The 113,627-nt window shown below is 43.0% G+C and overlaps 4 protein-coding genes across 5 annotated transcripts; all 4 read right to left on the bottom strand.

Annotated features, from left to right (window-relative positions):
• Nucleotides 1-1,338: 1,338 nt before the first annotated feature.
• LOC132381011 (cathepsin E-A-like) lies at nucleotides 1,339-46,063 on the bottom strand. 2 transcript variants are annotated; one of them, XM_059950089.1, is made up of 9 exons: nucleotides 45,920-46,063; nucleotides 37,490-37,652; nucleotides 36,774-36,891; nucleotides 32,595-32,713; nucleotides 29,229-29,428; nucleotides 26,611-26,727; nucleotides 7,974-8,118; nucleotides 4,179-4,277; nucleotides 1,339-2,521 (listed from the first exon to the last, which is right to left on the bottom strand). In XM_059950089.1, the coding sequence occupies exons 1-9, from the start codon at nucleotides 45,988-45,990 to the stop codon at nucleotides 2,357-2,359; spliced, it is 1,197 nt and encodes a 398-aa protein (XP_059806072.1). In that variant the 5' UTR covers nucleotides 45,991-46,063; the 3' UTR covers nucleotides 1,339-2,356. The 2 variants fall into 2 exon arrangements, with proteins under 2 accessions (XP_059806072.1, XP_059806073.1); XM_059950090.1 differs by lacking the exon at nucleotides 45,920-46,063 and adding an exon at nucleotides 38,458-38,557.
• A 5,902-nt stretch (nucleotides 46,064-51,965) lies between these two features.
• Nucleotides 51,966-59,804, bottom strand: LOC132381012 (pepsin A-like). Its single transcript, XM_059950091.1, has 9 exons — nucleotides 59,749-59,804; nucleotides 59,483-59,645; nucleotides 58,812-58,929; nucleotides 56,075-56,193; nucleotides 54,721-54,920; nucleotides 53,887-54,006; nucleotides 53,487-53,631; nucleotides 52,242-52,340; nucleotides 51,966-52,112 (listed from the first exon to the last, which is right to left on the bottom strand). Exons 1-9 carry the CDS (start codon nucleotides 59,802-59,804, stop codon nucleotides 51,966-51,968), a joined length of 1,167 nt encoding a protein of 388 aa, XP_059806074.1.
• Nucleotides 59,805-79,902: 20,098 nt separating this feature from the next.
• Nucleotides 79,903-86,868, bottom strand: LOC132381273 (pepsin A-like). Its single transcript, XM_059950654.1, has 9 exons — nucleotides 86,813-86,868; nucleotides 86,547-86,709; nucleotides 85,856-85,973; nucleotides 85,043-85,161; nucleotides 83,126-83,325; nucleotides 82,293-82,412; nucleotides 81,311-81,455; nucleotides 80,179-80,277; nucleotides 79,903-80,049 (listed from the first exon to the last, which is right to left on the bottom strand). Exons 1-9 carry the CDS (start codon nucleotides 86,866-86,868, stop codon nucleotides 79,903-79,905), a joined length of 1,167 nt encoding a protein of 388 aa, XP_059806637.1.
• Nucleotides 86,869-100,591: 13,723 nt separating this feature from the next.
• On the bottom strand, nucleotides 100,592-107,549 carry LOC132381272 (pepsin A-like). Its single transcript, XM_059950653.1, has 9 exons — nucleotides 107,494-107,549; nucleotides 107,228-107,390; nucleotides 106,537-106,654; nucleotides 105,724-105,842; nucleotides 103,815-104,014; nucleotides 102,982-103,101; nucleotides 102,000-102,144; nucleotides 100,868-100,966; nucleotides 100,592-100,738 (listed from the first exon to the last, which is right to left on the bottom strand). The coding sequence occupies exons 1-9, from the start codon at nucleotides 107,547-107,549 to the stop codon at nucleotides 100,592-100,594; spliced, it is 1,167 nt and encodes a 388-aa protein (XP_059806636.1).
• Between the last annotated feature and the right edge of the window lie 6,078 nt (nucleotides 107,550-113,627).

Genomic DNA, 113,627 nt, shown 5'->3' with positions numbered 1-113,627 from the left:
GATTGAGGTGCATGTTGGTAACGATGATGTAGGTAAGAAGAGTGATGAGGTTTTGCAAAGGGAATTCAGGGAGACAGGTGCAAGTTAAAGGGCAGGACCTCCGGGGATGCTACCCAAGTCACGTGCTAGTGAGGCCAGAAATAGGAAGAAGGAAGTCCGATAGTAGGAATAAAGTCCTATCCAATAGGTTGGGACTTTATTCCTTGTAGTTTAGAAGATTGAGGGCAGATTTGATAGAGGTATACAAAATTATGAGGGGTGTAGATAGGGCAAGTATAAGCAGACTTTTTCCACTGAGATTGAGTGGGACTAGAACGAGAGGTCATGGGTTAAGGGTGAAAGATGAAAAGTTTAAAGGGAACATGAGAAGTATGGGTGGCGAGAGTATGCAAGCAGTGTTTGCGAGCTTGATTTCACCGTCTAAGAGAAGTTTGGATAAGTACATGGATGGTAGGGTTAAGGAGGGCTATGGTGCAGGTGCCAGTCTATGGGAGTAGGCAGTTTAAATGGTTTGGCACAGACTTGATGGGCTGAAGGGCCTGTTTCTGTGCTGTACTTTTCTATGACTCTTTAAGAGACATAAGAGAAAAGCACGCCAGCGCCTTTACATTCTTAGGGTAAGGAGGTTTGGTGTGTCACAAAAAACTCTAACCATCTTCTACAGATTTACTGCTGAAATGCACTGAAGAAAGTGTCCTGAAGAAGGGTCTAGGCCCAAGACCTCGACCGTTTTTTCATTTCCACAGATGCTGCCGAGTTCCTCCAGCATTTTGTGTGTGTTGCTTTGGATTTCCAGCATCTGCAGAATCTCTCGTGTTCGTGACTTACTGTTGAAGGTACCCTAACTGGGGGCATCGTGTCTGATATGACAATTTGAAAGGGCAGGAACAGTCCCCACAGTATCTCTAGGTAAAAGAAAATATTATGAAGTGATTGGAGAAACATCTGTTTCCATAATTTTGGATCTCAATCAGGTTTATTTTGTTGAAATGGAGGTTGAGAATCAAAGAAATTCTGAACTTTTTGCATTGACCAGTTTGTTTTAACAAGCACTCATTTTACACAATGAGGCTGCATGTTTACAGACCATTTGCTGAATTGACAGGGATGATTTCTGTCATGTTGGATCATGCCAAAACCTGGCAATGTGTGAGTTTATTTCAAAAAGAATGCCAGTTATCTTGGCAGTTCTCCACAAGGCTAGCTAGACAGAGGAGAGTGCAAATAGATTGTGTTTCCAGCTACAATGTATTAGAATTCAGATGAAATATGGCATCGGCTGTATATTTTCAGTTTTTGAGATATAAAGTTTGAATCAACCCAAGGGCACAGATCGAATTTAATATATAATGTTTATTTCGAATGTTACTCAGGAAGTTACAAAAGAGCCTGGGGATATCATTGTGAATGATTCATTCAGTGAGGCAGACTTCCACACAGATTAGAGAGAGAGCGAGCGGACAGGGTCCCTGTTCAATGTCACATCTGGGAGGAATTCCTCCAACAGCCCAGGACTCCCTTCATGCTGTACCAGATCATCGTTCGAAATTCTGCACTTAAGTCTCTGGGTGAGACTTGAACCCATAACCATTCTGACTCATAAGTGACTGAACCACAACCTTGCAGAGCAGTCCTAAAGTCGTAGAGCTACCCAGCACAGAAACAGACCCTTCGGCCCAATGCACTTAGTCTAACCATGTTGTCCATTTGCTTGCAGTTGGCCTATATCCCTCTAAACTTTTCCATGTCTCTTCTAAAAGGATTTTATACAGTTGGTTAGAGGGACTGTTTAAAAGCCCCCATTACCAAGATTTCTCCGATATTGACAGGCATAATTGTTGCCTGACATTATTTCAACAAAACTCCAGCTTTGTCACCATCTTAAATCCAAAGGTTTATGGCATTAGGTTTAAACACTGCATTACAGGATTGCAGAAGATTTACAGATTGATACAACACGGTAACAGGCCCTTCGGCCCAACTTCTTCATGCTGACCATGGTCCCACCAAACTAGTCCTACCTGTTTCTTTTGGCCCATATTCCCATAAACACCTCTTATCCATTGCTTAACTAAAAATAGCCTTTGCTAGAAGCTCCTTGCCAAGAAAAATCATGATCATAGAAAGACCAAGATCGCCCACGTCATACGACACAGCACATAACGAGAAAACAATAGAAGTTTCCATTAAACGTCTGAGGATAGAAAATTTCTAAAGCCATTTTGAAAAATAGAAAGCCATAACAGATCAGGTTTCCATCAACCAGTCAACTGTATAACTGTATTCCTCTAGCTGAGGAAGTGATGCAAAACAAGACATTCACAACAGTGATAATAAGCCTGATTCCGACTCATCATCATGCTGATTTAGCCAATCCCACTTGGTTATTTCCTCTGTCGAATACAGCATAATAATATCCAATGAAGACATCTCCAAGGATCCACAATGGTCCGGCAGGGGGAGGAATGTCCATACTTTGGAATCCACTGTTGCATTGCAGCTCTCCCCAAGGATTCTCATACTGCACATGGGATAGACTGGGTTAATGAGTCATACTTAGCCACACGGTTGTATTTCAAATAAATTTAATACACAGGACATGGAAAAATTCAACCCAGGCATCAACCAGCCAAGCTACACATTTTCCAAATTATTTCCCATATACTGTGACAGTGCAGCACTGGGCAAGTCATTTGGTGCACAATGTTGTGCCAATCTTAATGCCAATTTATACTAAATATCCTCCTCCTGTGTACCATCCTCCTACGGCAAGTTATCATAGGCATTGCTGATCCTATGACCAGCCAATCCGGTTTTAATGAATTACTTTGTATTTGATGGACCAACGTGGCCAGGAATGAACTGATTCTTTCACTAATTTGTTCGTGTCCACCCGACAGAGGAAAGAGGAAGATAAAAGAAACTGGTAGAAGATTTCAGTGGGTCAAACAGTTAGGGGCCAGTTTGTGTGGCAGGAAATGGCCAGGCACAGTTTCAGGACCGGACTGGCAGAGTAGTGGGGAGGTGGCCAGTAACAAGTGGTGAAGGGTAGCATGGATGGGTGGGCGGGACGAGCAACAGGTGATTGGTGGATCCAGGTGAGGCGTGGTTGATTGATAGATAGAGTCAGGGTGAAAACTATAACAGAGGCTGCCTTCAGTTTCTGCAACAGACAGTTTGTTCATCTGCAGCTTATAGGAATTGTACCTTTGTTTGTGCTTTAGAAATCATTTGTAATTTGGAAATCTTTTATAAGATAGAAAACTCCTGTGAGTTTTAAATGTGTTTTAAGACTCTTATTTAAAGTTAAATGCATATGACTAAAAATAAATGAACTGTGTTTAATCTACATTATTAGCTGGAAGTATTGCCTCCTTGGTAGGGAGGGGGACCCACTGTTCAGATAGTGGGTATTGGCAGCTACACTCATAATGGAGGATAAACAGAGAAGTGAACTCGTCTTTGAAGAATTGGTGACGACAGTGTAACCACCTTTTGGTGAGTGTACCTACAGCTGTCTCTGAAAGATATGGCTTAAGATCTTCATTTGAGTTTAGAACTTTGCAGTCAGAAAACCCAAAACCATCACAAATTCCCACTGGCTATAAAAAGCTTGTATGTTCTCCCTGTGACTGCGTAGGTTTCCTCCTATTGTTCCGGTTTCTTCCCACATTTCAAAAAAAATGTACAAGCTAGGGTTAGTAAATTGTGGGCATGCTATGTTGGCATTGGAAGTATGGCAGCAGCTACCCCCAGCACATCACAGGCGATGACACAAACAACACATTTCATATGCTTATTTATTTTTTTAGATCTTTACCAATACATGACCGGATCTGATTCAGGCAGAGAAAGTGGGTCAGCCGAAGCTGCAGATTTTGTGTCTAGAGCAGGGGGTTCCCAATCTGGGGTCCACAGATCCCTCGGGTAATGGTAGGGGTCCATGGCATAAAGGAAATTAGGAATTCTTGCTCTAGAAGGAGACCTTGAGCCTAGATGGAAGATGAAGTGATTTTGCTCAAGTTTGCTATGGGCCTCAATATTAAATCAATTTACATGTGTTGTTTTCCTCTGCACTGGCACTTGTGTGGTACTGCTAATGTTCTATACAATATTGCAACTCCAATTCTCTGTTGAGTCAAAGGGGTCACTCTTCTTGGCAGGAAACATGCACCTACCTGAAGAACGTAGGCCTCAGGAGGAAGGACATACTCAACTCCTCCTATTATGAAGGTCACATCAGGCATGCTGGACAAACTGCCACAATCAATGGCCATCTGCGAAAACACAACAATGGTTAGAGACTATATCTGTAGTGCTCCATACCCTGCAATACATCTGCTTATCCAAACTTCTCTTAAATGGTGCAATTGGTCCCTTATCTACGACTTCTGCAGGCAACTCGTTCCACACTCTCATCATTCCCTGTGTTAAGAAGTTACTCCTCGGGTTCCCTTTTTCAACACAAGCCCATGACATCTTCTCTCGTTTCACCCACCCAAAGGGGGAAAATGCCTGAATGTATTCACCCCATCTGTACCCCACTTGAATTTGTTTATCTCCATGAGATCTCCCCTTATTATTATGCACTCTAGGGAATAAAGTCCTAACCTATTCAACCTTTCCCTGTCACTGCGGTCCTCAAGTCCTGGTAACATTCTTGTAACTTCTCTCTGTACTCCCTCAAACCTATCGATGACCTTTACTCTCGCACAGTCAACCATGACATGGTGCTCTAACATGTCATGGTATGACTTGGAAGCTGGACGGAAATTCCTAAAGCAGATGATGGACTACATCTCACCGAGCAGGGGACTGAACATTACACGTATAACTGGTAAGGAGTGGATCATACATGGGGAAGCAGGTGCCGAGTTTTTCACGAATGTGAAATACACTTAGTGGCCACTTTAGTAGATAGAGGAGCATTCATAATAAAGTAGCCACACAGTGGAAGCTGGTGTGATCTTCTGCTGCTGCTACCCATCCCCTTCCAGGTTCCATGTCCTGTGCATTCAGAGATGTTCTTCTGCACACCACTGTTGTGGTGCATGGTTATTTGAGTTATTGTCGCCTTCCTACCAGTCCACCCATTCTCTGATCTCTCTCATTAAGGCGTTTCCACCCACAGAACAGCTCTTCACTTTTTTTTTGTTTCTTGCACCATCCTCTGTAAACTCTAGATTCTGCTGTGCGTGAAAATCACAGAAGATCAGCAGTTTCTGAGCTACTCAAACCACCCCATCTGGCACCAACATTCCACGGTCAAAGTCACTTAGATCATATTTCTTGTCCATTCTGATGTTTGGTCTGAACAACAACTGAATGCCTTGGCTTGCTTTTATGCATTGCTGCCACAGGCTGATGAGATATTTGCATTAACTCAAATACAGGAGCATAGGTGGAGTGAACTCGGCCTTTCCTCCTTGGAGCGACGGAGGATGAAGGGTGACTTGATAGAGGTGTATAAGATGATGAGAGGCATTGATCATGTGGATAGTCAGAGGCTTTTCCCCAGGGCTGGAATGGTTGCCACAAGAGGACACAGGTTTAAGGTGCTGGGGAGTAGGTACAGAGGACATGTCAGTTTTTTACTCGGAGAGTGGTGAGTGCGTGGAATGGGCTGCTGGCAACAGTGGTTGTGGAGGCGGATATGTTAAGGTCTTTTAAGAGACTCCTGGATAGGTACGTGAAACTTAGAAAAATAGAGGGCTATGGGTAAGCCTAGTAACTTCTCAGGTTGGGACATGTTCGCACAATTTTGTGGGCTGAAGGGCCTGTATTGTGCTGTAGGTTTTCTATGTTTCTATGTATACCTAATAAAGTGACCACTGAGTGTATATACAGCCATCTGGAATACCCTCAGATAATTAACACAGAATTGTATTAACTTGTCTCATATTGAATCAAGCAGGTTTCAATTCTACTTCCCATTGCCATTCGGACATCAGTCCATGGCCTCCTCCACTGCTACGATGAGGCCACACTCATGTTGATGAGCAACATCTTATATTCTGTCTCAGTAGACTCCAATCCTGATGGCATGAGCATCAATTTCTCTGACTTCCAATAATTAACCCCCCCCCCACCATTCCCCATTCCTGTTTCCCTCACTTTATCCCCATACCTGCTCATCACCTCCTCCTTCCCTTTCTTCCATGGTCTTCTGTTCCCTCCTATCAGATTCCCCCTTCTCCAGTCCTTTACCTCTTTCACCAATGAACTTCCTAGCTCTACCCCTTCCGCTCTCCCGGTTTCACCTATCACCTGCCATCTTGTATTTCTTCCATCCCCTTATTCTGACTTCTCCCCTTCCTTTCCAGTCCTGAAGAAGGGTCTCGGCCCAAAATATCGACTGTACTCTTCTCCATAGATGATGCCTGGCCTGCTGAGTTCCTCCAGCATTTTGTGTGCGTTGCATCAAACACTGTTTTATCTTCCTCAACAGAGACCTTGAAGAAGGGTCTTCTTCTTAGTCCATCACACTCAATGGTGCATTGGCCATTGACACCAGCTCACCAGAGTTCTCTGTCCTGGGCCAGTACGTCATAATGTCCCCAGGTGCAGCCAATCCTCAAAGATCCTCCTCTCCCAGGGACAAGGTCTTTGGAGCTTCCGGTTACATTTCCGTAGCTCTGGGTTTTAACGGGATGGGGTTGCTAGCCCCATGCTCGACCCTCATCCTTTCACAGCCGGGTTTGGGACCGTCCATGGCTGAGTTCCTGGAGGTATCTAGCTGGTGTTTGGTCTGGACAGATTTGATCACATTTAATATTTCATTGTGACAGAGATGGAGGCTTTTTGGCCCATTGGACCTCAGAACAATCTCAGTCTATCCCATCTATAGGAAGGGTGTCATTAAACTGGAACGGGTGCAGAAAAGTTTCACTGGGATGGTTCTGGGATGGGGCAGCTTTAGTTATAAGGAAAGGCTAAATCGGCAGGGACGATTTTCCCTGAAACAAAGGAGGCTGAAGTGTCACCTGATAAAGGTAAATAAAATCATAAGGTGGATGGTCACAGTCTTATTCCACAAGTCTAAAACTAGTGGGAATAAGTTTTGAGAAGAGACAGGAATTATTTAAAAGGAAACTGAGGGACAACTTTTTTTGCACAGTGTGTACAGAATTAGCTACCACAGGATATAGTATTGGCAGATTTAATTAAAATGTTTAAGACATTCGGAAGTGTGCACGGAGAGGAAATGATTCGAGAAATGTGGGGATACAGCCCAGTCCATCGCAGACAAAGCCCTTCCCATCACTAAGCAGATCTACAAGGAGCACTGTCATAAGAAAGCAGTGTCCAAGGACCCCACCACCACCCAGGTCATGCTCTCTTCTTGCTGCTGTCTTCAGGAAGAAGGTACAGGAGGCCTCAGGGCTCATACCGCTAGTTTCAGGTGCAGTTATTACCCCTCAACCATCAGGCTCCTGGAACAAAGGGGATAACTTCACTCAACTTCATTTGCCCCATCTTTAAAATGTTCCCACAGCTAATAGGCTCACTTTCAAGGACTCTTCATCTCATGTTCTTGATATTTATTGCTTACTTATTAGTATTATTATTACTTCTTTTTCGGTTTGCTCAGATTGTTGTCTTCTGCACACCGGTTGAACCCACAAATTGGGCAGTCTTTCATTGGTTATTATTCGATAGATTTATTGAGTGTTCTCATAAGAAAATGAATCTCAGGGTTGTATAGGATGACATATACGTACTTTGATAATAAAATTTACTTTAAACTTTGAGATCAAGCGTTGGTAGATGGGATTTGTATAGATGGAGACCTGATCAGGACAGGCACGGTAGGCCAAAGGACTGCGGCTCCTCAACACAATGACTGTAGCAATAAAGGGAGTTAACTTTCCTACATATTTCTCTCCAGCAGATAGCCCTCGGATTTAAAAAGGAGACAAGAGCAAGGTTATCGTCACAACAAGAATCCGGAAATGGTTTTGGTTTCAGCGTACCTCTCCTTCGCCACTAGACATGGCCCCGATGCTGCTCTGTATCACACTGATGCTCGTGGTTGGGCCGCTGAGGAGGGAGGTCCCAGTGTCCACAATGGCTTTGCACCCACCTTCACAGGCTACAACGTTGCCTCCAACTTGCACACTGAAAAATTTGAGAGTATGAGAATGAGAATTAGGCGCAGGAATAAACAGCTCTCTTCCATAGTATTCCAGCTCATCTGTTTCAGGGCTTGTGCTCCACATTATCTTGTCCAAAATTTATTCAGTGCACAACATTCCCACAAATAGATTACTGGGTCAATATCATCTGGTAGTGTTATAAGCTGGGAGCCAGAGAGTGTTGGGCTCCGAGGTCTTTTAGAGCACCTGAATTAGCTAATTGTTGTTTAACAAGAGTAATTATTCATTTAGCGTCCCTCATGATTTTTCTTAAGTGCCTCACTCTTTATATTATGGTTTCCTGGTGCTTTCCAGTTAAACTTGAGATACATCCTTATTCTCCTGAATTCCAGTGAGTACAGGCCCAGAGCCATCAAACAGTCATCATATGAGAAGCCTTTCAATCCCAGAATCATTTTTGTATACCTCCTTTGAACCCGCTCCAATTTCTTAGATAAAGAGCCCAAAACTGCTCACAATACTCTATTTGAGGCCTCACCATTGCCTTATGAAGTCTCAATATTACATCCTTGGTTTTATATTCTAGTGCTCTTGAAATGAATGCTAACATTGCATTTGCCATCCTCACCACAGACTCAACCTGCAAATTAACCTTAAGTGGATCCTGCACGAGGACTCCCAAATCCCTTTGCACCTCAGATTTTTGAAATTCTCTCCATTTAGAAAATAATCTATGCTTTTATTTCTTCTACCAATGTGCATAACCGTACGCTTCCAGACACGGTATTCAACCTGCCACCTCTTTGCCCATTCTCCTAACCTGTCTAAGTCTTCCTGAAGCATCTCTGCTTTCTCAAAACTACCTGCCCCTCCACCTATCTTTGTATCATCTGCAAACCTGGCCACAAAGCAATCAATTCCATCATCCAAATCATTGACATATAACATGAAAAGAATCGGTCCCAGCACAGACCCCTGTGGAACACCACTAGTCACCGACAAACAACCAGAAAAGGCTCACTTTGTTCCTAATCTTTACCTCCTGCCAATCAGCCACTGCTTTATCCATACTAGAATCTTTCCCGTAATACCATGGGCTCTTAACTTGTTAGGCAGCCTCTAGAGTGGCACCTTGTCAAAGAACTTCTGAAATCCAAGTACACAATATCAACTGAATCTCCTTTCTCTATCTGGCTTGTTATTTCTTCAAAGAATTCCAGCAAATTTGTCAGGCAAGATTTTCCTTTGAGAAAACTATGCTGACTATGGCCTATTTTTTCATGTGCTTTCAAGTACCACAAAACCATATCCTTAATAATCAACTCCAACGTCTTTCCAACCACTCAACTGGCCTATAGTTTCATTTCTTCTGCCTTTCTCCTATCTTGAAGAGTGGAGTGACATTTACAATTTTCCAGTCCTCTGGAGCCAGACTAAAATCCATTTATTCTGAAAGATCATTACTAATCCCTCCACAATCTCTTCGGCCACCTCTTTCAGACCTTTCAGATGGCAGTGGACCATCTAGTCTACGTGACTTATCTACCTTCAGACCTTTCAACTTCCCATGAACCTTCACAATAATAATGGCAAATTCACACACTTCTGTCCCCTGGCACTCCCGAAATTCTGCTAGTGCCTTCCACAATGAAGAGTGATGCAAAATACTTATTTTGATTGTCCGTTGTTTCCTTGTCCTCCATTAATACATCTCCAGCATCATTTTCCAGCAGTCTGATATCTACTCCCACCTCTCTTTTACAATTTATATATCTGAGAAACTTTTGGTATCCTCTTTTATATAATTGACTAACTTACCTTTGTATTCCATTTTTACCTTCTTTAAAACATTTTTAGAAACATGGAAAACCTACAGCACTATACAGGCCCTTCGGCCCACAAAATTGTGCTGAACATGTCCCTACCTTAGAAATTACTAGGCTTACCTATAGCCCCCTATTTTACTAAGCTCTATGTACCTATCTAAAAGCCTCTTAAAAGATCCTATCGTATCCAACTCCACCACCATTACCAGCAGCCCATTCCACTCACTCACCATTCTCTCAGTAAAAAACTTACCCCTGACATCTCCTCTGTATGTACTCCCCAGCACCTTAAACCTGTGTCCTCTTGTTGCAACCATTTCAGCCCTGGGAAAAAGCCTCTGACTATCCACACGATCAATGCCTCTCATCATCATGTACACCTCTATCAGGTCACCTCTCATCCTCCTTCGCTCCAAGGAGAAATAGTTGCCCTTTGTTGGTTTTTAAAAGCTTCCCAATCCTCTAACTTCGCAATAATTTTTGGTCTATTATATGCCCTCCCTTTGACTCTTATGTGAGCTTTGACTTCCCTTGTCAGCCACGGTTGTGTCACCCTGCCTTTAGAATACTTCTTCCTCTTTGGAGTGTATGTATCCTGCGTCTTCTGAATTGCTCCCAGAAATTCCAGCCATTGCTGTTCTGCCATCATCCCTGCCAGTGTTCTTTTCCAATTTTGGCTAGCTCCTCTGTAATTTATGTCCATGTTATTCCCTTTACCCCACTGTGATACTGATACATCTGACTTTAGCTTCTCCATCTCCAATTGCAGGGAGCGTTTAATCACATTATGATCACTGGCTCCTAAGGGTTCCTTTACCTTTAGCTCTCGAATCAATTCTGGCTCATTGCACAACACAGTTCTGGCTCATCTATTCAGCTAGAATAGCTGAACTTGTGGGCTCAACCACGAGCTGCTCTAAAAAGCCATCTCATAGGCATTCTACAAATTCCCCCTTTGGGACACAGCATCAACTTGATTTTCCCCACCTACTTGACTATTGTAACATTGCCTTGTTGACGTACATTTTCTACCTCCCATTGTAATTTGTAGACCACACCTTCACAACCAGGGTCTTTTTACTCTTGCAGTTTCTTGGCTCTACTCACAATGATTCTACACTTTCCAATCCCATGTTGCCTCTTTCTGATTTGATTTCATTTCTAACCAACAGAGCCATCCTACCCTTTCAGCCTACCTGCCTGTCCTTTCCACACAATGTGTATCCTTGGACGTTAAGCTCCCAGCTATAATCTTCTCTCAGCCACGATTCGCTGATGCGCACAATGTCATACATGCCTGTTACAGTACGTACCTGACCACACCAGCCACTGATGCTTAGATGCTCCAATTCTCTGGAGTGTGGCAAGTTGGCACAGTCCCTTTCAAGATTCTGGTCCGCTCTGCTTATTGGCGTCCATGTTTTAGTGCCAAGATTTCAATATTTAAAGAGCAACTGAATTCAGGTTCGGTACTCAACCATCAGCACAACTTTGGTTCAGTCCGTGATTGCGTTTAGGATTTCTGTGTCACTTGGATTCCCATGTAGTCTCGTCAGGTTCTCAAGAGCCCTGTTCTCATCTCGGTCTCAAAGGCATGTCTCGATTCTGGTCTTGGATATTCCCAGCACTCCCTACCATCCTCGCCTAGGCCCCTTGTCACACGTGCCAATCTGTAACTGTGCTACCAGTTCATCTAATCATATTCCGTATACTACGTGCATTCAAACGTAACACCTTCAATCTGTCTTCATCACCCTTTTTGATTTTATCCCCTTTTACATTACAACTCCTCCCGTTCATTGCAACTTTGCCCTATCATCAGCCGCTCCCTGTTAGTAGTCTGGCTACACACTACCTCGGTTTGTAAACCAACTACCCCATCCTCTGCCCTATCACTCCGGCTCCCATACCCCTACCAAATTAGTTTAAACCCTCCTGAACAGCTCTAGCAAACCTGCCCACAGGAATATTCATCCCGCTCAGGTTCAGGTGTAACCCGTCCCTTTTGCACAGGTCATACCTTCCCCAGAAGAGAGCCCAATGATCCAGAAATCTGAAGCCCTGCCCCCTGCACCAGTTCCTCAACCACTCATTCATCCGCCAAATACTCCTATCCGTATCCTCAGAGGCACGTGGCACTGGGAGCAATCTAGAGATTGCTGCCCTGGAAGTCCTAGTTTTCAGCTTTCTACCTAGCTCCCTAAAATCTCTCTTCAGGACCTGTTCATCTTTACTACGTATGTCATTGGTGCCAATATGTACCAAGACTTCTAGTTTCTCACCTTCTCCTTTAGAATGCCGTGGATCCAGTCCAAGACATACCTGACCCTGGCACCAGGGAGGCAACATACCATCTGGGTGTCTTTATTGTGTCCACAGCTTCGCGCCTCTACTCCTCCAACTATGGAATCTCCTAACATTCCTCTTCACTACTCTGCACTCCTGATCCACAGTGACAGACTCACAGCCAGAGTCTGTGCCCCTTCCCCCGGTAGGTCATTCCCCCTCAACAGTATCCAAAGTGAGAGACTTATTATTGAGGGGAGCGGCCAAGAGGGCTACTCTGCACCGGCTGTCCATTTACATTCCTTCTCCTGACAGTCATCCAGTCACCTGTCTTTTGCAACCTACGGGACAACAACCTCCCTGTAGCTCCTACCTATCACCTCTTCAGACTCCCTAATGAGCTGAAGGACATCAAGCCGCAGCTCCAGATCATTTACACACTCTCTGAGGAGCTGCAGCTTGGTGCATTTGGTTACCTGGGAGCTGGAGATCTCCTAGAATTCTCACATCTTATACAGAGAACAAAGCACTCCCTCTGGAGGTATTCTCACTGCACTAATTGTGATGGGGACCATATTTTGCTCTTTCTTACTTCCTTTCTCTCTTTCTATTTTTCTCCTTCATCCCTTGATATCCAACACTCTCTGCGTCTTATATTCAACAATGGAGAGTCCACATCGGATTGAATTGGACCATTATTATAGCTCGTGCCAAGACACAGTGAAAAGCTTTCATCGTGCAAACAGAGCATACCGTACAGAAGTATACTGAGGTAGTAGAATGCAGAAAGTAACGTTTGAGTTATAGGGAAAGTATAGAGCAAGGCAGGGCAAGTAATAAGGTAGCTTGGGAGAATTCATCTATGAGAGCCATTCAATAGCCTGACAGCTACAAAGGTTTACAATTTGAGTCATGGAATTTCTCCACATTTCAGCTCTAAGTGATCGATTCTTTATCCTGAATCCGTGCTCTGGATTTTCCACCCATGAGGAAAAGTCTCTCCTGCATCTTGCATGTTTTTTAATATATTTCAATGAGACTACTTCTCATTCTTCAGAACCCCAGCAAGAGTATGCTTATTCCAGCGAATATAATGCAAATGTAATTCCTGCGTTACCATTCGCTGAGCCCCAACCTCCTCTCCGTGAACACTGCCTCGGCCTCTCACTAGTTTGGTACAGCTGCCAACATAATCAAAGACCTCACCCACCCTGGACACTCTCTCTTCTCATCCCTCCCATGCAGCAGGAGATACAAAAACAGGAAAGCACAAACTACTAGGCTCAAGAACAGAATGGACCTCTTGCTGGATAAGATAGACTCTTGACCAATTTACCTCATTATGACCTTTCATCTTATTGTCTACCTGAACTTCACTTTCCCTGTAAGTGTAACTTCATTCTGCATTCTATTAATGTTTTCCCTTGTACTACCCAGATGTACAGAGGTGATGAAGTGATCTGTATGGATGGCATGCAAAACAAAGTTCTTCTCTGAACCTCAGTACATATTGGGATAATAAACCAAGTTAAAATCTATCAATTTGTTCTGTTTGCTAATATGTTTGACATTATATTGATATGTTCTTAGTATTATTTATTTAGTATTTTAGTTATTAATAATCATTTTATATTTGCACAAGTTGTCTCATTTTGCCCATCAGTTGCTTGTCAGTGAGAACAATTTTTGCATCGATTCTGTTGCATTTCTCTGTTCTACTGTGAATGCCTGCAAGAAAATGAATCTCAAACTGGTATGTGGGGACCTTGATAATAAATTTACTTTGAACTTTGACCTTCAAACGTGGCCGTTTTTCTTTCACTTACATTATGTGAGCAAAAGGTCGAGAGATTTTATGCAGGGTCCTCCCCTCTCAGTGTGAAGAGGTAAGAGAGCCCCACCTTGCTGTATTTGCGACGTGCCAGTGGACAGCATTCAGCTGCAAAGCCACGACAAACTCAGGAGAAGGGGGATTGGGGCTGATGGAGTTACTCAGCAGGGTGCTAGCATTGACGATAGACAGAATGGTCTCTTACACTGCTGCGATACGTCAATGCTTTGCTCTCAGAGGTGAAGCAAGCCTTTTGAGAATGAACTTAAAGATGGGCAAGCCCTGGTATTAGAAAGTGAAGGCATTCAATTGAGGCAGTCTGAACCGTGCCACGGTGACTGTACGGGGCAAGAGATAACACATATCTGTTGGAAATTGAACACTGCTTTGAAAATTCATTATCACCGTTGGAGAAATGTACTGTCTGAACAGATTCAGGTGGGAAAAGTGACAGAAATGTGGTCTGTGCTACACAAGGTTCATAGCAATAAGCAGAGAGTAGGGCAAACCAAATGAAACTATGGTCTCAAAGGCAGATGATCAAATTTTCCAAAGCATGCATACTCTCACCGTGCAGAGGAAGCACGTGTGGACTGTGAACAGAAACAATGTTCACCACATTCGACCTAAAAGACGCTGACATAACAAAAGCTAACCACTGTTCTTTGCGATGAAAGTGAATGGCTGACACATGACAGCTGAGGTCGCTGGAGATCCGGGCTGAAGATGTAGGTGGGTGAACAGAACAGAGCCAATCTGAAAGTCGCAGCTAAGCACAATAGACAATAGACAGTAGGTGCAGGAGTAGGCCATTCAGCCCTTCTAGCCAGCACCGCCATTCACTGTGATCACGGCTGATCATACACAATCAGTACCCTGTTCCTGCCCTCTCCCCATATCCCTTGACCCCACTATCTATAAGAGCTCTATCTAACTCTCTCTTGAATGCATCCAGAGACTTGGCCTCCACTGCCTTCTGGGGCAGAGCATTCCACATATCCACCACTCTCTGGGTGAAAAAGTTTTTCCACATCTCTCTTCTAAAAGGCCTACCCCTTATTCTTAAACTGTGACCTCTGGTTCTGGACTCACCCAACATTGGGAACATGCTTCCTGCCTCCAGCGTGTCCAATCCCTTAATAATCTTATATGTTTCAATCAGATCCCCTCTCATCTTTCTAAATTCCAGTGTATACAAGCCCAGTCGCTCAAATCTTTCAACATATGACAGTCCCACCATTCCAGGAATTAACCTTGTGAACCTACGCTGCACTCCCTCAATAGCAAGAATGTCCTTCCTCAAATTTGGAGACCAAAACTGCACACAATACTCCAGGGCCCTGTACAGCTGCAGAAGGACCTCTTTATTCCTATACTCAATTCCTCTTGTTATAAAGGCCAGCATGCCATTAGCTTTCTTCACTGCCTGCTGTACCTGCATGCTTGCTTTCGTTGACTGATGTACAAGAACACCTAGATCTCGTTGTACTTCCCCTTTTCCTAACTTGACTCCATTTAGATAGTAATCTGCCTTCCTGTTCTTGCCACCAAAGTGGATAACCTCACATTTATCCACATTAAACTGCATCTGCCATACATTTGTCCACTCACCCAACCTGTCCAAGTCACCCCGCATTCTCATAACATCCTCCTGACATTTCACACTGCCACCCAGCTTTGTGTCATCAGCAAATTTGCTAATGTTACTTTTAATCCCTTCATCTAAATTATTAATGTATATTGTAAACAGCTGTGGTCCCAGCACCGAACCTTGCGGTACCCCACTGGTCACAGCCTGCCATTCCGAAAGGGACCCGCTAATCACTACTCTTTGTTTCCTGTTAGCCAGCCAATTTTAAATCCATGTCAGTACTCTGCCCCCAATACCATGTGCCCTAATTTTGCCCACTAATCTCCTATGTGGGACTTTATCAAAAGCTTTCTGGAAGTCCAGGTACACTACATCCACTGGCTCTCCCTTGTCCATTTTCATAGTTACATCCTCAAAAAACTCCAGAAGATTAGTCAATCATGATTTTCCCTTCATAAATCCATGCTGACTCAGACCGATCCTTCTACTGCTATCCAAACGTGTCGTAATTTCCTCTTTTATAATCGACAAAAACCTTTACAAGTAAAAGTGTCGAGGTAACACAGTTGGAGTAGCTGCTAATGAAATACCAAAGGCAGGTAAAAACTTTACCAACGGTAATTGCTGAGGACCACATCATCTTCTCAGTCCGGCAGTACAGAAGCCTGAGGACCCACACCACCAGTTTCAAGAACAGCTACTTCCTTTCACCCATTCTGTTCTTGAACCAACCTGTAAAACCCTAATCTCTACAATTTAGCAACACTACGACCACTTCAAACACTGAACTAAACGGATGTTTATTTATATTGCTCTAATTGTGTTCCCTGTTGCAAAATATGTGCATAATTTATGTTTAATTGAATGTTGTGAATATTCTGTCTCTGATGCTCGTAGCTGTGAAGCTGCTGCAAGCAAGTTTTACATTGCACCTGTGCTTATGGCAATTAACTTGACTTTGACCTCAAATTCAGCTTTGATTATCAGGCAAATCATCAGTAAAAAGCCGAATATCTCGTCTTTATTCAGGTCCACTGTGGAATCTTGCTGTGTATAAATTGCCTCTTGCATTCCCTACATTCCAACAGTAAACAAAAAAAATTGTATTAATATAAAGCATTATGGGATGATGTGGGCCTTTAGAAATCCAAATATTTATTTTCTTTTATGTTTTAGTATCGTTTATAGCAATCTGCCTAATACCGCACAGGCACACGCCTCCCCACATCTACAGGAGGCATTGCCTCAAGAACATCCATCATCAGAGATTCCCACTATCCAGGCCATGCCACCTTCTCTCAGCTGCCATTGGGGAGGAGGTACAGAAGCCTGTAGTCCCACACCACCAGGTTCAATAATCAAGATCAGACTCAGGTTTAATATCGCCTGCATATGTCATGAAATTTGTTGTCTTTGTAGCAGCAGTACAATGCAATATATAAGAACAGACATGATTACAATATTTACGGCAGAGGGGAAGCCATTGCAAGTGAACCAAAACATTATTCTGTTTAAATTGGATACTGGAGCACAAGTAAATGTTCTTGCAGAATCTGAGTTTAATGCATTAAAGCCAAGACCAAAGTTACATCAGACAAATATAAAAGTGGCTGGCTATTCAGGTGCAGACATTCCAGTTAAAGGAACATGTGTGGCAAAAGTATCACACAAGAATATTGAGCACACGCTTTCAGTTGTGGTCGTGCCAAAAAATGTACAGTCAATACTGGGTTTATCTGCCTGTGAGAGACTGAATTTGGTGAAAAGAGTATTAGTCCTGGACAGTGACACAGAGTCAGAATACAGTGACTGGATGAAAGAGCAAGAGAGAACAGAATTTGATTCCAACGCGGCTAAAGTAAAAGAAGTCATAAAGAAAAATCCCAGACCCATCCCTTTGTTACCAGCATCTGACAAAGCATTGCCACCAAGACCAAACTTGCCGGTACAGTACAATACCGATCTGAAGCCAAAGAGTGACAAGAATCAGGATCCAATTGAAGAAGTGAAAGCACAAGTGAAGGAATTGAATAGTTTTATTGAAATGATGTAATCTCTGCATAAAAAAAAAGATATCACAGTTAATGAATGAATTGCGATTTCTTCGCAAAGACCTCAAGAAACAGCCAGCCTCAAAGTTTCAGTTAACTGATGCAGACCAGACGAAGCATGAAAATAACAACAAAACACAATAACTGTGTGAAACACTTAGAAGGTCTACTCGTGTTCGTAAACCCACAGAGAGACTGATAGAGACTTGTTAAGTTATGCATTGGTTTTGATTAATGTTGCTAATTGTTTTCTTTTTAAGGAAAGGAAGATGTGGTGATATCACGTGTCACATGTCAGAACATGATTGGACAGAGTTCTGAGCATGCACAGAAACATCAAGAAGCTTGTGTGATTAAAATGTGGTTGCTGTTTGCTGTTAAATAAAAGTTCTAGTTAGGTTCTTCCAGAATATGTTTCCTTATGAGTAACCCATGGTACGTGTAAAGAACATAACAGCCGCTGACTGTAAGGAGTTTGTATATTTTCCCTGTGACGGTATCAGTTTTGTCCGGGTGCTCTGGTTTCCTCCCACAATCCAAAGATGTACTGGTTGGTAGGTTAATTGTCATATGGAGATAATTGGACAGCACAGGGTCACTGGGCCGGATATCTTGCTGTATCTCTAATTAAGTAAAATTTAAAAATAAATTTGATGCTGCTGCAAATAAGTTTTTCATTGCACTTGTACAGACATATAACTTGTGCGTAAGACAATAAACTCAACTTTGATTTTGACGACTAACTCAAAAAGCAGTCTATGAAAGGAACTAGCACCCATCACAACTCTTCTAATCCCAGCCAATTATTATCTTCAGGAGTACAGAGAGGAAAGGGAAATTCTCTCTGATTTGATGCGAACAACACATTTCACTGTACGTTTTGATGTTTCAATGTGCACATGACAAATAAATTTTCCTCTTAATCACACACAAATTATTCACATCAGTTCTGTTTTGGTCATCTAAAACAATGCAGTCAGCAGTCTTAGCTAACAATGGAATTACTCAAACCTTCCCATTTTGGGTTGTTGCAAAATGAAACTACTATTTATGAAATGTTTAGTCAGAATTCACAATGCATTTCCCCAAAAGTTTGATAGACTCAGAGAGTCATAGGACGCTACAGCAACAGACACTGGACCTTTGGCCCCTTTAGTCCAAGATGAACTGTTAATCTTATAACATGTTTTCATGATTTGTTTTTGGATGCTAGCTTTATGTCCTTTGAACAGCTATCTAATAAATATAATTTACCTAAAACTCATTTTTTTAGATATTTGCAAGTTAGAATTTTTTTGTATAATGAGTTACAGTCTTTTCCGAAACTATGTCCATTGGACAGTATGGAAAGAATTTTAGCTCTGAATCCTTGTCAAAAGGGTTTAGTAGCTGTCATTTATAATATGATCATGAAAATACAGCCAGAAGTATCAGAAAAAATTAAGAAGGAATGGGAAAAAGAACTTCATTGTCTTATATCCACTGAGCAGTGGGAGAAAATTTTACTATTAGTCAATTCGTCTTCTATTTGTGTTAAGCATGCCTTAATACAATTTAAGGTTGTACATAGAGCTCATATGTCTGAGGATAAACTTGCTCGATTTTATTCTTATGTTAATCAAACCTGTGACAGATGTCATTCTGATGTTGCTTCATTGACCCACATGTTTTGGTCTTGCCCTTGTTTGCAAAATTATTGGAAAGGTATTTTCAGTATTATTTCAATAGTTCTGAATATCAATTTCCAACCGCATCCTATTACTGCAATTTTTGGTTTACCAGTGGTGAATTATAGTCGTTTATCCTCTTCATCTCGATGAATGATCGCATTTGTTATGTTAATGGCTAGAAGATTTATTTTATTGAATTGGAAAGAAATTAATCCAACTATATTTCAGTGGTTTTTTCAAACTATCTCTTGTTTGAGCTTAGAAAAAATTAGAAGTGTTGTTTTTAATCCTTCAGTTAAATTTGAAGAAACTTGGAGACCATATGAGTTAAATAGTCTTTCACTAAACCTCACTTTTATTATCCTTAATTATTTGGATGGAGTTTCAGAGTTATTGGCACTACTGTGTATATCTGACATTATGCAATGGCCCATGTTGGTTAGTGTTTTTTTTTTCTTCTCTTTTTTTGAAGGGGGGGTTATTTCTTTTGTTCATAAATACTGTGAGTTTGGGAGGTTATATATATATATATTGATTATTATATATTTGAATGCCTACTTAAACTATTAACAATGTACTCTCAAACTCTTTGTATTCATGTTTCATTTATGTTTGCTTAAAAATTAATAAAAAGATTTAAAAAGAAAGAAAGAACTATTAATCTGCCTGGTCCCATCACCCTGCATCCAGGATAGAGCCTTCCATACCCCTCTCGTCCATATTTCTCTTAAATGTTGAGATCAAACTCACATTGACTACTTCCACTGACATCTCATTCCACACTCTCATCATTCTCTGAAAGAAGACGTTCCTCCTCATATTTACCTCAAACAATTCACCTTTCATCCTTAACCTTTGACTCACCCCATCTCAGTGGGGGGAAGAAAACCTGCTTGCATTTACCCTATCTGGGAGCAGGTGGTGGATGGTCATTTGAGCAGCTGGTGCAGATCACAGGTCCTGGTTATGCAACCACTGATGCCAGGCAGACAATCTCTGAAGACTATTGATAATGGACGGGGTCGCCCATCTTGTAAAAACACTGCTCAGAAGAAGGCTATGGCTAACTACTTCTGTAGAAAATTCTGCCAAGAACAGTCATGGTCATGGAACCATGATCGCCCATGTCATATGACACAGCACATAATGATGATGTCAAATCATACAAGACAGCTCATAATGATGATGATGGATCAGAATTGTACAAGGGAAAATTTACACCCTTGGTCAGATATTCAGCCAAGTCACTGGTAAACCTCAACTAACAGACCAGAAAGTTGACTTAAATTCCTGCTGGGACCATGTTTACTTAAAATCAGATATTATAGCCATCCTGGGTGATAATGACTACAAATCAAAGCCATTGTATTGTTTTACATGTCTCCCTGATGCACAAGTTGTTCTGAAAGAAACAACACTCTGTGTCCACTTTGTTAGGTACTCCTGTACATCTGCTTGCTAATGCAAATACCTAATTAGCAACAATGCATTTAAAGCATGCAGATGTAGTCAAGAGGTACAGTTGTTGCTCAGAACCAAACATCAGAATAGGAAAGAAATGTGCCCTAAGTGACTTTGACCATGGAATGATTGTTGGTGCCAGATGGGGTGGTTTGAGTATCTCTGAAACTGTGCACACCTGGGATTTTCATGCACAACAGGCTCCAGAGTTTACAGAGAACGGTGCAAAAAGCAAAATACATCCAGTGAGCAGCAGTTCTGTGAGTGAAAACATCTTATTAATGAGGGAGGTCAGAGGTCCTCACCGTAACCGGATCTTGGATTTCTTGATGGAAAGACCCCAGCTAGTCCGAGTTGGCAAACTTTACAAGCTCTCTCATGCTAACCACTGGTGCCCCCCAAGATTGCGTGCTCACCCTGCTGCTGACTCATGACTGCACTGCTAGATCCCCGTCAAACCGCACCACCAACCTCGCTGATGATACCACAGCGGCGGGCCTCATTAGCAACAACGATGAGTCAGCATACAGGCTCGTCAAATGGTGTGAGATCAACAACCTGTGTCTCAGCGTGGACAAGGCAAAGGAAATGATTGTGGACTTCAGGAAGATGCAGGTCGACCACTTGCCATTGCATGTCAATGGCTCTGCCGTGGAGAGAGAGTGTAGAGCACAAAGTTCCTTGGTGTGCTCAGAATGGCATTCTAACCAGGACCCACAACTCCGCCTCATTAGTCAAGAGGTCACAGCAGTGTCTACACAATCTGAGGAGACTGGGGCATAAAAGGTTCCCCACCCCCTTTCTAACAACTTTCTACAGGAGCGCCATTGAGAGTGTGCTGTCTGGCTGCATCATAGCGTGGTACGGAAGCTACAAGGCATTGGACCATAAGACCCTACGGAGGACAGAAAAAGCCACCGAGGGGATCAGCGGGGCTTCCATTCTTGCTATTTGGGACATCTACAGGGAGCATTATATACAAAGGGCCTGAGCACTGTTGAGGGTCAATACCACCCACCCATCTCTTTGACCCACTGCCATCAGGAAGGAGGTACATGAGCATCAGGACTAGAACCACCGAACTGGGAACCAGCTTTATCTCTCAGCCTGTGAGACTAACAAATACCCTGCCACCACTCACAAACATTATGATTGCGAGCTGTTTATTGTTTACTGGTTCTGTGCACTAAATGCACTTTGAATAATATTTTATTAACTTATTTATAGTAATATTTTGGTTTATGTGCTGTGTGTGATATATGTTTTATGGGTGCAGGGGAATGTTGTTTTGTTTGGTTGAATATAATAATAATAAGTACTTTATTGATCCCGAGTGGAAAATTATTTTGTTACAGCAACAACATTTAAAGACACACTTAGTAATAATAATAAATAATGATAATAACAACAACAACAACAATAATAATAATAATAATAATAATATACACAATAATAATTAACCAATGTGCAATAATAATGTAGGAAATAATAAAGCAGAGACTATTGTACTCCGATGTGTGTTCTCCTGTCGCACAGAGATGAACTGTTGGTTATGCTTATTGCATATTAGTAGAAAATGTTTTCTGTAACAGTCCCTGTGATGGCGGAGCTGAATGAGTCTTTTCGAAAGAGTACTCTGCTGCTTATTCAGTCGGTCATGGAGAGGATGTGCCAAATTGTCCATAATGGACAACAGTTTGTTTAGTGACCTCCTCTCCACCACTAACTCTAAAGAGTCTGGGCTGTTGCCAAGGACGGATCCAGCCTTATTGATGATTTTATTTAGTCTTTTTGCATCTCCAGCGCCGATGCTGCTCCCCCAACATAAAGCCTCAAAGAGGACTGACTTGCTACAAGACTGGTAAGAGATCTCCAACATCCTGCTGCTCATGTTGAAGGATCTCAGCTCCCTTAGAAAATAGAGTCTGCTCATCCCCTTCTTGAAAAACAGCCTTGGTGTTGGTTCTCCAGTCAAGTCTGTTGTCGAGGTGAACACTCATGTATTTGTACTCCTCCACCACCACAACTCCATCTCCCAGATTGTAACCTGGACTCGTCACCGTCCTCCTCCTCCTAAAATCAATCATCATCTTCCTGGTTTTGGCCACATTCTGGAGCAGGTGATTCCTCCCACACCACTCCTGTGGTGGACTATGTGCCTGTCTGGACACGCCCCCTGCTGACTGCTCCTGTGGCTCCTCCCACAGGCCCCTGTATAAAGGCGATCTGAGGCCTGACGCTCGGCCTCAGTCTCCAGGACATAGTATGATGGTCACTCACTCCTGGTTCCTTCTTCCAGTCAATAAAAGCCGATATCTCGCCTTACGTCTCAGAGTGAGTTATTGATGGTGCATCAACTCCACAACTTTGTCCACCAGTCCTATGTTCTCCAAGGCCTGCCCATCTCTGATACACCCAATCACTGCAGAGTCATCAAAGAACTTCTGCAATTGGCAAGACTGAAAGTCTGAGGTCTACAGTATGAACAGAAACGGAGATGGGACAGTCCCTTGTGGCGCTCCAGTGCCACCCTCCACCATCTCAGACAGAGAACCATTCAGCCGTACAAACTGGGGTCTATCTGTCAGGTAGTCAGAAATCCAGGAGATAGTGGATTTGTCTTCACCCATGCTTTACAGCGTCTCACTCAAAAGAAGTGGCTGCATTATATTAAAGGCACTAGAGAAATCAGAATATGTGGCTCTCACAATGCCACCAGCATCATCCAGGTGGAAGTGAACTCTCTGCAGTAGGTAGATGATTGCATCATCCACTCCCTCATGAGGCTGGGAGGCAAACTGTAGAGGGTCCAATGAAGATCTCACCGGCAGTCCTAGGTAAGTCAGGACCTGCCTTTCCAGCACCTTCACCACCTGAGATGTGAGGGCAATTAATCTGTAGTCATTAAGTTCAGATGGAGTCCCCGTCTTGGGTATAGGAACCAAGCAGGAAGACTTCCATAGCACCAGTATCTTTACCTGACTCAGATCGTGAACGTGCTGCAAAAAGCATATACAGGCAGATGACCAATAAACTTGAACCTGACATTGAAAATGTCCAGACTGGTTCAGGTGGACAGGAAGGGGACAGTAACGTATTGCAACAGTGGTGTGCAGAAGAGTACCTCGAATGCATGACACTTAGAACTTTGAAGTGGCTGGGCTACAGCAGCAGAAGATCATGGACGCACATCGTAGTGGCCACTTTATTAGGTACAGCAGGCACACAACAGAATGGTCACAGAGTTTTTACTCCACAACATCTTTACTCCAACCCGAAGATTCAAGGTTCAGATTCCAATCCGATTCATTTATTTATCACACCTATGTCACAACAAACAGTAAAATATGTTGTTTTCATTACCAATCAAGTCACCCAAGGGTGGGCTGGGGGCAGCCCAAGTTCGTCACCACACATGGCGTAGCATCCCCATGCCCGGGACAACACCGGACACCACAAGCGACAAAGCAACTAAATCAAAACAAGCCCCATTTCTCCAACTGCACATCCACAACCCTCCAGCCCCCTTGGTTGCCCTAAGAAATGGCCTTTCTGGTAGAAACATAGAAAACCTACAACACAATACAGGCCTTTCAGCCCACAAAGCTCTGCTGAATATGTCCTTACCTTAGAACTATCTAAGTTCTAAGATAGTTAGAATCTACCCTAATCTAACTATCTAGGCTTACCCATAGCCCTCTAAGCTCCAGGAGTGTCTTAAAAGACCCTATCGTTTCCGCCTCCCACCGCTGCTGGCAGCCAATTCCACGCACTCACCACTCTCTGCGTAAAAAACTTACCCCTGACATCTCCTCAGTACCTACTTCCGGGCACCTTAAAACTATGCCCTCTTGTGCTAGCCATTTCAACCATGGGGAAAAGCCTCTGACTATCCACACGATCAATGCCTCTCATTAGGGGCCCTAAACAGTGGCCGTGTCAAGACGCCCAGATCGCTGAATAATGTACATTGTAAAGATATTGAAGTTAAAAGATTATTAAGGAAAGTGGGGGTGTGCATTGAAATAGATTACACCTTCTAAAGACCTGGCAGATGCTTGCTCTGTTAATTGGCTATTTCATTCCACAGTTCTATCATACAACTGGCTGCCCACTTCCCTGTCCGGGGATCTACTGCCATCTAGTGGCTTAGGCTAAAACTACATCTCCCTATGCAGAAACACAGTGTAGCACATCAATAGCATTTACTGAAGTCTCATATTTAAAGTGCTTTCACTAGTTCCAAGGCATTTTACAGTTAATGAAGCACTTTTGAACTGTGGTCAGCACTGTAATGCCTGGTATGCAATAGCCATCAAGCTCCCATTAAATCAATAGCATTAGGAGTTTGAGGAAATTTGGCATGTCAGCAAAAACACTCACAAATTTCTACAGATGTACTGTGGAGAGCATTCTAACCTGCTGCATCACCATTTAGTATGGGGAAGGTTATTGCACAGAATCGAAGTAAGCTGCAGGGAGTTGCAAAACTAGTCAGCTCTATCATGGGCACTAGCCTCTGTAGTATCCAAGATATCTTCAGGGAGCAATGCCTCAAAAAGATGGCATCCACCATTAAGGAGCCCCAGCACCCAAGACATGCCCTCTTCTCATTGTTACCATCAGGAAAGAGGTGAGCAATAAATATCAAGAACATGAGATGAAGAGTCTTTGAAAGTGAGTCCAGTTCAGTGATAGGGTGAGTGACATTGAGTGAAGTTATCCCCTCTGGTTCAAGAGCCCGATTGTTAAGGTTAATAACAGTCTAAATTGCATCAGATCAAATCAGTGAGGTTTGTAGTGGGCAGCCTATAAGTGGAGCCACATTTCAAGCACCAACATGGTATGCCCACAACTCACTAACTCTAACCTATAAAATCATAAGATAAGATAGAGGGGTAGAATTAGGCCATTTGGCCCAGTGAGTCTGCACCCACAACTCACTAACTCTAACCTATAAAATCATAAGACCATAAGATATAGGAGCAGAACTAGGCCATTTGGCCCATTGAGTCTGCTCGCCCATTTCATCATGGCTGATACATTTTCTTTCTCAGTCCCAATCTCCTGCCTTCTCCTGGTATTTCTTCATGCCCTGACTAATCAAGAATCTCTCAACATCTGCCTTAAATATACCCAATGATATGGCCTCCACATCTGCCTGTGGCAACAAATTCCACAGATTCACCACTCTATGGCTAAAGAAATTCCTCCTCGCCTCCAACCTAAAAGGATATCCCTCTATTCTGAGGCTGCGTCCTCTGGTCTTAGACTCTTCCACTATAGAAAACATCCACTCCACATCCACTCTAACGAGGCCTTTCAACATTCAACAGGTTTCAATTAGATCAACCCTCATTACTCTGAATTCCAGTGAGTCGAGGCTCAGAGCCATCAGACTCTTCTCATATGACAAGCCTTTCAAACCTGGAATCATTTTCAAAACTCACAATACTCCAAGTGAGGCCTCACCAGTGCTTTATAAAGCCACAGCATTACATCCTTGCTTTGTCTTTTTTTTGTTTTTGGGATGTGGGAGGAAACTGGAGAACATAGAGGTTATCTGCATGGTCATGGGGAGAACACACGGTCAGCGGGAGGAATCGAACCCCAATTTCACAGCCAATGCTCTAACGCGGTACGCTAGCTGGTACGTTGCCATGCTGCCTTGTATCAGCACATCGCCGAGGCATTCATGTCCCTGGACTCGAAGCTGGCCTCTCTGATAGGTCAGCAATCCCTTGGGGCTGGCCCTGAGTTTCAGCCTGGTTTTCTGTGTAAGCGGTGCCTGCACTTACCCATCCAGCTGGATTTGCCAGTACCCTTGCTTAGTCACAGGAATCCAGTTGAGTTCCCCAACGAAATGTGCAGGATCAAATCCACCGAAAATTATTTCACTTCCCTTCCCGTCATCCCTGGAGGGAGAAAGAAACAGGAAGAGAAACGGTTAAAATCTGAATGCTATTCATAGTAAAGCTTTCTTAATTTAATTTATTCTAATTTTTATTTCGATGTACAGTGTGGAACAGGCCCCTTTCCAGCCTAATGAGGCATGCCGCGTAACAACACACTGTTTCATCCCTAGCCTAAACAAAGGACAATTTACAATTAACCTACTAACCTTACCTCTTTGGAATGTGGGAGGAAACCCGATCACCCAGAGAAAACCCACACACTCGCGGGGAGAACATAGAAACTTATTACAGGGGACACTGGAACTGAACTCCCAACTCCAATGCCCCTAGTTGTAATAGTGTCATACTCACTACAATGCTACCATGGTGCCCCAAAAGGGTAAATATGGCCCAACCTTCATCAGGTAGTAGATGCCAAAAGTTAAAAAACAAAGGGCGATTGGAAGTCCAAAAGTCAAGGCCCGATAACCGAAGGCCCTAGGTCTATGTGTCTAAGGCCCACTGGCAAAGTTGGAGACTTATTGCAAATCCACTGGAGGCCCAGAGGCCTGCCTGGTTTTGGAGAGCTCTCTGTGTGGGTGTGTGGGTAGCTGGGTTGGGGGACAGAGGGAAAAGGTCATCTCCACTTCCTGAGAATATTAAGGTGAATGAGGCCAACTTTGAACCAAATTTTTACAGGAGCACCATCAAGAATGTCCTGGCTAGTTGCAAGACCATCTGGTAGTAGAATTGCAAGACATCTGACCACAAGACTCTACAAAGGATTGTGAAGTCTGCTCATTGAAGCCTTTCTTCCGCTGATCAAAGATATTTATCAGGACCACTGCATACGAAGGGCCTTAGCATTGTCAATGATCCCTACCAGCAGTCCAACAATCTCTTTGACCCTCTACTATCAGGCAGGAGGTACTGTAGCATCTAATGCCCTTCCCTTGGACAACATCGGTGGCGTGGAGAGGGGAGACTTGCAGCTTGGGCAACTGCCGGTCTTCCATAAAAAAAATACCTTGCCCAGGCTTGTGACCTGGAAACCCTCCAAGGTGCAAATCCATGGTCTATCTAGACTAACGGAGGCCTACATACACTGTAGCATCAAGGCAAGAACTGTTAGGAGACCCTTCCCCCCCAGGCTGTGAGACGATGGAACTTCCTGCCACCACCCAGGACTCATCACCTTGGGCTCCACGGTAGCATAACGGTTAGTGCGACGCTATTACAGCTCACAGCATTCCAGAGTTCAGAGTTCAATTCCAACATTGTTCTGTGAGGAGTCCGTACATCCTCCGTGTGAAATGCGTGGGTTTTCCCCAGATGCGCTGGTTTCCTCCCACAGACGTAAAGGGTAGGTTAACTGCTCATTGTAAATTGTTCTGTGGTTAGAGTAGATTTAATTGGGTGTGTCAGGGGCTGTGTGACATGACTTGAAGGTCTGGAAGAGCCAACTTTGCTCTGTATTGCTAAATAAATAACATTCATGAAGCACATGAAACGCTATACCGTTTACTTTTTAACTTGTGTCACCAATGTACCATATTATTTGTTATTATTATATTATTTATTAGTGGTGATATTACTTTATGAGTTCTGTTTGTGAGTTATCTGTACATGTTGTCCAAAGGCATTGGACAGCTGGTAACAAGAGTCATAGCATTGACCAACCCTTTCAGCCCAACCTCTTCATGCCAAGCAAGATGACTATCTGAGTTAGTCACACTTACCTGTGTTTAGTCCATATCCCTCTGGCACTTTTCTGTCCATTAGGCAGCACTTTAAGTATGAAAGGTGTAGGGGAATTTGCATTCTTATGCCATACAGAAATTGTTTGTTTGTTTATTTATTTATTTATCTAGAGATACAGTGCAGAGCACCACCCACCAATTCAACTATTTAACCCTAGCTTAATTGCAGAACCCTCCAAGAGGACCACAATCTTGTCAAAGGGTTTGGAGGCTTGTGTACCTCAATGACCCGGAGTGTTATGGTGACTGGAGTCACGGCCTTGTGCTTTGGCTCTTGGTACCTTCACCCATGCCAAGCAGGTCAAAGGGTAGAGGTCAGACTAAGAGTGGTCCACCAGTCCTCCAGGTTCAGGAGTTTAGCTCAGGGTTAACAACCATAACTGGTCGAAAAAAAATTGTTATGGAAACAGCAATGAAGAACCCTCCTGTGCGATGGTGTGGACAGAGATGGAGAACCTTCATTGCTGCCCTAAATGCAAGTGACATAATGGGCAGTAGGTAAGTAAGTAATCACAGGACAATTTACTAATTAACCTACTAATTGGTATGTCATTGGACTATGGAAGGAGACTAGAGAACCCAAAGTTAACCCACAGACTCACAGGGAGACAGCACCAGTATTGAACTCCAAACTCCAGATCACTACGGTCGCCTATTGTCCCATAACTTCAGATATCAAAAATCTAGATACATTGCAATCAGAGTGCACGTAAGTGTTCCAGCAAGTGGTTGAGCACAAAACGCATTACTGGAGAGTCCTACCTGGACAGGAACACAGAGAACAGCGGCTGCTCCACCAGGTTCTGGGCCATCATGTTGTCGAACACAGGTGTGGCATCTGCTACAGCGATGGACGGGTAGGCCAGACCCAAGATACCATCGAATGGGGAGTACTCAAACGTGGTGCCTGGCTCCGTCACGCTTTCCCCAAACATCTGGTCCACAACAGAGAAGCCTTCAATCTAAGTGCAGGAGGAAACAGTAGTGATTAGGTAACTCTCTCATTAGGACACTAACTTCTAATGTTGGAAACGGTGCAGCCAATTTCAGACATATTGGTTGAAGGAGAAACGTTGGCCAGGTCTTGGTGGGGGACCATTCTGCGGAAGTATGTCATTGAATAGTAGCAAACATCTCAACTTGTCCAATGCAAAGGCATCACCTCCACAATAGGCACCAAATTGCCAATTTTTTTAATGCTCTCATCTACTGGGTAGGACGACAAATGCAAAGTTTTATTAGTTAGTCTGTGGTGTTCTCTGCATGGAGAGAGGTAAATGCAGATCTGGAGATTCTGAACATAGAACATAAAACAAAAAAAAACAGAGGATAAAATGTCTGTGCCAAGCTAAGCACTAAATTAAACTAAACCGTTCTGCCTGCACAGGATCCCCATCTCTCTATTCTCTGCATTTCATGTGTCTAATTTAAAAGCCTCTTGAATGCCATTATGAACCGGACTGGATTAGAGAGCTTAAGGTCAGGGAACTGCATATGATCCACACACCCTGCATGTTCATATGCTTGTCTAATTGATTCTTAATCACTGTTGTTGTACGTGCCTCCACCCTTCCTTAGCAGCACTTTCCAGGCATCCACGTCTCTCTATAAAAAAAAAATTCAACTTCACGTTTAATTGCTATTCAATCACACATGAATATCCATGCATACTTGTCTGTATTCCTCTGCACTCTTTGTGTTGCACCATGCAACCACACGACTGTTTCTTGATCATTTTGTCTGCTTTGTGACGAGGCCAAGTTGCGAGCTCGACACTCAACCCAGCACATTTGGAAAGTGTGAATAGAGCCGGCCGAATTCGAACCAAAGACCACTTGCCTTGAAATCCAGTGTTCATGTGACTACACTACCAGCTGGTTTACCCATGATAACGTCCAAATGAAGTAGCATTCCTCTAGGGCCAAGGTGTAAAACACAGCAACAACAGCCAATTTCAGACATATTGGTTGAAGGAGAAACTTTGGCCAGGTCTTGGTGGGGGAACATTCTGCGGAAGTATGTCATTGAATAGTAGCAAACATCTCAACTTGTCCAATGCAAAGGCACCACCTCCACAATAGGCACCAAATTGCCAATTTCTTTTAATGCTCTCATCCACAACACTTTATAAACCGGCTGGGTAGCCTCCAACCTGATGGCATGAACATTGACTTCTCTAACTTCCGTTAATGCCCCTCCTCCCCTTCTTACCCCATCCTTGACATATTTAGTTGTTTTTTTTTCTCTCTCTCTGCCCATCACTCTGCCTGTTCTCCATCTCCCTCTGGTGCTCCCCTCCCCCTTTCTTTCTCCCGAGGCCTCTCGTCCCATGATCCTTTCCCTTCTCCAGCTCTGTATCCCTTTTGCCAATCACCTTTCCAGCTCTTAGCTTCACCCCACCCCCTCCAGTCTTCTCCTATCATTTCGCATTTCCCCCTCCCCTTCCTACTTTCAAATCTCTTACTATCTCTCCTTTCAGTTAGTCTTGACGAAGGGTCTCGGCCCAAAACGTCGACAGTGCTTCTCCCTATAGATGCTGCCTGGCCTGCTGTGTTCCACCAGCATTTTGTGTGTGTTGTGTGAATTTCCAGCATCTGCAGATTTCCTCGTGTTTGCTCTTTAAAAACAACAGACACTTATGATTTAGCAGTGAGTGTGCAATCACACAAAAAAGATATAATAATGCCCAAGTCCCTGAGTCATGACCTGTGGGTTGCCGTGCATGGATGCTGTCAGCAAGAACAAGCCTATAGTAATCTGTCGATGAACACAATCCAGCTTATCTTCAACCAATCAAACACTGGAGGGCAGTGTCGACAGGAGGGGCCAGTCACCTCTCCCCACGCCACACCGCCTCCAGGATCACTTCTCCTGGCGGGCTGCGACAGGTGACCCAGCGACATGACACCTAGACCACGCAGCTCCCCTGCCATCGGTCTCGCCAATAAACCAGCAAACCAGACTTGCAGCATTCTGCATTACCAATATACAACAAGGTCTTCTGATCAAATAAAAACATACAAGGCAATCACTCACTGCTAGACTGCACAACCATCTTCGGGCGCTAATTCCAACACTTTGCTATAACAGACCCCTCCTATTTCCTTTAAACTTCCATTCTCTCACCTTAAATGCCCATCCTTCTAGCACTTGGCATTTCTACACTGTGAACAAAAACTGACAATCTCCCCTGTTTTTGCGTCTCATTATTTTATAAAGTCTTCATTCAGCCTCTGATGCGCCTGAGAAAACAACTCAATTTTGCCCGATCCCTTCTTGTAGCTGATACTCTCTAATCCAGGCAGCATCCTGGTGAACCTCTTCTGATCCGCCTGTAAATCCTCCACGTTTCTGTAATTGGATATCCAGAACTGCACCTAAAACTCTTTGGGTGGTGGGGTGGAGGTAGGTCTCGACCAAAGAAGGTGTAAGGCATTAGCTCTGCTAGTCTGAAAGTCACCCTTAAGGGGTAGCACTTGCTTAGCCCTCCCCCACACCTCTGATCAGGGTCACGTGAAGCCATGGGAGCAGGTGGTGGATGGTCACATGGGCAGCTGGTGCGTCTGCAACCACTGACTCCAGGCAACAAACTCTGAGGAGTATTGACAATGGGTGGGATCACCCGCCTTGTAAAGACACTGCCCCAGAAGAAGGCAATGAAAAACGACTTCTGCAGAAAAAATTCCCAAGATCAATCATGGTCATGGAAAGATCGTGATCACCCTAGTCATATGACATGGCACATAATGATGATGTCATATGATGCAACACATATGATGATGATAATGGATAATAAATGCTGCTGCATGGTGGCCATCATGGAAAGAGATCAACAGCTATGACTCACTTCCCATGATTCTTGGTAGCAAGGACATGGCAGCTGCAATCTCCGCAGGCCATTACCAAAGAGAAATGTGCAGGTCGCATTTTAAAGCGGCCATCAGGGGAAACCCACCCAAATGATATATCAAAGATAATTTTTCCCACTGTTGCTATATTTTATTGCTTTATCCCAATTGAATATTAGCGCAGAACAAATTTACTATACCAAGCAAGGGTTAGTCCAACTTCTGGGCACATGGGAATCCCATCTGAAGTATCAGGTCACATCTTAGAATAATTACTCACGTTCACCGTGTCTGTTGCCATTACTCCAGAGAGGCTGCCAGTTCCATAGTGGAGTGAGAAGGGACGGCCGACCCTCTCATAAGTTGATGAATCTTCTGGGATATATTTGTGATGCTGCTCTGTAAAACAAGAACTCTTCACAAATGAGCGCTTCGGTCTTGGTAAAGCATTGGTCATTTAACCCACTTGATTTCATACCGTAATGTACAACTTATGAGTCCAATGCACAGGATTAAAAGGGGCTACAGAACCTTGTACTCTCGGCAAGCTTCAACATGAGCACAAGTGTCCCCACCGTCGAGGACATCTTCAAACAGCGATGCCTTAGAAAGGCGGCATTCACCATTAAGGGCCCTCACCATCTGGGACATGCCCACTTCTCGTTACTACCATCAGGGAGGAGGTACAGGAGCCTGAAGACCCACCCACACTCAATGCCTCTTTGCTTCTGCCATCAGAATTCCTTTAGCCAAAGGGTGGCGAAGTTGTGGAATTTGTTGCCACATGCAGCTGTGGAGGCCAGGCTGTTGGGTGTATTTAAGGCAGAGATTGATAGGTTCTTGATTGGACATGGCTTCAAAGGTTACGGGGAGAAGGCCAGGAACTGGGGTTGAGGAGGAGATAGAAAAAAGGATCAGCCATGATTAAATAGCGGAGTAGACTCGATGGGCCAGATGGCTGAATTTTGCTTCTATGCCTTATGCTCTTATGGTCTAATTCTAAATGGTCCATGAACCCATGAAGATTCCCTTGCTTTTCCCTCTTCACGTTGTTTATTTATTTATTTTGGAAGATATAGTAATATTTTATGTCTTCCACCGTACAGCTGACTCATAACAGCACATTTCATGACATACGTCAGTGCTAATAAACTTGTCCTTGATTCTGATTTCTTTCAATCTCTTCATTTGAGCCCCAGAACTGGACTTCGGTTTGTATGAGAGTATAAGAAATCAGGAAGATTAAAGCCGAACTTTATTTGTCACATGTACATCAAACCTTCGCAAAACAGTGAACTATTTTGTTTGCATCAATGACCAAGGATGTGCTGGGGGCAGCCTGCAAGAGCCACGGTTACTCTGGCGCCAATAACTTACTAACCCTAACCTTGACCTGTAATTGGATATCCATTTGCAGTCCAATTTGGACTGTGGGAGGAAAGCAGAGCACCCAGAGGAACCCCACACATTCGCAGGGAGAATGCACAAATCCTTACAGACAGTGGCAGGAATTGAACCCTCTTTGGAGCTGTAAGGTGTTACACTAACTACGACGTTACCATGAACTCGTGTTCAGCACTTATCCCTTCGAGCCTGCCCTGCCAGTTACTGTGATTGTGACTGTTTTACCCCAGGCCTCATCTCCCCTTCTGTGCCTGTTTCCCATAGCCTCAGTACCTCTATCTTTAAGTTGCCAATGATCGAACCTCCACAACTCTGCAGCTTTAAATTCCTGGGTGTTAACATTTTGGATGTCCTGCTCTGGCTCCACCACAAATACAATCACAAGGAAGGCATGCCAGTCTCTTTACTTTCTTAGATGTTTGAGGAAGCTCGGCATGACACTGAACTCTCTTACAAACTTCTATAGGTACACTGTAGAACGTATCCTGACTGGTTCTATCGTGGTCTGGTCTGGCAACTTGAAAGCACAGGAACATCAAAGAGTAGTGGACTCTGCCCAATATATCATGCCACATCCCTTTTCACCATTGGTAGTAAGTAAAGGAGGAGATGCCTCAAGGAGGTTACGTCCATCATCAAAGATCCCCACCGTACAGGCCACACAATCTTCTCATAACTATCACCGGGCAGGAGGGTCAGAAACCTCAAGCAACATACCACTGGTCCCTCAAAACACCTTCCAAGAACTTACCCACTACTAACATCAGGCTCACCAGCCTATAATTTCATGGCTTATTCTTAGAGCCTTTCTTGAACAACAGAACAAAATTAGCTATCCTCCACTCCTCCGGCACCTCATCTGTGCCTAAGGACATTTGAACTTGTACTGTCAGAGCTCCTGCAGTTACTAGCTTCCTACAAGGTCCGAGGGGAAACCTTGTCAGCCCCTGGGGATCAATCCACCCTAGTCTGCTTCAAGACAGCAAGTATCTCCTCTTCAGTAATCTGTATATCGTCCATGATCTCACTGCAGTTTTGCCTCAGCTCTATAGGTTCTGTTCATTCCCTGAGTCAGTACGGATGCAAAAAGTCCTTTTATGGTCTGCCCGAACTCTTCTGGCTCCATGTATAGATGAACACGCTGACTTTCAAGTGGACCATTTTGTCCCCTGCTATCCTTTTGCTCTTAATACATCTGTAGAAGCCCTTGGGATTCTCCTTCACCTTGTCTGCCAGAGCAAACTCACGCCTTTCTTTATTCCTCCTGATTTCCTTCTGAAGTGTCCTCCTGCTTTTCTGATACTCCTCAAGTGATTGATATTGCTTGATTTTAAAGGGAATGCCTGTCAGGGAGGGGATAGTAAGTGTTTTCAAGATCCAAGGTTGCTTAATGCCAATTCACGTTCACAAGTGTAAAGGAGAACAAAATCATTGTTATTCCAGATCTGATACAGCATTAAAAAAATCACAGAAAATAAAGAACATAATAATCATAAAAACACAATAAATATAAGATAGCTTATCTATATAGATTTTTTTATGTTCACAATGTGATGCTAGGCTGTACATTAGGAGAATGACATGAAATAATAAAGTGGTGGTGGAGTTAGTGGGTGGAGGTGTTGATCAGCCTTATACTTGGAGAAAGTAACTGTGTTTGAGTCTGGGGGTCCTACATAGCCTCCTCCCTGATGGGATTGGGTCAAACAGTCCATGAGCAGTGTTGATGGGACCCTTCCTGATGTTACTTTTCCAGAACCTTTCTGAACCTCAGATACTGACAGTTCTTTTCCCCAATAGATAGCCACTCAGCCCATTGAGTTTCCCCTGCAGATTGTCTACTGCTGGGAACTTATTTACTTAGTCACTTTTCCCTTTGGGTCAATGTTGGCTCCTATAATCCCAACCCCTCCTCATTCCTACAACACCTTTTCCTTCAGTAATGCCCCTCTGATTCTTTTTGCCATCAAGGGGTTATATATATGTTCGTTCATTATGTGCCATGCCATAGGATGTGGGTGATTATGATCTTTCCATGACCGTGATTGACCTTGACAAAGTTTTCGACAGAACTGGTTTGCCATTGCCTTCTCCTGGGCAGTGTCTTTACAAGATGACGACCCCAGCCATTATCAATACTCTTCAGAGATTGTCTGCCTGGTGTCAGTGGTCACATAACCAGGACTTGTGATCTGCACCAGCTGCTCAAGCGACCACCCACCACCTGCTCCATGGCTTCACATCACCCTGATCAGGGGGCTAAAGAGGTGCTATACCCTGCCCTAAGGGAGGGGAGGAGCACCTTACACCTCCTTTGGTAGAGATGAACCCCCCCCCCCACCCATTATATATACAGCAACCAAATAACACACTAGCTCATCTTTGGGATGTGGATGGAAACTAGAGATCCCAAGGAAGTCCCACATGGTCATAAAGGCAAAATATAAACTGTGGTCAGAATCAAACATAACTAATCAGGGTCAAAAATAACTTTATTTTATTTCTTTTTCTTTAGAGATACATTGCAGAAAAAGCCCTTCCAGCAACCCATCTACTTAACCCTGGCCTAATCACAGGACATTTGACAATGACCAATTAACCTACTAACCGGTACGCCTTTGGAGTGTCGGAGCACGTGAAGGAAACCCGCACGCTGATGGGAAGGACGTACAAACGACGCCAGTGTCGAACTCCAAACTCTGATGCTCCAAGCTGTCCCGGCATTGCGCTGGCCGCTACGCTACCGTTTATTCCGTTTATCCTGTTTATTTCGAGATACAGCACGGTAACGGGGCCTTCCAGGCCAGCAAGCCAACACCACCCAGTTACACCCATGTATCCAACGAACCTGCCAACCCTCTAGTCTTTGGAATGCGGGAGGAAACCAGAGCTCGCAGAGGAAAATCACCCAGCCACAGGGAGAGTGTAAAGACTCCTTACAGACAGCAGCAGTGAGGCGTTATACTGACCACTATCCTACGGTGCTGCCCCTCTCTGAGACAGTAACACCACCTTGGCATTGACTCTGTAGAAGTGATAGTATCTTTGTACTTACTGCAGGCTGCACTGTAGCAGTAAACTGAAGGTACCCACAGATTGGATGAGCCGGTATCAAATATGACTGTGAAGTTCTGAGGGGGTGTGCCGATAGAGATCATTCCTGCATACTGAGACTGGTAAAAAAAACACGAATAAATTTATCTGGCTATAAATAACATTTTTGCAAAAGCCCCTGTTCAAGCATGATCTCATAAACAAATACAAAATTCGAACAGAAAGCAGGGATAATGTCACCCTTGGATGCGATTTCTAAAACAAAATTCCTAGTCATGAATATTAGCGGTTTGGCCATTAAGGTCTGAGGCAAGAAATTATTTCTTCACTTATAGTCATAGAAAAGTACAACACAGAACCAAGCACAAAACTAGAGACCCTAGGTTTAGGGTGAGAGCGGGAAGATTTAAAAGAGATCTGAGGAACAGATGTTTCACACAGAGGGTGAAATGAGCTGCCAGAGGGGGTGGTTGAGGCAGGGACAATGGTTTCAGTGAAGGAGCACTTGGACAGGTACATGGAGAGATGAGGCTTAGAGGGATGTGGATTGAACGCAGGAAATGGTGACTAGCTGGGTGGGCACTGTGGCTAGCATGGATTGGTGGGGCTGAAGGGCCTTTATCTGTGCTCTATGACTCCATTTGGACAGCACTAATGCATATTATCTCGTTCATAATTCAAACAGCCGGCACAGACAAGGCAGCCAGAGGTACTTACATTCATGTAGTTGAGAAGGGGCTCAGTTGACGCTTGTAGTCTAGAACACTCCTGGGATTGACCCTGCTGTACCATATCAAGCTTGTTATGTTCCCAAAAGTTCGTCAGGATCCCTTTCTCCCTCATCATTTGCTTGATGGACTTGTATCTCTTCAGTGGAATTCTGCAACGATACGTGGAAGAAGTGTTGTAACTACAACCTTGACATTGCTTTCAAGGCCCAGCCCTAGCTGCCCTTGAGAAGGTAGTGGTGAGCCACCGCTATGACCTTTCAAGCGGTGTGGTGAACTATGTGCCTGTCTGGACATGCCCCCTGCTGACTGCTCCTGTGGCTCCTCCCACAGGCCCCTGGATAAAGGCAATCGAGGTCTGATCCTCTGCCTCATTCTCCAGGATGTAATATGATGGTCACTCACTGCTGGTTCCTTCTTCAGTCAATAAAAGCTGATATCTCACCTTCACATCTCAGAGTGAGTTATTGATGGTGCATCAATTTTATTGACTGAAAGTTTTAAAACATGAAAACTGTTTTACGTCCGGAAAGGTTGGATTTGGACCCTCAAGACCCTGAAGCTGTTCTTGCTTTTGAACACTGGGTTGCATGCTTCCAATCATACTTGGAGGAGCTTTGTGCGACTGACCCTGCCGTTATGTACAGAATTCTCCTCTTGAGTTTATTCCATTATCCGAGACCTGCCGACCTACGAAGGGGCACTGGACGCCCTCAAAAGACAGTACCTGCGGCCGGTGAACACCGTCTACGCAAGACATCGTTTAGCTACCCGGCGACAGCGGCCTGGAGAATCGAGCGCCGAGTTTCTCCGAGCACTACAGACACTCGTCTGAGCTTGCGACTGCAAGACGCTCACGGCAGAACAGCATGCGGAGCTGCTGGTGCGAGACGCCTTTGTGACGGGACTGAGGTCAGTGTACTTGTGCCAGCGACTGCTGGAACACTCCGATCTTACCTTACGCTCGGCGATCGAGACGGCCAACGCTCTGGAAGCTGCGCTGCACTACGCCGACGCTGTCCAGTCACGCGATTCCCCGCCGGTTCTGTGGACGCCTCAGACCCCGCCACCGCCGGCTCCCACAAGCGAAATCGCCGCTGCCAGTCACGATTCCACGAGCTCCCCAAACCCGACCACAGCGGCAGCCCGTCAGAAGCCTGTGCTTTGTTATTTCTGTGGCCATAAAAAGCACCCTCGTAAACGCTGCCCAGCGTGAGAAACAACCTGCTCCAGCTGTGGAAAGCGGGGCCATTTCGCCGAGGTCTGTAAGTCTAAACTGCGAGCGGAGTGCAGCGCTGCGGGTGAAACGTGGGGGCCGCCATCTTGCATGCCCGGATGTGGGCGGCCATCTTTGTCGACGTCAGCATGCCCCGCCCCCGGCCCTCCGATGCTTACTGGGTATCCCGACGGTGATTCAATTCTGGCCACTGTGACCCTTGACCAAAGTGCCCCACACCAGCTCGCAAGGTCCATGATGGACATCCGGGTGGAGGGGCACAGGACTGGATGCCTGTTTGACACGGGCAGCACTAAGAGTTTCATTCACCCGGACACAGTGCAACGCTGCAGACTCGCAACACGGCCAGTAAGTCAGAAGATCCATTTGGGTTTCTGGGTCACATTCCACAGACATCCGGGGGGGTTGTGTAGCGACATTGGTGATGCAGGGCACAGAATATCGGAACTTTGCGCTATTGATCATGCCTAAACTGTGCGCACCTGTGCTATTGGGGCTGGACTTCCAGAGCCATCTCGAAAGTGTGACTATGGTATATGACGGGCCCCTCCCACCACTCACTGTCCGGAATCCTCAGTTCTGTGGGACTTCATCACCACTGACCACACACACACAGCGACACACACATCCCATCCAACATGACAGCTGCGCTACCGACACCACTTGCAGTCTCTCCGCTCTCGAGGTCCCTCCCCCGCCGCTGTTCGCCAACCTGACCCCGACTGTAAACCGGTGCAGTGGTTGCTCAGGGAGGGGATCATTGAGCCAAGCTCAAGCCCTTGGGGGACCCAGGTGGTCGGATGGTGGCCCCACCCCCCCCCCTCACGAACTCCTATTCTCTTTTCCCAGGAAGTCTGTCACTGGGACCGCTCTACCAGTTTGGCTGATGTCCCCGGGGCCAGTGCTGCTCCGGAAACATGTGAGGAGCAATAAATACTCCCCGCTGGTCGAGAGGGTTCACCTTCTGCATGCGAACCCCTAGTATGCTTACGTGGTCTTACCTGATGGGCGGGAGGATACAGTCTCCATCCGCGACCTGGCGCCCGCAGGTGCAGCAGACCACTACCCTGAACACTCTCCGGTAACTATGAACCCTGTACCTGAGGTGACACCGTGCTCACCAGGCCCTACATGGACTCCTCATGACACTTATATACCAGGTGCCTCACACATGCATGAGCTGGAACCAGCACAACCTCCGTCTCCCGTGCAATCACCAATGTTGCCAGCATCGGTGCAATCACAGCCGGTGCTACGTAGATCGCAGCGACAGATTCGACCACCTGATAGACTTGACCTGTAAGAAACTTCGCCACATGGGGACTCTTTCAAACAAAGGGGGGGTGAATGTGGTGAACTATGTGCCTGTCTGGACACGCCCCCTTCTGACTGCTCCTGGGGCTCCTCCCACAGGCCCCTGTATAAAAGCGATCGAGGTCTGATCCTCTGCCTCATTCTCCAGGATGTAATATGATGGTCACTCACTGCTGGTTCCTTCTTCCAGTCAATAAAAGCCGATATCTCGCCTTACGTCTCAGTGTGAGTTATTGATGGTGCATCAAGCAGTGAGCTGTTGGGGAGGGAGTCCCAGGGGTTTAGACCCAACAACTGTGAAGGGTTGGAGATATACTTCCAATCAGATTCAGATTCAGATTTACATCGAAACATACAGTGAAATGTGTCATTTGTGTTAACATCCAACACATGCGCCAGGGCCAAGAGTCCCATCGCATTCTGCGCCAACATAGACAGCCCACGATGCTCAGCGGAACAACACAGCAAGCAACAAAAAAAAAACAGCAAAAACAAGCCCCTTTCCTCCCTCCCATCCACACACACACACGGAGAGTCCTCCAACTCCAGGACAGGCCTCCATCGGGCTACGACTACCGGACATCCAGGAGATGTGCAACTAGCATGAGAATCTGTAGGGGGCGGTGTTGACGTGCCAATAACAGGGCTGTGGGACATGCCTAGCAGGGCTGGGTATACTTATAGAGAGAGAAGAGCTGAGCCAATCACAGAAGAAGTACTTGTGAGGGCAGAAATGACCATGATCAAGAAAGCACACCAGTGTCTCTACTTCCCGAGGAGGCCATTCGGCATGTCACTGTCAACCCTTCCCAATTTTGATTGATGCACCATAGAAACCATTTTACCTTTACACTTCACGCCTTGGTATGACTACTGCTCTGCCTGGGACCACAAGAAACTGCAGAGTTATGGAGACAGCTCAACTCACATCACGGAAACCAGCCCCACCTCTATAGACTGTGTCAACACTTCTCACCGCCTTGGTAAAGCAGACAATGTATTCCAAGACCCATTTCTCTCTTCTCCCCTCTTCCATCGTGCAGAAGATACAAGAACCAGAAAGCAAGTACTGCTTATATCAAGGACAGCTTATATCCTGCTGTTATAAGACTATTGAGTGGGGCTTTAGTACATTAAAATGAACTTTGAACCTCACAATCCACTTCATTATAGCCTTGCATTTTATAATCTGCCGGCACTGCACTTTCTCTGTAACATTTCAAACTGAATTCTTTTATCATTTGCGTTTGTGCATACTGATGTGATGAAATTATCCGCATGGGTGTCATGCAAGACGGCACGGTAGAATTGTGGTTAGCACAGTGCTCTACAGAACCAGCGACCCAGGTTCAATTCCTGCCACTGCCTGTAAGGACCTTGCACACTCTCCCCGTGCCCGAATTTGAAATTGGGTGTGAAAAGTGGCGCTGCCCCGATAAAGGATGAGGTGACTTTCACTCAAGTTTGCAGTGGGCCGAAATGTAAGCAGTGTGGGAGGGAACAAGCTGATAGGTCAGAGTCGAAGTGTGATGAGGAATTAAAGCGGCAGGCAGCAGGAAGCCCGGGGTCATGCTGCAGTCTGAGGGCAAAGTGGCAACCAAGCAGGTTGCTTTTCCGATGCCTGTCCACGACCTCCTCTAATGCCGCAATGAGGCCAAACTCAGGTTTGAGGAGCAACACCTCATATGCCATCTGGGTAGCCTCCAACCTGACATTGTGAACATGAAATTCTCCAACTTCCAGTAGTTTCTGCCCTTCATCCTTCTCTCTTTTTCTGTTCCATATTACGATTGCCCTCTCATCTCTTCTCTTCTCCTCACCTCATCAGCCATTCAGCTCCTTCTCTATCCCCTCCTCATTTCCTTTCTTCCATGGCCCAATGTCCTGTCCTATTAGATTCCTTCTTCTTCAGCCCTTCTGCCTCCCAGCTTCTTTGTTCATGCCCCACTCCCCCTTTCCCCACCCAGCCTCTCACCTTTCCCTTCACCATGTTTCACCTATCACCTATTCATGTTCCCTACATTCTTATTCTGGCTTCTCCCCACTTCCTTTCAAGTGCAATGAAGGGTCTCAGCCTGAAGCATCACCTGGTTATGCCCTCTGTAGATGCTACCTGACCTGCTGAGTTCTGTGTGTGTTGCTCAAGATGTCCAACATCTGCAGCATCTCCTGTGCTTATGCTTTCTCTAGTGTACAGGAACCTTCAAGAGGACCACAACTTTGTCCTACAGTTTGGAGGCTTGCGAGCCTCAGTGTCACAGAGAGCTACTATTTGTTGGCTGGAGTCAGAGCCTTGTGCTAACAATCCTGATTGGACAAACATGAGCATTACGAAAACAGCAATGAAGATTCCTTCTACATCTGAGTGTGATGATATTCTTGAGTATTCACCAGGGACTTGCATGACTGACAGTAGTGAAAACCAAGAGGAAGCTACTGATGTGATGAAGGAATCCTTGAACACCACCAGAGACGGAGGACATTCATTAGATCCCTCAACACAGTTGCATAACAAGCAGATAGACAGGAACAGATTGGAAGAATGGCAGAAATTGAAAAACTTAATGTGGAGTTTGTGTCACTGAATTATAATACACCAGAACCTAATACAAAGACCAACCCAATGTAAATCACAAGACAAATGGGGCATGAATCATCAACAAAAGTTTTTACACAGGGGAAGTATAGTCACTCTGTCAGTACCATCTGAAGACTGTATCGACTGAGATTTAATCACCGTGGAACATAATATCAGAAATAAAAATATGTAACAGTTGCACCCAGTAAAATAATCAGACATTTATAATAAATGGGAGGCAGAGAGTTGAAGTAATCAAACTGTTTGCTCAGCTTATCTTTGGTATGTGTTTTTAATCACACCAGAAGCTGGAACTGTGCCTGATGAAATCCAGAACAAAACTAGAATGCTGGTAAGCTCGAGAGAGGCGGGGGTTCACCAACACCTCTTCCAACCTGGCCAACAGCATTCTTCACTCACAATGTGGTCTTCTCAGCATTGGCGAACGTAGGCGTAGACCCCAATAGCCATCTTGAACATCTGGTTACGTATTATTGTAATCTTCCTCCTGGTTACCACACTGACCTGTCTGTCTTCAGTCTTATCCAGTGCTAGAGTAAGGCAGACTAGAAGAACAGTGTCTCATTTACTGTTTAGGTATTTTACAACTCAGTGGAATGAATACTGATTTTTCCAATATCAAGAAACCCCCATCCTGGTGCTCTCCTCCCACACACCTGTCCAACAAGATTTATTTCCCTTGTATCACTTCCCCATCTTGCTCCACCTATCACCTACAAATCTGTAACATGAGAAATTCTGCAGACGATGGAAATCCTAATCAACACACAAAAAATACTGGAGGAACTCAGCAAGTCAGGTGACATTTATGGAAATGAATAAACAGATGACATTTCAGGACTGGAAAGGAAGGGGGAAGACACAAGAATAAAAAGTTGGGGGAGGGGGGAAAGGGGCTGGAGGATAACTAGACGGTGATAGGTGAAGCCAAATGGGTGGGAAAGGGAAAGATCTGGAGAAGAAGCAAGCAGATAGAAAGGAGAGTGGACCATTGGAGAAAGGGAAGAAGGAGGGGCACCGAGGTGAGAAGAGATAGGAAGCCAGAGTGAGAAATGGAAGGTGAAGGAAGGAGGAGGGAATTTTTTTTTTTTAATTTTTTAATCAATGTTCATGCCATCAGGTTAGAGGCTACCCAGATGGAATATCAGGTGTTGCTCCTCCACGCTGAGCAGCCTCGTCATTGCAAAAGAGGAGGTCAGAACGGCAGTGGGAATTGGAATTAAAATGGTTGGCCACCAGGAAATTCCACTTTTGGCAGATGGTGCAGAGGTGCTCGAGAAAACAGTAGACCACGACTTCTGGCTGTTCACTTCCCACTTAAGAATTCTGAGGACTCAGATCTGAGATATCCTGGACCCTGGCATCCGGGAGACAACATACCATCCAGGAATCTTGTTCTCCTGTCAGCTCTCCTAACTAAGGAATCCCCTATTGCCACAGTGTGCCTCTTCTTTCCCCCACCCACCCTTTCCCTTCTTAATCGCAGAGGCAGACAGTGCCAGAAATGTGACCATTGTGACTTTCCTCTTTGGGCACCCCCCACTCCTCTGACAGTACCCTTTTGAGGGGGGATGGACACAGGAGTACTTAGCACTGGCTCCTTAACCCCTTTCCTCTTCCTGACTGCCACCATTTTCCTGTGTCCTGCACCTCGGGTGCAACTACCTCTCTATATCACCCCCTCAGCTTCCCGAACGATCCAGAGTTCATCCAGTTCCAGCTCCAACTCCTTAATATAGATTGTTGGAAGCTGCAGCTGGATGCACTTTTCACAGTTGTAGTCGACAGGGACACTGGACGTCTCCTTGCCTCCGCATATCCCGCAAGATGACCCTTCAACTATCCTGCCTGACAACTCTACTAACATCCTAGTGAAAGAAGGCAAGAAAAAAAACTTGAGCCTTTCTCTTCTTTTGCTTTCTCTGAAGACTTCTCCCCTTATCCCTTCACACCCAGACTAATCAAGAACCTATCAACCTCTGCCTTAAATATAATCAATGACTTGGCCTCCTCAGCTGCCTGTGGCAATGAATTCCAGAGATTCATCACTCTCTGGCTGAGGAAATTCTTCCTCATCTCCATTCTGAGGCTGTGTCCTCTGGTCTTAGATGCCTGTCACTGTTTTACCTTGTACTACCTCAACACACAATGTAATGAATTGATTTCAATGAATAATGTACAAGATAAGTTTTTCACTGTGCCTCTTTGCGCATGACTATAACAAACCAATTTACCAACTTGCCATCACCCACACATTTATACTGATCCTACATTCACCCCGTGTTTCAGTCTCCTGACATTCTCACCTACTTGAAAGAGTACAAAGAGAAATGATAAGGATGGTGCTGGGTCTGGAGGACCTGGGTTATAAGAAAAGACTCATTAGGTTAGGACTTTATTCCTTGGAAAATAGACGACTGAGAGGAGATTTGATAGGTATACAAATTATGAGGGGTACATAGGTAGGTAAAAGGAAGCAGATGTTTCCCACTGAGGTAGGGTGGGACAACAGCTCGAGGTCACGGGTTTAGGTTGAAAGGTGAATATGAGAGGAATTTCTTCACTCAGAGGGTTATGAGAGTGTGGAACGTAGTGTAGGGTGTGGAGGCCAGTGCGACTGGTGCATGCAACCTTGACTTCAACGCTTGAGAGAAGTTTAGATAGGTACGAGGGTGGTAGGGGTATGGATGGCAATGGTCCCAGTGCAGGTCGATGGTACGAGGCAGATTAAACGGTTCAAAATGACTGGATGGGCCAAAGGGCCTGTTTCTGAGTTATACTTTTCTATGATTCTATGACTCTACTTCCCGCGGTGTTTCACAACACATAACGCTAGAGGAACTCCACAAATCAGCCAGCATCTATAGAGAGGATTAACAGACAGCGTTTATCACTGATCTACATACCGGGGCAATTTACAGCCACCAATTGACCTCCTGATGTGCAGATATAGGAGGAAGTTGGACCACCCATAAGAAACCCATGTAGCCATAGGGAGAACTTGCAAACCAAAACAGAGGGTGTCCAAGGTCAGGATTGAACCCAGATTTCTGGTGCTGTGAGGCAACAGCTCTCTCCTAATTCTAACTGACTTGAAGTTTTTACTTGCTAGGGCGAAACAGATTATAAGACATTGAAACAAACCAGAAAAATCATGAAGTTATCATAAATAACCTTTAGATTCCCTCATCTGTAGTTTTCTTTTACACTGATTTATGGTGCCAAATTATATCAACAAGTGTAAATGTTTGAAGAAGAGATTTAATTACCTTTTAAGACACTCTGAAAAGGGCAGCAACCAGAGAACAAAGATTATTCCCTTCATCCTGATGGACTTCATCAAACTGGACTCAGGAATTGCAGCTTTAAGTCAGAGTTTGTGGGATTGGATTATAATGGACCAGAGAACTGTACAAAGACCAACCCAGTGAAAAGTCACCAAGGAAGTGAGGTGTGAATTAGCAAAAAGGGTTGGATTACGCTGGAATGCTTTTAGATAATTTTTACATGGGGGATGTTTTTTGTACTCTATCAAAACCATGTGAAAGATGCATTCCTTGAGAGTTAATCATTGTGGAACACAACATCAGAAGTAGAAATATATAATAGTTACACCCTGTAAAATAATCATACATTAGAATAGATAGGAGGCAAAGAGATTGTAATTGCTTGCTTTGCTTATCTTTGGTACATTTCAGATACACACTACGAAACAAGGAATGACCCAGCCTCTGGGGAGAAGAAAGACTGTAGACGTCAGAATTGGAATTGTTTTATTAATGTCACATGTGCTGAATTTCTGCAGTGGTGGTGGGGGGGGGGGGAGAGGTGTAAAGATCTTAAATGCATGTCCTTGTGACCCTACGCTAGAACCAAGGCTGCACAGCTCTCCAGCGGCTGGTCTTTCCAGCAAACCATTGAACCGTACTTACAGTATTCTACATTAACAATGTCTAGCAGGGTCTTGCAACCAAGAAAAGACATCCAAGACAATCACTCATTGTTAGATTGCACACTGCCTTCACAGCAACTCCAACAGCTTTCCATAGCAGGCAGCAACACGGACCCCTCGTACCTCCTTTAAACTTCCATCCTCTCACTTTAAATGCCTGGCCTCTAGCACTGGTGATTTCTACACTGTGAACGAAAACTGACAAGCTATCCTGTTTTTGCGTCTCATTATCTTATAAGGACTCCATTCAGCCTCTGATGCGCCTGAGAAAACAACTCAATTTTGCCCGATCCCTTCTTGTAGCTGATACTCTCTAATCCAGGCAGCATCCTGGTGAGCCTCTTCTGATCCCCCTGCAAATCCTCCACGTTTCCTGTAATTGGATATGCAGAACTGTACCTTGGGCAGTGGGGTGGAGATATGTCTCTACCAAAGGAGGAGTAAGATGCTCCTTTTCTCTGCTGGCTTGCAGGTTACCCTTGAGTGAGGTGCAGAAGTTGCTCAGCAAACCCCCCCTCCACCACCACTGATCAGGGACCACAGGAACCCACGGGAGCAGATGGTGGATGGTCATAAAAGCAGTTGGTGCACATCACAAGTCTGATGACACTAGGTAGAAAACCTCTGAAGAGTGTTGATAATGGCTAGGGTCTCCTGTTTTGTAAAGACTGCCCCAAAGAAGGCAATGGCAAACCATTTCTGTAAGAAAATTTGCCAAGAATAATCACGGTCATGAGACTACAATCATCCATGTCATATGACACGGCATGTAATGATGATGGTGATAATGATAATGAGTGAAATGCAGTGGAAAACTGGTCTTGTATACTGTGCATGGATTCATTACATGATGTATTGAAATATTACAAGTTAGAGCAATAACAGAGCGCAAAATAAAGTGCTACGAGTACAGAGAAAGTACAGTGCAGGTGGGCAATAAAGAAAAAGATAATAATGAGGTAGATTGTGAGCCCAAGAATCCATCTTATTTTGCTAAGGAACTATTCAATAGTCTTCGAACAGCAGGGAAAAGCTGTCCTTGAGCCTGGTGGTACAGGATTTCAGGGTTTTGTAGATTCTGCCCTATGAGAGAGGAGGGAAGAAACATTGCCTGAGGTGGATGGGTCTTTGATTATTCTGGCTGCTTTACCAAAGTAACTCAGAGCTAAAAAAGAATGCCGGATGGCTCAGGGGAGGTAAGTGTATCCTCGAACCTCTTCCACCCTGGGTGACGTCATTCAGTGTTGATGACGTGGCCTCCTCGACATTGGTGGAACCAAGTTTAGATTAGCCCAGTGGTGGAGAACCTTTTTGAGAGTGTGTGTCCAAATCGGCGATAATCATCTAAAGAAATTCTGTTGTGTAGTGGGGTAAGTTTAAGGAGAGATTATCATTAATTAATGAATTGGTAACAATAATTATGGCCATTTTTTTATGGAAAAAGGCTGTGTCCTGTTGTTTGTTTACATGCATTTATTCAGGTACTATTAATAAAAGTCTAATAGAGACAGATTGAAATAAATGAAGTATTTTAGAAAGCCTGTTCAAAAACTTATTAATATTAATCTTTTAAAAAGATATTTGAAAAACAACTTCATTTTAAATAGTAATGTTCTTGTAACCATTTGTTACCCAAATACTGACAAGTAGACCATCTCTGCTGTCATGAGCCCTGGGGGCCTCTGCAGCATGCCATAGAGCATTGGGCTTCTGCATTTCTCAAACACCTGTATTTACTCATTGTTGTCTTAAATAGAGTCGTTAAACCCCTGTCTTTCTGCTTAACCTTCATTTAACTGTGACTGGCACTGGTTTTCCGCATTTTGTAGTTATGTACAGCAGACTCCTGGTTACCATTCACTGCAGGGTACGTGTGTTGAGAATGACTTGTCTTGCGGTGTCATTAAGCAATGGCTCCAATGTTCTGTGGACCTTTTGTTTCTGTCTCTACATGGGAGCCCGTCGTTACTTTGCACCTGGGTTCCATCATTGCCAGCACTTACTGTGACATATGGATCCCATGATCAATGGACCCAATGGATGTACAAGAGCTGCTTCAATATCAGTCAGCTGGAGCTGGGAGTGCCTTATTTAATCAGTTTATATCCCAAGACTATGTTCTGAGTGCCCCAAGTCTACATTCATGATTTTTTCCAAGTGTCTCTGGATTGATAAATTTGTTAGTTCTCCTATGGTACTCAAATTTTTGCAAATTATATTTGCAATGTCCTGAGTTTTCCATACCTGTCTCAAGACTGTCAGATCTGTGTCAAATTTTTCCAGCCCCTACTGAAGAGCGTCAGATCTGATTCAAATTTTTTGAGCCCTGTCTTGAGAGCATCGGGTCCATTTCAAAATTTTTCAGCCCTGTCTTGAGAGCATTAGGTCCGTCTTGGGTCTACTAGCCCTATTTCAAGTTCCCCAGGGATCCCTAAGCCATCAGGTGCTGCCTTTAGGGAGGGGTGTACTGTCATAAGCTCTGCAGGCCTCTACAGTGTTGACTGGTGGGATTCCAGATTTCTCGAGCATCTGTATTTACTAATTGTCACTGCATTCAATATATCTCAGACTTCAATGCGAGCAGAGTTAGAGGGAAAAAAAGACAATAAATACTAGGCCAAACAAGATTGTTAACCAAAACTCTCATGGAGAATGGAAAATAAAGCCAACACTACAGCTGAAAGGAGAAATTAAATATAAAACAAATATCGCCTGTCTCCAGAGTCATTTGACTTGACTGTCCAATTTCTCAGGCAAGGTCAAATGCATGCAGGCAGCAAAATGTTGCTGTGCTTTTGTCATATAAAACAAATATTGCTTTTCTCCAGAGTCATTTGAGATGACCATCTAATTTCTCAGGCAAGGCCAAATGCACGTAGGCAGCGAAATGTTGCTGTGCTTTTGTCAAGCCTCAACAAAGACTACGACAAAAAGAATGAAGTTAAGTACCATCACAATGAAATAATAATTAGCTGACACCTGCATATTCACGAGCAGAATTGCTGTATTTGCTGTGCTGCTGAATCTATGGTTGTGACATAACTAAGTTCATTAAACCTTGGTGCTTTCTGTTTACTTTTGTTAAGTTAATTGTGACCGGCACAGGTTTACTGCATTCTGTGATTATATAAAGTGGACTCCTGCAAAGTGCCTTCTGTGGGGTCAATGATTTAAGAATGATTTGTCTTGCAGTGTTGCTCAGTCGAGCCACCGATGTTCATTTGGAATTCTTATGTATAACTTTTGTTTCCGTCTCTGCATTGGGAGTCTGCCATTACTCCGCACCTGGACTCAGCCAGTGCCTGTCGGAAAAGGATTTAAAAACATATCCTCCAACATCATGTATTCTTGCAAACGTCTGGCTGGTTCTCTGGGGTTATAAAAAGTAATTTGCTGCTTCGTTTGGCAGGTAAAGATAATCATTGTGCATCATTTATTCTGAAGGAGAAAAGAAGAAAGCCCTTAACTCTGAGTGGAGTCATCAGGACGCCACTGTGACGATGTTTTTTTAGCAGGCTTTCTTACTTTTGTGAGGCCAAGTTGCTAGCTGAATGCTCAACCCAGCAGGGACAGAAAGCGTGCAAGGGGGCTGGCTGGATTTGAACTCGGGAGCCTTCACTCCAAAGTCCGGCGCTGATGCCACTGCGTAACCAGCCAGCCATCATTTATTCTGAGTGAGATTAAAAGAATCAGATGGCATTGTATGACTGTGCCACCAAAATATTTATGTTTGCCATGGGAACACCTACCCTCTGTGCACATGGACATCTAGGATTCCTGTTTCCAAGTTACTTAACTCTTCTCTCCATTCCCACACCCACCTGACTACCCTCAGCCTTCTCCATGATGAGACCAAACATAAGTTTGAAGAGCGGGAAATCCCGTCCTCTGTTTCGGAGCTGCTAACCAATGGTATGAACGTTGAACGTTCTAGTTTCAGCTAGCTGTGCTTTGTGGGCATGCTATTTAGGTGACAGAAGCATAGCGACACTTGCAGGCTGACTCCAGCACATCACCTGTTGGCAAAAATTATGTATTTCACTGTATGTTTCCATGTAAAATGACAAAGAAAGCAAATCTTTATCTTTAAAAAACAGTTGTCAGATACATGGATAGGAAAGGTTGAGAAGGTTATGGGCAAGCTGCAAGTAAATGGGATGACCTTGGATGGAACTCTGGGCTGGCATGGACCTGTTGGGCCGAAGGAAATGTTTCCTTGCTGTATGACTCTACAATTCTATTAGACATTCTTTGTTCTCTGTTTCATTACAGCTTTCACGAGATAACCAGATATAATATAATGGAAATGTTATGAGAGATGAAACAAGCTCACCATCACTTAACTGTATTGTAAAAAGTTAATCCTTGTGTGTGTCAAATATCTCCCCACCACTGTAGCCTTGAATGTAGCAGAGCTTCGATTTCCACAATGGGGACACAACCATGAAAATACAAAACTACAGTGGGAACATGAAAGTTTGGTGAACACAGGGGTGGGTCTCGTGAAGAGTGGTGACAGGAGAAGATTAGTTCTGATTCAGTGGTTTAAACAGGCACAGTGTATTTGTCCACTTACTGCAGTGTTTCATATCAGTGGGGATAGCATAAAAAGAGAGCATTCAATGGGGCTTGGAGGTAATACATTGAGGACACACCAACAGGTGTGAATAGTGCTGCGGAACGAGTAGGAACTGTACTGCACTACAGTTGGGGAGGCCTGTGCATGCCGAGGTAAATGTTTTAATACTTGCTCTGTTCTGTTCTGTCCACTAAACGGAGTGTGTATTTCCAGAGGCTTTTATACACACACACACACACACACACACACATTCAAAGAAAAAGGAACTGGAATTCTGGTAATATGCAAATCATGATTAGATTTTATTCAACATTTTTACGAACTATTTATAGATATATCCCACAGGATAGAACAATAGGCTGTGTGATGTTCAGCTCACGTTTACATCAAACCAGATTTCACTCCCTGAGAATGGTTCAGGAGTGAAGCACTGGAAATCACAACTGAAGAGGGAAATCAGGAAAGAAGAGAGGAAAGGTGCTACACAATCTGAGAAGAGGCATAATTACATGATCTCAATATTTGCATATCCAGTCCAGACCCAAAATTCATAGATTGGTCCTTTAAAATCCCATCCAGGCCAAGCGTTTATTTTAGTTCTCCCTCTTTTTGCATTTTCCTTTAAGTAAAAACCCAGCATTCTATACGGTGGTGTCACCTTCAGGATTCTGAAAGTGACACCCTGATCTTTGATACTGTATGGTCAGATGACAAATGAGATGGCTTAAGTCAACCTGCAGATATGAACTGGGATGGACCTTCAATAGGAATATTGAGGGGCAAGTTAGATGGCCTTAGCCAATCCCACTCGGTTGTTTCCTCTGTCGAAGATGGAGTAATATTCTCTAATAAAGACATCTCCCAAGATCCAAAGGTTTCCACCAGTGCCGCTAAATCCACTGGAGCAGCTGACCGTGTTATAGTAACTGGTCTGGAAGGAAATGGAGAGCAATTAACACCAGGTCAAGTGTCCACTCATTAAATGATCATTAAACCGTGCAAGGTTAATGAATGCATCCCTTGAAATTCTCATCCCCTGTATGTTTGATGAATCACGTACCTTCAGTGTGTAGGCTGAGGCAGGCAGAGTGAAGTCATATCCATTGATGGTGAAGACCACATCAGGCATATTGCCGATATTGTTGCAATTTATGGTGTACTGTGAAAGAAGAGCAACAATATTTACACCATCAGACATAGGAGCAGAACTGAGCCATTCAGCCTATCCAGTCTTCTCTGCCTTTTGATCATACCTGACTTACATTACCTCTCAACCCCATTCGTCTGCCTTCCCCTTAATCAAGAAACTGTCTACACTGCTTTAAATATATTCACTGACATGGCCTCCACAGCCAACTTTGCCAACAACTTCCACTGATACACCACCCTCTGGCTAAAGAAATGCCTCTTCATAACAGTTCTAACAGGATATCCTTCTCTCCTGAGGCTGTGTTCTCTGGTCCTAGACTATTGAAAACATCCTCACCACACTTCTTTTTAAATATAGTGCATTGGGTGTTCATTCTGTGGCCTCACCTCCACCAGAGAAACCAGAGGCAGATAGGGTAGCCACTTTGCATAGCACCTTAATTCCAACCACAGGGATGACCCTAACTTCCGAGAAAGTTGTTATTTTAAATTTCCATCCCATTCCTACTCTGACTTTGTTTTCTCTGATCTTACATTAGTAAGACCTCATCATCTAATAATTAGGTTTGTTACAGTCCTCAGAAATCATCGGTGAAATCCGTCATTTCTGATCGACAGACTTTCCAAAACTGGCCACTTTTTATGTCAAGTCATCAACGTGTATCACTACTTTATTTCTCCCTCGCTCTAAATGCTGGAGGAACTCAACTGGTCAGGCAGAGTCTATGGAGAGGAATGAACAGTTGATGTTTCAGACAAAGACCCTTCATCAGGATTTTCAGCATCTAAAGTCTCTCTTTTCTTTATTTCTCTCTCCACAGATGCTGCCTGACCCAATGTGTATTTCCATACTTTAATGCTTTTACTACAAATAGAGAAAGGCTGAATGTACAATGATGATAAAACACACTAAGTTATTTCAAAATAACAGTGCTAATCTAAATGTTTATTCTTTTCCATAGAAGCTGCCTGGCCCGCTGAGTTCCTCCAGTGTTTTGTGGTTGTCACATTGTCAATGGAGATGTTAATCCTAGCCGTTTCTTTCTAGAATTACTGCTGCTGGCATAACATATAATATTATTAACTCAATGTGCTGACTGTATACTGAATTTACAGCTGCCATCTGAGTACAGACCACTGGCCAATCAGCCCCTACCTGGCCATAATAACTCGGAGTTGCTCCAATGCTTTGCTGAATATTGCCGATGTAATTTCCGCCAACAGCGACAAGAGAAGTTCCAGTATCAACGATGCCAGGGCAACCTTGAGGGCAAGCCACAATCTGGCCATTGACCGTCACTCTGAGAGAGAAACATCAAAAATGCTGATTTGGATTTATTGCCAGAATCAGAGTCAAATTAAACTTATTATCAAAGTACATATATGTCACCGTATGGAATATCAGGAGTTACTCCTCCATCCACACTGTAGCCTCATCATGTATCTAACAATTGTTTTCTTTATAAATTCTAACTATATAACTGGTTCGACTCACTGAAACTTAATCATCAATGGCCGATCAGTGAGAGAATACCTCAGATGGAGATACCACTTACCTCTGGATCTCAATTTGCCAATAGGCCTCATGGGTAACAGGGACCCAGTAGATTGGGCCAGTGTAGCGGCTTGAGTCAATTCCACCAAAAAGGACTTCACTTCCAGATTCACCATTTGTCCTGGAAAACAACGTTAAATAAGAATATCTCAGATTTAAACTCTCAAAAGATGTACAGATTTTGGTTAGTAAGTTGTAGGCATGATGTGTAGTCACCAGAAGTGAGGTGACACTCTCAGGCTGTCCCCAGCACATCCCTGAAACACATCAGCAAGTTTCAAGATACATGCAAAAAATAAAGCTAATCTTTAAATCTTTAAAGGAATAATTTCATTAATATTGCAACAAAAACATGCATTTATAGAGTCAGAGTCACACAGCATGGAAAAGGGGCATTTACTCCAACTCATCCATACTCACCATTTACACCAATCCCACTTGCCCCCGTCTGTTCCGTGTCTTCCTAAGCTTTTCCTATCCACGTATTCAAGTCACTCTAGACCTTAAGTGAGTTGTGCAAGCTGAAGTAACAATAAAACTCTGAGAATGCTGGACATCTTTATCTGACTGGAGACCAAAATATTTTCAAGTTCTAGTTCAATTAACGTCATCAGCCCTGATCTGACATGTTGGACCAGATCCTGTAAATTTCATCTGTTTTTTAAGTTTTGAACATCATCCCTATTTTATATTCTCGATTTAATTCCTAGAATCCCATTAAACTAAAATAAATAACCAGAATCGTCAGAAGAAGAAGCGATGTTGGTACCAACCAAATTATCATGTCACATTACAGATTCTCCGGTAGTGAAGGAAGGAGTTACAAAGTGCTAACCTTGTCAAGTAGACAGAAAAGAGTGGCTGTGAAACCAGATGCTGAGACATCATGTTGTCGAACACTGTAGTGGCTCCTTCTGCCGAAAGTGATGGATAGCCCAAGCCCAAAATACCGTCGAAATTACAGTAGGAGAAGAAACTGCCGGGTTCGGTCTCACTTAATCCAAACTCTTGTCCATTGATCACAAGGTTAGAAAGCTGGTGAGACAGATTTAAAGAGAAATAAATCAGATAGTAATCCTGTCAGGCGGCCACAGATTACAGTCAATACATATATATATATATATATATATAGTGTGTGTATGTGTGTGTGTCTATATTTATGAGTTAAATTAAATAAGAAGGGCAAAAAAAAAGAAGTAAAGCAAAGTAGTGAGGTTGTCTTCATGGGTTCAATGTCTATTCAGAAGTCGGATGGCAGGGGAGGGGAAGAAGCTGTTTTAAAGTATGATATCAACATAGTCATCTCAGATAATGACGCTCGGAAGGAGGAGTTGAGAAGAATGTGCAGGGAATTATAAAGAGTAGATCAATGCAGGCACAGAGTTAACGGTTGTTGATGGGCCAAGGAGCCTATATCCATGCTGTATAGGTTTGTGATTAAATTCATGATTGGACCTAATTTTGTAAGCACAGTTTCAACGATTGTGTGATAAACGATGGCAGGGGCCCCGGATCTCCAAATCCACAGAGGTCAAGGATGGCCTGTCCTGGGGAGAGAGGGCTGTGTGTCTGTGGGTGTGTGGGTAGGAAGGTGGTTGGAAGGAGGGAGGAACAGGGCTTCTTTCACTGTTGTTACATGGTTTGTTCAGATTGTCAAGCTCTGTGTTACAGTGGGTATGCTACGTTGGCACAGGAATACATGCCCCCAGTTCATCCTTAGGTACGTTGGTTTGTGAAATGAAACAAACCATTTCACAGCATAATTTGATATACATGAATCCAAATCTGAGTATTAGCAAATATGCTTTTGGCTATAAATTGGTGAAAACTTGTCTTGAAATTGGAATTCTGTCAAGTAAACCCAAAGGTCCAAGCCTTGCCTAGCAAAGCCATTCCACATCCACTCATCAGTTTCATTTATTCAATTTATTATATGCCACCATATACCACCCTGAGATTCATTTTCTTGTGGGCATTCACAGTAGAACAAAGAATTAATGAAAACGAATTGCACACGAAGATGGGCAAACAAGAAATGTGCAAATAAATACAAGAAAAGCAACACCATAAAATAACAATAAATAAATAGTCATCAATAATATTGAGAATGTTGTATCAGTTTGGATCTCCGAGTTTTGTAGTAGAGGTATCACTGTGGTTTGAGTTATGAGGGTGAAGAGTTCACTTACTCTCAGAGTATCATATCCCAGAAAACCAGTCATACTTCCTGTCCCATACGTGATGGACAGATACTTATTATTCGTGCGGAAGGTTGAGGACTGGGATGGGTTGAATCTGTGGTGCTTCACTGCAAAGAAACATCCATTTCATCAATGAAACAAAAAGTTTCAATATATCACCCTGTGCCTAGCAAACCCCGGTCAATCGTTCCCTAAGACTCGTCAAAAGCACACGAAGCATCGCAGGGCTGGCAGACTCTGAGATTTTCCCTTGAGCCAAGTTGCAAACATTCTACCCCTCACCCGACCAGAGCCCCAGTTTCCACCCACATTCCAAAGACATGAGGGAGACTAAGTTGTGGTCACGCCACGCTGGGGGCAGAAGCAAGACAACACTTGCAGGCTGTCTGCTGCACGTCCATGGACTGACTCATTAATGGAAGCAAAACAATTCAACGTCTGTTTCAATGCTGCGACATTCATTTAACATATAATGTACACCGAGTCCCAGCAATGTCCTCATAATTCCCTTTCACACGCTTTCCAGCTTAACAACATCTTTCCTGTAGAGAGATGATCAAACCTGTACACAATATTCCAGCTGCGGCCTCAGCAACATCTGATCTTCTATACCCAATACCCTGACTGATGAAGGCCAGAATGTCAAAACCCTTCTTCACCACAATGTCTACCTGTGACACCACATTCAGGGAAACATGTACTTGTATCTCTAGGTCCCTCTATTCTCTAACACTCCAGAGGGCCCTACCTCAGTGTCAGAACTGGTAAATATATTAATATCATTGTTACTTCTGATGGGACAACAAAATAGATTCATTTTCACCATTGTGTGTCCTATGATGTCTTTCCATGACCATGATTGTTCATGCCAAATTTTTCCACAGAAGTGGTTTGACATTGCCTTCTTCTGGGCAGTGTCTTTACAAGATGGGTGACCCCAGTCATTATCAACACTGTTCTGACTGGTATCAGTGGACACACAACCAGGACTTGTGATATGCACCAGCTGCTCGTAGGATCATCCACCTCCTGCCCCCATGGCTTCACATGACCCTGATCGGGGGCTAAGCAGGAGCTACCCTAGGCTAGCGAACATGACAGCACCTTACAGTTTCTTTGGTAGAGATGTATCTCTACTCGCCAGCCTAGGAATAAGCTGAAAAACTGAATAACATCAGGTTCCATTTACTTATTTTGTTTTATTGAGAAATATAATGCAGAACAGGCTCTTCTGGCCCTCCGAGCTGCATTGCCTAGCAACCTACTCATTTAACCCCTGGCCTAATCACAGGACAATTTACAATGCCAATTAACCTGGCACGTCTTTTAATAATTTTCAATCGCCCAGTGCCACTGTAACTGTTGTATGAATCACATTACCTTCTGATGCCAGGTGGATATCAGAATCTAACATGGACAAACTTCCTGTTTGACAAACTTACTGGAGTTCTGTGAAGATACAACGAGCGCAGTGGATAGAGGGCAACAGATCGATGTTATTTACTTGGATTTCCAGAAGTCGTATGACAAAGTGCCACATAAAAGACTTATCCATAAGGTAAATATGTATAGTGTTGAGGGTAATGTATTAGCACGGATAGAAGATCGGTTAACTAATAGAAAGCAGAGAGTTGGGATACAGGGGTGTTACTCAGGTCGGTAATCAGTGGTGTACCGTAGGAGTCGGGACTGGCCCTGTAACTGTTCATGATATACATTAATGATCTGGAAGAGGGGACTGAGTGCAGTGTATCCAATGATACTAAGTTGAGTAGAAAGGCAAACTGTGCAGAAGATGTGGAGAGTCTGCAGAAAGATATGGATAGGTTAAGTGAGCGGGTAAGGGTCTGGTAGATGTAGTACAATGCTGGTAAATGCAAGGTCATCCACTTTGGAAGGAAAAATGAAAGAACAGATTATTATTTAAATGGTAAAAAGTTGCAGCATATCGCTGTGCAGAGGGACTTGGGAGTGCTTGTGCATGAATCACAAAAGGTTTGTTTGCAGGTTCTCAAGAAGACAAATAGAATGTTGGCCTTCGTTGCTAGAGGGATTGAATTCAGGTGCAGGGAGGTTATACTGCAACTGTACAGGGTACTGGTGAGTCTCCACCTGGAGTACTGCAGGCAGTATGAGTCTTCATACTTGAGGAAGGATATACTGGCTTTGGAGGTCGTGCAGAGGAGATTCACCAGGTTGATTCCTGAGATAAAGGGGTTCGACTATGAGGAGAGATTGAGTTGCCTGGGACTGTACTTGCTGGAATTCAGAAGAATGAGAAGAGATCTTATAGAAATATATAAACTTATGAAAGGGATAGATAAGATAGAGTCAGGAAAGTTGTTTCCACTGGTAGGTGAGACTAGAACTTGGGGACATAGCCTCAAGATTCAGAGGTGTAGATTTAGAGTGAAGGTGAGGAGGAACTGCTTTTCCCAGAGAGTGGTGAATCTGTGGAATTCTCTGCCCAAAGAAGCAGAGGAGGCTGCCTCAGCAAATATTTTGAAAACATGGTTGGATAGATTTTGCCATAGTAGGGGAATTAAGGGTTATAGGGAAAATGCAGGTAGGTGGAGATGAGTCCATGGCCAGATCAGCCATGTTCTTACTGAATAGCGGAGCAGGTTTGATGGGCCAGATGGCCGACTCCTGCTTCTATTTCTTATGCTCTTACGGAATATGTAAGAGCTTAAATGTATTTGACAGCAAGGGAATATTTTCTTACCGCATGGTGTCTGGCTGCAGTAGACCGATGGGACCCAGAGGTTGGATGAGCCAGTATCAAAGATGACAGTGAAGCTCTGTGGGGGGTTACCGATGCTGATGGCTCCGTAGTATGACAGCTGTCGGCAAAAACAAAATGTCCTCGGTTACTCGGATTAAGTGTGATTGTCTTCATAAAGACTGGAGAGGAAAGGGGAAGAAGACAGAAGTAAGAGAGGCTGGAGTACAAACTAGCAGCTGATATGTATGTCCAGGTAAGAGGGAAGAACTGTGGGTGGGTGTATGAGCGGGATGAAATAAGAAGCTGGGAGGTGTTAGGTGGAATTTTACTGATCGGAAAGCAATTCACCATGTTACCAATTTTCCACTTCTTATCACACCAACTCTTTTCCCAGCAGGAACTGGAATAGGGTTCCTCTTGTCCCCACCCTCCACCTGACTAGCTTCCACATTCAATGGATCATACCCCATCATTTCTATCAGACTCTACAGGATTCCACCACTGCTCCCCCGATCAGCATTCTGAAGGGACTATTCCTTCTGCACCTCCTGTTCTTCTCTTCAAATAGGAACTCGCTCCAAAAACAATAGAAATGTTACACCATTTTAATTAAGAAGGTCAAGAGTTCCTTCACCCCACATTTCAGATCATAGCAGTCAAGGATTACTTACATCCATGTAGTTGGTCATAGGCTCATCTGATGCCAAAGTTTCAATGGAACAAGCACCTTTGAACTTTGTGCAGGGATCATATGGATGTTTCCTGAGGAAATCTTCCAACAATCCCTTCTCCCGAAGAACATCTCGGGCAGATTTTCCTTTACGTAAAGGAACTCTGTAAAATGGAAAATGGGTTAAGAATGTCATCATCTGTAATTCTTCCTTGGGGAGAAAAATTAATTGCCAAAACCGTTAAGATTCGGTTAAAATGATCCTACCTGATGACGGCATCAGAGAGCTGGATGCATACAAAGGCAAGGAGTAACCACTTCATGTTGAATCGATTGGATTCCTTTCAGAATCTGACATCGGGCTTCTGAGCCCTAATATTTATACTCAAGGAATCATTGTCACATGGACACAGATACAATCATTCCACATGAGAAGTAAATATAATTGTCCTCATGATCAGTTTATCTTTGATAAAACACATTCTATTCAGGACGACCTTCAATATAGAAGTTGATTTATAATAAAGTATGTTAAGTGCTGTGAAATTAAAGTCTTATCACAGATAACACAATCAGAAATTAGGTAAAGAACTGTTTTATCAAACGACTGAGACCTAAACAGTCCCTCCAGGTGAGGTAGTTCCAGGTGACATAGCTCTTTACTTCTGAATCCACCACAGTCATTTATTGTATCTGGTCTTCCCATTGAGGCCTCATCTTCATCAGTGAGACCTGACAAAGAATGGAGGTTGGCATCATTGACTGGCTATGATGTCTATGTCTCTCATAATTTTGTAACACCAACTAAGTTCAAAGACCAGAGTAAATTTAAATATTGACAGTTTATTCACTTCCACAGATGCTGCTTAACCTGCTGAGTTCCTCCAGCACTTTATGTGCGTTGCTTTGGATTTCCAGCATCTGCAGACTTTCTCATATACAGCGAAATCTGTCATTTGTGTCAAGTCAAATCAGCGAGGATTGTGTAAGGCAGCCTGAAAGTATCACGACACTTCTGGTGCCAATATAGCATGCCCACAGCTTACTGACCCTAAGCAAAAGTCTTTGGAATGTGGGAGGAAACCAGAGCACTTGGAAGAAACCCACATGGTCACGGGGAGAATGTACAAACTCCTTACAGACAACATGGGAAATCGATCCCTAATTTACAGTTAGTTTTGTAAAGTGTTGCACCAACCACTACGTTACTGTGCTGCCTGACATGTGCTTTTGCCACATTGACCTTCATAAATCAGATAACTGGGCTGTTGTCTTGAAGTTGTCTAAGATGTGGGTTAGGCCAAATTTGAAGTATTGTGTGCAGTTCTGGTCACCTATCTACTGGAAAGATATCAGGCAGATTGAAAGAGCACAGAGAAAATTTACAAGGGTGTTGCTAGGACTTGAGGAACTGAGGAACAAGGAAGGGTTGCATCAACCTGGACTTCATCCCTGCAGTGAAGGAGATCGTGAGGAAATTCGATAGTTGTGTACAAAATGTTAATGGGAATGGATATTGTCAATGGAAGCAGGCATTTTCTGTTGAGGTTGGATAAGACAGGAAGTACAGGAAATAAGTTAAGGGTGAAAGGTAAAATATTTAAGGAAAATTTGAGGGGGGACCATCATGACTCAGAAGATGGTGAGAGTGTGGAATGAGCTGTCAGTGGAAGTGGAGGATTCGAGTTTGATTGCAACATTTAAGAGAAGTTTGGGTAAGTACATGAATGGGGAGGATCATGGTCCAGATGAGGGTCGATGACACGAGCAGTTCAGCATGGCCTAGATGGGCAGAAGTGCCTGTGACTGTACTTGCGGGATAGGGACCCACTCTCAGGGCCTCAGGAATGGCTGTTTATCGATAGCCCAAGGATACGGCCTGGAAGACGAGCCTGCTTACACTGTTCCGGGATTTCATGTCTCTGGGGACATGCTGATTCCAGGCCGGTGCCGCAAACTGAAGCATCACGGGAGAACACGGAACATCGGGAGCAGCGGGTTGGCTGCCAGGGGTCGGTGCTCGGGGAGCTGCCCCTTCTTGGTGCCAAAACTCCAGGCGCAGAGCTCGGAAAAAGCGAAGCAACCGACTTGTAACATCGTAAATCAGTCAGTTGTTTGTTATGCCTCCTGTCTCGATGTGAAACGGGACACCCCTTTTTCCTTTATTAGGGAGAGAGAGAGCCTGTGGTATGTCAAATTACCGGATGAATGAGTAGTCTTTGGGGTGCTGCAAGTCTGTGTCCTTATTGATGCTTTGTTGCACGACTGATTGATCAGTGAAGGGTGTTGATGCATCTTTGCTGGTGGGTGGGGGGTGGAAGTTGCCTTGCAGCTGGTTGTGCATGGGAGGGGGAGTTGGGGGGACTTTGGGGCTCTAATGTTTTAACTGTCATTCATTCCTTGGGGAATTCCTTTGTTTTTGTGGATGTCTGGGAAGAAAATGAATTTCAGGATGTATATTGTATGCCTTTCTCTGACAGTAAAAGCACTTATTGAAACTTATGTTATTCTTCTGAAATTCTCTGACTCCAAACCCTTCCTATTGTTGTACATTGCTAAATATTTTTAATTCTCCCTACCACCACCTCTACTTCTAGCAGCTCATTCCATATACCCACCACATTACATGGGGGAAAACATTGCCCCTCAGCTCCCCTTTAAATCTTTCCCATCTCACCTTAAACCTCTACCTTTTATTTTTAGACCATGAAAAGGACTGTGACTATTCACGTTATGTACACAGCTCGTGATTTTATAAACCTCCAGAAGGTCACCCCTCAGCCTCCTTCACTCCAGGGAAAACAGACACAGCCTATCCAGTCTCTTGAAACCAAGAAAGAAAAGAAAAGAACGGTAGCTCAATCTTCAACTCCTAAACACCTGCACAAACACCTGCACCATTCCCTCAACACCTGCACAAAGAAATGGACAAAATGGAGCAGGCACATCAATCTCCAAATCCCCCTCTCCACACACAACGAATGTGAAAAATCGGGCAAAAAACACAGAATTTAAAATACTATAGGACTGAAAAAACATCTATAGTCCAAGTCCAAATCCAAAACGCAGAAACCCTGGGTTTTCCCTCTCTGACACCAGTGTTCAAAAGGTAGTATCCCTTCTCTGACAGCAGAGCAATCCCACCAGCGATCAAAAGTCTGGCAGCAGGTGTTCACCTCCCGCATTTGATATTGATATTGATTTAATCTTGATATTTCAACCTCTCTACTTGTTTTAATCGGTGAACAATGGAAACTTTAATCCACAAAATGGAGTCGAGCATCGACTTGAGGGCCATCCTGCAGTCGTATCGTCATGATCCTGCCAGAGACCACAGAGCACCAGAACACCCTGACGATTTCCAAAATGGAAATACCAGGCCCAAGCATCTCAGAATCATATTCAAGACAAAAAAAAACAAACAGAAAAGAAGCAAAATATATGGTTTCATAATCTAACCAGAGTCATGAGACCGATTCTCATCGACATCACACTACAAAGAGTCAAAACTGACTGCCATCGACTCTACAGCACAAAGAGTTATAACTCCGATCATCATGGACACTGCAGTAAGAACTTCCTCCGGGTGCTCTGTATTCCTCTCACTTTCCAAGGATGTACAAGTTAGAATTAATAAACTGTCAGCCTGTTATATTGACACAAGAAGCATGCTGAAACCTGCAGACCACCCCAGCACGTATGCGGACTGTGTTGGTCATTGACACAAATGATGTATTTCACAGTACGTTTCAATGTTTCCATGTACTGTCCTTGTGACGTATAAAGCTAATCCGACTCTTCAAAAACTCAGTGAAATTAAACGTTGGAATCGCAGACTGAAGCACGGAACAGGACAAATCATCTCAAACTATTTTTATAATAGTTTCAAGGGTATTCAGATCTGGGGAATTATTTAATCAAATGGATAATAATCAGATTAGTAAACATATTCAAAAACACTCTGTCAACAAAAGAGAATCAGTAATAAGTGCATATTATTGACTATTAATTGATAAGGTGAGCAATTAAACATGACTTCTATTAATAATCTCTTGTGTTTCTCTCTGTTCTCACTGCTGATCTCAGGCAACAATGAAAACAAAATCAAGAGAAAATCTTCAAATTCTGGAAATCCAAGCAACGCACACAAGATTCTGGGCGATCTCACAGGCCAGGCAGCATTTCTGGAAAAAAGTACAGTCACCGTTTAGGGCCAAGACCCTTCATCAAAACAAAATAATTGCCCTCAAAAATGCCCTCAGTTCAATTTCAGTTCTGAAGCCACTTGTCGAGAGTCAGCTCCATCATGAGTACTGGCCTCCGTAGTATCTGAGACGTCTTGAAGGAGCAGAGCCTCAGAAGGCAGCACCCGTCATTGAGGACCCCCAACACAGGACATGCCCTCTTCTCATTGTTACCCTCAGGAGGAGGTACAGAAGCCTGAAGGCACACACTCAGCGATTCAGAAACAGCTTGCCATCCAATTTCTAAATGGACATTCAACTCATGAACACCACCTCACTACTTTTGTTTGATTTATTTCCATTTTTGCAGGAGTTACTTAAACAACCATTTAATATATAAATATGCACTTACTGTAATTCAGTCTTTTCGATATTTATCATGAATTGCACTGTACAGCTAACACAAATTTAACAAATGTCACAACATATGCCGGTGATATTAAACCTGATCATGCTTTCTGTACCTTTTGCATCAACGTAAGAAAGAATTTGCATTTATGCAGCCCTCCAGGAGATTTATCTTTTTGATAACTTTTCACACTCCTCAATCGACAGATTTTGAAAGTCAGGGTGTTGGGGCCCAAGGCGACAGATGGTCTGGTTCAGCTCGTTTCTCCCTGATACTTACTCAGCTCTGCACCGAACTGAGAGTCTACGGCTTCCTGTCGGAGGACAGACGTTCTTTTGTGGACATCGGTTCAGATCACTGTTCGCTTGCTTTGATTGTTTGCATGATCTGTTTTTCTTCTCTCTGCGCATTGGGTGTTCGACAGTCTGCTTTTTTAATGGATTCTTTCGGGTTTCTTTGTTTTATGGCTACCTGTAAGGAGACATACCTCTAGATCGTATATGTATACATACTGTGATAATAAGTATACTGGGATCTTAAAACATCTTCTGAAGTATATTATAATTGGTAATTTGGTTTACTGCTGTCACATACACTGCAGTACAACAACAATAAACCGATTTACTAGTTATAATGAACTTCAGAAGATGACAATGTCAGTACATGTGATGGGAACCAGGATGATCGAGCTGAGGATGAACCAGCAGGTTTACAAGTGGATGACGAATGTAACAGGAATGGAAGGAAGGGCAAGGCAATGACTGGGTACAAATGCAGACAGAGCAAAGAATTCCATCGGACCACAGAGTCAAAATTCATAAGGGCGAAGGGTACAGGACTGAAGATACTGTTTTTATAACCATATAACAATTACAGCACGGAAACAGACCACCTTGGCTCTTATAGTCTGTGCCGAACGCTTACTCTCACCTAGTCCCACCAACCTGCACTCAGCCCATAACCCTCCATTCTTTTCCTGTCCATATACCTATCCAATTTTACTTTAAATGACAATACCAAACCTGCCCCTACCACTTCTACTGGAAGCTCGTTCCACACAGCTACCACTCCCTGAGTAAAGAAGTTTCCCCTCGTGTTACCCCTAAACTTTTGTTCCCTAACTCTCAACTCATGTCCTCTTGTTTGAATCTCCCCTACTCTCAATGGAAAAAGACTATCCACGTCAACTCTATCTATCCCACTCATAATTTTAAATACCTCTATCAAGTCCCCCTTCAACATTCTATGCTCCAAAGAATAAAGACCTAACTTGTTCAACCTTTCTCTGTAACTTAGGTGCTGAAACCCAGGTAACTTTCTAGTAAATCTTCTCTGTACTCTCTCTATCTTATTGACATCTTTCCTATAATTTGGTGACCAGAACAGTACATAATACTCCAAATTCAGCCTTACCAATGCCTTGTACAATTTTAACATTACATCCCAACTCATACACTCAATGCTCTGATTTATGAAGGCCAACATACCAAAAGCTTTCTTCACCACCCTATACACATGAGATTCCACCTTCAGGAAACTATGCACCATTATTCCTAGATCACTCTGTTCTAATTCTAATTGAGGGACCAATTATATCCCTCACTATACTTTTCTTTTCTTTCTTTCTTTCTTTCTTTCTTTCTAAATCATTTTATTATTATTAATAATATGGACAGAATACAAATGATATATTAATAAAGAAATTACAAACATACAAATTCCATTACAGATGAAAAAAGACATAAGCAATAGTTACAGTATAAATGAGTTTACCAAGACATAAACCATACAGTATATGAATGAACATGGTAAGTCTAAATATTTCATAATATATGATATAAAAAAACAGAAAAAAAGAAAGAAAAAAATATAATGCAAAATTAGCTAATCTACTAATCTAATAACTAATAACTAATAAAGAAGAAAAAAGAAGCAAAAAAAGAAGAAAAAATAAAGAAAAAGAAAAAAAGAAACATTGGAAAAAGAAAGAAAAAAAAGCAAAGTGGCTGTTTATAATATCTCACAAAAATAAATATTCATCAATGCCGTCACTTCCGGTCCTCTCAACATACATCAGCTAAAAGCTGGGAAATCAAATGAACTTGGAACAGGGTCATATTACATCATATGAAAATGTTGAATAAATGGTCTCCATAACTTTTCAAATTTAATAGAAGTATCAAAATCACCACTTCTAATTTTTTCTAAATTTAAACATAACATAGTTTGAGAGAACCAATTAAATACAGTGGGAGGGTTAATTTCCTTCCAATTCAACAATATAGATCTTCTAGCCATCAGAGTTAGAAATGCAATCATTCGACGGGCAGAAGAAGATAAATGCTGTGAGTCTAACATTGGTAAACCAAAAATTGCGGTAATAGGATGAGGTTGTAAATCAATATTCAAAACCGCTGAAATAATATCAAAAATATCTTTCCAATATTTTTTCAAAAATGAACAAGACGAAAATATATGAGTTAAAGACACTGTTTCAGATTGACATCTATCACAGATAGGATTTATATAAGAATAAAAATGAGCTAATTTATCCTTGGACATATGGGCCCTATGTACGACCTTAAATTGTATTAATGAATGTTTGGCACATATCGATGATGTATTAACTAATTGAAGAATTCTATCCCAATTCTCACTAGAAATAAAAAGGTTAAGCTCTCTTTCCCAATCCTTTTTGGTCTTATAAAGGGGCTCTGAACGTATCTTCATAATTATATTATAAAGTTTTGAAATAAGCCCTTTTAGAAAAGGGTCTAATTCAAACAAACTCTCCAAAATATCTGAAGGCACAAAATTTGGAAACGTAGGGAGTACAGAACTTAAAAAATGTCTAATCTGTAAATATCTAAAAAAATGAAATCTAGGCAAGTTATATTTGTTGGATAATTTTATGTCAAAAGACATAAAACAATTGTCCAAAAATAAATCAGAAAATCTTAGTAATCCCTTAGTTTTCCAAGCCGAGTAAGCTTGATCTATAATGGAAGGGTGGAAAAAACAATTAGATACAATAGGACTATTTAAAACGAATTGAGTCAACCCGAAAAATTTCCGAAATTGAAACCATATACGTAAAGTATGATTAACTATCGGGTTGTCAATTTGTTTCGGCAATTTAGAAAGAGCAAAAGGGAGAGAAGTCCCTAAAATAGAACCCAGAGCATAAGCTGATACAGATTTAATTTCTAAACTCACCCAATGAGGGCCGAAAGATCCACCCCAATCTTTCAACCAACATAACAAGTATCTAATATTAACTGCCCAATAATAAAATCTGAAATTAGGTAATGCTAACCCGCCTTCCTTCTTTGTCTTCTGTAAATATATTTTACCTAACCTGGGATTTGTATTCTGCCATATATATGAGGAAATTTTTGAATCAACATTAGTAAAAAAAGATTTCAGAATAAAGATTGGTATCGCTTGAAAAATATATAAAAACTTAGGTAAAATAACCATCTTAATAGCATTAATCCGACCTATTAGAAGTAAAGATAATGGTGACCACTTAGTAAACAAACCTTTAATCTGATCAATTAAGGGTAAAAAATTAAATCTAAATAAATCTTTATGTTTTTTTGTGATTTTGATCCCTAAATAAATAAAAGAATCATTAACTAATTTAAAAGGTAAATTTCCATAAATTGGGACCTATCTATTCAAAGGAAACAATTCACTTTTATTAAGATTTAACTTATATCCAGAAAACTCACTAAATTGAGCCAATAATGATAAAACTGCTGGGATAGATTTCTCAGGGTTAGAAATGAATAGTAATAAATCATCTGCATACAAAGATAACTTATGAATGTCTGTCCCACGATTAATACCCAAAATATCCTGTGATTGTCTGATGGCAATTGCCAAAGGTTCTAAGGCAATGTTAAATAGTAATGGACTAAGAGGACATCCTTGTCTAGTGCCCCGAAATAGGCGAAAAAAGGGAGGTCTTTGATTATTGGTAAACACTGAGTCTACTGGAGTGTGATAAATCAAATTAATCCACGATATGAATATCGGACTAAAATTAAACATCTCCAACACATGAAATAAATAAGGCCATTCAACTCTATCAAATGTTTTCTCTGCATCTAATGAAATCACGCATTCTGAAATATCATGTGAGGGAGTATAAACAATATTCAATAATCTCCTAATGTTGAAAAAAGAATAGCGATTTTTAATAAAACCGGTTTGATCTTCTGAAATAATTTTGGGTAATATCTTCTCCAATCTGGATGCCAGTAACATGGAAAAAAACTTAGAGTCTACATTCAATAAATATATTGGTCTATAGGATGCACAGTTAGTAGGGTCTTTTAGCTTTTCTAATTTCTTTCTTAAGATTCTTCTTACATTCTTTATATTCCTTGAGCACCTCATTTACTCCATGCTGCCTATAATTATTGTAGATATCTCTCTTTGTCCCAATCTACTCCTTCTAAGTCTTTTCGCATCTCCGCAAAGTTAGCCTTTCTCCAATCAAAAAATCTCAGCCATGGGTCCAGTCCTATCCTTCTCCATAATTATATTGTAACTCATGGTATTGTGATCACTGGACCCAAAGTGCTCCCCAACACTCACCTCCGTCACCTGACCTATCTCATTCCCTAACAGGAGATCCAACACTGCCCCTCCTCTAGTTGGTACCTCTATGTATTGCTGCAAAAAACTATCCTGCACACATTTTACAAACTCCAAACCATCCATCCCTTGTACAGTATGGGCTTCCCAGTCTATGTGTGGAAAATTAAAATCTCCCACAATCACAAACTCCCTTCTGCACCATGTCCTCAGCCACGTGTTGATCTGCGCTATCTTACTATTTCTAAACCCACCTGCACGTAGCACTGGGAGCAATCCTGAGATTGCTATCCTGGAGGTCCTGCCCTTTAACTTGGCACCTCGCTCCCTAAACTCACCTTTCAGGACCTCCTCACTCTTCCTACCCACGTCATTGGTCCCTACATGGACCATGACATCTGGCTGCTCACTCTCCCTCTTGAGAATAGTGAGAATTCGATCCGAGATATCGCGGACCCTGGCACCAGGAAGGCAACAGACCATCAGGGATTCTCGATCTATTCCACAAAACCTCCTATCTGCCCCCTTAGCTATCAAATCCCCTATCACTACTGCTCTCTTCTTTTCAGACAGACATACTTTATTGATCCTGAGGGAAATTGTGTTTCTTTACAGCCGCACCAACCAAGAATAGTGTAGAAATATAGCAATATAACACCATAAATAATTAAATAATAGTAAGTTAATCATGCCAGTGGAAATAAGTCCAGGACCAGCCTATTGGCTCAGCGTGTCTGACGCTCCGCGGGAGGAGCTGTAAGGTTTGATGGCCACAGGCAGGAATGACTTCCTATGTCACTCAGCGTTACATCTCGGTGGAATGAGTCTCTGGCTGAATGTACTCCTGTGCCTAATGCAATACATTATGGAGTGGATGGGAGTCATTGTCCAAAATGGCATGCAACTTGGACAGCATCCTCTTTTCAGACACCACCGCCAGCGAGTCCAGTTCCACTCCAAAAACATCACTGGCCTTACGAATGAGTTTGTTGATTCTGTTGGTGTCTGCTACCCTCAGCCTGCTGGCCCAGCACACAACAGCAAACATGATAGCACTGGCCACCACAGACTCAGAGAACATCCTCAGCATCATCTGGCAGATGTTAAAGGACCTCAGTCTCCTCAGGAAGTAGAGACGGCTCTGACCCTTCTTGTAGACAACCTCAGTGTTCTTTGACCAGTCCAGTTTATTGTCAATTCATATCCCTAGGTATTTGTAATCCTCCACCGTGTCCACACAAACCCCTTGGATGGAAACAAAGGTCACCGGTGCCTTAGCCCTCCTCAGGTCCACCACCAGCTCCTTAGTCTTTTTCACATTAAGCTGCAGATGATTCTGCTCACACCATGTGACAAAGTTTGCCACCGTAGCCCTGTACTCAGCCTCATCTCCCTTGCTGATGTATCCAACTATGGCAGAGTCATCAGAAAACTTCTGAAGATGTCAAGACTCTGTGCAGTAGTTGAAGTCTGAGGTGTAGATGGTGAAGAGAAAGGGAGACAGGACAGTCCCCTGTGGAGCCCCAGTGCTGCTGACCACTCTGTCTGACACACAGTGTTGCAAGCGCACGTACTGTGGTCTGCCAGTCAGGTAATCAATAATCCATGACACCAAGGAAGCATCCACCTGCATTACTGTCAGCTTCTCACCCAGCAGAGCAGGGTGGATGGTGTTGAACGCACTGGAGAAGTCAAAAAACATGACCCTCACAGTGCTCACCAACTTGTGCAGGTGGGCATAGACACGGTTCAGCAGGTAGACGATGGCATCCTCAACTCCTAGTCGGGGCTGAAAGGTGAACTGGAGGGGGTCTAAGTGTGGCCTAACCATAGGCCAGAGCTGCTCTAGAACAAGTCTCTCCAGAGTTTTCATGATGTGGGAGGTCAATGCCACTGGTCTGTAGTCATTGGAGCCACTGGGGCGCAGCATCTTCGGTACAGGAACGAGGCAGGACGTCTTCCACAGCACAGGAACCCTCTGGAGACTCAAGGTCAGGTTGAAGACATGGTGAAGAACTCCACAAAGCTGGGTTCACTGGCTTTCAGCACCCTGGGGCTGACACCATCCGGGCCTGCAGCCTTGCTTGGGTGGAGACGTTTCAGCTGTCTTCTCACCTGTTCAACTGCGAAGCCCACCGTGGTGGTTTCAAGTGTGGGAGGTGTGTAGTCTAGAGAGCAAGGTGGGGGCTGTGAGGAGGGTGGGGGGCTTTCCCTCCTTTTCTTCTGAGGGTCCAGTCTCGCAACCACTGCAACTTCTCCCTGGTACGTCATCCCCACCAACAGTATCCAAAACGATATACTTATTGTTGATGGGAACAGCCACAGGGGTGCTCCGCTCTTCCTGTTTATTCCCCTTCCCTCTCCTGACAGTCACCCAGCTACCTGTCTCCTGACTCTTAGGAGTGACTATCTCCCTGTAACTCCTGCTTATTTCTGCCTCTGCCTCCCGAATGATCCGAAGTTCATCCAGCTCCAGCTCCAGTTCCCAAACTCGGATGGTCAGTAGCTGCAGCTGGATGCACCTTTTGCAGGCGTAGTCATCAGGGACAATTGTGCTCCCACACACTGCAAACGGAACACACAACTGCCCTAACTGCTGCCTCCATTACCTAATCCTAAGCTAATTAGATTAATTGAAGGAGCTTACCCCGTCTTACCTCACCTGGAGTGAAGCTCGTCCTCAGCCTCTGCTCACTTTTTAAAATTCCCCGGCTGATCTGAGAGGCCGACTTTCACGCGCTTGCGCAGTCGTGCCCGTTCAAACCTCGCTTCTGCCTGTTCTCGCCGAAGCCTGTTGAGCCAAAGCCGTCGCACTCTTCCTCAGTCCACTCCGACGATGGCCGCTACGATGATGGCTGCTGTATGTGGCAATTCACTTAGCGTTTGGAATAAGGTGGATGAACTCGTGGCACAATTAGGGATTGGTTGGTGTGACACTGTGGGCATCACTGAGTCGTGGCTGAAGGAAGGACATAGTTGGGAGCTTAACATCAAAGGATACACTTTGTATCATAAGGACAGGCAGGAGGGTATTGGTGGTGGTCTGGCTATATTGTTAAGAGATGGAATTACATCTTTAGCAGGAGGTGACATAGGGTCTGAGAATGTTGAATCTTTGTGGGTGGAGTTAAGAAAACGCAAAGGTAAAAAAAAATTATGGGATTCATTTCGGTCTCCTAAAAGTAGCCAATATGTGGGGTTGTATTGTGGGTAGACTCAGAATACAATTAGAGCATTGCTGGACAGCAGGAAGCGCCAAAGGAGGCTATTCCTCATTGTATCTCAATAAAATAAAAAATGAAGTTAGGACAACAAAAGGATACAGAATGAAGTGTGACAGTTAGAGAGAAAGAGCAATGCAGGTGGACAATAAGGGGAAAGATCATAACGAGGTAGATTGTGAGCCCAAGAATCCATCTTATTTTGCTAGGGAACCATTCAATAGTCTTCAAACAGCAGGGAAAAACTGTCCTTGAGCCTGGTGGTACAGGATTTCAGGGTTTTGTAGATTTTGCCCTATGAGAGAGGAGGGAAGAGACATTGTCTGAGGTGGATAGATCTTTGATTATTCTGGCTGCCTCACCGGGAAGGACTGTCTGGGGCCCTGAATGGTGCTGAGGGAGGAAGTGTAAGGGCAGGTGTAGCACTTGTTCCGCTTACAAGGATAAGTGCCAGGAGGGAGATCACGTCCCATTCACATTCTGATATGTCTATCCATGGCCTCCTCTACTGTCAAAATGAATCCAAACTCAGGTTGGAGTAATTACACCTTATATACCGGCTGGGTAGCATCGAACCTGATGGCATGAACATTGACTTCTCTAACCTCCGTTAATGTCCCTCCTCCCCTTCTTACCCCATCCCTGACATATCTAGTTGTTTGGCTGTTCTCCATCTCCCTCTGGTGCTTCCCCCCTCTTTCTTTCTCCTGAGGCCTCCCGTCCCATGACCCTTTCCCTTCTCCAGCTCTGTATCACTTTCACCAATCACCTTTCCAGTTCTTAACTTCATCCCACCCCCTCCGGTCTTCTCCTATCATTTTGCATTTCCCCTTCCCCCCACTACTTTCAAATCTCTTACTATCTTTCCTTTCAGTTAGTCCTGACGAAGGGTCTCGGCCCGAAAAGTCGACAGTGCTTCTGCCTATAGCTGCTGCCTGGCCTGCTGTGTTCCACCAGCATTTTCTGTGTGTTGTTTGAATTGCCAGCATCTGCACATTTCCTCGTGTTTGCTCTACCTATAACCTCTTGCTTTTGTCTCTACATGGGCATCTGCCATTTCTCCCCACCTGAGTGGAGTCTTTTCCAGCACTCACCATGATATCAGGACCCCATAATCAATGGACCCCTCAGATGTTAAAGAGCGGCTTGGACATCAGCCACCTGGAGGCGATGGTGACTTCTTTACTGAGTTTATGATTTCCACAATGAGAATAAAAATGGAAAATGGAAAACTACAGTGGGAACACGGAAGTTTTGTAAACGCAGAGGTGGGCTTCATGAAGAGTGGTGACAGGAGATGATTAGTTCTGATTCGGTGGCTTCAGCTTCACTGTGTATTGGTCCAATTACTGCGGAGTTTCAATCTCCGGGGACCGTATAACCAGAGAACATTCGGTGGGACTTGGATGTGGTACTTTGAGGCCTCACAGACAGAACTGAGTCGGAGGTGTGTTGTAGTGGGAGGGGCGTGTGAATGCACAGGGAAGTGTTTTTATACCTGCACAGTTCGCTCCGCTAAACGGAGTTTGTAGTTCCAGAGGCTTTTGTTCACACACGTGCATGCACACGCACACACACACACACACACACACACACACACACACACACACACACACTCACACACACACACACACACACACACACACACACACACACACACACACACACACACACACAAACAATTGTGAGTCAGAGGACGGAGAGGAAATGCAGTGGCAGGTGGATTGATGTGAGAAGAACAAGCTAAGTCAAAACACAGAGAAGAACAAGGAAATCATTGTGGACATCAGGACAACTGCTGTTCAGGAGGATTTAAACTGATGTAGCAGGGGGATGGGAACAAGTGCAGAGAGACAGAGGGGTGTAAAATGAGGGGAGAAGCAAAAAGTAGTCAGGTGAAAAGTAAAAGTGGCAGGCAGGCCAATCCAGGGCAAAAAGCAAAAAGAGCCACTTTTTAACACAATTGTATAAGGGCTAAGAGTGTTGTAAAAACAAGCCTGAAGACTTTGTCTGTCAATGCGAGGAGCATTCGTAACAAGGTGGATGAATTGAATGTGCAGATAGTTATGAATGAATATGATATAGTTGGGATCACAGAGACATGGCTCCAGGGTGACCAAGGATGGGAGCTCAATATCCAGGGATATTCAATATTCAGGAGGGATGGACAGGAAAGAAAAGGAGGTGGGGTAGCATTGCTGGTTAGGGAAGTGATTAACGCAATAGAAAGGAAAGACATTAGCCTGGAGGATGGGTAATTGATATGGGTAGAGCTGCATAACATTAAGGGGCAGAAAACGCTGGTGGGAGTATTGTACAGGCCACCTAACAGTAGTAGTGAGGTTGGGGATGGCATTAAACAGAAAATTGGAAATGTGTGCAATAAAGGAATAGTAGTTATAATGGGTGACTTCAATCTACATAAAGATTGAGTGAACCAAATTGGTAAGGGTGCTGAGGAAGAGGATTTCTTGGAATGTATGCGGGATGGTTTTCTGAACCAACATGTCGAGGAACCAACTAGAGAGCAGGCCATTCTAGATTATGTATTGAGCAATGAGGAAGGGTTAGTGTGCAATCTTGTCGTGCGAGGCCCCTTGGGTAAGAGTGACCATAATATGGTGGAATTCTTCATTTAGATGGAGAGTGACATAGTTAATTCAGAAACAAAGATTCTGAACTTAAAGAAGGGTAACTTTGAAGGTATGAGACGTGAATTAGCTAAGATAGACTGGCAAATGATACTTAAAGGGTTGACGGTCTATATGCAATGGCAAGCATTTAAAGATCACATGGATGAACTACAAGAATTGTTCATCCCAGTTTGGCAAAAGAATAAACCAGGGAAGGTAGTGTACCCGTGGCTGACAAGGGAAATTAGCGATAGTATCAAATCCAAAGAAGAAACATATAAATTAGCAAAAAAAAGCGGCACTCCTGAGGACTGGGAGAAATTCAGAGACCAGCAGAGGAGGACAAAGGGCTTAATTAGGAAACGGAAAGAAGATTATGAGAGAAAGCTGGCAGGAAACATAAAAACTGACTGTAAAAGCTTTTATAGATATGTGAAAAGAAAAAGATTGGTCAAGACAAATGTAGGTCCTTTACAGTCAGAAACAGGTGAATTGATCATAGGGAACAAAGACATGGCAGACCAATTGAATAACTACTTTGGTTCTGTCTTCACTAAGGAGGACATAAATAATCTTCCGGAAATAGTAAAGGACTGAGGGTCTAGTGAGATGGAGGAACTGAGGGAAATACATGTTAGTAGGGAATTGGTGTTAGGTAAATTGAAGGGATTAAAGGCAGATAAATCCCCAGGGCCAGATGGTCTGCATCCCAGAGTGCTTAAGGAAGTAGCCCAAGAAATAATGGATGCATTAGTGATAATTTTTCAAAACTCCTTAGATTCTGGATTCGTTCCTGAGGATTGGAGGGTGGCTAATGTAACCCCACTTTTTAAAAAAGAGGGAGAGAGAAACTGGGGAATTATATGCCGGTTACTCTGACATCGGTGGTAGGGAAAATGCTAGAGTCAGTTATCAAAGATGTGATAACAGCACATTTGGAAAGAGGTGAAATCATCGGACAAAGTCAGCATGGATTTGTGAAAGGAAAATCATGTCTGACGAATCTTACAGAATTTTTTGAAGATGTAACTAGTAGAGTGGATAGGGGGAACCAGTGGATGTGGTATATTTAGATTTTCAAAAGGCTTTTGACAAGGTCCCACACTGGAGATTAGTGTGCAAACTTAAAGCACACGGTATTGGCGGTATGGTATTGATGCAGATAGAGAATTAGTTGGCAGACAGGAAGCAAAGAGTGGGAGTAAACGGGACCTTTTCAGAATGGCAGGCAGTGACTAGTGGGGTACCGTAAGGCTCAGTGCTGGGACCCCAGTTGTTTACAATATATATTAATGATTTAGACAAGGGAATTAAATACAGCATCTCCAAGTTTGTGGATGACACGAAGCTGGACGGCGATGTTAGCTGTGAGCAGGATGCTAAGAGGATGCAGGGTGACTTGGATAGGTTAGGTGAGTGGGCAAATTCATGGCAGATGCAATTTAATGTGGATAAATGTGAGGTTATCCACTTTGGTTACAAGAACAGGCAAACAGATTAATATCTGAACGGTGGCCGATTAGGAAAAGGGGAGATGCAACGAGACCTGGGTGTCATTGTACACCAGTCATTGAAGGTGGGCATGCAGGTACAGCAGGCGGTGAAAAAGGCAAATGGTATGTTGGCATTCATAGCAAAAGGATTTGTGTACAGGAGCAGGGAGGTTCTACTGCAGTTGTACAAGGCCTTGGTGAGACCGCACCTAGAATATTGTGTGCACTTTTGGTCCCCTAATCTGAGGAAAGATATTCTTGCCATAGAGGGAGCACAGAGAAGGTTCACCAGATTGATTTCTGGGATGGCAGGACTTTTATATGAAGGAAGACTGGATCGATTAGGCTTATACTCACTGGAATTTAGAAGACTCAGTGGGGATCTTATTGAAATGTATAAAATTCTAAAGGGATTGGACAGGCTAGGTGCAGGAAGATTGTTTCCGATGTTGGGGAAGTCCAGAACGAGAGGTCACAGTTTAAGGATAAAGGGGAAGTCTTTTAGGACCGAGATGAGGAAAAACTTCTTCACACAGAGAGTGGTGAATATGTGGAATTCTGTGCCACAGGAAACAGTTGAGGCTGGTTCATTGGCTATATTTAAAAGGAAGTTAGATATGGCCCTTGTGGCTAAAGGGATCAGGGGGTATGGAGAGAAAGCAGGTACAGGGTTCTGAGTTGGATGATCAGCCATGATCATACTGAATGGTGATGCAGGCTCACATGGCCGAATGGCCTACTCCTGCACCTATTTTGTATGTTTCTATGTTTCAACCCCATTCTTGTCTTCTACCCGTAACCTTTGACACCCTGAGTAATGAAGAACCTATCATCTCTGTTTTAAATATCTCCAATAACTTGGCCTCTACAGCATCTGTGGCAATGAAAACCAGTGGACAAACTTCCTAGTTCTCTACATTTTTCAGCGGCATGGCCTTGGGTTTGATGTTTATCTGTTTCACCTCTGTCTCCTTCAGCTTAATCTCAATCTCACCATTTCCATCTCAACATTCCTTCTGATGGCACAGACTTGATATCTACCCACAGGGGAGATGGTTCTGTTAGAATACAGGGAGCAGAAACAATGGCAAGCATGCCTTTCGAAACGGATTAGTAATTTTACTGGAACTCAGGCACAGGAAATACTCTCGTAGTTTTTGAAAAAGTTCAGCATTTATATGACAATTAAATCTTATTTTTTTCAGTATATCAGTTTTAGTTGGATGTTTATTATGTTCAGTTCTTACAGGAAGGATGTGGAAACTTTAGAGAGGGCGCAGAGGACATTTATCAGGATTATGAGGATAGGTTGAGCAAGCTAGGGCTTTTCCCTTTGGAGTGAGGTGACTTGACAGAAGAGTACAAGGTGATAAAATGAACAGTCAGCTCCTTTTTCCCAGGGTAGAAATGGCTAATACAAGGGAGCATAACTTCAAGGCAAAAGTATAGGGGACATTTCAGAGGTAAGTTCTTTTACACAGAGAGTGGTGGGTGTGTGGAACACACTGCTGGACGTGGTAGTAGAAGCTGATACGTTTTGGACGGTTAAAGGACTTTTAGGCGGATGGGTGATAGAGAAATGGAGGGTTAATTGGGAGGGATGGCTTGGTCTGATCTGGAGTAGGTTAAAAGGGGTTAAAAACATTGTGGGTCAAAGGGTCTGTACTGAGCTGTACTGTTCTATGTTCTATATTCTATGTTATATGTTCTCTGTTCGATGTTCGGATGGCACATCAATTATAGAATGAAGATAGATTTCTGATGGAATTTAATCCAGATAAGCAGTCAGTGCTTCAAAGCTGGAAGTGAAATGTCGAAGGCTGGGTTGTCTCTTTGTAATTCAGGATATCTGGAAAACTTATTGTAAACTCGTGCCGACAACACTGGCCACCAGGAGGAAATTCCTGAGTAATTCACAAGTGAGGAGTTTGGTAGCAGGGGAAATGACTGAGAAGGGGAGTATGGAAAACAGAGACTCTGCAGCCTTTACCAGCGCTTCTAATGAAGACCTGTGCAGCACCGAGCTCGTTTGTTAGAAAGGAGCAAGGAGGGGCCAGTCAATGCAGATAATGACCTGTCTACGTGATTTCAGAGTTAATGAAGATAGTTCAGAATTGCACCAGGGATAGAGAGTGCACAACAGCTGGCCAGTCAGACCTTCAACGTGTGGCTCAGTCCATAAGACCGTAAGACACTAGAACAGAATTAGGCCATTTGGCCCATTGAACCTGCCCCTCCATTTCATCATGGCTGATTTATTATCCCTCTCAGCCCCTGTCCTCTCCCTGTAAATTTTGACACCCTGACTAATCAAGAATCTATCAATCAGACCTTCAAATATATTCAATGACTTGCTCTCCATTGTCACCTCTGGCAATGAATGTCCCTGATTCACTTCCCTCGGGCTAAAGAAATTCTTCCTCATCTCTGTTCTAGGTAGACATCTCTCTATTCTGAGGTTCATTGGCTATATTTAAGAGGAAGTTAGATATGGCCCTTGTGGCTAAAGGGATCGGGGGGTATGGAGAGAAAGCAGGTACAGTGTTCTGAGTTGGATGATCAGCCATGATCATACTGAATGGCGGTGCAGGCTCAAAGGGCCGAATGGCCTACTCCTGCACCTACTTTCTACGTTTCTATCAGGAAAGTGCAGATGGACCAACTCCCACTGTGAATACATGGCTCCCCTTGGGAGGAGATAATCACGCCATTCATATCAAGGATAACATCACCTGGTCCCTTAATAACATGTCCCTGAAGAAGAATACACAGCAGAATCTCGATTTCCTAAGGAGATTGAGGGCAATGATGGTCCGCCACTTCCCCATCTTAAAGGAATTTTATTGGAGCACCATTCAGAGGTCTCCCTAACATCCATCGGATACATTTATCAGGAGCGCTACGTACAAAGGACCCTTCGTACTATCAAGGATCCCACCCATCATCCAGCACCCTGTTTGACTTTCTACCATCAGGCAAGAGACACCGGTGCATTAAAACAAAAACGGTCAGGATAGGAACAATATCTTCCCTCAGGACATTAGCTTTCTGAACTCCCTCATGCATTGCATTCAAAATGTCACTGGTTAATCTGTTCTGTAACTTACAACATTTAGTTTATGCACTTTGCATTGTTTATTTGTGTGTAAACCATCTGTAGGTTTCATTCATACTTTCATAACTTACTGTGTGTAATATGTACTACAGTGCTTTACACCCTGGTTCAGAGAAACATTGTCTCACCTGACAGTATACAAGTCCATAGTTAAATGACAATAGAATTGACTTGACTTTAAATGCAGACACACACACACACACACACACACACACACACTCATTCAAAGAAAAAGGAACTGGAATTCTTGTAATGTGCATCTCATGATTAAATTTTATTCAACATTTTTAAGAACTATTTATAGATATATCCCACAGGATAGAACAATAGGCTGTGTGATGTTCAGCTCACGTTTACATCAAACCAGATTTCACTCCCTGAGAATGGTTCAGGAGTGAAGCACTGGAAATCACAACTGAAGAGGGAAATCAGGAAAGAAGAGAGGAAAGGTGCTAGGCAATCTGAGAAGAGGCATAATTACATGATCTCAATATTTGCATATCCAGTCCAGTCCAGACCCAAAATTCATAGATTGGTCCTTTAAAATCCCATCCTGGCCAGGCGCTTATTTCAGTTACCCCTCTTTTTGCATTTTCATTTAAGTGAAAGCCCAGCATTCTATACGGTGCCTTTACCTTTAGGATTCTGAAAGTGACACCCTGATCTTTGATACTGTATGGTCAGATGACAAATGAGATGGCTTAAATCAACCTGCAAATTTGAACTGGGATGGACCTTCAATGGGAATATTGAGGGGCAAGTTAGATGGCCTTAGCCAATCCCACTCGGTTGTTTCCTCTGTCGAAGATGGAGTAATATTCTCTAATGAAGACATCTCCCAAAATCCAGAGGTTTCCACCAGTGCCGCTAAATCCACTGTCGCAGCTGACCGTGTTATAGTAACTGGTCTGGAAGGAAATGGAGAGCAATTAACACCAGGTCAAGTGTCCACTCAATAAATGATCATTAAACCGTGCAAGGTTAATGAATGCATCCCTTGAAATTCTCATCCCCTGTGCATTTGATGAATCACGTACCTTCAGTGTGTAAGCTGAGGCAGGCAGAGTGAAGTCATATCCATTGATGGTGAAGACCACATCAGGCATATTGCCAATATTGTTGCAATTTATGGTGTACTGTGAAAGAAGAGCAACAATATTTAGACCATCAGACATAGGAGCAGAACTGAGCCATTCAGCCCATCCAGTCTTCTCTGCCTTTTGATCATAGCTGACTTACATTACCTCTCAATCCCATTCACCTGCCTTCCCCTTAATCAAGAAACTGTCTACACTGCTTTAAATATATTCACTGACATGGCCTCCACAGTCTATGGAGAGGAATGGACAGTTGATGTTTCAGGCAAAGACCCTTCATCAGGATTTTCAGCATCTAAAGCAGCTGAAGCATCTCTTTTCTTTATTTCTCTCTCCACAGATGCTGCCTCACCCAATGTGTATTTCCATGCTTTAATGCTTTTACAACTAATAGAGAAAGGTTGAATGTACAATGATGATAAAACACAATCCATGGCCTCCTTCCTCTTCTGTCGCGATGAGGCCACAATCAGTCGGAGGAACAACAGCTTCTATTCCATCTGGATAGCCTCCAACCTCATGGCACGAACAATGATTTCTCACACTTCTGGAAATTGCCCCACCCACACACCACTCCTTCACCATTCCTCATTCCTGTTTCCCTCTTTCACCTGATCTCCTTACCTGCCCATCATCTCCCTTTCCTGTTCTTCCCCTTCACCTTCTTCCATGGTTATCTGTCCTCTTCTATCAGATTCCCCCTTCTCCGGCCCTTTATCTCTTTCTCCAATCAACTTCCCATCTCTTTATTTCACCCCTCTCCCACCAATTTCACATGTCACCTTGTACCTCTTCCGTCCCTCTCCCCCACCTTCTTACTCTAACTTCTCTTTCTTTCCAGGCCTGATGAAACATTGACTGTTTATTCTTTTCTATAGAAACTGCCTGGCCTGCTGAGTTCATCCAGCGGTTCGTGGTTGTCACATTGTCAATGGAGATGTTAATCCTAGCCGTTTCTTTCTAGAATTACTGCTGCTGGCATCACATATAATATTATTAACTCAACGTGCTGACTGTATATTGAATTTACAGCTGCCATCTGAGTACAGACCACTGGCCAATCAGCCCCTACCTGGCCATAATAATTCGGAGTTGCTCCAATACTTTGCTGAATATTGCCGATGTAATTTCCGCCAACAGCGACAAGAGAAGTTCCAGTATCAACGATGCCAGGGCAACCTTGAGGGCAAGCCACAATCTGGCCGTTGACTGTCACTCTGAGGGAGAAACATCATAGTGTTAGCCAAAAATGCTGATTTGGATTTATTGCCAAAATCAGAGTCAAATTCAACTTATTATCAAAGTACGTATATGTCACCCTGTACTGTACTACCCTGACATTCAATGACAGACAAATAAAGAAACACAATAGATATTATGAAAACTATCAATAAGCAAAGACTGACATACAACCAATGTGCAAAAATGACAAATTGTGCCAATTAAAATAACTAAAACTGAGAACATGAGTTTAGGAGTTCTTGAAGTTGTGTGTATAGGTTGCAGAAGCAGTTCAGAATTGAGTCCGAAATTCAAGAAAATAATTTGGAAAATCTTGTCATCAAGCTGAAGTATTCATTCTATCTAGTTCGATCGTACTTGGACTATTGTGTTTAGTTCTGATTGCCTCGTTATAGGAAGGATGAGGAAGTTTTAGAAAGTGTGCAGAGGAGATTTACCAGGATGCTGCCTGGATTAGAGAGCATATCTCATGAGGTAGGTTGAGTGAGCTAGGGATTTTCTCTTTGGACCAACGGAGGATGAGAGATGACTTGCGAGATGTGAGAGGGGACCCAGAACAGGTCATGGATAAAGAGAGAACAGGAATGAGGAAAAATTATCGGAAGTTAGAAAAATCAATCTTCATGCCAGCAGAGAGGAGGCTGCTCAGATGGAATATCAGGAGTTGCTCCTCCATCCACACTGTAGCCTCATCATGTATCTAACAATTGTTTTCTCTATAAATTCTAACTATATAACTGGTTCAACTCACTGAAACTTAATCATCAATGGCCGATCAGTGAGAGAATACCTCAGATGGAGATACCACTTACCTCTGGATCTCAATTTGCCAATAGGCCTCCTGGGTAACAGGGACCCAGTAGATTGGGCCAGTGTAGCGGCTTGAGTCAATTCCACCAAAAAGGACTTCACTTCCAGATTCACCATTTGTCCTGGAAAACAACGTTAAATAAGAATATCTCAGATTTAAACTCTCAAAAGATGTACAGATTTTGGTTAGTAAGTTGTAGGCATGATGTGTAGTCACCAGAAGTGAGGTGACACTCTCAGGCTGTCCCCAGCACATCCCTGAAACACATCAGCAAGTTTCAAGATACATGCAAAAAATAAAGCTAATCTTTAAATCTTTAAAGGAATAATTTCATTAATATTGCAAGAAAAACATGCATTTATAGAGTCAGAGTCACACAGCATGGAAAAGGGGCATTTACTCCAACTCATCCATACTCACCATTTACACCAATCCCACTTGCCCCCATCTGTTCCGTGTCTTCCTAAGCTTTTCCTATCCACGTATTCAAATCACTCTAGACCTTAAATGAGTTCTCCAAGCTGAAGTAACAACAAAACTCTGAGAATGATGGACATCTTTATCTGACTGGAGACCAAAATGTCTTCAACTTCCAGTTCAATTAACGTCATCAGCCCTGACCTGACCTGACATGTTGGACCGGACCCAGAAATCTGCTTTTTAAGTTTTCAACATCATCCCTATTTTATATTCTCGATTTAATTCCTAGAATCCCATTGAACTAAAATAAATAACCAGAATCGTCAGAAGAAGAAGCGATGTTGGTACCAACCAAATTAACATGTCACATTACAGATTCTCCGGTAGTGAAGGAAGGAGTTACAAAGTGCTAACCTTGTCAAGTAGACAGAAAAGAGTGGCTGTGAAACCAGATGCTGAGACATCATGTTGTCAAACACTGTAGTGGCTCCTTCTGCCGCAAGTGATGGATAGCCCAAGCCCAAAATACCGTCGAAATTACAGTAGGAGAAGAAACCGCCAGGTTCGGTCTCACTTAATCCAAACTCTTGTCCATTGATCACAAGGTTAGAAAGCTGGTGAAACAGATTTACAGAGAAATTAACCAGATATTTATCCTTTCAGGCTGCACATGGGCACAGCTCATGGAGCTGCTGCCTCACAAGGCCAGTGACCCAGGTTCAAACCCGGCCTCTGGTATTTCCCGCATGGGGTTTGTAGATCATCCCCTGTGATCAGGTGGGTTCTTTCTGTCTGATCTGATTTTCTCTCATTCCCAAAGACATGCTGATTGATTGGTTAATTGGTCACTGTAAATTATTCAAGAGCTAGAATCTAGAGGGTGTTGAGAAAGACTAAAGGACGATTCATGCTGAACTAATACATGTTCAGCATGGTTTGTGGCCCAAAATATCAACTGTACCCTTTTCCCTAGATGCTGCCTGGCCTGCTGAGTTCCCCCAGGTTTTTAAGTGTGTAAATTTTTTATTCTCTTATTTTGTATTACTTATTTCTGATTAAAATTAATAAATACATATACTTAGAGTAACACAGTTCTGTCTCTCCATATTTATTCATCATGTATTTCATTGCACTACCTCTGCAAACTGAACAATTTTCATAACGGTGATATTAACTCTGATTCTGATTCTGATATGTCGTTAAATTCGTTAACTTTGAGTTTGCTGTACAATCATCGAGAGACAAACTACAGATTACAGTAAATACATACATATAAAGTGTGTGTATGTATATATATATATATATGATTGAAATTAACTAAGAAGACAAAAAGAAGAAGTAAAGCAAAGTAGTGAGGTTGTCTTCATGGGTTCAATGTCTATTCAGAAGTCGGATGGCAGGGGAGGGGAAGAAGCTGTTTTAAAGTATGATATTAACATAGTCATCTCAGATAATGACGCTCGGAAGGAGGAGTTGAGAAGAATGTGCAGGGAATTATAAAGAGTAGATCAATGCAGGCAGAGAGTTAACGGTTGTTGATGGGCCAAGGAGCCTATATCCATGCTGTATAGGTTTGTGATTAAATTCATGATTGGACCTAATTTTGTAAGCACAGTTTCAACGATTGTGTGATAACCGGTGGCAGGGGCACCGGATCTCCAAATCCACAGAGGTCAAGGATGGCCTGTCCTGGGGAGAGAGGGCTGTGTGTCTGTGGGTGTGTGGGTAGGAAGGTGGTTGGAAGGAGGGAGGAACAGGGCTTCTTTCACTGTTGTTACATGGTTTGTTCAGATTGTCAAGCTCTGTGTTACAGTGGGTATGCTACGTTGGCACAGGAATACATGCCCCCAGTTCATCCTTAGGTACGTTGGTTTGTGAAATGAAACAAACCATTTCACAGTATAATTTGATATACATGAATCCAAATCTGAGTATTAGCAAATATGCTTTTGGCTATAAATTGGTGAAAACTTGTCTTGAAATTGGAATTCTGTCAAGTAAACCCAAAGGTCCAAGCCTTGCCTAGCAAAGCCATTCCACATCCACTCATCAGTTTCATTTATTCAATTTATTATATGCCACCATATACGACCCCGAGATTCATTTTCTTGTGGGCATTCACAGTAGAACAAAGAATTAATGAAAACAAATTGCACACGAAGATGGGCAAACAAGAAATGTGCAAATAAATACAAGAAAAGCAACACCATAAAATAACAATAAATAAATAGTCATCAATAATATTGAGAATGTTGTATCAGTTTGCATCTCTGAGTTTTGTAGTAGAGGTATCACTGTGGTTTGAGTTATGAGGGTGAAGAGTTCACTTACTCTCAGAGTATCATATCCCAGAAAACCGGTCATACTTCCTGTCCCATACGTGATGGACAGATACTTATTATTCGTGCGGAAGGTTGATGATTGGGATGGGTTGAACCTGTGGTGCTTCACTGCAAAGAAACATCCATTTCATCAATGAAACAAAAAGTTTCAATATATCACCCTGTGCCTAGCAAACCCCGGTCAATCGTTCCCTAAGACTCGTCAAAAGCACAGCAAGCATCGCAGGGCTGGCAGACTCTGAGATTTCCCCTTGAGCCAAGTTGCAAACATTCTACCCCTCACCCGACCAGAGCCCCAGTTTCCACCCACATTCCAAAGACATGAGGGAGACTAAGTTGTGGTCACGCCACGCTGGGGGCAGAAGCAAGACAACACTTGCAGGCTGTCTGCTGCACGTCCATGGACTGTCTCATTAATGGAAGCAAAACAATTCAACGTCTGTTTCAATGCTGCGACATTCATTTAACATATAATGTACACCGAGTCCCAGCAATGTCCTCATAATTCCCTTTCACACGCTTTCCAGCTTAACAACATCTTTCCTGTAGAGAGATGATCAAACCTGTACACAATATTCCAGCTGTGGCTTCAGCAACATCTGATCTTCTATACCCAATACCCTGACTGATGAAGGCCAGAATGTCAAAACCCTTCTTCACCACAATGTCTACCTGTGACACCACATTCAGGAAAACATGTACTTGTATCTCTAGGTCCCTCTATTCTCTAACACTCCAGAGGGCCCTACCTTTCAGTGTCAGAACTGGTAAATATGTTAATATCATTGTTATATTTTCTTACCACATGGTGTCTGGCTGCAGTAGACTGATGGGACCCAGAGGTTGGATGAGCCAGTATCAAAGACGACAGTGAAGCTCTGTGGGGGGTTACCGATGCTGATGGCTCCGTAGTATGACAGCTGTCGGCAAAAACAAAATGTCCTCAGTTACTCGGATTAAGTGTGATTGCCTTCATAAAGACTGGAGAGGAAAGGGGAAGAAGACAGAAGTAAGAGAGGCTGGAGTACAAACTCGCAGCTGATACGTACACCCAGGTAAGAGGGAAGAACTGTGGGTGGGTGTACGAGTGGGATGAAATAAGAAGCTGGGAGGTGATAGGTGGAATTTTACTAATCGGAAAGCAATTCACCATGTTACCAATTTTCCACTTCTTATCACACCATCTCTTTTCCCAGCAGGAACTGGAATAGGGTTCCTCTTGTCCCCACCCTTCACCTGACTAGCTTCCACATTCAATGGATCATATCCCATCATTTCTATCAGACTCTACAGGATTCCACCACTGGACTCATCTCCCCACCACTGCTCCCCCGATCAGCATTCTGAAGGGACTATTCCTTCTGCACCTCCTGTTCTTCTCTTCAAATAGGAACTCGCTCGAAAAACAATAGAAATGTTACACCATTTTCATTGAGAAGGTCAAGAGTTCCTTCACCCCACATTTCAGATCATAGCAGTCAAGGATTACTTACATCCATATAGTTGGTCATAGGCTCATCTGATGCCAAAGTTTCAATGGAACAAGCACCTTTGAACTTTGTGCAGGGATCATATGGATGTTTCCTGAGGAAATCTTCCAACAATCCCTTCTCCCGAAGAACATCTCGGGCAGATTTTCCTTTACGTAAAGGAACTCTGTAAAGTGAGAAATAAGTTAAGAAAGTCAGCATCTGTTATTGTTCCTTGGGGAGAAAAATTAATTGCCAAAACCGTTAAGATTTGGTTAAAATGATCCTACCTGATGACGGCATCAGAGAGCTGGATGCATACAAAGGCAAGGAGTAACCACTTCATGTTGAATCGATTGGATTCCTTTCAGAATCTGACATCGGGCCTCTGAGCCCTAATATTTATACTCAAGGAATCATTGTCACATGGACACAGATACAATCATTCCACATGAGAAGTAAATATAATGGTCCTCGTGATCAGTTTATCTTTGATAAAACACATTCTATTCAGGACACCCTTCAATATAGAAGTTGATTTATAATAAAGTATGTTAAGTGCTGTGGAATTAAAGTCTTATCACAGATAACACAATCAGAAATTAGATTAAGAATTGTTTTATCAAGTGACTGAAACCTAAACAGTCCTTCCAGGTGAGGTAGTTCCAGGTGACGTAGCCCTTTACTTGTGAATCCACCACAGTCATTTATTGTATCTGGTCTTCCCATTGAGGCCTCATCTTCATCAGTGAGACCTGACAAAGAATGGAGGTTGGCATCATTGACTGGCTATGATGTCTATGTCTCTCATAATTTTGTAACACCAACTAAGTTCAAAGACCAGAGTAAATTTAAATATTGACAGTTTATTCACTTCCACAGATGCTGCCTGACCGGCTGAGTTCCTCCAGCACTTTATGTGCGTTGCTTTGGATTTCCAGCATCTGCAGACCTTCTCATATGCAGGGAAATCTGTCATTTGTGTCAAGTCAAATCAGCGAGGATTGTGCAAGGCAGCCTGAAAGTATCACGACACTTCTGGTGCCAATATAGCATGCCCACAGCTTACTGACCCTAAGCAAAAGTCTTTGGAATGTGGGAGGAAATCAGAGCACTTGGAAGAAATCTACATGGTCACGGGGAGAATGTACAAACTCCTTACAGACAACATGGGAAATTGATCCCTAATTTACAGTTAGTTTTGTAAAGCGTTGCACCAACCACTACGTTACCGTGCTGCCTGACATGTGCTTTTGCCACATTGACCTTCATAAATCAGATAACTGGGCTGTTGTCTTGAAGTTGCCTAAGACGTGGGTCAGGCCAAATTTGGAGTATTGTGTGAAGTTCTGGTCACCTATCTACTGGAAAGATATCAGGCAGATTGAAAGAGGATGGAGAAAATTTACAAGGGCATTGCTAGGACTTCAGGACCTGAGGAACAAGGAAAGGTTGCATCAACCTGGACTTCATCCCTGCAGCGAAGGAGAACGTGAGGAAATTCGATAGTTGTGTACAGAATGTTAATGGGAATGGATATTGTCAATGGAAGCAGGCATTTTTTATTGAGGTTGGATAAGACAGGAAGTACAGGAAATAGGTTAAGGGTGAAAGGTAAAATATTTAAGGAAAATTTGAGAGGGGACCATCATGACTCAGAAGATGGTGAGAGTGTGGAAGGAGCTGTCAGTGGAAGTGGAGGACTCGAGTTTGATTGCAACATTTAAGAGAAGTTTGGGTAAGTACATGAATGGGGAGGATCATGGTGCAGATCAGGATAGCCCAAGGATACGGCCTGGAAGACGAGCCTGCTTACACTGTTCCGGGATTTCATGTCTGTGGTATGTCAAGTTACCGGATGAACGAGTTGTCTTTGGGGTGCTGCAAGTCTGTGTCCTTATTGATGCTTTGTTGCACGACTGATTGATCAGTGAAGGATGTTGATGCATCTTTGCTGGTGGGTGGGGGGTGGAAGTTTCCTTGCAGCTGGTTGTGCATGGGAGGGGGAGTTGGGGGGGGCTTTGGGGCTCTAATGTTTTAACTGTCATTCATTCCTTGGGGAACTCCTTTGTTTTTGTGGATGTCTGGGAAGAAAATGAATTTCAGGATGTATATTGTATACCTTTCTCTGACAGTAAAAGCACTTATTGAAACTTATGTTATTCTTCTGAAATTCTCTGACTCCAAACCCTTCCTATTGTTGTACATTGCTAAATATTTTTAATTCTCCCTACCTCCACCTCTACTTCTAGCAGCTCATTCCATATACCCACCACATTACATGGGGGAGAACATTGCCCCTCAGCTCCCCTTTAAATCTTTCCCATCTCACCTTAAACCTCTACCTTTTATTTTTAGACCATGAAAAGGACTGTGACTATACACGTTATGTACACAGCTCGTGATTTTATAAACCTCCAGAAGGTCACCCCTCAGCCTCCTTCACTCCAGGGAAAACAGACACAGCCTATCCAGTCTCTTGAAACCAAGAAAGAAAAGAAAAGAATGGTAGCTCAATCTTCAACCCCTAAATATCTACCTCCCGCACAAAGAAATGGACCAAATGGAGCAGGCACGTCAATCTCCAAATCCCCCTCTCCACACACAACGAATGTGAAAAATCAGGCAAAAAACACAGAATTTAAAACACTATAAGACTGAAAAACATCTATAGTCCAAGTCCAAATCCAAAACGCAGAAAACCTGGGTTTTCCCTCTCTGACACCAGTGTTCAAAAGGTAGTATCCCTTCTCTGACAGCAGAGCAATCCCACCAGCGATCAAAAGTCTGGCAGCAGGTGTTCACCTCCCGCATTTGATATTGATATTGATTTGATCTTGATGTTTCAACCTCTCTACTTGTTTTAATCGGTGAACAATGGAAACTTTAATCCACAAAATGGGGTCGAGCATCGACTTGAGGGCCATCCTGGAGTCGTATTGTCATGATCCTGCCAGAGACCAAAGAGCACCAGAACACCCTGACGATTTCCAAAATGGAAATACCAGGCCCAAGCATCTCAGAATCATATTCAAGACAAAAAAAAACAAACAGAAAAGAAGCAAAATATATGGTTTCATAATCTAACCAGAGTCATGAGACCGATTCTCATCGACATCACACTACATAGAATCAAATCCGACTGCCATCGATTCTACAGTACATAGAGTTATAACTCCGATCATCATGGACACTACAGTAAGAAGAGTCGTGATTCCGATCGTCATAGACACTACAGCACAGAGACAGGTCCCGCATCCAACCCAGCCCATGCCAGTCTAGTCTTCTGTCTGATTCCAGCTCCCACACCCACATCAATGCCCTCCTGCACCCACACATCCATATACCTATCCTAACTTCTTAAAGACTCAAGAAGCATGCTGAAACCTGCAGACCACCCCAGCACGTATGCGGACTGTGTTGGTCATTGACACAAATGATATATTTCACAGTACGTTTCAATGTTTCCATGTACTCTCCTTGTGACGTATAAAGCTAATCCGACTCTTCAAAAACTCAGTGAAATTAAACTTCGGAAATGCAGGCTGAAGCACGGAACAGGACAAATCATCTCAAACTATTTTTATAATAGTTTCAAGGGTATTCAGATCTGGGGAATTATTTAATCAAATGGATAATAATCAGATTAGTAAACATATTCAAAAACACTCTGTCAACAAAAAAGAATCAGTAATAAGTGCATATTATTGACTATTAATTGATAAGGTGAGCAATTAAACATGACTTCTATTAATAATCTCTTGTGTTTCTCTCTGTTCTCACTGCTGATCTCAGGCAACAATGAAAACAAAATCAAGAGAAAATCTTCAAATTCTGGAAATCCAAGCAACGCACACAAGATTCTGGGCGATCTCACAGGCCAGGCAGCATTTCTGGAAAAAAGTACAGTCACCGTTTAGGGCCAAGACCCTTCATCAAAACAAAATAATTGCCCTCAAAAATGCCCTCAGTTCAATTTCAGTTCTGAAGCCACTTGTCGAGAGTCAGCTCCATCATGAGTACTGGTCTCCGTAGTATCTGAGACGTCTTGAAGGAGCAGAGCCTCAGAAGGCAGCACCCGTCATTGAGGACCCCCAACACAGGACATGCCCTCTTCTCATTGTTACCCTCAGGAGGAGGTACAGAAGCCTGAAGGCACACACTCAGCGATTCAGAAACAGCTTGCCATCCAATTTCTAAATGGACATTCAACTCATGAACACCACCTCACTACTTTTGTTTGATTTATTTCCATTTTTGCAGGAGTTACTTAAGCAACCATTTAATATATAAATATACACTTACTGTAATTCAGTCTTTTCGATATTTATCATGAATTGCACTGTACAGCTAACACAAATTTAACAAATGTCACAACATATGCCGGTGATATTAAACCTGATCATGCTTTCTGTACCTTTTGCATCAACGTAAGAAAGAATTTGCATTTATGCAGCCCTCCAGGAGATTTATCTTTTTGATAACTTTTCACACTCCTCAATCGACAGATTTTGAAGGTCAGGGTGTCGGGACCCAAGGCGACAGATGGTCTGGTTCAGCTCGCTTCTCCCTGATACTAACTCAGCTCTGCACCGAACTGAGAGTCTAGGGCTTCCTGTCGGTGGACAGACGTTCTTCTGTGGATATTAGTTCTGATCACTGTTCGCTTGCTTTGATTGTTTGCATGATCTGTTTTTCTTCTCTCTGCGCATTGGGTGTTCGACAGTCTGCTTTTTTAATGGATTCTTTCGGGTTTCTTTGTTTTATGGCTACCTGTAAGGAGACATACCTCTAGATCGTATATGTATACATACTGTGATAATAAGTATACTGGGATCTTAAAACATCTTCTGAAGTATATTATAATTGGTAATTTGGTTTACTGCTGTCACATACACTGCAGTACAACAACAATAAACCGATATACTAGTTATAATGAACTTCAGAAGATGACAATGTCAGTACATGTGATGGGAACCAGGATGATCGAGCTGAGGATGAACCAGCAGGTTTACAAGTGGATGACGAATGTAACAGGAATGGAAGGAAGGGCAAGGCAATGTCTGGGTACAAATGCAGACAGAGCAAAGAATTCCATCGGACCACAGAGTCAAAATTCATAAGGGCGAAGGGTACAGGACTGAAGATATTGTTTTTATAACCATATAACAATTACAGCACGGAAACAGACCACCTTGGCTCTTCTAGTCCGTGCCGAACGCTTACTCTCACCTAGTCCCACCAACCTGCACTCAGCCCATAACCCTCCATTCTTTTCCTGTCCATATACCTATCCAATTTTACTTTATATGACAATACCAAACCTGCCCCTACCACTTCTACTGGAAGCTCGTTCCACACAGCTACCACTCCCTGAGTAAAGAAGTTTCCCCTCGTGTTACCCCTAAACTTTTGTCCCCTAACTCTCAACTCATGTCCTCTTGTTTGAATCTCCCCTACTCTCAATGGAAAAAGCCTATTCACGTCAACTCTATCTATCCCACTCATAATTTTAAATACCTCTATCAAGTCCCCCCTCAACCTTCTGTGCTCCAAAGAATAAAGACCTAACTTGTTCAACCTTTCTCTGTAACTTAGGTGCTGAAACCCAGGTAACTTTCTAGTAAATCTTCTCTGTACTCTCTCTATCTTATTGACATCTTTCCTATAATTTGGTGACCAGAACAGTACATAATACTCCAAATTCGGCCTTACCAATGCCTCGTACAATTTTAACATTACACCCCAACTCCTACACTCAATGCTCTGATTTATGAAGGCCAGCATACCAAAAGCTTTCTTCACCACCCTATACACATGAGATTCCACCTTCAGGAAACTATGCACCATTATTCCTAGATCACTCTGTTCTAATTCTAATTGAGGGACCAATTATATCCCTCACTATCCTTTTGTTATTAATATAACTGCAGAAACCCTTTGGGTTTATTTTCATCTTACTTGCCAAAGCAACCTCGTATCTTCTTTTAGTTTTTCTAATTTCTTTCTGAAGATTCTTCTTACATTCTTTATATTCCTTGAGCACCTCATTTACTCCATGCTGCCTATATTTATTGTAGATATCTCTCTTTGCCCCAATCCACCCCTTCTAAGTCTTTTCGCATCACCGCAAAGTTAACCTTTCTCCAATCAAAAATCTCAGCCATGGGTCCAGTCCTATCCTTCTCCATAATTATATTGAAACTCATGGCATTGTGATCACTGGACCCAAAGTGCTCCCCAACACACACCTCATTCCCTAACAGGAATCCAACTCTGTCCCTCCTCTATTTGGTACCTCTATGCATTGCTGCAAAAAACTATCCTGCACACATTTTACAAACTCCAAACCATCCATCCCTTTTACAGTATGGGCTTCCCAGTCTATGTGTGGAAAATTAAAATCTCCCACAATCACAAACTCCCTCCTGCACCATGTCCTTAGCCACGTGTTGATCTGCGCTATCTTACTATTTCTAAACCCACCTGCACGTAGCACTGGGAGCAATCCTGAGATTGCTATCCTGGAGGTCCTGCCCTTTCACTTGGCACCTCACTCCCTTACCTCACCTTTCAGGACCTCCTCACTCTTCCTACCCACATCATTGGTCCCTACATGGACCATGACATCCGGCTGCTCACTCTCCCTCTTGAGAATAGTGAGAATTCGATCCAAGATATCGCGGACCCTGGCACCAGGGAGGCAACAGACCATCCGGGATTCTCAACCTCTTCCACAAAACCTCCTATCTGCCCCCATAACTATCAAATTCCCCATCACTACTGCTCTCTTCTGTTCAGACAGACAGACATACCTTATTGATCCTGAGGGAAATTGTATTTCTTTACAGCCGCACCAACCAAGAATTGTGTAGAAATATAGCAATATAACACCATAAATAATTAAATAATAATAAGGTAATCATGCCAGTGGAAATAAGTCCAGGACCAGCCTATTGGCTCAGCGTGTCTGACACTCCGCAGGAGGAGCTGTAAGGTTTGATGGCCACAGGCAGGAATGACTTCCTATGTCACTCAGCGTTACATCTCGGTGGAATGAGTCTCTGGCTGAATGTACTCCTGTGCCTAATGCAATACATTATGGAGTGGATGGGAGTCATTGTCCAAAATGGCATACAACTTGGACAGCATCCTCTTTTCAGACACCACCGTCAGCGAGTCCAGTTCCACTCCAAAAACATCACTGGCCTTACGAATGAGTTTGTTGATTCTGTTGGTGTCTGCTACGCTAAGCCTTCTGCCCCAGCACACAACCGCAAACATGATAGTACTGGTCACTACAGGCTCGTAGAACATCCTTAGCATCGTCCGGCAGATGTTAAAGGACCTCATTCTCTTCAGGAAATAGAGACGGCTATGACCCTTCTTGTAGACAACCTCAGTGTTCTTTGACCAGTCCAGTTTATTGTCAATTCATATCCCTAGGTATTTGTAATCCTCCACCGTGTCCACACTAACACCTTGGATGGAAACAAGGGTCACCGGTGCCTTAGCCCTCCTCAGGTCCACCACCAGCTCCTTAGTCTTTTTCACATTAAGCTGCAGATGATTCTGCTCGCACCATGTGACAAAGTTTCCCACAGTAGCCCTGTACTCAGCCTCATCTCCCTTGCTGATGTATCCAACTATGGCAGAGTCATCAGAAAACTTCTGAAGATGTCAAGACTCTGTGCAGTAGTTGATGTCCGAGGTGTAGATGGTGAAGAGAAAGGGAGACAGGACAGTCCCCTGTGGAGCCCCAGTGCTGCTGACCACTCTGTCTGACGCACAGTGTTGCAAGCACACGTACTGTGGTCTGCCAGTCAGGTAATCAATAATCCATGACACCAGGGAAGCATCCACCTGCATCACTGTCAGCTTCTCACCCAGCAGAGCAGGGCGGATGGTGTTGAATGCACTGGAGAAGTCAAAAAACATGACCCTCACAGTGCTCACCAGCTTGTCCAGGTGGGCATAGACGCGGTTTAGCAGGTAGACGATGGCATCCTCAACTCCTAGTCGGGGCTGAAAGGTGAACTGGAGGGGGTCTAAGTGTGGCCTAACCATAGGCCAGTGCTGCTCTAGAACAAGACTCTCCAGGGTCTACATGATGTGGGAGGTCAATGCCACTGGTCTGTAGTCATTGGAGCCACTGGGGCGCAGCATCTTCGGTAGAGGAACGAGGCAGGACGTCTTCCACAGCACAGGAACCCTCTGGAGACTCAAGGTCAGGTTGAAGACATGGTGAAGAACTCCACAAAGCTGGGTTCACTGGCTTTCAGCACCCTGGGGCTGACACCATCCGGGCCTGCAGCCTTGCTTGGGTGGAGACGTTTCAGCTGTCTTCTCACCTGTTCAGCTGTGAAGCCCACCGTGGTGGTTTCAGGTGTGGGAGGGGTGTAGTCACGAGAGCAGGGTGGGGGGCTTTCCCTCCTTTTCTTCTGAGCTGAGGGTCCAGTCTCGGTGCCAGAGACGCAAACACTGCAACTTCTCCCTGGTACGTCATCCCCACCAACAGTATCTAAAACGATACACTTATTGTTGATGGGAACAGCCACAGGGGTGCTCCGCCCCTTCTTACCCCATCCCTGACATATCTAGTTGTTTGCCTGTTCTCCATCTCCCTCTGCTGCTTCCCCCCCCCCATCTCTTTCTCCCAAGGCCTCCCGTCCCATGACCCTTTCCCTTCTCCAGCTCTGTATCACTTTCACCAATCACCTTTCCAGTTCTTAGCTTCATCCCACCCCCTCCAGTCTTCTCCTATCATTTTGCATTTCCCCTTCCCCCCATTACTTTCCTTTTTAAATCTTTTTATAAATTTTAAACAAACATAAATGAAACATGAATACAAAGTGTTTGAGAGTACATAATTAATAGTTTAAATAGACATTTATATAATAATAAAATATATAACCTCCCAAACTCACAACCATATAAACCATATAACAATCAGAGCACGGAAACAGGCCATCTCGGCCCTCCTAGTCCGTGCTGAACTCTTAATCTCACCTAGTCCCACCTACCCGCACTCAGCCCATAACCCTCCACTCCTTTCCTGTCCATATACCTATCCAATTTTACCTTAAATGACACAACTGAAATGGCCTCTACTACTTCTACAGGAAGCTCATTCCACACAGCTATCACTCTCTGAGTAAAGAAATACCCCCTCGTGTTTCCCTTAACTTTCTGCCCCCTAACTCTCAAATCATGTCCTACTCTCAATGGAAACAGCCTATTCATGTCAACTCCATCTCTTCCTCTCAAAATTTTAAATACCTCGATCAAATACCCCCTCAACCTTCTACACTCCAATGAATAGAGACCCAACTTGTTCAACCTTTCTCTGTAACTTAAGTGCTGAAACCCAGGTAACATCCTAGTAAATCGTCTCTGCACTCTCTCTAATTTATTGATATCTTTCCTATAATTCGGTGACCAGAACTGCACACAATATTCTAAATTTGGCCTTACCAGTGCCTTGTACAATTTTCACATTACATCCCAACTTCTGTACTCAATGCTCTGATTTATAAAGGCCAGCGTTCCAAAAGCCTTCTTCACCACCCTATCTACATGAGACGCCACCTTCAGGGAACTATGCACTGTTATTCCTAGGTCTCTCTGTTCCTCTGCATTCCTCAATGCCCTACCATTTACCCTGTATGTTCTCTTTGGATTATTCCTGCCAAAATGTAGAACCTCACACTTCTCAGCATTAAACTCCATCTGCCAATGTTCTTCTAACCGGCATAAATCTCCCTGCAAACTTTGAAAAACCACCTCATTATCCACAACACCTCCTACCCTTGTGTCATCGGCATACTTACTAATCCAATTTACCACCCCATCATCCAGATCATTTATGTATATTACAAACAACATTGGGCCCAAAGCAGATCCCTGAGGCACCCCGCTAGTCACCGGCCTCCATCCCGATAAACAATTATCCACCACTACTCTCTGGCATCTCCCATCTAGCCACTGTTGAATCCATTTTATTACTCCAGCATTGATACCTAATGACTGAACCTTCTTAACTAACCTTCCATGTGGAACTTTGTCAAAGGCTTTGCTGAAGTCCATATAGACTACATCCACTGCCTTACCCTCGTCAACATTCCTCGTAACTTCTTCATTCAATAACATTGATGAAAAAAGAAATAAAAAGAAAAAAAAAGACCCCACAGAAAAAAAAACAAAAAAAAACACTAACCAACATGGGCCATTGAATAATATTAAGTACATATACAGTAGTGCCAATAACTCCGAACCTCCATCCAAACAATTATGGTTAATATAAGTAAGGTTTAGGAAAAGACAATTCAACTCATATGAAAATGTTAAATAAATGGTCTCCAAGTTTCTTCAAATTTAACTGAAGGGTCAAAAACAACACTTCTAATTTTTTCTAAGCTCAAACAAGAAATGGTTTGAGAAAACCACTGAAATATAGTTGGAGGATTAATTTCTTTCCAATTCAATAGAATAGATCTTCTAGCCATTAGTGTAACAAATGCAATCATTCATCGGGATGAAGAGGATAGACAACTATTATCCACCATTGGTAAGCCAAATATTGCAGTAAAAGGATGCAGTTGGATATTAATATTTAAAACTCTTGAAATAATACCAAAAATATCTTTCCAGTAATTTTGTAAACAAGGGTAAGACCAAAACATATGGGTTAATGAGGCAACATCAAAATGACATCTGTCACAGGTTGAATTTACATAAGAATAAAATCGAGCAAGTTTATCCTCAGACATATGAGCTCTATGTACAACCTAAAATTGTATTAGAGCGTGTTTAGCACAAATAGAGGACGAATTAACTAATAGTAACATTTTCTCCCATTGCTCAGTGCATATAAGACAATGAAGTTCTTCTTCCCATTCCTTCTTAATTTTTTCTGATACATCTGGCTGTATATTCATAATCATATTATAAATGACAGCTACTAAACCCTTTTGAGAAGGATTCAGAGCCAAAATTCTTTCTGTAATGTCCAATGGACCTAGTTTCGGAAAAGACTGTAACTCATTATACAAAAAATTTCTCACTTGCAAATATCTAAAAATATGAGTTTTAGGTAAATTATATTTATTAGATAACTGTTCAATGTTATCATCTAAAAACAAATCACAAAAACATGTTATACCTTTTGTTTTCCATTAAAAAAAGTTTGATCCATAAAGGAAGGCCGAAAAAAATAATTAGATACTATAGGGCATGATAGAATAAACTTACTCAAACCAAAAAATTTACGAAATTGAAACCAGATTCGCAATGTGTATTTGACAATAGGATTAGTTAATTGTTTATTCAATTTAGATAAAGAAAAACGAAGTGAAGATCCTAAGATTGAAAACAATGAAAAGTCTTGTACAGATTTACATTCCAAATTTACCCATTGTGGGCAGGCAGCTGTAGTCAATTCTTGTGTCCAAAATATTAAATATCGTATATTAACTGCCCAGTAATAAAATCTCAAATTTGGCAAAGCCAAACCACCTTCCTTCTTAGGCTTCTGTAAATATTTTTTGCCTAGTCTAGGATTTTTATTCTGCCAAAGATAAGAAGATATTTTGGAGTCAATAATATCAAAAAAAGATTTAGGAATAAAAATTGGTCATGTTTGAAATAAATATAAGAACTTGGGTAATACCATCATCTTAATAGCATTAATTCTACCAACCAACGACAAAGATAGTGGAGACCACCTGGTAGCAAGTTGCTTAATCTGGTCAATTCAAGGTAAAAAGTTAGCTTTAAATAAATCTGTGCTTTTTAGTAATTTTAATACCTAAATAAGTAAAATAATCTGTAATAACCTTAAATGGTAAACGTTTATAAATTGGAACTTGCATATTTAATGGAAATAATTCACTCTTGTTAAGATTCAATTTATAACCAGAAAAGTTACTAAATTGAGCAAGCAAAGACAAAATAGCAGGAATAGATCTTTCAGGGTCAGATATGTATAGGTGAGTGGGCAAATTCATGGCAGTTGCAATTTAATGTGGATAAATGTGAAGTTATCCACTTTGGTTACAAGAACAGGAAAACAGATTAATATCTGAACGGTGGCCGATTAGGAAAAGGGGAGGTGCAACGAGACCTGGGTGTCATTGTACACCAGTCATTGAAGGTGGGCATGCAGGTACAGCAGGCGGTGAAAAAGGCAAATGGTATGTTGGCATTCATAGCAAAAGGATTTGAGTACAGGAGCAGGGAGGTCCTACTGCAGTTGTACAAGGCCTTGGTGAGACCGCACCTAGAATATTGTGTGCACTTTTGGTCCCCTAATCTGAGGAAAGATATTCTTGCCATAGAGGGAGCACAGAGAAGGTTCACCAGATTGATTCCTGGGATGGCAGGACTTTTATATGAAGAAAGACTGGATCGACTAGGCTTAAACTCACTGGAATTTAGAAGACTCAGGGGGGATCTTATTGAAACGTATAAAATTCTAAAGGGATTAGGCAGGCTAGATGCAGGAAGATTGTTTCCGATGTTGAGGAAGTCCAGAACGAGGGGTCACAGTTTAAGGATAAAGTTGAAGCCTTTTATTACCGAGATTAGGAAATACTTCTTCACACAGAGAGTGGGGAATATAGTGAATTCTCTGCCACAGGAAACAGTTGAGAGTGGTTCATTGGCTATATTTAAGAGGAAGTTAGATATGGCCCTTGTGGCTAAAGGGATCGGGGGGTATGGAGAGAAAGCAGGTACAGGGTTCTGAGTTGGATGATCAGCCATAATCATACTGAATGGCGGTGCAGGCTCGAAGGGCCAAATGGCCTACTCCTGCACCTACTTTCTACGTTTCTATTAGGAAAGTGCAGATGGAACACCTCCCACTGTGAATACATGGCTCCCCTTGGGAGGAGATAATCACGCCATTCATATCAAGGATAACATCACTTAGTCCCTTAATAACATGTCCCTGAAGAAGAATACATAGCAGAATCTCGATTTCCTAAGGAGATTGAGGGCAATGATGGTCCGCCACTTCCCCATCTTAAAGGAATTTTATTGGAGCACCATTCAGAGTTCTCCCTAACATCCATCGGATACATTTATCAGGAGCGCTACGTACAAAGGGCCCTTCGTACTATCAAGGATCCCACCCATCATCCAGCACCCTGTTTGACTTTCTACCATCAGGCAAGAGACACCGATGCATTAAAACAAAAACGGTCAGGATGGGAACAATATCTTCCCTCAGGACATTAGCTTTCTGAACTCCCTCATGCATTGCATTCAAAATGTCACTGGTTAATCTGTTCTGTAACTTACAACATTTAGTTTATGCACTTTGCATTGTTTATTTGTGTGTAAACCATCTGTAGGTTTCATTCATACTTTCATAACTTACTGTGTGTAATATGTACTACAGTGCTTTACACCCTGGTTCAGAGAAACATTGTCTCACTTGACAGTATACAAGTCCATAGTTAAATGACAATAGAATTGACTTGACTTTAAATGCAGACACACACACACACACACACACACACACACTCATTCAAAGAAAACGGAACTGGAATTCTTGTAATGTGCATCTCATGATTAAATTTTATTCAACATTTTTAAGAACTATTTATAGATATATCCCACAGGATAGAACAATAGGCTGTGTGATGTTCAGCTCACGTTTACATCAAACCAGATTTCACTCCCTGAGAATGGTTCAGGAGTGAAGCACTGGAAATCACAACTGAAGAGGGAAATCAGGAAAGAAGAGAGGAAAGGTGCTAGGCAATCTGAGAAGAGGCATAATTACATGATCTCAATATTTGCATATCCAGTCCAGTCCAGACCCAAAATTCATAGATTGGTCCTTTAAAATCCCATCCTGGCCAGGCGCTTATTTCAGTTACCCCTCTTTTTGCATTTTCATTTAAGTGAAAGCCCAGCATTCTATACGGTGCCTTTACCTTTAGGATTCTGAAAGTGACACCCTGATCTTTGATACAGAATGGTCAGATGACAAATGAGATGGCTTAAGTCAACCTGCAAATTTGAACTGGGATGGACCTTCAATGGGAATATTGAGGGGCAAGTTAGATGGCCTTAGCCAATCCCACTCGGTTGTTTCCTCTGTCGAAGATGGAGTAATATTCTCTAATGAAGACATCTCCCAAAATCCAGAGGTTTCCACCAGTGCCGCTAAATCCACTGTCGCAGCTGACCGTGTTAGAGTAAGTGGTCTGGAAGGAAATGGAGAGCAATTAACACCAGGTCAAGTGTCCACTCATTAAATGATCATTAAACCGTGCAAGGTTAATGAATGCATCCCTTGAAATTCTCATCCCCTGTGCATTTGATGAATCACGTACCTTCAGTGTGTAAGCTGAGGCAGGCAGAGTGAAGTCATATCCATTGATGGTGAAGACCACATCAGGCATATTGCCAATATTGTTGCAATTTATGGTGTACTGTGAAAGAAGAGCAACAATATTTAGACCATCAGACATAGGAGCAGAACTGAGCCATTCAGCCCATCCAGTCTTCTCTGCCTTTTGATCATAGCTGACTTACATTACCTCTCAATCCCATTCACCTGCCTTCCCCTTAATCAAGAAACTGTCTACACTGCTTTAAATATATTCACTGACATGGCCTCCACAGTCTATGGAGAGGAATGGACAGTTGATGTTTCAGGCAAAGACCCTTCATCAGGATTTTCAGCATCTAAAGCATCTGAAGCATCTCTTTTCTTTATTTCTCTCTCCACAGATGCTGCCTCACCCAATGTGTATTTCCATGCTTTAATGTTTTTACAACTAATAGAGAAAGGTTGAATCTACAATGATGATAAAACACAATCCATGGCCTCCTTCCTCTTCTGTCGCGATGAGGCCACAATCAGTCGGAGGAACAACAGCTTCTATTCCATCTGGATAGCCTCCAACCTCATGGCACGAACAATGATTTCTCACACTTCTGGAAATTGCCCCACCCACACACCACTCCTTCACCATTCCTCATTCCTGTTTCCCTCTTCCACCTGATCTCCTTACCTGCCCATCATCTCCCTTTCCTGTTCTTCCCCTTCACCTTCTTCCATGGTTATCTGTCCTCTTCTATCAGATTCCCCCTTCTCCGGCCCTTTATCTCTTTCTCCAATCAATTTCCCATCTCTTTATTTCACCCCTCTCCCACCAATTTCACATGTCACCTTGTACCTCTTCCATCCCTCTCCCCCACCTTCTTACTCTAACTTCTCTTTCTTTCCAGGCCTGATGAAACATTGACTGTTTATTCTTTTCTATAGAAACTGCCTCGCCTGCTGAGTTCATCCAGCGGTTCGTGGTTGTCACATTGTCAATGGAGATGTTAATCCTAGCCGTTTCTTTCTAGAATTACTGCTGCTGGCATAACATATAATATTATTAACTCAATGTGCTGACTGTATACTGAATTTACAGCTGCCATCTGAGTACAGACCACTGGCCAATCAGCCCCTACCTGGCCATAATAATTCGGAGTTGCTCCAATGCTTTGCTGAATATTGCCGATGTAATTTCCGCCAACAGCGACAAGAGAAGTTCCAGTATCAACGATGCCAGGGCAACCTTGAGGGCAAGCCACAATCTGGCCGTTGACTGTCACTCTGAGGGAGAAACATCATAGTGTTAGCCAAAAATGCTGATTTGGATTTATAGCCAAAATCTGAGTCAAATTAAATTTATTATCAAAGTACATATATATCACCCTGCACTGTACTATCCTGACATTCAATGACAGACAAATAAAGAAACACAATAGATATTATGAAAACTATCAATAAGCAAAGACTGACATACAACCAATGTGCAAAAATGACAAATTGTGCCAATTAAAATAACTAAAACTGAGAATATGAGTTTAGGAGTTCTTGAAGTTGTGTGTATAGGTTGCAGAAGCAGTTCAGAATTGAGTCCGAAATTCAAGAAAATAATTTGGAAATTCTTGTCATCAAGCTGAAGTATTCGTTCTATGTAGTTCGATCGTACTTGGACTATTGTGTTTAGTTCTGATTGCCTCGTTATAGGAAGGATGAGGAAGTTTTAGAAAGTGTGCAGAGGAGATTTACCAGGATGCTGCCTGGATTAGAGAGCATATCTCATGAGGTAGGTTGAGTGAGCTAGGGATTTTCTCTTTGGACCAACGGAGGATGAGAGATGACTTGCGAGATGTGAGAGGGGACCCAGAACAGGTCATGGATAAAGAGAGAACAGGAATGAGGAAAAATTATCGGAAGTTAGAAAAATCAATCTTCATGCCAGCAGAGAGGAGGCTGCTCAGATGGAATATCAGGAGTTGCTCCTCCATCCACACTGTAGCCTCATCATGTATCTAACAATTGTTTTCTCTATAAATTCTAACTATATAACTGGTTCAACTCACTGAAACTTAATCATCAATGGCCGATCAGTGAGAGAATACCTCAGATGGAGATACCACTTACCTCTGGATCTCAATTTGCCAATAGGCCTCCTGGGTAACAGGGACCCAGTAGATTGGGCCAGTGTAGCGGCTTGAGTCAATTCCACCAAAAAGGACTTCACTTCCAGATTCACCATTTGTCCTGGAAAACAACGTTAAATAAGAATATCTCAGATTTAAACGCTCAAAAGATGTACAGATTTTGGTTAGTAAGTTGTAGGCATGATGTGTAGTCACCAGAAGTGAGGTGACACTCTCAGGCTGTCCCCAGCACATCCCTGAAACACATCAGCAAGTTTCAAGATACATGCAAAAAATAAAGCTAATCTTTAAATCTTTAAAGGAATAATTTCATTAATATTGCAAGAAAAACATGCATTTATAGAGTCAGAGTCACACAGCATGGAAAAGGGGCATTTACTCCAACTCATCCATACTCACCATTTACACCAATCCCACTTGCCCCCATCTGTTCCGTGTCTTCCCAAGCCTTTCCTATCCATGTATTCAAATCACTCTAGACCTTAAATGAGTTCTCCAAGCTGAAGTAACAACAAAACTCTGAGAATGATGGACATCTTTATCTGACTGGAGACCAAAATGTCTTCAACTTCCAGTGCAATTAACGTCATCAGCCCTGACCTGACCTGACATGTTGGACCGGACCCAGTAATCTGCTTTTTAAGTTTTCAACATCATCCCTATTTTATATTCTCGATTTAATTCCTAGAATCCCATTGAACTAAAATAAATAACCAGAATCGTCAGAAGAAGAAGCGATGTTGGTACCAACCAAATTAACATGTCACATTACAGATTCTCCGGTAGTGAAGGAAGGAGTTACAAAGTGCTAACCTTGTCAAGTAGACAGAAAAGAGTGGCTGTGAAACCAGATGCTGAGACATCATGTTGTCAAACACTGTAGTGGCTCCTTCTGCCGCAAGTGATGGATAGCCCAAGCCCAAAATACCGTCGAAATTACAGTAGGAGAAGAAACCGCCAGGTTCGGTCTCACTTAATCCAAACTCTTGTCCATTGATCACAAGGTTAGAAAGCTGGTGAAACAGATTTACAGAGAAATTAACCAGATATTTATCCTTTCAGGCTGCACATGGGCACAGCTCATGGAGCTGCTGCCTCACAAGGCCAGTGACCCAGGTTCAAACCCGGCCTCTGGTATTTCCCACATGGGGTTTGTAGATCATCCCCTGTGATCAGGTGGGTTCTTTCTGTCTGATCTGATTTTCTCTCATTCCCAAAGACATGCTGATTGATTGGTTAATTGGTCACTGTAAATTATTCAAGAGCTAGAATCTAGAGGGTGTTGAGAAAGACTAAAGGACGATTCATGCTGAACTAATACATGTTCAGCATGGTTTGTGGCCCAAAATATCAACTGTACCCTTTTCCCTAGATGCTGCCTGGCCTGCTGAGTTCCCCCAGGTTTTTAAGTGTGTAAATTTTTTATTCTCTTATTTTGTATTACTTATTTCTGATTAAAATTAATAAATACATATACTTAGAGTAACACAGTTCTGTCTCTCCATATTTATTCATCATGTATTTCATTGCACTACCTCTGCAAACTGAACAATTTTCATAACGGTGATATTAACTCTGATTCTGATTCTGATATGTCGTTAAATTTGTTAACTTTGAGTTTGCTGTACAATCATCGAGAGACAAACTACAGATTACAGTAAATACATACATATAAAGTGTGTGTATGTATATATATGATTGAAATTAACTAAGAAGACAAAAAGAAGAAGTAAAGCAAAGTAGTGAGGTTGTCTTCATGGGTTCAATGTCTATTCAGAAGTCGGATGGCAGGGGAGGGGAAGAAACTGTTTTAAAGTATGATATCAACATAGTCATCTCAGATAATGACGCTCGGAAGGAGGAGTTGAGAAGAATGTGCAGGGAATTATAAAGAGTAGATCAATGCAGGCAGAGAGTTAACGGTTGTTGATGGGCCAAGGAGCCTATATCCATGCTGTATAGGTTTGTGATTAAATTCATGATTGGACCTAATTTTGTAAGCACAGTTTCAACGATTGTGTGATAACCGGTGGCAGGGGCCCCGGATCTCCAAATCCACAGAGGTCAAGGATGGCCTGTCCTGGGGAGAGAGGGCTGTGTGTCTGTGGGTGTGTGGGTAGGAAGGTGGTTGGAAGGAGGGAGGAACAGGGCTTCTTTCACTGTTGTTACATGGTTTGTTCAGATTGTCAAGCTCTGTGTTACAGTGGGTATGCTACGTTGGCACAGGAATACATGCCCCCAGTTCATCCTTAGATACGTTGGTTTGTGAAATGAAACAAACCATTTCACAGTATAATTTGATATACATGAATCCAAATCTGAGTATTAGCAAATAGGCTTTTGGCTATAAATTGGTGAAAACTTGTCTTGAAATTGGAATTCTGTCAAGTAAACCCAAAGGTCAAAGCCTTGCCTAGCAAAGCCATTCCACATCCACTCATCAGTTTTATTTATTCAATTTATTATATGCCACCATATACGACCCCGAGATTCATTTTCTTGTGGGCATTCACAGTAGAACAAAGAATTAATGAAAACAAATTGCACATGAAGATGGGCAAACAAGAAATGTGCAAATAAATACAAGAAAAGCAACACCATAAAATAACAATAAATAAATAGTCATCAATAATATTGAGAATGTTGTATCAGTTTGCATCTCTGAGTTTTGTAGTAGAGGTATCACTGTGGTTTGAGTTATGAGGGTGAAGAGTTCACTTACTCTCAGAGTATCATATCCCAGAAAACCGGTCATACTTCCTGTCCCATACGTGATGGACAGATACTTATTATTCGTGCGGAAGGTTGATGATTGGGATGGGTTGAACCTGTGGTGCTTCACTGCAAAGAAACATCCATTTCATCAATGAAACAAAAAGTTTCAATATATCACCCTGTGCCTAGCAAACCCCGGTCAATCGTTCCCTAAGACTCGTCAAAAGCACAGCAAGCATCGCAGGGCTGGCAGACTCTGAGATTTCCCCTTGAGCCAAGTTGCAAACATTCTACCCCTCACCCGACCAGAGCCCCAGTTTCCACCCACATTCCAAAGACATGAGGGAGACTAAGTTGTGGTCACGCCACGCTGTGGGCAGAAGCAAGACAACACTTGCAGGCTGTCTGCTGCACGTCCATGGACTGTCTCATTAATGGAAGCAAAACAATTCAACGTCTGTTTCAATGCTGCGACATTCATTTAACATATAATGTACACCGAGTCCCAGCAATGTCCTCATAATTCCCTTTCACACGCTTTCCAGCTTAACAACATCTTTCCTGTAGAGAGATGATCAAACCTGTACACAATATTCCAGCTGTGGCTTCAGCAACATCTGATCTTCTATACCCAATACCCTGACTGATGAAGGCCAGAATGTCAAAACCCTTCTTCACCACAATGTCTACCTGTGACACCACATTCAGGGAAACATGTACTTGTATCTCTAGGTCCCTCTATTCTCTAACACTCCAGAGGGCCCTACCTTTCAGTGTCAGAACTGGTAAATATGTTAATATCATTGTTATATTTTCTTACCACATGGTGTCTGGCTGCAGTAGACTGATGGGACCCAGAGGTTGGATGAGCCAGTATCAAAGACGACAGTGAAGCTCTGTGGGGGGTTACCGATGCTGATGGCTCCGTAGTATGACAGCTGTCGGCAAAAACAAAATGTCCTCAGTTACTCGGATTAAGTGTGATTGCCTTCATAAAGACTGGAGAGGAAAGGGGAAGAAGACAGAAGTAAGAGAGGCTGGAGTACAAACTTGCAGCTGATACGTACGTCCAGGTAAGAGGGAAGAACTGTGGGTGGGTGTACGAGTGGGATGAAATAAGAAGCTGGGAGGTGATAGGTGGAATTTTACTAATCGGAAAGCAATTCACCATGTTACCAATTTTCCACTTCTTATCACACCATCTCTTTTCCCAGCAGGAACTGGAATAGGGTTCCTCTTGTCCCCACCCTTCACCTGACTAGCTTCCACATTCAATGGATCATAACCCATCATTTCTATCAGACTCTACAGGATTCCACCACTGGACTCATCTCCCCACCACTGCTCCCCCAATCAGCATTCTGAAGGGACTATTCCTTCTGCACCTCCTGTTCTTCTCTTCAAATAGGAACTCGCTCGAAAAACAATAGAAATGTTACACCATTTTCATTGAGAAGGTCAAGAGTTCCTTCACCCCACATTTCAGATCATAGCAGTCAAGGATTACTTACATCCATGTAGTTGGTCATAGGCTCATCTGATGCCAAAGTTTCAATGGAACAAGCACCTTTGAACTTTGTGCAGGGATCATATGGATGTTTCCTGAGGAAATCTTCCAACAATCCCTTCTCCCGAAGAACATCTCGGGCAGATTTTCCTTTACGTAAAGGAACTCTGTAAAGTGAGAAATAAGTTAAGAAAGTCAGCATCTGTTATTGTTCCTTGGGGAGAAAAATTAATTGCCAAAACCGTTAAGATTTGGTTAAAATGATCCTACCTGATGACGGCATCAGAGAGCTGGATGCATACAAAGGCAAGGAGTAACCACTTCATGTTGAATCGATTGGATTCCTTTCAGAATCTGACATCGGGCTTCTGAGCCCTAATATTTATACTCAAGGAATCATTGTCACATGGACACAGATACAATCATTCCATACGAGAAGTAAATATAATTGTCCTCATGATCAGTTTATCTTTGATAAAACACATTCTATTCAGGACACCCTTCAGTATAGAAGTTGATTTGTAATAAAGTATGTTAAGTGCTGTGGAATTAAAGTCTTATCACAGATAACACAATCAGAAATTAGATTAAGAACTGTTTTATCAAGCGACTGAAACCTAAACAGTCCTTCCAGGTGAGGTAGTTCCAGGTGACGTAGCCCTTTAGTTGTGAATCCACCACAGTCATTTATTGTATCTGGTCTTCCCATTGAGGCCTCATCTTCATCAGTGAGACCTGACAAAGAATGGAGGTTGGCATCATTGACTGGCTATGATGTCTATGTCTCTCATAATTTTGTAACACCAACTAAGTTCAAAGACCAGAGTAAATTTAAATATTGACAGTTTATTCACTTCCACAGATGCTGCCTGACCGGCTGAGTTCCTCCAGCACTTTATGTGCGTTGCTTTGGATTTCCAGCATCTGCAGACCTTCTCATATGCAGGGAAATCTGTCATTTGTGTCAAGTCAAATCAGCGAGGATTGTGCAAGGCAGCCTGAAAGTATCACGACACTTCTGGTGCCAATATAGCATGCCCACAGCTTACTGACCCTAAGCAAAAGTCTTTGGAATGTGGGAGGAAACCAGAGCACTTGGAAGAAATCTACATGGTCACGGGGAGAATGTACAAACTCCTTACAGACAACATGGGAAATCGATCCCTAATTTACAGTTAGTTTTGTAAAGCATTGCACCAACCACTACGTTACTGTGCTGCCTGACATGTGCTTTTGCCACATTGACCTTCATAAATCAGATAGCTGGGCTGTTGTCTTGAAGTTGCCTAAGACGTGGGTCAGGCCAAATTTGGAGTATTGTGTGCAGTTCTGGTCACCTATCTACTGGAAAGATATCAGGCAGATTGAAAGAGGACGGAGAAAATTTACAAGGGTGTTGCTAGGACTTGAGGAACTGAGGAACAAGGAAAGGTTGCATCAACCTGGACTTCATCCCTGCAGCGAAGGAGAACGTGAGGAAATTCGATAGTTGTGTACAGAATGTTAATGGGAATGGATATTGTCAATGGAAGCAGGCATTTTCTGTTGAGGTTGGATAAGACAGGAAGTACAGGAAATAGGTTAAGGGTGAAAGGTGGAATATTTAAGGAAATTTGAGAAGGGACCATCATGACTCAGAAGATGGTGAGAGTGTGGAATGAGCTGTCAGTGGAAGTGGAGGACTCGAGTTTGATTGCAACATTTAAGAGAAGTTTGGGTAAGTACATGAATGGGGAGGATCATGGTCCAGATGAGGGTCGATGACACGAGCAGTTCAGCATGGCCTAGATGGGCAGAAGTGCCTGTGTCTGTACTTGCGGGATAGGGACCCACTCTCAGGGCCTCAGGAATGGCCGTTTATCGATAGCCCAAGGATACGGCCTGGAAGACGAGCCTGCTTACACTGTTCCGGGATTTCATGTCTCTGGGGACATGCTGATTCCAGGCCGGTGCCGCAAACTGAAGCATCGCGGGAGAACACGGAACATCGGGAGCAGCGGGTTGGCTGCCAGGGGTCGGTGCTCAGGGAGCTGCCCCTTCTTGGTGCCAAATCTCCGGGTGCAGAGCTCGGAAAAAGCGAAGCAACAGAATTGTAACATCGTAAATCAGTCAGTTGTTTGTTATGCCTCCTGTCTCGATGTGAAACGGGACACCCCTTTTTCCTTTATTAGGGAGAGAGAGAGCCTGTGGTATGTCAAATTACCGGATGAACGAGTTGTCTTTGGGGTGCTGCAAGTCTGTGTCCTTATTGATGCTTTGTTGCACGACTGATTGATCAGTGAAGGGTGTTGATGCATCTTTGCTGGTGGGTGGGGGGTAGAAGTTGCCTTGCAGCTGGTTGTGCATGGGAGGGGGAGTTGGGGGGGCTTTGGGGCTCTAATGTCTTAACTGTCATTCATTCCTTGGGGAACTCCTTTGTTTTTGTGGATGTCTGGGAAGAAAATGAATTTCAGGATGTATATTGTATGCCTTTCTCTGACAGTAAAAGCACTTATTGAAACTTATGTTATTCTTCTGAAATTCTCTGACTCCAAACCCTTCCTATTGTTGTACATTGCTAAATATTTTTAATTCTCCCTACCTCCACCTCTACTTCTAGCAGCTCATTCCATATACCCACCACATTACATGGGGGAAAACATTGCCCCTCAGCTCCCCTTTAAATCTTTCCCATCTCACCTTAAACCTCTACCTTTTATTTTTAGACCATGAAAAGGACTGTGACTATACACGTTATGTACACAGCTCGTGATTTTATAAACCTCCAGAAGGTCAGCCCTCAGCCTCCTTCACTCCAGGGAAAACAGACATAGCCTATCCAGTCTCTTGAAACCAAGAAAGAAAAGAAAAGAACGGTAGCTCAATCTTCAACCCCTAAATATCTACCTCCCGCACAAAGAAATGGACCAAATGGAGCAGGCACATCAATCTCCAAAACCCCCTCTCCACACACAACGAATGTGAAAAATCAGGCAAAAAACACAGAATTTAAAACACTATAAGACTGAAAAAACATCTATAGTCCAAGTCCAAATCCAAAACGCAGAAAACCTGGGTTTTCCCTCTCTGACACCAGTGATCAAAAGGTAGTATCCCTTCCTTGACAGCAGAGCAATCCCACCAGCGATCAAAAGTCTGGCAGCAGGTGTTCACCTCCCGCATTTGATATTGATATTGATTTGATCTTGATGTTTCAACCTCTCTACTTGTTTTAATCGGCGAACAATGGAAACTTTAATCCACAAAATGGGGTCGAGCATCGACTTGAGGGCCATCCTGGAGTCGTATTGTCATGATCCTGCCAGAGACCAAAGAGCACCAGAACACCCTGACGATTTCCAAAATGGAAATACCAGGCCCAAGCATCTCAGAATCATATTCAAGACAAAAAAAAACAAACAGAAAAGAAGCAAAATATATGGTTTCATAATCTATCCAGAGTCATGAGACCGATTCTCATCGACATCACACTACATAGAATCAAATCCGACTGCCATCGATTCTACAGTACATAGAGTTATAACTCCGATCATCATGGACACTGCAGTAAGAAGAGTCGTGATTCCGATCGTCATAGACACTACAGCACAGAGACAGGTCCCGCATCCAACCCAGCCCATGCCAGTCTAGTCTTCTGTCTGATTCCAGCTCCCACACCCACATCAATGCCCTCCTGCACCCACACATCCATATACCTATCCTAACTTCTTAAAGACTCAAGAAGCATGCTGAAACCTGCAGACCACCCCAGCACGTATGCGGACTGTGTTGGTCATTGACACAAATGATATATTTCACAGTACGTTTCAATGTTTCCATGTACTCTCCTTGTGACGTATAAAGCTAATCCGACTCTTCAAAAACTCAGTGAAATTAAACTTCGGAAATGCAGGCTGAAGCACGGAACAGGACAAATCATCTCAAACTATTTTTATAATAGTTTCAAGGGTATTCAGATCTGGGGAATTATTTAATCAAATGGATAATAATCAGATTAGTAAACATATTCAAAAACACTCTGTCAACAAAAGAGAATCAGTAATAAGTGCATATTATTGACTATTAATTGATAAGGTGAGCAATTAAACATGACTTCTATTAATAATCTCTTGTGTTTCTCTCTGTTCTCACTGCTGATCTCAGGCAACAATGAAAACAAAATCAAGAGAAAATCTTCAAATTCTGGAAATCCAAGCAACGCACACAAGATTCTGGGCGATCTCACAGGCCAGGCAGCATTTCTGGAAAAAAGTACAGTCACTGTTTAGGGCCAAGACCCTTCATCAAAACAAAATAATTGCCCTCAAAAATGCCCTCAGTTCAATTTCAGTTCTGAAGCCACTTGTCGAGAGTCAGCTCCATCATGAGTACTGGCCTCCGTAGTATCTGAGACGTCTTGAAGGAGCAGAGCCTCAGAAGGCAGCACCCGTCATTGAGGACCCCCAACACAGGACATGCCCTCTTCTCATTGTTACCCTCAGGAGGAGGTACAGAAGCCTGAAGGCACACACTCAGCGATTCAGAAACAGCTTGCCATCCAATTTCTAAATGGACATTCAACTCATGAACACCACCTCACTACTTTTGTTTGATTTATTTCCATTTTTGCAGGAGTTACTTAAGCAACCATTTAATATATAAATATACACTTACTGTAATTCAGTCTTTTCGATATTTATCATGAATTGCACTGTACAGCTAACACAAATTTAACAAATGTCACAACATATGCCGGTGATATTAAACCTGATCATGCTTTCTGTACCTTTTGCATCAACGTAAGAAAGAATTTGCATTTATGCAGCCCTCCAGGAGATTTATCTTTTTGATAACTTCTCACACTCCTCAATCGACAGATTTTGAAGGTCAGGGTGTCGGGACCCAAGGCGACAGATGGTCTGGTTCAGCTCGTTTCTCCCTGATACTTACTCAGCTCTGCACCGAACTGAGAGTCTAGGGCTTCCTGTCGGTGGACAGACGTTCTTTTGTGGACATCGGTTCAGATCACTGTTCGCTTGCTTTGATTGCTTGCATGATCTGTTTTTCTTCTCTCTGCGCATTGGGTGTTCGACAGTCTGCTTTTTTAATGGATTCTTTCGGGTTTCTTTGTTTTATGGCTACCTGTAAGGAGACATACCTCTAGATCGTATATGTATACATACTGTGATAATAAGTATACTGGGATCTTAAAACATCTTCTGAAGTATATTATAATTGGTAATTTGGTTTACTGCTATCACATACACTGCAGTACAACAACAATAAACCGATTTACTAGTTATAATGAACTTCAGAAGATGACAATGTCAGTACATGTGATGGGAACCAGGATGATCGAGCTGAGGATGAACCAGCAGGTTTACAAGTGGATGACGAATGTAACAGGAATGGAAGGAAGGGCAAGGCAATGTCTGGGTACAAATGCAGACAGAGCAAAGAATTCCATCGGACCACAGAGTCAAAATTCATAAGGGCGAAGGGTACAGGACTGAAGATATTGTTTTTATAACCATATAACAATTACAGCACGGAAACAGACCACCTTGGCTCTTCTAGTCCGTGCCGAACGCTTACTCTCACCTAGTCCCACCAACCTGCACTCAGCCCATAACCCTCCATTCTTTTCCTGTCCATATACCTATCCAATTTTACTTTAAATGACAATACCAAACCTGCCCCTACCACTTCTACTGGAAGCTCGTTCCACACAGCTACCACTCCCTGAGTAAAGAAGTTTCCCCTCGTGTTACCCCTAAACTTTTGTTCCCTAACTCTCAACTCATGTCCTCTTGTTTGAATCTCCCCTACTCTCAATGGAAAAAGCCTATCCACGTCAACTCTATCTATCCCCCTCATAATTTTAAATACCTCTATCAAGTCCCCCTTCAACATTCTATGCTCCAAAGAATAAAGACCTAACTTGTTCAACCTTTCTCTGTAACTTAGGTGCTGAAACCCAGGTAACTTTCTAGTAAATCTTCTCTGTACTCTCTCTATCTTATTGACATCTTTCCTATAATTTGGTGACCAGAACAGTACATAATACTCCAAATTCAGCCTTACCAATGCCTTGTACAATTTTAACATTACATCCCAACTCCTACACTCAATGCTCTGATTTATGAAGGCCAACATACCAAAAGCTTTCTTCACCACCCTATACACATGAGATTCCACCTTCAGGAAACTATGCACCATTATTCCTAGATCACTCTGTTCTAATTCTAATTGAGGGACCAATTATATCCCTCACTATACTTTTCTTTTCTTTCTTTCTTTCTAAATCATTTTATTATTATTAATAATATGGACAGAATACAAATGATATATTAATAAAGAAATTACAAACATACAAATTCCATTACGGATGAAAAAAGACATAAGCAATAGTTACAGTATAAATG

The sequence above is a fragment of the Hypanus sabinus genome, chromosome 25 (assembly GCF_030144855.1).
Source record: "Hypanus sabinus isolate sHypSab1 chromosome 25, sHypSab1.hap1, whole genome shotgun sequence".
NCBI lineage: Eukaryota > Metazoa > Chordata > Chondrichthyes > Myliobatiformes > Dasyatidae > Hypanus > Hypanus sabinus.
The sequence above is the reverse complement of the archived record's forward strand: the minus strand, read 5'-3'. Positions and strand labels throughout refer to the sequence as shown.

Bases quoted from the DNA above. Each gene is read 5' to 3' on its own strand.
- LOC132381011 (XM_059950089.1), bottom strand. From the start codon at position 45,990: ATGAAGTCCATCAGGATGAAGGGAATAATCTTTGTTCTCTGGTTGCTG. The intron at 29,429-32,594 runs GTGAGTAATTAT...TCCTGCACTTAG, and splicing joins TGGCAACAGACACGGTGAAC to ATTGAAGGCTTCTCTGTTGT. The intron at 2,522-4,178 runs GTAGGTGCATGT...TCCCATGTGCAG, and splicing joins CTGAGGCCTACGTTCTTCAG to TATGAGAATCCTTGGGGAGA.
- LOC132381272 (XM_059950653.1), bottom strand. From the start codon at position 107,549: ATGAAGTGGTTACTCCTTGCCTTTGTATGCATCCAGCTCTCTGATGCC. The intron at 104,015-105,723 runs GTAAGTGAACTC...CTGTTTCACCAG, and splicing joins TGGGATATGATACTCTGAGA to CTTTCTAACCTTGTGATCAA. The intron at 102,145-102,981 runs GTAAGTGGTATC...TTTCTCCCTCAG, and splicing joins TGGCAAATTGAGATCCAGAG to AGTGACAGTCAACGGCCAGA.
- LOC132381273 (XM_059950654.1), bottom strand. From the start codon at position 86,868: ATGAAGTGGTTACTCCTTGCCTTTGTATGCATCCAGCTCTCTGATGCC. The intron at 81,456-82,292 runs GTAAGTGGTATC...TTTCTCCCTCAG, and splicing joins TGGCAAATTGAGATCCAGAG to AGTGACAGTCAACGGCCAGA. The intron at 80,278-81,310 runs GTAGGGGCTGAT...CTTCTTTCACAG, and splicing joins CTCCGAATTATTATGGCCAG to TACACCATAAATTGCAACAA.
- LOC132381012 (XM_059950091.1), bottom strand. From the start codon at position 59,804: ATGAAGTGGTTACTCCTTGCCTTTGTATGCATCCAGCTCTCTGATGCC. The intron at 52,341-53,486 runs GTAGGGGCTGAT...CTTCTTTCACAG, and splicing joins CTCCGAGTTATTATGGCCAG to TACACCATAAATTGCAACAA. The intron at 52,113-52,241 runs GTACGTGATTCA...ATTTCCTTCCAG, and splicing joins CCTCAGCCTACACACTGAAG to ACCAGTTACTATAACACGGT.